Genomic DNA, 108553 nt, shown 5'->3' with positions numbered 1-108553 from the left:
GCCTCATACAAAAATGTGCCCCACGATTGGAATGATCTCGATAGCCGAACGTCTGTCACACGTGTGTAGCCAAGTCACCACCACTTTCAAAATGGTGGTGAAATTTGCACACATATCATTATAGCTAGTTTAAGACCAAAACGTTGATACTCTGGCAGAGGGGGATGGATGATACACGTGCACTTAGAAATTACGTATAAAAATTGCACTCGTTTGATTATCTGATTGGTAGATATTTTTTGGAATGTTAAAAATGAAAAATATCCATTGTTCTTATATTGACAAACCCAGTGTTCATGAATCAGAGGTTAGGATGTCCAACCAATCTGATTTTGGGACCGTTGACTTGAAGACAGAGATTGCCACAATTTATTGGGTTTTATTTGATTTGTATGCCATGTGCACAACTTCTGAGTGCCTGCGTATCAAGCGTCATAAGCTGCCGGAGTATCAAGTAACTCCTCTTTGTTTGATTTTTGGATGAGAATGTGTGGACCCCACGAGCTGTGGTGATCACAATTTATCAGCGGCTCGGTCTTGGCGCCGTGCTGCAGATGAAACTAGTCTGTGGGCCCTCTCGCTGAATGATGAGACGTAGCAGTGTCTGGGCATGAAACCCAGTTGAAGAGTTGTGGGTCCCATCGTTTTAAGCCAATGATAACCGCTGAATGTTGGGTTGTTTCTTATGACAGCATTTTCGGTGTGGGTGATTGGTCGAAGTGGAGAGCTGTATACGAGCCAAACCGAGTCGAGCTTTGGCTCGTCTTGGCTAGCAGCCAACCCAAGCTCGTCTTGGCCAGCAGCCAACCTTAGCTTGAGCTTGGCTTGGCTCGGTCTTTAAGCTTGACTGGCCAGCTCGGCTGGGTTCAATTGGTAGCTTGGGTTGCTTTGAGCCTGTGTGACATTTTCTCAAACATAGATTGCATTTTCAATCTCTCACATTTCCAATGTAAATCTGTAAAAATGTTTAGAATGCTTTGCAAGCTCAAACTTGGCTTGAAGGTTTTTCAGCTAGCTGATGGAGCTAACTTGACTCGTGTGCTCTAACCACCACCATCCCCAGTGATAGGACTATGGGGCCCGCCGTGATATATGTGTTTTATCCATGTTGTCCATCTGTTTTGCCAGTTGATTTTAGGGTATGAGCCTAGAATTGAAGCAAATCCAAAGCTCAAGTGGAGCACACCATAGCACATACTGGGGATTGAACGCCCACCGGTGAAAACTTCTTAAGGGGCACATGAGTTTTAGATCAAGTAGATATTTGTGTTTTCCCTTCATCTAGGTCTGTTTGACATGGTAAACAGGTTGGATGGCAAATAAATATTACGGTGGGCCTTGGGAAGGTTTCAACGTGGAGATCATCATTCCTACTATTTCCTATGGTCTAGTCCACTTGAACTTTACATATACTTCAAATTTGAGCTAATGCTCTAAAGTGAGCTTGCAAAACGTATTGATAGCATGGAAAACATGTACATCATAGTGGGTCCCACAGTTCGGTCACAAGGATGTTGGTGTTGGGTCACCACTTAATCCGCTTTTGTGATTCGTGTGCTGAATTTGGTGGGATGAGGGGGCTTAACAACAGACGTGTCAGTGTGGTATGATGGATGCGGGCCATTGATTAAATGGGATAGACGATGACAGGGCTGTCGTACCCTATTTCTTAGTAAGGGAAAGATATAATATGTTACATATCTTCAAAGATGCTTGGAGTATTTTTTACGAAATTATAACTGACATAATGACAAGACATGAAATATTATAAAGGAATTCAAAAGCAAACAAAGTGGCTAAAAGGCATCCAAGCGGTCGATTGAGATGGCAATCAAAACAAAACTTTGGTCGACAAAGTGAAGTAAGAGGTCGATAGTCGTATGTAAGCAGAAAGAGCAGTCGAGAGGTGTTCAAAAGCATATTAAGTGGCTGAGGGAAGCCATGAAATGAAATGTTGTCGAGAAGCTTGGTCAAGTGGTCGAAACAGAAAGATGCGGAGAGCAATTGAGTAGAGCATGAGTGAGCAATCGTGAAAAGAGATGCAACTGATGTGTGGTCAATGATCAATTAATGACCAAAAGCAAAACTTTGTCAAGAGAATATGAACAATTAGGTAAAAGCAATGTAGCAAAGAGAGAAGAGGAACAATCATGAAGAAGAAACGTAACATAAAGAAAGATCTAGAGAAATATTTATTGATAGTTGTAACTATTACAATAATGGAAGAAAGATATAGAAGAACAAGCTACAACAAAGCTCTATAAATAATAGAGAAATTCAACAGAGAAGATATCCCAATCAAATCTCAAAACCAATAAATCAAGTAATTCTTTCAAGACATGCATTCTAGTAGTTGCTCTTAGTTATTAACCGTGAGTTCCTTTTGTTTGATTTGCACTAGTATTTTGAGAGTCCTTTCTTGTGGAAGGCACAAAATAACCCATCTTTAGAGGAAGTATCTCACCTTTCGATTATCACCTAATCATTATCAAATTCTTCAAGTAGCTGAGTAAGTGACCGAACTTCTCATAATCGGGTCATATATGTTTATATTGGACATATCTGTTTATTTTGATGCTTGGGGTCAAAGTTGATCGGTTTGAATTGAGCTGCTATATCGATTCTAGCACGCCGCATAATTAAAAGCAAATCGAGCAGCCAACAAGGTAATCAGGTCCGTGGGTCATCAGGTAAGCCGTTCATGTAAATGGGGAGCATGGACGATTGATCTATCTCCTCTTTTAACCGTCCATCTTTTTTCTCTTATTTTTTTCGACCAACTGGTTTGTGCAACTGCATTGGTTGTTCGCATGTGTACAACAGGATACATATGCAGTCAATTACAACTGGCACGTGTTGCCAAAATAGTATTTTGGGGGTGGGTATTATTAGCATTTAGGATTATGACCAAAATACAATTTTAACAGATTGTGATTGGCTATCCAAACAATTGGGCGTGCGTTGGCCAAAAGAATGGTCACTTCTCTTCGGGCTGTTTTCATTTTATGCGATAGCCCATTCCTTGCCTTACATATGTGCCAATGTGGTCACATGTGGAGGTGATCTGAACCATTCATCATCGGTACGGAACATCCCTCATGTAACACAGTAACAGGGCCCACAGATGAGCAGTTTGGATCACAGAAATGCTGTCCACCTGTACAATTATCGTTGGAACATTTCGAAAAAAAGAAGAAGAGGTTTTTAAGGGCTCGGATCAAATCCATGTCCTATTTACGTCAATATCGTTTGTGGCACAAACAAACACCCGGTAAAAACAGATCATATACAAAATAAAAGACACGTGGCATTTACAGGAGAGATACTCTGATATATAGAAACTGTACCAAAGGTGGTGGCTTGTTGCATATGTGAGTGGGACACAAGACAATCAAGGCCCCCATTTATTTCACCAATGAGGTTGGCAGGCTCTGAATATCCCACACAAGAGTCTGTTACCTCCCCATTATCTAGTATCGAATATAGATATAAGATCCAGACCGTCCGCTCAATAGGGTAAATGTTGATGGGCCAAACCCAAAAATCGCCCAATCAGATAATGTAAACATCTCAACCGATGATTTGCCAATTCACTGTTAAAAATAGGTGATTGAAAACGGCCTGCCAACGATGCACGTTTAATGAACAACCGGTTGGAAACTTCCTATGAGGTCGACCTCATAGTGTGTCTATATAGTACCATGAGGTCGACCTCATGGGGTCGAGTTGTGTGGGCCCCACTGTGATGTGAGTTGAACATCAACACCGTGCATTTGATGGGTCCCCTTTAAGTTATGGGATATCCCAAAAATCAGCCATATACGGATCTCAAGTGTGCCATACCATCTAAAACCATGTGAAGACATGCCTAAAACATATAAAAGCACTTGGTGGGGCCCACCTGAGTTTTGGATGCGGAGACCCCTCATCCAAGTGGGCCACACACAATTGATGGGCTGGATTTGTGAACCACATCTCAGTGGGTCTAATAAATTATTATGAATGTTTTAATGGCCCCTCTCAACTGTTGTATGTGGTGTGGCCCACCCAAGTTATGGATTGACTTGATTTTTAAGCCCGTGGCCCACCATGGAATGGTGCATCTCACTGATGGGGTAGATGTACGGTGGGCCCACACAACTTGACCTCACAGTACCATTTCCATATATATATATATATATATATATATATATATATATATATAATGCATCCTATATGGATGTTTACTTGACTGCTTGTTTGTTTGTTTTCGATAGGTGAAGCTAAGAAGATGCTTGATTTAGATGGGCTCAAGGAGAAACAGGAATCAGCTGTTCATCTAAGATCATGTTCATGGAGCAATGGTGGCAGTGTTGATAGATGTCTTAAATATGTAATTCAACAGTCTGTTAATGACAGGTTTGATGCCATTGAAATTTGGATTTCCTTCAATTGGTTGCTGGACATATTGTGTGTTTTTCCGATGACATCGAAGTATCTTTGACGTCATCAAAGGTTAAGCTTCAATATCATCAAACGGTTTCATGCAGATTCGCGAATTTGCAGAATTTATTTCCAAATCCGATTGGGATTCTTCCAAAGGCTATATATTTGGGTGTAATCGGGATTAAGAGGTAATCTAAGCTTTTCTTCGTTGCTTGGGTTTCAAGGGCTTATAAGGGAGATTCGAGGCTTGTTCGAATCGGGTATTCTTTCTCTTGTAATTTTTTGCTTTCATAGTGTTTACTATCGCTTTGTGCCGTGGTTTTTACCCGCGAGGGTTTTTCCACATTAAATTCGAAGTGTTTGGGTTGTACTTGCTTGGTGCTATTGGATTACTCCACTTGATTCATATCTGTGTGCTTTCGCGGTCCCCCAACAGGCAGTAGCTACTACCACACTATCATGGACTTCTGAGGATGAAATGTATTATGTCATAGCCAATGCTTTTCGCATGCATGGACTTCTACCATGAAATGCATCATGTCATACCAAATGTTTTCAACATGCTTAGCATTTTCTTCTCTCCTGATCAGCATTTTCACTTTTCTCTTAATCTTCACCTCAAGTCCCTTTTCCTGATAAGAAGTGTAAAGAGATTTTTAACTGAGAAAAGAGAAAACCAAGCAAATCATTTGCAAGAAAATGGTCATCAGATTACGCCAAAAATCTTGAAAATGCCTTGAATAGACACATCCACCCGCGTTCTTGGCCACGATATCATGTTCTATTTAAGTACTCGTGAACATGTGTACAATCATGTTTGGAGGCAACTGAATCGACTATCCCAATGAATTGCCGTGCTTATACTTGAGAGGTGAGCTTTAAGCTAACACGAGCTGCATCTCATGCTAGTTCTCTCACGACGTGTTCAGTCTCAAAAATAGCCATCCAGTTTCAATTAACAACTTGCATCTCATGATAGTTCTCTCATGATGTGTTCAGTCTCAAAAATAGCCACCCAGCTTCAATTACGAATGCAACCAACTTCTTGAACAGCACCCATTTCCAATTGGGGATTGAATCCGTACCTCAATGGACAGCATCTTCATCACAACCTTGAGGTCTTTGATTCGGTCCCAGCTTTGGGCATGTTCGCAACTTACCAACTAAAAATAAGTCCTAGAATTGGCAAACCGAGTTGTCTAATTGGAAATTGAATTATCTAGTGAACGTAGCTGACTACGCTAAGTCCATCAGATCAACAGTGATCTAGTTTCTGCAGGCTTTGTGGCCCTTTGGATTCAGATTTATAAATGAATACTTAACATTTAGATGATCTACCCACTAACAATGATGTTGACTTTCATATTATTCTATCCTGAAAATATGATAATTTCCACGTAGATGAATCGACGTGACAAAGATGCACCTTACTACAATACATATACTTGAATAGGATAAGAATTATACACAGATGCTGCATCACTCATTTCTACATTCCTGGCATGTGAAACAAAAAAAATCCTCTTGAAAAAGGATATGGTCTCCGATAATTTATGAGGGAGTCTCTCACCTGGTTATGTACTCGATGTCAGCATGTTCTCTCAACCATTCAAGCACCTTTGCTCCCTCTAAGATGTCTTGCACCTACGCAATTCCAGAAAACAAAATGTTCATCTCTCCATGCTGATTTGAAACATATTGGCTATGTGGGTTTCCTTTTCATAACAGGAAATATAGAAAAATTCATATTAGTTATCAGATAACTATAACAGAGATGCATGGGATATCATCAGCCTCTTAAATGCTGACAGGAAACCATGCAAGTCATCATGGGATTCTGCAATGCATGTCAAGGTTAAAAAATCCTTTCTTCTATTGAAAAGATAACCAAACTTTATTAACATGAAAAAAAAAGCAGCAAAGTGACAATGGCATCAAGGGATGTGGAGATACCTGTTCTCTTATGTGTTCCTCATCATACTCCTGATTATGGCGTTTGAATTCAGCCACAGAGTTCTCAACTTCTTTGACCAGCTCCTCTGTTGGAAACTGCAAACCGATCGTAATTCAGTATGTTGCCCCTATTCTCCTAGTCATTTCCTAGTTATCAGTTTATGAATGCATGCATGAATGGATGCAATGCTCATATGGGTTCATGGCTGCCGTAAATGGAGGCATGAATTCACCATTCTCGACTGAGTTGCATAATCACTTTCATTTTGCATTGCATGGTGCTCTAGCACTGAGCAATATATGCCGATCACAGGTTGAAAAGAAAAGAGCAAATAACGACAATGCAATCTTGAAGAGGAGGTCAATGATCAGATTCTGCACAGCAAGTAGAAAGGTATGTTTGATTAATAAAATCAATGTGGTAGGGTACCATTATGAGAGCTTCAGACAAGAGAGTGCCTGCTTAGAATTACAAAATTTGTTGACAGGTACCGGAATCCAATGCAAGAAGGCTACATTTCTTTAATAACAAAGAAAACAACATTGATACATAAAGACCCAACAGATTAGCAGAACATTCACCTGCAAATTTTCAAGCTTGAAAATCTCTCCAACAGAAAGCATCTGCTTGATCATGTTCGTTATATTCTCTCTCTGAATTTCCAAGAATTCGTTTACAGCTTTCTCACTTGAAAGAGAAGCAAGCTGCTGTTCATCTAGCTTTGTGCTTGCCTGCCCAGATTAGGATGAAGGAATTAGAAATAGGTTGACAAAAAAAGGGTTTTGCTTTTGTCCCCACTTTAATGGGGATGTTCACAGCATGGTATAAAAAATGGCAATGTAACAACCATTACATTATGGTAATGGCACGGATCATTACAGATACAGGGTCTTAATGTCCCATGCTGAAAATTTCGGACTGCGACCGGCTCATAAGGGTCCGCTATGATGGATGCGTAATTTGTCTCCAAATGGGGGCATTTTTCATTTTCTCCCCATTTCCCCCCTCTTTTTGACATTTTTCTTCTTGAGACTGTTTTAAAGTAATTTTCGATTAGATTCGTGCAATTTTTTAGGATTAAAATACAAGATTTAAGCCATTTTCGAAGAATCTAAGATTCAGGACCTAATGTGGGGAAAATTTATATATTAAAAAAAAAAGTTATTTTTTTCCTTGCTGCAAATATATATTGATTCAACATTATTTATTTATTTATTTATTACCAAATCATGCTAGATTGTGTTTGATTTGGCCATGTTTGTATAAATTTTCAATTTTTTATATCTAATTTTGCCAGTTTTTATATAATTTCTAGCAATTTTCATTTTAATTTTTTTTGTAAAATGTTTGGAGTGTAGATTGTTCAACTACATGTGTGGAGTTTAGATATAGAAATGCATGTGCTAAATCAGTACTTTTCATATCTTTTTCTGTCTTCTTCTTTTTCTTTTTTCTTTTTTTTCTTTTTTTTGTATTTTTGATAATTTTGGGTCATTTTTGGGATGTGAATATTGATAGATTTATTATTATTATTATTATTATTATTATTTAATTTTCCTCAAATTTCTTGAGGGAAATACTTAGGGGCATGCATTAGTGTGATGAACATCATAGATTACATGAATTTCGGGCCATTCTGGGCCCATTCGGGTGTACCCAAATGGGCCCAACACTATTAATCCAAATTTAATTTTAATTTTTTCCTAAGGAAAATTGTGTCAAATAGTAAGGGATATGCGCTGGTATAATAAATCCCAAAGTTTGCATGAATTTCAGGCTGTTTTGGGGCATTTAAATGTACCGAAATCAGCCCAACTCTATTAATCCGAATTTAATTTTAAGTTTTTCCTCAAATTTCTCAAGGGAAATGGTATAAAATGATTAGGGATGTGCAGTGTTTGCAATATTGTAAGATACCACCGATATATTCCACAACATATCGGTTATCACACGTGAGCGATATGAGACTGAACTCTAGTATTCATATTTAAGTGTATTGCATAAAATATCGCACAATATTTCAATATCTTGTGGCATATCATGCAACCTTCTTTATAATTTTTCCAAATATCGATACAAGTGCGATATCGACAGAGAGATCCTAAAACCATCGATGTTCATCCAAAAAATCTCCAAAAACTCAAAAAAAAATCAATTTTCCCCCAAAGAACTTCTTCCTAGTGCATTCTAATGTGATTTCGATCATTCTACTCTGGTTTGTTGGAAGAAAATCTTCAAAATTCCTCTGAAATCGCGATCAGAAGCTTCTTGGGGCCGAATCTAAAAGGTGTGTATTTTTTAGTTTTGATTCGCTTATTTTCATTTTTATTTTTGTAATTAGTGTCAAATGGTAAGAGATTTGGAGCTTCGATTTCTAGATTTAGGAGAGATGGGCCGGTTTGCGGAAATTTGTGAAAGTTCGAAAATTTCCTAATTATTCTCGAATTGGTTGCAATCTTAGTATCCAAACACGAAATCAAACATGTATATAACCTGATCTACACATTCATGGCAATTTGGGAATTTTTTAAAACAAATTATTCTTAATTTAAAATAATTAAAAATAGTTTTTTTTTTTTTGAAACTACACTCCAATCAATGGTCAATTGTGCCCAATTTCATAGTGTATAAGTGAGTTTGATGAAATAATCATCAAATACTCTCTAATTTTTGGATTTGGGGAAGATGGGCCAATTTGCGAAAAATTGGAAAATTTTCAAAATTTCCCCATTTTTTTCCAAATCGGTTGCAATCTTAGTATCTAAACACAAAATAAGACATGTATATAAGTTGATCTACATATTCTTAGCAATTTAGGTAATTAAAATTTTTTAACTTAAAATTATTTTTTTTTTCCATAGATGACAGTTTCATTGGGAGTTAAATTCTCTTATTAATTATGGATATAGTACACGATTATCAGGTCCCGGTGCACATTTTGTAGCCACATAATGCATAGTGGATGGGTGATTTGCTTGATAGAACATTTAGCAGGATGGCATTAAAATGTTATAGATTGCCTAAAATGTCCGATGGATGTTAGAAAGGACGTAAGGGAAGCGATGAAAAAAGGTGTGAAGATTAAAGACGATCACACCAGAGAAGGAGATTAGGTAGGAGTTAATGCAGTCAGTGGGATGGTCCGGAGGATGTAGTGGATTTGGATGAGGAGGACGATCTTGATCTTAGACGCATCTATGAGGAGTCATTATGGGATTAGTGGGAGAGGGATCAGAGAGACGGTTGGAGGCAAGTAGGCCTACTTTCGAGGGGTCTACGTGGAATTATTATTATTATTATTTTTATTTATTTATTTACCTTCAGATCCGAGGATGCACAAAGAAATTGAAGGAAATATTTAGTGGAGAGGATGCGAGGACGGTGGGAAAGTTCGTTGCAAAATTCTATCCCCGCGAATGCAATGGTGATATCGCACTTCAAGATTATGATTACTGAAGTGCAGTGTGGGGGCGAGGGCATGGTGCCACCCACAGCATGTAAGATAATGAGCAAATATTTAGATGAAGAGTATGCTAAGATGAAGCGTTATGTGAAGGGGTTTTAACCATCGCTAGAGATATATGGCTGCACTGTGATGTGTGACAACTGACAAGTAGGCCGGATCGACAAGAATGTCAGTCATTAAGTTTATGGTTTATTGTAGGAGGCCGGCAGTGTTCTTAAAGTCCATAGATGCCAATAATAAGATAAAAACTCAGATTACATCTATGGGCCGATGCATAATGTTATGCAAGACATTGTGACGGTTATGCAATACCCACGGATGAGCATATTGGTTAAGTTCGGAGAGGATAAATACCGGTGTTATGTCAAAAAGTATCTTCACTAGTACCATTCTACTATGCCCTAGGAACAATACTGTCGATTTGTGGAGCATCAATACTATTCCCAGCCTCATCGAGATGGAGATGATGATTTTGAGCCATTGCACAACTCTATGGGTCTGAGCCACAACCACATACATCATTCATAGGTATATTTCTAAACTTCTATTTCTTTTGCTTTTGAATGTATTGGTTGCGTTTCCATACATGTCTTCTTACAATTTTGAATTATATGAATTGACTTTTAATATACTAGTATCAATTCAATCAGACAACCTATATATTAGGACCCTATACAAAAGAAACTTATTATGTGCACTGGTTTTTTGTGACGTAATGATTTTAAAGTGTGTATTAATATTATTATTTTTAACAATCCCTTAAGTTTCATTAAAAAATTGACCAATTTCTCAATGTCTTACCATGTTTATTAAAAACAACGATACATTACACAATGCAATCGATATATCCCATGCGATAGCTGATATGTGTCCGTATCCCAAGAGTTCGATGCATAATGCAATAACAATATGGAAAACAATAAGGATATGCATTAGTGAAATGAATGCCATAGATTGCATGAATTTTAGGCCGGGCATTCGATGTACTACTTAAGTTGGCCTGACATTATTCATCCGAATTTAATTTTTAATTTTTCCTCAAATTTCTTGAGGTAAATGATGCTAAATGGTTAGGGATATACATTAGTGGGATGAATCTCATGGATTACACGAATTTCAGCCCATGTTGAGAGCATTTGAGTGAGGTCCTAATTCAACTCGACACTATTCATTTGATTTAAATTTCAAATTTCTGGTGTGTATTTGTTTAAGATAATGTTGTTTTAACATTACATGTTTATATTTTGGCAGGAGCTTGCGGTTTTAGACTAGTTTAGGGTTGACGACTTGAGTCACTTGATAGCCATGGCCCACAGGTTAGTTTGATACGTGAAGAGTTTAGTGAAGACTTGGTTAGAATTGTGACTTGTGAGGACCAAAAAAAAAAGAGGGGGGGGGGGAAGATATTGAATGACAACATTCTGAGATAGTAGGTGGGAATGGGCATGCCATAAAATGCAATTACTACCTTAAAAAAAATATCGTGGCAGATAAAAAAACTGGGGGAATTACACGTGTGAAACAACACTTGACACATGAAAAGACGCAAATTGTGGAAGCCCAAGCGTCCCAAAAGAGATAAGAGAGGGGACGCGGAAGAATTTGAAAATTATTAAGGGGAAGTAAGCTATTGTATAGAAGAAGCAGGATGGTGTCAATGCAAGTTATGCAACCTAACTAGAAGTTTTTGGGTTGGTTATATGGGTATGGGTGATGATTATAATTTTGAGTCTGGATTCTGATAGGGATATAACAATAGTGAGGAGAGAGAGGTTGCACACCGCTCGTAAAGATGAAGAACGCCAATGGAATTTTGGAGGAAGTGGGTCAGTTCATGACATAGAGGGGACAATGGGAGTGGGAGTGTTGGTAAGGGAAAGGGTGGGAATGGGAGTCATGATATGTTCTATGGTTTATGGTGTGCCTTTAATCGACGATAGCCTTTATATGTTCCTTCAGCTACCAAAGGAGGTAGAGCTCATGTTGGGGACTTTGATGTGCGGATGTAGAGCTAGGGAGACCTTTATGTGATCCCATTTGTTTAGGAAAGATATAATAAAGCATAAGAGACTGAAGCAAATGAGGGGAAATTTGTGATTAAGAAACTTGTTAGGGCAACAACCAAGCTATATTCATACACAGCAACATTGCTCTAAATGTTGCAAACTCCCCCTATTGGCAAGTGGTGATAGATGCAACAATAGAGGGGGTAAAGGGGTTCATGCACTTACAACTCATGAGATTGGGATAAAATGGATAGATGTGGAGTACAGAGATGTTAGGGCGCACATGACCACTTATACACCAATATCACATAGTGAGGATGAACTATTTTGTACAATGGTTGGACTGACCCAGCCAGACAGAGCATGATAAACTTTATAGTGCATGGTTACTTGGAAACGTGTTCCAAACTACCATTGATGCATTTGAGGAAATGAAAGATGCAATTTATATTTCTAGTCTTATGGATAAGATGACAGATAAAATTAGAGAGGAAAACATTGTGCTAATTGTTGTCGACCATGAAACATTGTATAAATTAGCTAAAAAAATGTTCATGGAAAAGCGAAAATGTTTATTTTGGTCAGCATGTGCCGCATATTGTATCGACCTCATATAGAAATATACTGGAAAGAAGAAAAATGTTGCGAAACTGGTTGAAAATGTAAGACAAGTCGCTACATTCATCTATAATCACAATCAAGAAGTATACAAAAGAGGGAGCTACTTGGGCCTATGGTGACTTGATTTTATTATAAAATTTATTGCTCTTGAAAGTTTTTATGAACATAGGGGAAGGTTAAGCAAGATGCTCGCTTCCTGAGAGTGGCTCAATACAAAACATGTGCAGAATACATCGAGGACACCAGTTGGGGTTGTGGAGACCATTAGAAGCAATAGATATTGGAAGAAAGTCCAAAACATCCTAAAGATAACAGTTGATGATAGTCCTTCGTCTTGTAGAGTCCGACAAGATACCTACTATGTGCTTCCTCTATGAAGCCAAGCGAAATTTGTTATTTGTCATGATTATTACAACTACAAAGATTATTGGAAGATGAACGAAAAATATTGGATGAATTAGCTTCACCGCGACCTTTATGTAGCGGGTAATAATATATAAGCGATGCACAATAACAAATACCCTATTAATATCCCATGCACGTTCATTACATACTTATTTCTAAGTTATTTTTATGATATAATTATTAAAGTCCCATATTGTTTTCAACTATTGTAATGTAGGCTACTATTTAAATCCGAGATTCCAATATGTTGCATCATTTGTTGAGGATGAAGAGGCTCATATTGGGATGAAAAACTGTGATAATAGATCAGAGCTTGACTTATATAAGCAAATAAGGGCTAAACGAAGTGAGTTCAACTCTTTAATTATTGGTCACTAGTCATTCATTACATACATATTTTGTTATTTTTGTACTAAAAACAAGATGAATGATTTAGCATATCATCCACAGTTTGAAATATATGGACTTCGCAAGGCAGCTTCTTAGATCCCCCTGTAGAAAGGGCAATTTTCCGGATACCTCTAGGTGAGAAATTGAGAATTGTAAAAGTTTTTTTACTAGTGATGTAGAATGATGCATTGTACAATATTGCTATTATGTACACAAAACATATATATGTGTCTGCACGTGCGTATGTATGTGTTGTTTCCATATAATGGATTTCTGGCTTCATTTTGGAGAAAATGCAAAGGCTTTCAAAATAATAGCGGTAAAAGTTTTGAGCTAGATAATTTCCTCTAGTTGCAGGAGGAACTAGAGCTGTTTTGCACTCATTAAAAGCAAAAGAGTAGGTTACAGGTTAAGACATTGGGTTGGTTTGTGTATATGCACTACAATATGAAGCTAAGATTACGGAATGCGAAGCGTGTGATAAACGGGATACAAAAAAATGAATTTTTCTAACAAACTTGGGCGCCATTTATGAAGATAACCCACTTCTACCTTGGTTGGAGAAAATGAAGAAACATATAGAAAAGGATAGTGAGAAAGATGAGGTGCGTGGCCTAATGTTATTTGCAAGCCAACAAGAGTCGTGAAGCTGTTTTGGATAGGGTTACTGAAGATTCAACCCAAGAAAAGAGTATCAATGAAACCAAGACGGATGATGATGATGCATGTGGTCCTACTTCTAATGTCACTTAGCACATTGGGGTACAACCGTTCACACAGTCCAATGACAAAGAACATTGATGGAGCAAAGGAGGTTGGACTTATGTATACTAACTTACAACTATTAGCTAGGGGAGGAGCATCATGGTGAGGTTGGCATTAGTGGCACCAAGGAGATGGGGCACCAGTAGGACAATAGACGACTTTGGATATGGATATCACCATGGACATTTTAAGGAGGCTCCTGAGGAACTTCCTTATTGGACTAGTCCTGGATATGTTCCACATGGAGCATGATATGGGATACATACATACATATATATATATATATATATATATATATGGGTTTTCATTGACATTGTTTTTCTCTCTGGTTATTATGTATATGCAGCACTTGTTCCACAGCCAAATGGTGATGACGTGGAGGTTGGGCAGCCACAGGTAGTACAACTTTCTTTCTGGTAGTGTCATGGTGAGTAATGTTTTTGTATCTATGTTTGACAACACTTGATTATTTAAGAGCTTGGTTCATACATTAACATTTTATGGACCTATACTATGGTTATCTATGGTAATCTCAAGGCATGCCAAAATGGTTACATAACAACCGTTATGAATAGGTAAGGTGGTAATCATTATGTGTTTATGGAGCCAAAATGGTTGTTATAAGAAAAATGGCCTGTAATGGGGCCGAAACAAATTTTATTAAAAAAATAAAACGCTCTAACAGCCGTTATGACCACCATTGCTATTATGTTATTTGGTTATATAAATATAAATCCATACTTGTCTCATCATTGGATTGATGCTCATATAATCTTATTTTTATCAAATAATTGATATTAGATGTTTAGATTATTAAATATAGGAGTTTTGAAGTGAGTTTCAACCTCATGGGTTAATAATAACATTGGGCAACTCAAGACAACATTCTCAACAAATAATGGCTCGTTACACGATCATAAACATGTTAAAAGCCATAAAAGAATTACATATTTGGAATCCTCTCATTTTTCTGAAATTTTCTATTTTTTTTTTTTCGATTTTTTTCTAAAAAAGAAGAAGATTTCGACTGTTATTGTTTGTATCGTAATGGTCTAATGGCCAACAATTACCGTTACTGAATACCTTGGTTAGCTGTGTTCCCAAAGCTTTTAAATGACACCTAGGATGACCTATCCTTGATTTGAACTATTCATTCATTCATACAACTAGGAGCAAGCCATGGTGCAAAAATCACAATGAACATAAACATCGTCAATGGTATGGAAAATGGGCAGTCAAGATTGAGCTAAGTAACAATATGGGTCCAATTATCATCTCAATACATGTAGTTGATAGATCTTTGTATTGCTCATGATTCCAAAGTAGCATTTAAGCTTGATGATTCTAACCATATGATATATGGCTTGTAACTGTTAAACTGTGATTTAGGGTTAATTGAGAGATTAGGGTTCCATCACACCCCTCTCTAAATTATATTACTAAACTAATAGGAAAAATATATGGTAGTTTGTAGGACCATCTAAAGTACAAAGAGTCATACTTCAACACTCCCTCTTTAGCTGGAGCATAAATATCTATCATGCCAACTTAAAACATAGTAAAGAAACGTGCGCATATGGTAAGACCTCAGTGATGATAGCTGCAACCTATGATTTGGACTGAATATAGGTTGTGGTAATCTCCTTGGAAGTAATCTTCTCTCGGATAAAATAATAGTCAACTTCTATGTGCTTAGTTCTCTTATGGAAGATTAGATTACAATAAAGCATCATAGGACCACCTGAAAACAGCTAGAGCTCTATAATAAGGACTTGAGCTATAATAGCTCACAATTGGCATAACCTATGGCTCTGTACTCAGCCTCTACACTGGAACTGGCCACCACATTTTGCTTCTTACTCTTCCAAGTGACCAAATTTCCCTAAACAAAAGTATAATATCCTGAAGTAAATCACCTATCTGTGATGGAACCTGCCCAGTTAGCATCAACAAATGTCTTTACCTGAAGATGACCGTTAGCCCAATATAAGATCCCCTAGCCAGGTTCTTTCTTCGGATATCTAAGAATCTTGAGAATTGCCTCCCAATGCGGAACTCTTGGCTGGTGCATGTATTTACTCACAATGCTGACGACAAATGTAGTATCTGGTTGAGTAACGATAAGAAATATTAGCTTGCCAACCATCCTTTTATATCTACCCGGGCCATAGGACCACCTGAAAACAACTAGAGCTCTATAATAAGGATTTGAGCTATAAAAACTCACAAACGGCATAACCTATGGCTCTGTACTCAGACTCTACACTGGAACTGGCCACCACATTTTACTTCTTACTATTCCAAGTGACCAAATTTCCCTCAACAAAAGTACAATATCCTGAAGTAAATCACCTATCTGTGATGGAAGCTGCCCGGTTAGTATCAACAAATGTCTTTACCTGGAGATGATTGTTAGCCCAATATAAGATCCCCTGGCTAGGTACTTTCTTCAGATATCTAAGAATCCTGAGAACCGGTCTACACCTAAGCACGACAATCTCCTTCAACAAATCAAGAACATACTTTTCTTTGGGAAAGATTAATCCTTGACTTTGATCTGACGACCTTAAAACCCAAGAAGTAGCGAAGCAACCCCAAATCCTTAGTTTGAAAATGCTTATGGAGATGCTTCTTGAGCTCTAAGATGCCAGATGAACCACTCCCTGTGATGACGATATCATCGACATAATCAACTAATGCTATCATACCCTTATCACTGTGATTCATGAAGGCTAAGTGATCAACCTTACTCCGATAGAAGCCATAAGTCAACAATACCCTAACGAACTCTGATACTCCGATACCATTTTAAATTGATTCAGGGTTAATTGAGAGATTAGGGTTCCATCACACCCCTCTCTCTAATTTATATTAATAAACTAGTAGGAAAAATATACGGTAGCCCATAAGACCACCCAAAGTACAAAGAGTCATACTTCTACATAAACAATGGATGATTGAAACAAATCTACATCATTAAAAGGGTTAGGATCATCCAATTGGCGTGATTCTTGAATCATGGCTTGCTCCGAAGTGTGAACTATTGAATTAACCATCCTGATTGATATTTGGGTGACCCACGTATCATTCGAAAGGATTGGGGGCATTTTCTAATGGTTTCGTCCCCCTAAAAAAAAAAAAAAAAAAGAAGAAGAAGAAGAAGAATAAGAAGAAACCGGTTGTGTTTAAACTTTTTACCTGTAGCTCTAGTAGTCTGGCTCCATATAGTTGCCTACCTTGTTCTTCAAACAAGGACTGAGGAATATCGATGTCGATAAGCTGAAAAGAAAATGGGCAAAAAAAAATCATAATGCAAAGCAAACACTAGATGCAGCAAGAAATACACAACACCTACACAAACAGATGCATTTGTTGGTGTCATTGTGATGTAAAACCTTAAGAGAACATGACATGTTCTTATATCCATAAAGCTACATGATGACATTGAAAGAAGTGTTTCTAATATATGTAAATGCATGTGAGTACAAAATGCATAATGAGATGCATGATGAAACATAAAATTGCATTATATTACGAACAAGTAAAACATAAACAATGCTAAGAATCATAGGAAAATAAAACTAATGTCGTCTCAAAAACCAAGCCGAAGTATCCCACACATTCTCAACAAAGTTTTTATTTTTTCAATTTTTTATTTTTTTATTTTTAAAATACAATGCAATCTTTATAATGCAATCAAGATGTTTTCAAATAGGGCTGTCTATAGGTTGGCTTCGGGTTTGGGTCGTATAGTACTTGTGCTAACTGGGTCCAAGTCTTGTCGGGTTCAGGTCTGCTTCTTGAATGCCTAGAACCAGATCCAATTGTGTTCGGGTACCCATCAGGTCTTTGTGTTGGTATTCTATGCCTAGAAAGCCAACAATGGTTGTTTTGATAAGGTGCATAGATGACCACATGTTTTGTCTTATCATATATGCCATAATTAAATGTGTGGGAAAATAGAAGTATCTATGATTTTATGGGTGAAAGGGAGGGTTTCCTCCGGTTGTCCTAGCCTCCTAGGGGAAAGTGAGTTTGGACACGATGACCACTGGTTAAGGGTAAGTTGTGTTTTATGGATCTTAGTACCCTAAATTTCACAATCATAGTAGCGACATGAAAGGTAAGTTGGTCAACCTATTTATGGGGTCCAGTGATGAGTTGGGATGGAAGGTCTCCACCATCAGGTTAACTGTCTGATGAGGACATCACATCACGTACGCCTTTGGGTACGTATCAAAGGAGGAGGCGGGCCCAAGTTTCTCTGTGGCTAGGTGAGTATCCATGTTGAAGACCCCATAGTGTATGTACGAGAATCTGGAAGACCCCACACTAGGAAGATGCACATGGGTTGTGAGTGATTTGGACCGTTGGATTTGAGGGACGCGACGATCGAACCGTTGGATCGTATGGATTACATGATCAGGCCATTGATCATGGACCATTCTTATCATCATAGGACATATATTTAAGGATCTAGTTTTATGTTTGATTTATGCTTTGGACACTTTATGAGTGGTTTTATATTTTTTTTTCCTTAGACGGGTTATTTTAGTTAAAAGATATAAAACATGGACTAGTTTGTAATTTTCAAAAGTCATTGTGACTATAAAAGGAGGGGCGAGGGGGGGTGCGTGTGACCTCTCTAATGGTGGATTTCTCTCGAAAAAAATAAAATTTCTTTGTTTTTTCTTCTTCATGCGATGTGAAGACTTGTTCCATGTGATTTCAAACGAAGATTCAATCACAAGAGTGTGAGGCTTCCAGTTATCCATCTTTGAATCTTTCTTCTTCGTACAAGGTATTTTGTTGAAATCTCTTTTGAACTTCACCCAAAACCATCCAAACACCTTTCTTTCTTCTTCCTTATCCTTTCCATCAAAACCCCACGGTTATGGACCAAATCCTAGCCGTCCGGACTCCAAACGTGTGACCGTACGCCCACACTTGCAAGCCCACGGGCTGGTCCATATGGCCACATCTCCATTCCCCCTTGCATCTTTGAACCTTCCTTCCAAAACCCCATCTTCCCTTGTCCAAAACCCAAACCCTAACCCTAAAATCTCAAACCTCCCAATTTTCCCCAAATTCCCAAACCCTAGATCTTCCAATCCTTCATTAACCCCAAATCCCTAAATTCCCTACATCCAAAACCGTATTTCCCATTTTCTAATACCTAAATCCTTTAATCCCTTCATCCAATTCCCCACTTTAGCCCTAATTTCACCATTTTCTCCAAGTTTCCCTAACCGTTATTCACCTACACCCAAATCTAGCAAACCCTATGTAGTATTAGACATTTCCCTTTACAATAGACCTAACCCTATGCTATTTGAATGTTTGTACATCCATTGGATCCTAGTTTCTCATGTTTAATGGTCTTTTAGGATGATGCTTGGCAACTTATGCTTAAACTATGCATGTTTTCCTCTTAGAATCTTGATATTTGTGATGATGTTAGCAAGATTTGTAGTTTTCATTAATTAATTTAATTTGTTGATTGATCTCTTACATTATTTGAGTTCATGCATTGGTCCCGCATCACCGTCCTTTGTCCCTACCTCACATAAGAGTGTGAATGTTCACAGACGATGGTTCTTATGTCATAACTCATAAGCCCGGTTGAGCGCTTACATTGGAGGATCGCATCAAGTCTTTGGTTTGGGATACCTATCATGCACGAACTAAATTGACTTGATGACGTACTAGCTTTGACTAATCCTTAGATCCAAGGTTGTGCCGAGACTTCACGGTCCTAGTGTTGTGTGCTTTGGCTCATCCTACAATGTTACATTAGTGACTAACATACGGGTGTAGTAAGGTGCATGCATTAGGATATAATATAAGAAGCCGACATGTTCAGACATAGGATCCATCAATGAACTTATTCATGGTTTAGATCTTAGTGATCAGGTCATTTATCAAGTGGTTTTCTAGTTGGGCCAGCACTAGACCATGTGGATTGGTCTTTTTTAGATTATATGCTAAGTCAGTTGGGTTTTGGCTTGAATTGGAGGAAGTGGATGTCCTCGTGTATTTCATCAGCCAGATTTTCTATTTTAATTAATGGATCTCCTTTTGGCTATTTCAGGTCCATGAATGGGCTTCGCCAGGGTGACCCTCTCTCTCCCTTCCTTTTCGTCATCGTTTCAAAAGCATTGAGTAGAATGCTGAGTGATGGGTAGGAAACTAGTCTATTTCAAGGATTTCAGGTGGAATTTTTTTTTTACTCCTATTTGTCACCTTCAATTCACAGACGATACTTTGTTATTCTGTGAGGCGGAAGATTACATGATTAATTTCCTAAACACTTCAATATGCTGGTTTGAGATTATTTCTATCTTTAAGGTAAACAAATCCAAATGCAAACTTTTGGGATTCATGTTCTGCTAGAGGCTTCTTGTCAGTTGGCGAACCTGTTTGGATGTAAGGTAGGTTCCTTTCCAACCTCCTATCTTGGGCTCCCGCCACATGTTGGTAAACCACCTATATTTCTTTGGGATAAGATCTTCGAGAGAATTCAGAGAAGATTATCAAGGTGGAAAGGTAAATCAATGTCCCTTGTTGATAGATTAACCCTTCTTAAAGCATGTTTATCTAATCTTCCAGTTTATTTTGTCTCTTTTCAAATGTCTTAATTCAGTGTTGCAAAAGACAAATAGAATGCGTAGAGAATTCCTTTGGCAGGGTGGATCTGACTCAAGGAAATTCCATCTTTTAAATTGGAAAGAAGTTTGCACTCTAACATCCCAAGGAGGAGCAGGTATTAAGAGGTTTGATTTGGTTAACACTTCGCTCTTGGGCAAATGGGTTGGGTGATTTTCCTTTGAAGATGGGGGGTTGTGGAAAGCTATTTTTGTGGCTAAATATGGGACATCTGCTATGGGATGGTGGATTAAACAATCCTCGGTGTACAAGATGTCCTATGCTTGTAGAAACATTAATATTATTGCTCCTCTAGTTTTTAACATATCCAAATTCTTGGTTGGTGAGAGAAATAGAATCAGATTTTGGTATGATCCTTGGTTATCCAACCAATCGCTGAATTGTTTGTATTTGGAGCTTGCAGTTCTCTCTCCGGATAAAGATATTCTAGTTGCTTCTCATTTTTCATGGAATGGAGAAGAGAGGATTGAAATTTGAGACAATGAAACATAATCTCTAATTTCCTTTCTTTCGCAATTGTAGGACTACAAGATACCATAGGAGAGTCCAGATTCAATTGTTTGGAAGATGGCAACATACAGATCTTTTTCAGTCCGATCCTTTTACGTGGATCTCGTGACGGCTGGAGAATCTAATTTTCACTGTCCAACTGCGGAAGTTTGGAAGTATGTAGCCCCTCCTAAACTAGCAGCCTTTGCATGGCTAGTGGGAAGGAAAAGAGTCCCCACCCTTGACAATTTGCAAAAGAGGGGATTGATACTCCCGAACGTATGCCTTTCGTGCTATAAGCAAGTTGAGTATGTCAATCACCTATTCCTCCACTACTCATTCTCATCGGGTGTGGAATGGGATTTTATCTCTTGGTTCGATCTTGTGGGTTATGCTGCGATCTATCGACAATCCCCTTCCGGTTTGGCATGCTTCATGGGGGGAATTCAGGGAGGAGAAGGCGACGTGTAGCCTTGTTAGCAGTTTTTTGGTCTATATGGGCTGAAAAGAATAACCAATGCTTCCGCAACAAGAGGAGCGGAGGTAGGGGTTTTCTCGAGGGTTCTCCAATTTATACGGGATTGGGCCTCATAATGTATTATGAGGGTTTCCCCAGCTATGGCGTTGGTTGTTGTTATATCCTTAGCTCTTAGGTTTTCTCTAGTTCTCTCTAGGTTTTTTCTTTATGTTTTTTCTGTTTCTTGCTGTTCTTGGACTCTTTTTCCTTGTTTCTCCTTTCACTTTTTGATTAATAAAATTTCACCTTAAAAACAATGGTTTTTCACCGTTGATTTTCATGCTAATTGTTAAAAGCGTTTTATCATCCTTAAGCGTTTTATCATCCTTAATGGATGTCCAGTGGTTGAGATCTTGTGACTCAACTCTTACGTTGGTGTGGGATTTTGGTGAGGAATAGATGCCACTGATCAATGGAGGGATTTGGTCAATTTTAGTGCATAAAAATGCGGATTTACAGGCTTTTGATGGTGTAAGGCAAAGCCTATAAAGGTGAGGTGCATTATAACGGGTGTTCCCTCTAAAATCATAATTCCTCATAAATAGATCTTATCCCAAGGGAAATAGAGCACAAGAGAGCCTTCAACGTCGTTAGCTCCTAGGTGTCAATTGAGGGACAACACTCTTAAAACGTGGAGCCCATTCAATCATGTACTATACTTACATTGTCTATTTTAGGAATACAATTAGTCTCCTTCATTATCCCTTAAATCAGGGACTGTAATCACCCAAAATTATGGGTCAACATACACCACGAATAACATTCTCTAATCTATTTAAGAGGATGAAATCTCACAATGAGGATCACTCAAATTGAATCAAAACTCAATTTGAAGATTCAACAATTCAAATTTCTGTAGAAATATCATGGTATCAGAGCCACGATGCTTCATTTGAAGTTCGTGTGATTTTCTTTGAGATCAGAGGCTTCTCGTCTTCAATTTATAAACTTGTCTCGTCATTCCCATCATTTTATTTATTTATTTTTTTTTTTTGCTGCAATCCAAGAAAGTAACATCTCTCAGTTCGTACAGAACAAGTCTGCGATCTTCCAAGCAACATTAGAAATTACTCCTAGTTCATGACAACTTGAATATTCAGAACATTCAGAAGATTTTTAGCATTTTCTACTCATTAGAGGTAGGATTTCTTGTCATAGTTATGGTTTCCTAGTTTTCTGCATCAGGTTTCATCTAATCCACACAGCATCAAGGTCCTCTTGCTAGTTATTGGATCGGATCCATCGTCCGATCATCTACTAGGACTCCCCTGTGCAGTCGATAGCCGCAGATAGGGTCTATTTGTTTTATGTACTTCGTTCACAGACCTGATCCATTCTTGGCTATCAATCATAGAAACAGAGAAATCCAAGGTATTTTTGGTTCGATTTACTAGCAAAAATTATACCTCTTGGGCTTTCCAATTCCAAGTATACCTTGAAGGCAAGGAATTGTGAGGGCATGTCTCCGGAACTGATCCGCTGCCTACAGAGGGTGAGAAAAAGATATCCTCCTAGCATACTCAGGATGCGAAAATTAGATCTTGAATTCTTGGATCAATAGATCCTCAATTCATTTTGCATCTCAAACACTACAAAACTGCAAAGGACATGGAATTTTTTTTTAAAAAAAAGTATATCATCAAGGAAATTATGCACATCAATTCCAATTAGAATTTGACATTGCTCAATATCATCAAGGAACTTTGTTCAATCAAGAATATTATTCAAGCTTTCTTAATTTATGGGCCTAATATGATGAGATTAAACATGGTAATGTATTTGACGCCGTTTTGGCTTAAATACAAGGGACTTCAAGCAACTAGTCACTGGGACCAATTTTTTATGAAACTACGTTCTGAATATGAGACTATTCGGTCTAATCTAATGAGTAGGGTTCCATCTTCATCCTTGGATGAATGCCTGAATGAACTTCTTCGTGAGGAACAATGGCGATTGACGAAAGTAAATTTGGAACAAAAAACAATAAAAAAGTGATGTTGCTTACGGTGCTCAAGGAAAACCTTCTCCTCGTGATATGAGTACCGTGCAATGTTATAGTTGTAAAAAATTAGGTCATTATGCCTCCCAGTGTCAACAAAAATTTTGTACTTACTGCAAAGGAACCGGTCATATAATTAATAAATGTTGTAAACAACCTCAGAATCAGACTACTCCAAATCGGTTTCCTCGTCCCTATACTACAACAACTGCTACATCTGTTCCATAGCCTATGATTTCATCCGCTTCAACCACTACCTCCTCCTCATCTAGTACACAGCCTGGCTCGTCTACTTTGACCCCCGAAATGGTCCAACAAATTATTCTAAATGCCTTTTTTGCACTTAATGTCTCAGGTAAAACTAGAAAACCTCCTTCTGTTTGGTATCTTGACTCTGGAGCGTAAAATCGCATGACATTCACATCTGAAAATCTTTCCAGTGTCAAAAAATACACTAGCAATCTCCAAGTTTAAATTGCAAATGGAGATAGTCTTCCAATTACTGCAGTTGGTGATATTCCTGGCTCAGTCTCATTGACAAATGTTTCTCTCCTTGCTTGACCACCAATTTACTTTCTGTTGGCCAACTTGTTGACAATAACTGCAATATCTTATTTTCACCTTCGGGTTGTGTGATACAAGATCGGATGTCGAGGAAAGTGATTGGGAAAGGTCCTAAATGCGGATGCGTCTTTCCTCTTTGCCTTTCTACACTTCCTCACCATAAACCAATAAATGATTTGTTTTGTTTTTCTATTAAGAATGATTGCCAATCGTGGCACGATAGGCTTGGACATCCAAATTCTAAAACTTGATCAATGTTGTTCAATTCTGGATTGACAAATAAATCTGTTGGTGTGAAAATTTATGGTTCTTTTGATTGCAGTACTTGTAAGCATGGGAAAAGTAAAACCCTTTCATTTCCTTCATCCACTACATTAAGTTAAAATGTTTTGATTTAATACATAGTGATGTATGGGGAATTGCTCTTGTTATCTCTCATGCCAATTACAAGTATTTTGTGACCTTTATTAATGATTTTAGTCGTTTTACTTGGGTTTACTTCTTGCATTCGAAGTCCGAAGATTTTCATGCGTTTAAGATGTTTTTAGCCTACATCGAAAATCAGTTTTTTACTTGCATTAAAAATTTAAAATTCTCCATTTGGACTCGGGGGAATATGTTTCAGCAGAATTTCAAACATTTTTGTAACAAAAAGGGATAATCTCTCGACGAACATGTCCATATACACCTCAACAAAACGGTATCGTTGAAAGAAGAAATAAACATCTTGATGTAACTCGGTCTCTTTTGCTTCCATTGTCTTTTAAAAATTCATATTATAATAAACATCTTGATATAACTCGAAAGACAATAGTACAATTATAATATGAATTTTTTAAATTTATGCTTCCATTATCTTTCAAAAATTCACCAACACTTGGGATCTAAATTTCAAGTTGGGTGTGGGAAAAATAAGAGCATTTTACCGACCGATCAATGGATTAGATTGCACACACGTGCTAGTTTGATATGTGTATGCTCTGTGAAATGGGGTTTCTTACATGTCTGTCGCTTGGGAAACCTCACTTTATTGCTAAAATCATCAATATATATTAAATTTATATAATTGCACTATTAAAGCTAATTGGACCTGAACCGACCCAACAAGACCCGATTTTTAATTGTGTCCAAAAGGTGAGACCTAGTGTTTTAAATAGCGTATAGCGTCTAGCATAGCGTTCACCCCTCTAAAGTGTGACGCACAAGTTACATGATGTGTAGCGTAAGCTACATGCTACTTCTAGATTTTTAATCAAGGTTGAGCTTGGTTGCACCAATTTAACGATATTTTGTACCAAATTATACTGATTAATAATGAAATTTAACAAAATTTCATTATATTTGGTGCAACCAAACACAACCTAAAGTAATTGGAAAGGGCAATGATTAAGTATACAAGTAGAGAAAGAGCAACAAAAATGATTTAATATTGTTACTTACATTATTTTACTAAAAGCATTGAAAAGATTAACCAAGTTTTATTGAAAACATTAATTGATTTTAATGTTTTAGTGAAAAATAACTTGTAATATGAGCTACAGCACATGTGGGGTAGTCTATATGGTGTGTAGCGTATGCAAATTATCATGTAGCATAGGCTACACGCGACTCAAGCTATTTTCATGAGCTACGTAACGTTAAGGTTAAAGCTACGCTATGTAGCGTATGGTACATACTACATAACATAGCTATTTAAAACACTGACTGAGACCCAAACCCAACTCGATTTCTTCATGGGTCCAAAAGATGGGACATGGACCCGTTAAAATCGGGTTGGGTCAATATGGTGCCCACATGTCCGGGTACCCACTAACATCCCTATTTTCAAACATGATAGTTGTAGTAAATGAATGAGAGAAGGAATATCCATTTATAGCTTACATGCATAAAAGTAATCATGGTTACTGAAACTAGAACTTCAGAAACAAATTGAATGTCAATGCCATTTAATGAAACCAACGATTCACCTTGCAAAGTTGATCTAGAATTGCATTATCAGTTGCTTGCTCTCTCGCTGTTTGTTCCACTTCTCTACATCTCTGTAATATCAATTCCCTGACCTATGCATTTCATGCAGGAGTTAATATTTCAACCTGATTTCACAAACTCAAAACACAGAGAGGTTTACAATATTCCATTAAACTACAATCATTGCGGTTGGGCAAGAGTTTGAAATCGATATTTTTTGAACTCAGGCAAGAAAAGCCAAACTTGTTAAACAATCATAAAATTCTAGAGGAGAGAGAGGTAGAGAAACCTGACTCAAGGTACTGCATCCAGGAAGAAGCTTATCAGAGAGAGAGTCATTGAGCTCTGGTAAATCTCTATAAAATAGTTCTTTGCATTCAACCTGGAAAAATGAATTGTGACCTTTAATACTGCCAGTATGAGCTTGCATAGCACTTGAATGCATTTGAATAGGTGGCAAACGAGAAAATCCATTACCAACTAACTGGGTATATTTTATACATGGATATTTTTTAAAAAAAAAAAAAAAAACAATTTGCTATTGCTAAAAAAGAAACATGAAAAATTTGAGATAGGAGATGGGAGATAGGATTCTCCAACTATGTGCAAGTAGCAAACCATATAGCAATCAGGAAAAAAACTAGCGACTAGCAACCCCATATCAACAACCCAAACTGTCAAAATCTGATCGATCATAGACAATTTACCAGTCAAGATCCTATCCCATAGGTTGTGACCATAAAAGAACCATGTGCTGTCTCAACAAATGACAAGCCAAATCTGAAAACATATATATGATATCTAGAAACCTATAATGGAGTGAAGTAATTATCCAGATACGATGTAATATTGCTACTTATACAAGATGCACTGGGTATGGATTTCAAATTATCACATAGCTATACTCAAGCATCAATTAGCACCAATGTTGTTTCTTTCAGTTTTCTTTTCTTTTTAAGCTCCCAATAATGTTTCTTTTAGAACCCATGTCCACAACAGAAATCCCAACACAATATCTGACTTCATGATATTGGAAAAAGAAAGTCTCATCTGCCTAACCAGAACTCAAGTTTGTAGTGAGATCTGAGCTGTGTGGATATCACCAACTTTATTCTCACCTCAACATTCACTAGTGAAACCACAAAGCATGCATAATAAAAGAAAAAGAAAAGATCAATGTCCAAATTCTCTATGATGCCTAAAATGACAATAATTATTTAAGAACAAGACCATGTATGCCATAAGTGACTACACAGTCATATCACAAGGACAAGTCAATGAGAACTGGAAAAAAAAAAAAATGCATCGTCTGACAGTAGATAAAGCTACTCTAGATAGGGTAAAATGCAACATAATTGTATACACCAATGAAAACCAGCGGCACAAATGCAATCAGGAATGCTAGCCATCCAAGGTAGTATCTTGATATTCCTAAACATCTAGTCTTGATACTTGACTGCTGGCAATGGTAGGTTTTGCAGGTTACCAAGTCCTTCAATGAACCAGACTCGGCACCCAAATTATTATGGGAAATTTTGTTATGCTTGCACATCTTCACATGCATACAAAGGTCCTCCTTGCTCCCTTCCATGCCATGAAGAACTATTAGGCAACTCAGCATCATTCGATGCTTAAAAAACATTGAGTGACCGTTGTCTTACGTGGATGCATCCAAATGGTTGAGTGTTAGTGCATGGGTGAACCAGTGTTTGCACGCCTATACAAGCATATTCTGGAAAACGAAAAAATAAACTAGTGTCATGGGTTAGGTGCCATACTGCCATGGACATTAGAATTTGATGGCTTCCCATCTACTGGCAACAAAAGTAAAATCTATATCCTACGTTTTTAGAAGCATCACAAAGTTGATTGATAACACTAACAATCAAAAGACATTAAGAAAAGTCGACAATTTAACCATTAATAATAACACAACAACTAGTACATGCCCTTTCATAGACTGATCCGACCTCTAGTGGATCTAAAAGAAAAGAGCTCCTCTGTGTGTTGGGCATTTTAAAATGCAATGGAAAAATAAAAGTATCTCAAAACCCAAATTTAGATTGTCTAACCCTATGGATCCATGTTAAGATACTCTCAAATTTCTAGAAAAGAAAGCTCTGTCCTACAGCTAGGATTAACCTGAATAATGCTGCTTACGAACTCTGTTTATCGATGCCATTCCTTCAACTAGAGGATTTCTCCGTGATCTATCCCGGATGAAGGAGAGGACAAGAACCATGTATCAGCCCTTGGAGTAAGGCCACGAGGAACGCTAGAGCCATCCACATAAGTGGACCCCACACGTGTAGAACGTGTGATGGAAGGAAGAGAGATGAGATAGTATCTATATAGGAATTAGGGTTTTGGGGAGACACAAGAGATAGTACTCCACGCTATAGTCTTTCGTATGCCTACTACATTGAAAGTCTATGATCCTACCTTGTCCAATGTACCCAAATTGATCAAATCCTTTCACTGTCATGACCATCCCCCATTGACCCAATACTAATGTAGATCAAGTGGTGGACCACACAAGATCTAAGCCATCATATCATCATCAAGTGCGATCAAAACCATTTTAACAATTAAAACATTTGTAAAACCTTTTGAATGTTGGGCCCAACAGAAAAACCACTTGATGAATGTCTAGTTCGTAAGATCTAAGCCATAAGTGAATTCCTAGGAAACCAATGGATCCCTTGTTGGCCTATTGGGTCTCAACAAACTTTGATGGATGCACCCAACTACACCCACTTTTGTTAGCCATTGACTTGATAAAGCAAGCCAAAGCACATATAATCAAAATTTTGATTCCTTACATGTCCTCAGGTCTAAGGATTAATCAAAACTACTACATCCTCAAGTTGATCATAGTCCAAGCATGATGAGTCTCTTGGTTTAGAGGCTTAACCTCGATCTGCCAATGCAAGTGCCCAACAGGGACAAACCAGGAGCCTATCCATAACACACCCACACTCCTGTGTAGGGTAATGCAAAGGCACACTGACTCATCATCGTGCCCAATGGTGGAGACTTTCCATCTTTACTCATCATCAATCCCCTTATACAAGATGACCATACACAAAATAACAACCATGGGTTTGTCCTATAACTTGCTACTAAGATCCATGGCCCACTACTCTCCTTTGGTCATTGACTATTGCGTCCACTCTCAAGTTCCTAAGGAAAACTATAGGAATACCTCTCTTTTAACCCATGTTTACGTACATTCGCAATACTCACACATTAATTATGGCATAATTACATGGCCATCTAGGACTCATGGTCATCATCATCTATGGTCAAGATCATCAATATGATTGGATACCATCCATGCCATCAATGGATAAGATTGGCATTGGTTTTCAAGGGCACAACTCCAACATGGCATGCATCTGCAAAAACCTATACTAGCAAGCCAAGGCCTCAAATGCATCAGAAAAAAAACACACACACACACACACACACACACACATCGTAACTATGCAACCATGGAACCAACACCATCAGTTGTATGTCCAAACTAGTTAACACCTAACAAGTACTGTTATCTCCTTACTTGTGGACATGTTCAAAACATTGGCGATATTATTGGTAATATTGGCGATATTATTGATAATATTGGCAATATTATCAGTATTGCTAAGGTAGCGATATAGAAACACCCAGAAACTGGAGAATTTCCTTGTATAGGTGATATTATTGTGCATATCGTCAATATATCAATATATGTTGATAGTATCGATCATATCGCTAGTATATATCTCCTATGTGTTTGCAAATTGCAATACAAGTGATATTATCGCCAATAGAAGAAGTGCTTCTAGAAAAAGTGTGAAATTAGGCTAAAAATACAAATTCCGAAAAAATCAAAATGTCTATTTTTGAGAAACTTTTTTTAGAGAAATTGAAAGGGGTGGATTTCGACCAGACTTTTTTTTCTTTGTTCTAAGCTTGGATTTGGGGGAGAGATTCGACGCAACAAGAGGGAAGTGGGCTAGAACTTTAAAGGTGAGAAAATTTTCAAAAATACCCATTTTTTCTTAAGATTTGAGCATGAATTTCAACTCAAATCCACGTTAATCATGCATAGGCATGGATTTGAGTTAATGTCGACATTTGGGGGTAGAAATAGAGGGAAATTGCACACATTACTGTCGACATATGGAGCACCAATATTATGACCACCCAAGTGGGGAAAAGATGATTCAAGGGATAGCCGGATAGGTATTTTTTTCATTTCCCTTAGTTTTTTTGTCTTATTTTTTTATTACCTGCATTTGTATGACATGAACTCATTTTGGTCATTATTAGACTGTTTTTTTTCTTTTTTTCTTTTTACGACAGCACATGGTTTAGGCCACTATTAAATGGAAACTTATTATGTCAATATGGTTGTCTTTTGCAATATTTTAATTCCTAAATATGTAAACATGCATCTTTTAGCGTATCTTGAAGTTCCACCGAATAATTCCACCTTTTTCTCCACATTTCCTCAATGTTTCCCTCAGTCGGCAATATTTTTCCAGGTATCAGCGATATTCATACATGTTTTCATTTGCCCATTCATCGATACAGTTAACAATACTGGTACATCAAACACTGCTTGGGGACACATGTTCAAAATACTATCGGTTGATCTGCTGCACTCTACCATGAATGGACCACATCCCAAAAATCTCACTGGTTGGATGATACTAGCAATCAGTTGGAAGACTTCGTAAACTAGAAATAGATGGTTAGAAAAAACTCCAACCAATAATTGACAATCAGCTGGAAAACAATCTTCACTTCAGCAACTAGGATCATCCATGGAAGCACCCATTAGATGATGGTCGGATTGCATGTGTATATACCACGTGTATAGAGATAAATTGTTTAGCATGAGATCCAGAAACCAAGTGCTTGTTCTGGCTTAAAAGCAGGAACTCACAGTAAATTGAGCATAAACACCACGGAGATTTTCTTGTTTCCATGATTCTGGAAATAGAAGTGGAAATGACTTTGTTTCACCCCTTTGAATTCCTATTATTGAATTGAGGAATCCAGGAATGAGGTAATCACCATCCTCAGTATCAAAGCTAAAACCTGAAAGAGCAACCGGAACATGATCACTTTGTGAGGAATAAAGAGCACTCAATCAACACTGCTGCAAAATCATAGAAATAATACTAAGAAAAATTTTTTAAAAAAAAAAATCAGAGCTATATTAGAGACCCTGTAAATCTTCTTGCAAGAAGACAACACAAATTCTTTAGTTGTCATGTAAAGCTAGGGTTATAATAAAGGATTCCATGTATTATAGATAAACAGAACCTACAAACAGTCCCTCAGCTCAATCTCAAATTTCTCTACCAAACCCTCTTGACGATTTGCTCACTAAAACAGAGAGAACGTAATTTAAAGACTTTTTGTAAAGAGAACACTAGGGCTAGACACTAGATGCCCTTCTGACCCCTAGAACAATTTGGAGTCCCACCCATCCCCCAAATCAGCAACTATGGTTGAACATTTGAAATTAAGTCAGCAACCACTTCTTTTGCGTACACGTCTATCATGGTTCATGCCCTATTTGCCCCTTGAGAAATTCCACACACAGCATTACGCATATCCGTGAAATGTATCAGCAGTTAATCCTTCCTACAATTCTCCATTAAACTTTGCAAGATAATAAAAATCTAAAAAAATCCATGGAATAAGTTTTGGACAGCAACATGTAGGAATGTGATCAGATGCCAATGCAAATACATGCACATACACATAAACTACACAAAATTAGATCAAAGGGGAAAACGTTGCTCCTTATAAAAATACATTATAGGGTAAAAAGTTCAGGGAAGCAGGGATGTTATAGGCCTATGGTGCAAGCAATCACCACACTTCCCCAGTCTCTTGAGACGGATTTTTCATTTATTTGAATCGGTTGAAAAGATGATAGAAAATTTCTCCTGGATGGTTGCTCACCCAATCTTTAAAAGGAGTAATGCTGTATAAAACCATCGCGCATATTCTAATGCTTAGGACTAAAAATAGAGTGAACGGTAACTTCATTGAGCAAGTAGTAACATGGTCACGCTTAGCTCACATTTAGATTTTTATCATGCAAAAACAAAGAACATTGATGTGCCTTATGATTATTAGGCTCCATGAACTGAATCAAAGGGACACATCATTCTCTCCAATAAACCCTTGGATTACTAAAGTTGTACAGAAAAAACTGTTGGCTAATACAAGAAAAAGAGTATTGCAGCAAATTTAGCAAGAACTACTTCTGAGCATCCTTGGATCAGCTAACCATGTGAGTCCATAAACAAGACATGGGTTTACCTCATGCCTTCACTACATATAGCATGACTCCCGTATGAGAAGTGAGAACCACAAATTTCCAACAAAAATTGAAGTACTGGGGGTGGCAATGGGCCAGGTGGCATGCCCGACATTGCACGCCCGGCCCGGATTTGGGCCGGACTTGGACATGTTAGTTAGGCCCATAGGATGGGCTTGGGCTTGACATGCAAGGCCCGATCCATTTTCAGGTTGGGCCAGGCCGGGTTCGGGCTTAAAATTATTTTAGTGGCCGAGCTTGACTTGTTTCGACTTTGAAACCCTACTCTCTCTCCATTTACAGGGTCGTGGGTCTTCAAATTATGGGAATTTGAGAGCAATGTTGAGCAAAATGGGTCATGCTCCGTAAAGGCATAACAGCCTTGACAAGATCATCTCTCTCTCTCTCATTGCTTTTTCCTTTTGGACATGGTGGTCAACAGGGCACCTTGGGACTTGACGAACAACCTACAAATTTCCATGCTAGCAACTTTCTCTAGGATGAAGTGGCAGTCGACCTCGATATGCTTGTTCCTCTCATGATAGATAAGGTTGTTGGCAATATGAGAGGTTGCTTGATATCACAATACAACTCCTTGGGAACCTCAACTATAAACCCAAGTTCAGTTCACATGTTGCATGGATCATTGCCCAATAGTCTACCTCAGCACTTGAACAGGGCCACAACACTTTGCTTCTTACTCTTTCTAATAAAAAGGTTGCCACCTACAAAAGTACAATAGCCACATGTAAACCGCCTATCAAATGAAGAACCAGCCAGTGTTCGAAGTATCGGTATCGCTACAAGTTTCGCTAGCTAGGGATACAGAAACAATATCGATATCGCCAATAATATCGCTGATAACCGGAAATACGGAGAAACATGAGGAAAATGGTGGAATTTTTAGCGAAACTTTAGGAGATGTTTAAATGTTCATATTTGCATATTTGGAAATCTATATATATATATATATATATATATATATATATATTGCAAAAAGGATGCATACATAAAAAGTTTCCATTTAATGGGGCCTTAAAAGCATGTGTTGTTGTAAGAAATCAATCCAATCATCCCATCCGGCCTATTTAACTATCCAACCTTCCATCTAAACATCCATCGATATTGCAAAATATCAACAACACATGATATTTCACCAAGAAATCATCAATAATTAGAAAGGAAACGAAAGATTGTAGTCTCGATATCGCGCATGTTGCGATATTAATAATATCAAGATATTATTAATGATGAATTGAACATTACATACAACCATGTGCCCATGAAAAAAAAAAAAAATTGAAATAAAAATTTACTATTGAAATATTGTCGATACACTTATCATACAAGCATTACATTACCTAGAATTTACATAGTCAAAAATATTGGCAATACATTGGCAACACAAGCGACACCTAGAATTTACGTAGTTGAAAATATTGGCGATTACATTAGCGATATTGATACGTTGGCGATACCTAGCGATAGATTACTAATACCTAGAATTTCTAATGTTACCAACATTATCAGTATCGCTAACAATGTTATCGATATCGCTGAGCTAGAGATAAAGATAATATCGAAGATATTTCGATAATATCGAAGATAATTCGAACACTGGAACCAGCTCAATCTACATCAGAATATCCTTCCAATTGAAGATGGGCATTCTGCTTGTAGAGGATACTACCAATGTTCGAAATATTGGTATCGCGTTACGTATCGCACCCTTGGGATACGGATACATATCGGTTATTGCATGTGATATATCAGTTGTATCACATAATGCATTGTTGTTGTTGGAAACATGGGGAAACATTGGGAAATTGGTTGAATTTTTCAATGAAACTTCAATAATCGTTGGAAAAAGACATCAATACACACTTTAAAAAAAAAAATCAAAACATTACAAAAAACAAGTGCACATAATATGTTTTCTTTGTTTGGGGTCTTAATCTATGCATTGTCTAAGTGAATTAATGCAAGTATATTCAAAGTTTATTCATATAATTTATAAATGTGAGAAGATGTGTGGAAACACAAGTAATATATTCAAAAGCTAAAGAAGAATCACTAGACCAGGTTACATACATGTTTGATTTTTATGTTTGGACACAGATTGCAACCGATTTGCGAGAAACTGAGAAATTTTGTCTTTTCCAATATTTCCACAACTTGGCCCATCTCCTCCAAATCTCAAAATCTCAGCTCCTAATCCATGATTTTCTTTTTCTTTTTTATGAAGAACATGAAAAATCATAGATTTGTAACAATTTGACACTGATTTCACGTGATTTACCAAAAGAAAAAAAAGAAAAAGGATCGATCAAACATGTGGGATATATCCCACTACTTGTGTGTTTCTTATCACACAGGTGGGATACAAGATATATCGTGGGATATATCAGCCGACATCATCGATACTTAAAACATTGGATACTATGATCGGAAGATCCTTTAAATACCCAAGGATACGAAGCATACTACCATATGAGGGACCAGGGGGTTCGAAATAAATTGATTAACCACGCTGATAGGATATGTAATATCAAATCGGGTAATTATTAGATAAATCATTGACGATCTCTCCCTAGATCATCAATTAACTCACCCTAATCCACATTAAGTTTTTGTTTTGTATACATGGGAGTTTCGATGGGCTTAGCACTTAGAAAACCTATCTCATCCAGTAAATCTATCAAATATTTTCGTTGCGACAAGTTGATGCCCACCTTGAAACTAGTTACCTCAATGTTTAAGAAATATCGAAGACGACCTGAGTCCTTTATATAGAAATGTTGTTGTAAGAATTTCTTCAACTTGTCAATATATATATTGTCACTGCCTGTCACGATAATGTTATAAATATATACAACTAACACAACAGTGCATATCTCAATTCGTCTTACAAAAACAGAGAGGTCAGCATGGCTATGTTTCATTTCAAATTCAAACACCATTTTATTGAACTAGTCAAGCCAAGCTCTTAGAGACCAACATTTGTGGTATCGATCTATCAATATTGACCATCCCCCATATGGAATTGCCTAGAACTTAAGTAACTTCTGGGTATTAGTCGATATCTCGGTAAATATCGCAATGTATTGACAATATATCGATACATTGCAATATTTTGTATTTATCTTTGTTATATTTTTTAATGTATTGATGATAACATTCAATAGTATCGTCGATACTATCTTTGGTATCGACAACCCCTTGTATTGACAACCCCTTTCGTATTATAAAAATAAAAATTAAAAATTTAAATAAAAAAAAAAAAGATTTGGTAAAAAAACCCTAGAAAATTCATTTTCTCCTAATCTTTTTCTTTTAAAAAAAGCGAGAAGAAAGAAAAACACCATACCTCATTCCTCTTCTTCAAAAAAAAAAATACCATACCTCAATCCTCTTCTTCTTCTTTCTCTCAACGTTCTTCCCTCCTCTCTCTCTCTCTCTCTCTCTCTCTCTCTCTCTCTCTCTCTCTCTCTTCAAAATAAATGACCTTGCAAGGTGTCTTTCATCCATAATTTCTATTTGAAAAGGTTTCAAGTCCAACTGGTTGGACTATAAGTTATGTCCACCCAATGGATAAATTCTAGCCTTTCAGGTTTGTGAGACATCAAAACCGTCCAATAGGTTGGCCCTATAATGAGTACCACCTTGTGCAAAAATCTACCATACCAAATCACTACACTTGATTTTACTATTTACCAATGGCTAGAGTTTGTTTTCATAGTTTGCCCACCTAATGATTAGATAGGGCTTATTACCTATTGTTGATACTTCTAAGTTCCCTCGAATGCATTCATTTCTAATTCTATCCTTCCTCATCTTGCCATTCATCCATCTCAACATCCTCATTTCAACTACACTTACCCTATGAACATGTTCCTTAATTGCCCAGTATTTTGTCCTACAAAGCATGGCTGGTCTTATAGTTATCCTATAAAATTTCCCTTTCATTTTGAGTGGTACATGACGATCACATAAAAATCCGGAGGCACATCTCCATTTCTTCCACCCTGTTTGAATTCTAAGGACAACATCCTTCGCAATCTCTCCAACCTCATTAATTATCAACCCAAGATATTGAAAGTGGTCATTTTGGAAAACTAGTTTCATAACATATGCACAATGAAAAAGAAATTGCATATACAAGTTTATTGGTGATGACGGATGAATGAAAAGAAAAGAAATTATGTTACAGAAAGATAGCTTGATGTAATAAAGAATAAATCTTGCCAATTTAATAGAGTCGAAAAGCATATAAGCAAACCTTTCTTCTCTGCAAATGGAATTTTTTCACCACCAGAATTGTCTTTACCAATCGTTGTTGCAAATATATCAAGAACTGCAACATCACCAACCTGTGAAGTTTTCAAATATTGCTTCCAAAGTAAGAAAAGATTCAGTGATGAACATTTTAACATGGGCTATTCAAGCAAATCGTCAATTTATAACTCATCATTCAGCACAATGCCAAACCTAGTTTTTTCCATAGTTGTGAGAGAAATAATAAATCCAATGAGCAAAGCCACATTTCTAGAAAAGAAGAAGAAGATGATGATGATCCCCACCTTAGTAATCCACAAGCTGAAAATGGCCAGGTAAAAAAGAAGGGGGCCCTCTTTACGGTAACTAGTTTGATACATACACCCTCCATTTCTACCTTTTGGTAATACAAGAGCACACTTATGTTATTGTACTACCAAAAGGAGAATGAATGATGTATCCAATATTCGAAATATTAGTATCGCTTTACGCATCGCATCCTTGGGATACGGATATGTATCAGTTATCGCACGAGATATATCATTTGTATCGGGTAATTTATCGCACTTTTTGGGAAACATTAGGAAAATGGTTGAATTTTTCAATGAAACTTCAAGGATTGTTTTTTTTTTTTAATTATAATAAATAAATAAATAAATAAGACCTTAATACACACCTTTAAATCATAACACCTCAAAAAAGAAGTGCACATAATGGGTTTTCTTTGTATAGGGTCCTAAGCTATGTGTTGTCTAACTAAACTAATGCAACTATATTCAAATTGAATGCATAACATTTAGAGTGTACATAATGATCATTTCATCAAATACTCCAAAAAATGACAAGGACTTGACAAATCAGTAGATCAGCCCTCGTACATGCTTGATTTCATGTTTGGAGTGCAACATTGCAATCGATTTGAGAGAAATTGGGGAAAGTTCGATTTTTTCCCAAATTGGACCACCTACACTCAAATTTTGAAATTAGAGTGTATGTGATGATCATTTCATTGAATACTCTAAATACTGCAAAATTAATCTCAATTGATAGTTGGTTGAAGGAATTTTTTGAAAAAAACATGGAGAACATGAAGAACCAATGGATATCAAAATCAAAGCTCCAACTCTGTGATCTTTCATGCAAAACATGAAGAACCAATGGATTTATAACCATTTAACATTGATTTAACATAATTTCAACAAAAAAAGGATCAGAAATTGAAATTTTTCACTGGATCGAACATGTGGGATATATCGCCACTACCTATGCATTTCATATCGCACAAGTGGGATACAAGATATATCGTGGATTATATCAGCCAATATCGTCGATATTTAAAACATTGGGTGTATCTATAAAAAAAGGCAGGTGGAAACATCAATTCCCAAAGAGAAAACCTAGACAGATGGGTATGGAACAAAAACACAAGTTATTCCAGGTTGATAAGGTTGCCGAGAAGAAAGAACCGAGCATGTACTACTCTTAGTTCCACAATCCTTCTAAGTGCCACTCCTGCTTCAAAATTTGCTTTGGACTTGCGCTCCCACTCCCACTTCCTATCTATTTATACTGGAAAATTTTTTGAAAAGGCTTCCCTGCGTTTGACTCTGAATCTATTGATGCTTTGCCTCACGGTTCATGCAACTATAGTACTACTACGGATGTCATAAATCATTCATGTTTGGTCCATGGGATTAAATGGTATGAAATTGCATTAGATGGAATTAAAACCATTATTGCACAATGATTGCATGTCTGGAAATGCCATGGTATTTTGGCTATCAAATCCCCACGTTCGGGATCAAATTCTTCCTTTGGAAAAACATTGCAATAAGTGAAATCCGCATTTGGTGGACCATAGAATTGTAATCAACAGACCAGATTCACAACTGATGTCAGTTACTTGTACATTTATATAACTCGAATGTCACGTGTAAAGGGCGCATATGGATGGTCGGCATGGATAAAACACATGCATCAATGTGGGGCCCACAATAGTGGATTTCAAAGTGGACGCGGATCAGATACTGACAGGTTGAGCAGCGAGACTTGCTACTGAAGTGACGTCACCAACTTCTATGGGTCCCACCATGATGTATGTTTTGTATCCACACCGTCCATCCATTTTTAGAGACCATTTTAAGGCATGACCCAAAGAATTTGTTAGATCCAAAGCTCAAGTGGACCCCATCACAGAAAACAGTGGAGAGAGTGACGCCCACCATTAAAAACTTCCACGGGCCACAAAAGTCTTCAATCAAGCTGATATTTGTGTTTTCCCTTATTTAATGTCCGTGTTAACTTATGAACAGGTTGGATCTCAAATAAACATCACGGTGGACCTTATAAAGGTTTCAATGGTGAGAGTCACTCTCTCCACTGTTTTATGTGGTGGGGTCCACTACAGATTTTGATCTGCCTCATTCTTTGGCTCATGCCCTAAAATGGTCTCTCCAAATTGATGGACGGTGTGGATACAAAACATACATCATGGCAGGACCCACAAAACTTGGTGACGTCACTTCAATAGCAAGTCTCACTACTCAACCTGTCAGTATCTAATCCACGTCCATTTCAAAGTCCACCAAAAATCCCGCATGGGACCAAATGCAATTCCATCCCACACAATCCCAATCCTTCCCATCGCCTCCAAACACCGAATGGAATTTGCATGGGACCAAATGCAAGTACATCCCACCTAATCCCACCTAAGCCCATGTACCAGACAGGCCCTAACACTTATCATGCTGAAACATGTTTTGGGATTCATTAAATCAGTAAGGAGCAGGGTACATACCTGTAGGCCTCTATCTGTTACAATTTTCAGAGCACCTAGTGCTTTGTGGCGTCGTCTTAGCTCTGCTTCAGATGCCCTTTGAGCATCTATCTCATTGTCTATCTCAACAACTACTTTCAAATTCTTGTATGCATTCTCAGACATCCATTTGACTTCAGGTGCCACATCAACTATAACAACATAACTGAACCACAAATCCAATCAGTGAAAATATTGAATATGGATATGCATATGGGTGTGCACGTATGCATGTAGACATTCACGTGCACTTGCACAAGCACACACTAACCCCACTCAAGATGAACTCTTAGGGCTGCAAGTAGCAAAACTTACTCTTAAAGAACAACAGTACACAAAATAAATATGGATAATAAGTGACAGACACTGACGGATTTTCATCTTTTCATTACCTCTATATTGAAAAGAAACCAAATCAGACATAATTGACCTTAAATTCTGGTATTACAGAGGAAGCATCCATAAATTATTTGGATTAATAGCAAAAATGGGTTAAAAACTGCCAGGAGCCTTTTCCCTCAGCCGGAATTTGTTGTCCTAAAATTCAACCATAACCAGAAATAGTTTTCAGATCAACAAACATGTTTTGAATGGTTTCAAATCAATGAACTTGCAGCACAATAACTATAAGTAGTTTACCTTTTCTAGTTAAATGAATCACTCTCTTTATAGACACGATTGCAATCTCTTTTATTGATTCCAGAACAGTTTTAAGTTTTTTGCTTTTCAGCTATAACATGGATAGCTGAAAAAATCATAGCAGTGAGAGAACAAAGCCCCATGTCTAAGCAAGCATGTTGAATGCTAATACTTAATCAGGTCTGAGGGCTCACTATCACCTTGCTTGCTAAACACCACAATGCATGCACTTGGCTGGAGCTAAGTCAAGAAGCATAACTTGACATACAATTTTTCATATATGACATTCATAACAAATGGAACAAGGAGAAAATGGATGGAATAATAACAGTATAGGATACCATGATAGAGCAAGAGAAATAATAACAATATTACCATGAAGTAGGCACCTACTAACCCAGGAACTAGGTGTTCTCACGCACATTGAGGAACTAAAATACTACGCTTTATATGAGGCAATCAGGTACATAGCAACTGACAATAGCAAGTGGAGTAAGATAACTAGGTGTCTTTGTAGAAGCTGGAGCGATGGAGACTCTCCTCTATCTTCGGTGATATTCAGAATGTTTCTTCCCAGTTAAATGGCATCTTTTAGTAATGTTTTAAGAGAGGCGAATGTTAGTTGATGACTTCCTAGTTCTCTCTGGATTTTTTTTATCAAAGTTTCTATGATTCATTAACAACACATGCACAACAATAACAATGGTAATAACATAATAAGATGACATGCATGATAGAACCTGTTGGCTTGCTAGCATAATAATCCACATCCTATCAACCTTTTGATCCTTTGTTAACATGACATTTTTGTCTAAAGTGATAAATGCATGAAAATTTGGCATAATTTCAAATAGATAAGTTTTCTACTGTGTCACTGATATGTTGCTTCTCAAATTTTTAATAAACAGAGGTTGCCATCAAAGTGTGGCTACATCTCTCGTCTTGCCATCAATGAAAATCTCCAAAAAGTTAAAGCATGTAATAAAACATAATGAAATGGTCGAATATCTTAAAGAGTTGAGAGTAACCTGAGAAAATCTTGAGGGGAAAAATCTTCATCCATCTCAGAAAATTTAGTTCCAATTTGAACTGAATCTTTCAAGGCCCTTCCTTCAACCTAAGAAAACAAAGTTTATCAAAAGAGCAGCTTGTTGCATACCAAACGTACTTTACTTCATCTGATATTCACATTTTATGTAAGGCAACAATGAATTTTGTGACAAATACAACACAAGCATCCCTAAATCCCAAAATCGTCATTACGAAAAAGGTGATAGACTATCTTTAACAGGGTGTCTATTTCCAGATTATTATATCAACATCAAGAAATAAGATTCTAGTTTGTCAGAAAATTGCGAGCAAAGAATCAACAGGCCATAACCTTCAATTATCATAGATGACATTTATTTTATGATGTTATGCGTATATATTGCTGAAAAGAAGTTTCAAAAATTCTCCAGCAAAGCTCGTTTGATGCACATCATCAACCTCTAGTACCTCAAAAGTGAACACCTTATGCTATTATCCATCTGACATAATATTCAATGCAGGACTAACACTTAGCTTAGACAAAATCCAAACAACAGCAAGTTGCTACATTTGAATGAGAAATTGTCATGTGAAAAGAATATATACATTTCTTCCAAATTTTCTTTTAATAGGAAAATGGAAACTAGAGCAGCAGAGTTTCCTTTGTACTAAATGCCCGTTGCCAAAAATAAAAACACGTATTTAAAAAAATAAGAATAAATAAATAAATCTCAATCACAGCAAGTAAACAGTGAATTGGGTGAGGATATAAGCAGATTGAGTCAATAGTCTACATACTTAAACTAGAGGTGCAGTAAAAGGAATACAATCCTCAACTGAAGTGGTTCTTCCTCCAGTGCAAAATAACTTAAATCCTCCAAAGACATGAATGGATGCCAATGATACCCGGTGTAGCAAATTCAGATCCACCAATTCATGCAGAATAATCACATCAGAAAAATGCCAGAGATATTTGAATAAAGCTATGAAGCACAAAACCAACAATAGGATAAATAAATTGAATTCACGAATCAAGGTCTGAATCCATAGACAAAACTTGATCCACAAACAAAGAAGATATTACTCAAATTCAATTACATTCAAATTAATTATCATCCTCACATAATTTTTAGAAGACAAAAAAAAAAAAAACACCCAAGAAACCCTGTTAATGTTAGCCCTTGACTTAATCTAATCCTACCCATTTATTCTAAATAAAAATTATATTAATGACTAAAACCCCTTCACATCCCATCACACACATTAACACCTCATTATTATTATTATTATTATTATTATTTGAAAGGTGACGATTTTATTGGTAAGGCATAGAATAGAGATCTACCCCAGAAAAAGCGTGCGCGCAGGAGAAGCGGGGGGGAGGAAAAACAAAGAGGCCAGAATGACCCAAAAAACCCAACACATTCGACTTGAAATTAAATGCAATCTACCCAAAAACAACACCCAAATAATCTCTACAAAAGGCCACCTCGGGCTGCTTGACACTTTTTTGGAACCATCTTTCATTTGTCTCTGCCCATATTGCCCATAGACCAGCTAGAAGAGATAGTCTCCCCACTTCCTTCCCACTTTGATCACAGTTCCATCATGCCATGCTAGAAACAGCTCGCCAATGGATTCCAGCATCACCCAACGCATCTGAAATAACCAAGGAATCTATTCCATGTAACCTTAGCAAAAAAGACCTCATTTTTTTTGGCCATTAATCACATAAACATCATCAAAATCACAAAATATTGGGCCAGTTGGATAGGTAAATTGCATTTCAACATCGTTTGATGTTTGAAGGATAGGTAAATTGCATTTCAACATCATTTGATGCCTTTTTTTTTTGAAAGATAACATCATTTGATGCTTGAAGGATAGGTAAATTGCATCTCAACATCATTTGATGCTTGAAGGATTAGCCCAAAGTCCAGATGACAAAAATCTGACTGCATCACTCCCTAGTTCGAAAGAACTCGTACTTGCGTTTGCATTGTTGTGTTTGTGGAAGACATTTGCACTAAGCTTATGATTCAAACTCTTTCACATCACCTGGATTTATCATCGGCTTCATTGATATTTGATTGTGAAGGCATACTTCATGATCCAAGTTCTCTTTCTTGGGTCTCCATAAAGCACCAATCCACAGGCTTTCATTCTTCCATATAACATGAGCGGTTAGCTTTGTACGAGCTTTAACAGAAAAAGGATCTTCATATTTATCATCTGGTGATATGAATTCAAAGTCCTTACTAGAGCTAGGCATCGAGTCGAGTCGGACCAAGTTAGGGCTGACCCGACTCAATTCGGTTTTAAAATAGGTCTGACCCAAACTCGACTCGACTCGGTACCGAGTCCAGCATGCTTGAACTGATCCGAGTTTGGGTCTGGCCTAGACTAATCCAAACCGAGTCCGATCCAGTCAAAAGTACCGAGTTGGTTCGAGTTGGCACCTATTCGGATCAAGAGATGAGGGAGGGAGGGAGGGGAGAGGAGTGAGTGAGAGAGAGAGAGAGAGAGAGAGAGAGAGAGGAGGAGGAGGAGGGTGGTGATGGTGGTGGGTGGCTGTTGGGTTTGGAAGAGGGAGGGAGGGAGAGAGAGAGAGAGAGAGAGAGAGAGAGAGGAGGGTGGTGATGGTGGTGGGTGGTTGCTAGGCTTGGAAGAGGAGGATGGAGGAGAGAGAGACCTTGGGATCGGGTAGGGGTTAGAGATACTTAAAAATTAGGGTTTTTTATATTATAAATATACCTGAATCCGAGTCGAATCGGTTTCAAATCGAGTCGAGTCTGACCGGATCTAGTTTCGGATCGAGTTACTAGGTAACTCGAACTCGACTCGGTTTGAGTTCGGATTGCGCAAAGCCTAGTTGGTTCGGACTGACTCACCCATTCGGTTCGGGTCTAGTTGTGTCTGAACCAGTCGGACGAGTCGAGTCGCCCTGTGCCCAGTTCTAGTCCTTACCTTCACACAACTACTTCTTATCATTGTAGCTGGGTGGGTCCACAATTTCCATCTTGTAGCCCAAACAATTGTTTGGCGCTTGATGATTGCCAAATCATCAAACTCAAAGTCCAACAGATCTCTCTAAAGGACATGCACCACACCAATCTGCTCCCCTAGGACTTCGTAGTAGTCTTTGATGAGAATGTTTCTTTCCAAAAGGGAGTACAGAAGAAGGAAACAAACCGAACCGTAGACCCGATCCGTTGAACCGTGGCCCAGATCCACACCGTCCATTATCTTCCTCTTGGAATTTGGACCGTGAATGGTGAGCTTTAATCATATGATGATATGGCCCACCTGAATAATCAAGCCTTAAAAGCAGTCAGACGGCCTTCTTTCGATCGTTGTAGAGATCACGAGGATGTATACGGCTAAGAAAGCTCAACATGGTTTTAATGGATTCTACCCCCTCTACCTGATGAACGGTTCAGATCCATCTCTTCCTGCATGATGGTGGCCCACAACAAAAGGACGGAAGCTCTGTTTTCAATAGAGTTGACGTACGTCGACTCTGTGACATTTAGTGGCCCACTTACTGAAGTCTTTTGGAAAATCTACTCCGTTCATGAGATTGAGGACGAAAAACCATCAGGAATAGAGTGCTTTTGGAGCAAAATCAGGATGGCCCATGAGCTTATCTACTCCGCCGTCCATTTCATGTTCAACGGTCATAATTCTACAACAGCCTGCATGGTTTCAGAATGCCACATTGCCAAGGGTTAAATCTCCCTTCTGTACACAATGGACAGTACAGATCGACGATTTGAATGTGGAGTGGGCCACACTGAGAAAATTGCAAAGGGTCTTTTGTTAAATTTTTTAAAAAGCCAGAACCGTGGAACCGATTAGGTTCCAAAAATCTCAGAACCGTTAGGAACGGTTCGGTTCCGGTTTTACCCCAGAACCGGACCAAACCGACCCGTGTGCACCCCTAATTGTAGCTAGGTCCGCAATTTCCATCTTGTAGCCCAAACAATTGTTTGGCGTTTGGCGCTTGATGATTGCCAAATCATCAAACTCAAAGTCCAACAGATCTCTCTAAAGGGCATGCACCACACCAATCTGCTCCCCTAGGACTTCATAGTAGTCTTTGATGAGAATGTTTCTTTCCAAAAGGGAGTACAGAAGAAGGAAACATGACACCAGAACAGCTTCTCCCAGCCAAAGAGCTTCCCCAAACTGAATTCTACCTCCCGTTCCAATTTTGAACCTTGAGCCTTTAGCAAAGATTTCACCAACTCCTCTCAACCCATCTCCGAATATAGATATGGAATTCTAAATAAAATAGCCCCATTCCCTTATCACATCACCCAAAGTCCAATCCCTTACTAATTTCCTGTACCTATTGGCTATAACCTTTTTCCAAAGGTAACCACAGCCAGCAGAAATGGGACATCTCTAGATGTCAAATGTCCACCATACATCTTTAGCATTTATTTTGATCCATAGGCTAGGGAATTTTAGAAATCATACATGGCAACATGTAACAGCTTGTTTGTATTATGCTTAATTTCTAGGTATATATTTTTCATGGGCTAGACACCTATGTCAGTTTACCACCATTTTAAAAGTGGTGCTAACTCTTCCATCATACACATGGCATAGTTGTACAGCAGTTAAGATGTCCAAACTGCTGAACCAACTGTGGATGGAGCATAGCCATAAAATTATACTGCGAAGATAGTATTAACCATAAGGTTTTTCCCTTTGAATTTGGGCCACTCATTACTTTACACCATCCATTTTGTAGCCACTAATTAGATTATTAAGATTGCTTGATCATTGTGATTTAGAGATATGCTCCATCCACAATGGGACTCGCAATTTGAATGGTTTGGATAGCTATACATCCGTGACATGTGTGAGGATGAGTCACTGCCATTTTCAAATGGTGCTAAATTCAAATAGGACTGGCCCATCCTTTGTATGTAGGTTATTTGATATATTGTATCTTTAGAAAATGGCATTTCTGACTGTTGGCCACTTACATTGATGTATTTACTGTCCCGATTGAGATTTTCTTTTAAGAAAGTTGCCACTCTATTATCCGGATTCCAAAATTTTGACTTGGAACAAAAGTGAGCTGCGATATTTGCAACAGTGTAGCATACATTCAAATTTTTACTAGAAAAATGAGGTTCTTGATGTGCCCAGTTCTCAGCCCTATAGATTGATTTTACCATTGCAATCCTATGACTATGAGCAATATTTTTCAGCTAAGCTTGATCATAAATATGGAACGTCAAGAAGATATGCTTTTCGTCTTCAGATGGGTAGGCTGCCTCCCTTCCAAAAACACCGTGAGAGACAGAAACAGGTTTAAGAGTTAGGACTGTGAGATACTTCTATGGTTTTGTCACTTCAACAACAAGACCTCTCTTTTGCAGCAATGATTTTTTCTTTTTACTTTTTTTCCTTTTTTTCCTTTTTTGGCATCACTCTGATACAGAATGAGGCCTACTTAAGGTAGACATTAGCTTGAAGATCCAGCAACTCAAGGCTTTCTTTAGGGCTAACTAAAGGGAATGTAACTCATCACATGAAATAAGAAAAATGAACAAATGAGTATGAGACAAATAAATTAAAAAATGATTGTATGACTCCCAAGCTCATTGTGGATGCCCTAAAATGCCTGATTCTACATGCTGTTAATAATAACTTGTACTATTACAGTCTAGATTCTTACATGTAACTAACAAATTGAAACTGAGATCCAATTGCATTAATAAGACATAGATGTAGCTTGTATAAAAGACATGTGAAATAGAAGTAATTTAATAATTCATTTTACATACCGAAGACATGGCATGGGGAAGGGTCCTCCTCAAAATAGACTCGATGGTAGCCCTTTTCACGTGTTGTTCACCTATATAATTTAAAAGGATATTCTCTGGAACTTTCTTTCCCGGTCGAAATCCAGGGACCTGGATACATGAGACTGCTTGTTACATGATATTAAAGACCAAAACAAACAAGAAGCTATCTCTAAGTAACAGACAAATTGATTTCTAAGTAATTCGACTTTCAGAAACTTCTAGTGACAAACGTCAAGCCAGCTTCCGAAGTGAGGGATGTGAGTGAAAACATAAAATAATCACACTAAAGAAGATAGCTAACAGAATGACCGAGTAGAGTTGTACACAAGTCGAGTTAGCTCGGTCAGCTCACTCGGCTCGACTCAACTCGGAAAAAGCTCGACTCGCCTCGGATCAAAATTGGATTCAGACCGAGTTGAGCTGGTTTTTGGAGCACGAAAAAATTTCAAGCCGAGTTTGAGCTTGCCTGAGCTCGACTCAACTCGGCTCGAGCCTCAACTCAAATCGACTCAGTGACTCGGTTATTTTTATCTTGACACTACTCGCAAAGTGTTTGATGAAATGACTCAACGAAGTGTTGTTTTGGATGCGTACATTCTCCGCAGAATCGGCTGGTGGCGAGTAAGGAATGGATACGAAACAAATCACTATTCAAAAAAGAAAAAAAAAAAAAACTTTACACTATAGAACTGCCCTCATATCTTGTTTTTTATGCTACTTGCTGAGTGTTTGATGAAATACCTGTGAGGTATTGTCACTATTTTGCATTCTGTGAGAGATTGAAGATGCATTATATATGTTTGAGAAAATATCTCACAGGCACGAACTCGGCTCAAACTGGCCCGAGGTGCTGACCGAACCAAGCTGAGCTAGCCAGTCAGGCTCGAAGACCGAGCTGAGCCGAGTTCTAGCTGGGGTTAGCTGCTGGCCAAGCCGAGCTGAGTTCGAGCTGGGGTTAGCTGCTGGCCAAGTCGAGCCGAGCTGTGCCAAGCTCGACTCAGTTCGACTCGTGTACAGCTCTAAAGTTCCTCTATGGTTGACTAATGGTGATCCTTTTAGAGTACATGACAAAGGCCGCTGCAAGTGGCAAAGGGGAGTTAAAATGTTAGGGTGAGTAACAGTCACCAGAATCTCCATCATGCAGGAGGCACACGTATGTCATCAGAACCATTGATCCAGTGAGCCACCCTGCAGATGGACCATAGCCCAAAGACCAAAATGATTGGATGATTATAATCCAACTGATTGGGCGACTGCACATTGCCAGTGAAGACAACATGAGCAATGGAACAGCAATATGTTCAAAGGTAAAATTCACATAGACAGATGGCCAGGAGTATCCATTTGTCAGAATCATCTAGCTGTCTTCCATCCATGTGGTGTCTACCAGTTCGATAGTATCAATAATCAGACAGACACTCACAATAGATTTCCTATAAACAATGATGAAATTGTGTGCCATTTTCCCCTCATTCAAACAACTAGATCATTTTTTTTCTTTTTTCGAAAGATACTGACTTTATTGAGGCCACAAGGGCAAAAGAAAGGAAAGACATCATAGGAAAAGAAATGAAAATGAAAAAATATACTAATACAAGGCAACCCAGCCCTAAGGGAGCCCACACCCTTATACAATTATTGACCCTCTAGATTATTTTTTTGCAAACAACAACAGCCAAACTATGGTGTTGGCCAAATAATAATGGCTCAAAAGAAGAAGCAGAGGTTTTATATCATGCTATGTTAAAGTCTAGTGGATCATACTCATGCACACATAAATTCTTTGTGTAGCATACCTGAATGCTACTCATGGCCATCCAAATCACGAGCCTCACTATGGAGCCCAAAAAAAGAAAAACAAATTGATCAAATAATCCTCATCGTCCAATCAGGAGCAAACCAATGGACCATTAAAACTATAACAATCATGGGTCGAAACCCAATACACAAATTGAGGGTCAAGATCATCCGACTAGTGTATTTTTATGTTGTGACCATCCCAAAGTGGGGCAGCATTTCCAACATATTAAATTGACTAACATGTACTGTGAATGCATGAATAAGTAGGATCCACATTATTCTCCTAGACTATAATATAATTCCTAACAAAAGAAAAGAAAACAGTTCTATTTGATGAAACACAGTGGATATTAGTCCCATAATACCTTCGACTGTTTTGAGAACTCGTCCAAGACCCTCTTGTAACAATCCTGGCATACAATTGGAGGAACTTCCACACTTAGCCTAACCTGCACAGAGAGAAACCCACTCTTAGCCTAACCTGCACACGGAGAGAATACCAGATGCAAGAAAACAGAATCTGGTAAAAAAAGAAGATTTAATAAAACCGCATTGGCTCTCTTCAGTTCCATGGTTTTTATGATGGATGTTATTAGTGTCCCTAACAGTAGTGACGCTACATCATTTCATTATGATGCTTCTATAACAGCAAACCCTGTAAGGTAGAACAGATGCTACCACAGCCATTAGTAAGATACCCTGCTACGAAAGAAATGCTAGCACGACATGACAGTTCCGAAAAGACTTGGATACAGAAATCAGTATTGGAGTCCTTCCAACACATGGCGACAGTATTTCTATTTTACTGAGATCTTGAAATTTTGTTATGAGCTAAAAGATCCAAACTGTGCAAGATACAATATTCATCTCTGTTTTTCATATTGAATTCATAAGTTTGCAAAGCCCACACATGTCAAACCCTGTCATCCACATTCTAGCACACATAATTATATAGCACGCATGCAAGAACCAACCTTTCTATCAGATGGGCCACACTGTTCAGATCTTTTTGGCCTAAAAAGCACACCATTGCACTCCCCAACCAGGCCAGTGTAAAAAAACAAATTAATGGCTGGAAAAACATTTAAACCTCCATTTGTTCTGTACATTATCACCCACCTTAGGAGTTAAACATCCTGATTAGCAGGCTGGCATACCTGATGGAAAGCTCAGATCTTGCACATGCGTGCCATATTGGTGTTTGCATGTGGACTGCATGCATGGAAAACCTCATTTTGTCATATGTGTTTACAAAACATTCAAAATATAACAGTGTTGTAGATATTTTACTGCAGAGTATATAGTAAATAATTATGAAAAGTAATGCATACAGCTGCTGCCCTGTACCGCTGCATCCCGTACCCATAACCATATTCATAATGTATCTTCTAGGGCTAGATTGGATGCAAGATTCTTGAAAACCGGATTTATCTAGAAGTTCAGTTTTGCTTATTCATGTAAAGTTCACATGTTTGGATGTCTTAAATAAAATCGGGCTCTCATACTATAGTTTAAATTTCCTGTTTGGATAGTTACTCAACCAAGATCTCAATTCGATGTGCGAGGCCCATGTTTCAGTAATCCAGACCACTGGTCTGTTGTGTCTTGCCGTGATGGATCATGTGCATAAATTCTCCACAATAGGACAATCGTAACCTTTGGATTTGTGGTGTGAAACTAGACAATTGAAAAAAGAAAATACAACAACCATCCATATTAAATTTAAAAAGTCCAAAGATTGGGGCTGGTCTTGTAATCTGGGAGATTTAGGGGCATGGTTTATCTGTTGCGGGGCACACTATATCAGTGTTTTGGCACTTTGGGTTACAAAACCATGGTCCTACTTGTCAGAATTGAAAACCTGAGGATGTTATGCAAAGCTTCATGCACTATTATCATCACTGATCATCATCATCATCAAAACCTTATCCCAACTAACTGGGACAAGTTACACGAATCCTGTTATGTCACTCCACTCTATCACGCATCCATCCTTAGTAAAACTATAGATTGTCAAGTCTTTTCTTACTACCTCCACAGATGTTGTTGTTTTTTTTTTTTTCTAACTTTCCCCTTGCCCTTCTAAAGCCTTCAACTTGAACCAACTCACTCCTTTTAAAGGTGTAATTCTTGGTCTTGTTGCACATGGAAAAACCATTTAAGTCTACTTTACCGCATCTTATTACCTATTGTTGCTACTCCTAAGTTTCCTCGAACGCATTCATTCCCAATTCTATTCTTCCTAGTCTTGCCACTTATCCGTCTCCACATTCTCATTTCCACTACGCTCATCCTATGAACATGTTGTTTCATGACTGCCCAACATTTTGTCACATAAATCATGGCTGCTCTTATAGCTATCCTATAAAATTTTCCCTTCAGTTTCATTAGCATGTGGTAAGTAACCACATAAAACTCTAGAGGCACATCTCCACTTCATCCACTCAGTTCTAATTCTATGAGCAACACCTTCTCAATCTCTCCATTCTCCTAAACTATTGACCCAAGAAATACTTTTTTTAAGGAGTGTTCAGACTTCATCCATCTCAATGGACTAGAAAGTAACCATCCATTAAAAACATCCAACCCAAGCATCACATGTTACAGCATCCAAGCCACTGAAAAGGTACAACCCACCTTGAAGATCTTTGAGCACAAAAAATCAGCTGATCCACACATCAAGTGGGCAATGTGTATGCACTGAGTCAATCCATCGGCAATTGACTATTTTCTACCGTTCTCATGGTGTGGCCCACCCAAGGAATGGACCGGCCTAATTATTGCCTGTAATGATCTTCAAAGTTGTATACCTTTTCAGCAGCCAAGATGTTGTATACACATGACATGTTGGCTGTATGCACTCAATTGACAACTTTCTAGTTAACTGAGATGGATGCGAACAGTAATCAATAGCTATTTGTTACTGTGGCAGAGTTGATGGTTCATACACATGCACCCTAGAACTATACATGCGGCACATATGTAATTCAACTAAACTACTCAAATCACACGACTCACTGTCAGTAGGTCACAACCAATGTTTTAAATAGCTTACACTACATAGCATCGCTTAACCTCCACACTTCGTAGCTCATGAAAATGGCTTAAGTCACATGTAGCCCATGCTACACTCAAATTTGCATACGCTACACACTACATAGTCTATGTTACATGCTATTTAGCTTACACTACAAGTTATTTTTCACTAAACATTAAAATTAATTAATGTTTAGTGGTAAACTTAATTAATGTTTTCAAGGATTTGTTACATTTTTTTATTTTCACTAGAAATTAGTTAATTTTTTCTAGGATTTTAGTAAAAAGGTATAAGTAACAGTATTAAATCAGTTTTGTTGCTATTTCTTTATCTTCCCTTCATAATAGCTTGTGCCTGATGCTCTAGAGGGGTGAATGCTACACTGCAATGGTCATAACCCAAACTAGTTGAGTAACCCTGACCTCTGATTAATTGAAATTTGTTATTGAATTCAGCCTCAACTATTTTTACCTATACCATCCATTAAATGTCCATGAATAGCCAAAGTTTGGACACCATTTCAGTGTATACTTTTATTTGTAGCCTCTTTAAAGTGGGCTCCACAATTTAGATGGTTTAATTAGAGTTGCAAGTATGCACCAGTACAATTGCTCAGTGCATGTGTATGAAATATCACACTGCTATTTCTGAGAAAAAAATAAAAAACTATGATACTCTACCAGTGTCAGAATGATGCAGTCAAACCAAAATCCACACATGTATCACAGAAGACCTAAGTGGGCACCCATTGGATCACATGAGTGACTGGATCCACTGGAAATCAGATGTGGTTACGGTGGAATAAGGTTTAATGAAATTTGATTTGTTCAAAATCTTATGGTCAGACATGGACATCCAAAACCACCCTACTTACCAAAGCTAAAACCAATATAGGTATTCAGGGCATCACATGTGACAACAGCCATTACGAAGCTTTTGAGTGACATAATGATGTTTTTTTGTTATTCAAGTTATTTTTCGTTTCAATAATTATAAAAGCTAATGAATTCCAGCGTTAACAGCTGAAAAATGTGAGCACTCCAGCACGAGACTTTGCCGGCTCGGTTTGTGAAGGGGCCTAATGAATCATGATGTCTCACGAAAAATAAGGAAAGATTGTGTCCATCTGGGCCACAAAATTCTCTGTCTAACATCCAAAAGCTGTATGAAATGCAGGCATCAGTATGAGAAATCCAGACCATTCATCAAGTGGGCCCTATGGCAGATGGTCCATATTTTGAAGATCATAACTGATCAGTGAGATTTATGAGCTTCAGCTCCTCGTTGGTAGGGACACCTAATGAATGCTTCATATCTCAACCACATGGACCACATGTATGCTTTCTAGATGCAAGGGACAGTCCCATGTCCATGAGAAATGCAGAAATTGGACCCCAAACGGTTTCAGTAATAATAGCTGTTATAACTGTCTTAGTAGTTTAGGGGGGTAGACATTATTAGACTGTAACGCAGTTGAAGAAAACCTTGATTTCAATGGGTAAGAAAAATTAGAGAACCTTACACTGGAATGCTTGTTTCTTGTCATTTTTCGTCTTGCAAAATCACAACCCATAGAAATAATTCATGCTGTGTTTGGATGCACAGTTGAATTAAATTGTAGATTTGAAATAACTAGTTCAACTAAATGGAATTGACCAAATTGCAATTGCAAGCCATATATGTGTTTTCAATCCTAACAAGTGGGTCCGTGGTTCAATAATCAATACAATAGGTCTTTCAAGTTCCACCGTTGATGGAGAGTGCCTATCAGATTGAAGATCCTGAACAACCAATATTGGGACCCTTTTCAATTGAATGCGGATGACTATTTTATTACTCTTCTTACTCATCTATCCATAGGCCCCAAATTAAAAGTTTAATATTTGGTTCCATCAAGGATATTTTTTAGGGTTAGAATGTTGGGCAATTGATGCAACCAAATGGCCACACATGCCGATTGATCAAGATTTGAAGAAAAAGCCCACATCTCACGCGAGCACGCTCCGCATGCGTGCACAAGAAAATGCCCACATTCCTTTTTTAGCTCATCTCTACTTTCCTTTTCTTTTAAATATCTAGATTAGGAAATTTCCCTTTTCTTTCATATCTTTATATTAGGCATGGGAATAATTTTAAAAATTTTCTTACCTAAGTATCTTCTTATTTTAGGCATTTTCTTAATTAGAATACTTTGTTATTTAGGTGTTTTCTTATTTTCGCATATTTTTAGATTCTATAGCCTTTATTACAGATTGTAAGGTTTGATTATAAATAAGGCCTATAGTGATGGGGACATCTCGCGCACACGCACGCCCCCCTTACGCACGTACGCAAGGAGGAGGGCCCCACCTTCAATTTGGATCAATGGCGACATCCATGGAGGGCCTCCTAGTTAGAGGACTGTGTTATGGTTCCTTGGGGAGGCCCTAATCATCATGTGGATCCCATCATTGGATCTTATGATCGTGGCCCACTACCCTAGGTGACCTAGGACTTTGAGTTTTGCTTATTACTGTTATTAAGAACATCATGAACAGTTTAAATTGCATTGATTAGTTGTTATTTTTTATTACTTTGTCTTTAAGCAATAGTATGCGCACATGGCGCGGCTTTTGAGATATATGTTTTTCTTATAAATAAGCAACCCATTGTAGGTTTTTTTTCATTGAAGATTGAATAAAATTTCTACGTTTTCCTGCTCCTCTCCGAGTTGTGAAAATCCAATTGGGTGCGAAACCATCCCTTCTTCGAAGGGCTAACTACCGTGGTGCAAAGCCACACACATCCCGATTCGCTCTCACCTTCTCCCATCCATAGCCCCCTTTTTCCACAGCCATTCAACCTACAAATCCATCATTATTTTGCAACCGTTCCTTCTCTACGGCAGATTTCCGGAATTTAGTCCTGTAGGAGGGCTGAAACTTCGACAGAGCACCACGCACGGACCGTATGTCGGATCGGGCCGAAACTTGGGGGGTTTGTACCCCAACCCTAGCCGACCAGCCCCAAGGAGGGGTTTTTGGGTTCGTGGGCCCCACGCACGTGCGAACAGCCCTCAACTCATGTGCGTCAGGCGTGGCCTGCTGTCCACACGCACGTGCGGGCTTCAGGTTCACACTCTCCTCTCTTTCACTCCTCTCTTACCTGATTTCCTTAACCCTAACCCTAGATTGTCTTAAACTTCCAATTTCTTTGCCCTTTTTCCAACCCTAGGGTTTCCCGAATTAAAACTTGTGAATCCCTTGGATTGGGGAAAATATTCTTGTGCATGTGTGGCTGAATCTATTCTCTTTTGAGCATTGTTTGGTCTATAATTTTAATTGATCCAGCCCTAGCATGCGTAGGCCTGGACCCGCATAGATTCGCTTTGTTGAGTGCTCGACTTTATGTGGGATGTGGAATTTTGTGTGATTATTTCTGAACTAGTATGATATAAAGCCTAGAATCTTGCATAGCATGTTTTAATTTTCATGTTCTGCATCATATAGCCTATGAAATAAGACAAGCTGATTGATATTCTCTTTATGAAATTCTCTTATTTTCTCTACGGTAGTTGTTGAAAGGACAGTGAGTGGTCTCTAGTTCAAGACTAGAGGATTGTTGAGCTTGCTCACAGTCTTGCATTTGTGAGCTCTAGCATTCGGCTAGAGGATTGTTGGGTCTTTTCCCACAATCTCTTAATTTTCTTATTAATCCATTTACTTCACCATTCGGGTTTGCATTAAATTGGTATCAGAGCAAGTTCCGCTCTTGGGAAACTGGAAAAAAAAAAATGTCATGGATAAGAAGATGTTCTCATGTGTCGTGCAATTATCCCTAATCGGACTCCAATGCCTTTCCATATCCATTGTGCTATTCTTATCCGAATTACTTTAATGATTAAGATCGCCATTCATGTCACCTTGAGTCATACCCATTTTCATATGTGCCTTATGATGATTCCTTTCAACACCCCTCCCCACATGTCAATTATCCAAAAGCATCATATCGTACGAAAATGTCAGTGACGCCTATGAATATTCAAAAGATGCAGAAGTAAACTAGCAGGAGGTCAAGAAGGAGCTTAAAGCATCCAAGGAAGATATTGCAAATGAATTCAAGGAACTCAAAGAGTTCGTGAAAGCTTTCTTTGAGCCCTTGATTGAACAGGAAAAGCTTTATGGGCTTTAATATGGTTTATCTAACATTCCAAGGAATGACATGGTTATAGATAATGTGGCAACCCAAAAGCAATCCTCCTTTGGACTGGTTGATGGATCAATGGTCAGATCAGAGGAAATTCAAGTAAAACCAAAAGATCAGTTGATGGATGATCCAATTGAGGAGACTAAAGGCTTAACATATATGGAAGATCCGATGGTCAAAGAGATGGATAGTGCTACAATCATTGTGGCAAACTCCATAGACGTCAACACAATAGTACCATCTCAACATCAATCAAGGTATGCAAATCGAAAGCGGGTTGTGACGAAGGGGCCACAATCGATTTCTACAACGTGGAGGATCAACAAGAAGAAAAAGAAAAGATGGTTCGTGTTTCAACACCATATTATGCACTAGTGACCCATTAGGTGTATAGGTCTTGACCAGCAAAGCCAAAGAAGATGCGCTACAAATGAGGATCGTTGCAGGAGATTATGACTATCAATTTAAACTCGAGGACGAGTTGTTTTTTAAGACAGGTGGAATTGATGCAACCAAATGGCCACACATGCCGATTGATCAAGATTTGAAGAAAAGGACTACATCTCACGCGAGCATGCTCCGCACGTATGCACAAGAAAATGCCTACATTCCTTTTTTAGCTCATCTCTACTTTTCTTTTCTTTTAAATCTCTAGATTAGAAAATTTTCTCTTTCTTTCATATCTTTATATTAGGCATGGGAATAATTTTAGATATTTTCCTATCTAAGGATCTTCTTATTTTAGGCATTTTCTTAATTAGAATGCTTTGTTATTTAGGTGTTTTCTTATTTTCGCAGATTTTTAGATTCTATCGTTATTACAGATTGTAAGGTTTGATTATAAATAGGGCCTATGGCCTATGGAATAAGACAAGTTGATTAATATTCTCTTTATGAAATTCTCTTATTTTCTCTGTGGTAGTTGTTTAGGGGGGGGTGGTTAGTGGTCTCTAGTTCAAGACTAGATGTTGTTGAATGGAGGGGGAGTGGTCTCTAGAGTGATTGCATTTGTGATCTCTATCATTCGGCTAGAGGATTGTTGGATCTTTTCCCGCAATCTCTATCTTTTCTTATTGATTTATTTGCTTTCCCTTTCGGGTTTGCATCATTAGTCAAGGAGCAACATGTTCACAGGATGAGCCTAGCTGAAATGAGGATGTTGAGACGGATGAGTGGCAAAACGAGGAAGGACATAGATACGAATTGATGCCTTTAACAGAACATAGGAGTATCACCAACAGAAACTAAGATGAGAAAAATAGAACTCAAGGGTTTGGCCATGTGCAACAGAGACCAAGAACTGCACTGGTTAGGAGTAAGTTCATTTAAGTTGAAGGCTCCGAAAGGGCAAGGGGAAGGCCTAAAAGGACCTAGGTGGAATAGTCCACTTGTTATCCAAGGGACCAACTTGCCAAAGTTGAAAACCCATGCATTATGCGCAAAGATGTAGGCTCCATATCAAGCAATTAATTCATATTGCAAATCCCTTTATTGGTATTCACATTGAAGGACCAAGCTCCGAATTGCAATTAGGTTAAAAGGATAGTTAAAGTTGAAAGTTAAAGGCTACTTAAAGTTGAAAGTTAAAGGCGACTCGGAAGGCCTTTTGAGTTAGCTGACGAGTTTTTTTCCCCCAGCTTTGTTGGTACAAATTAAAAGAATTGCCTCATTGCTCCCAGAGCACTATAAGTTATAGTGCTCCTAGCTTCATTGGTTTAGTTGCTCAGTCTGGTCAATCAATCAATATGAACAGTCCATTAAGTCCATAACATATGGACTAGCATGTAAAAATCTCACTGATTGGATGATCCAATCGATCCTTGATTTGGCCTTTTTTTTTTATAGCCATCCTTTTTCCAATACAAAAGTGATCAATGAAAGCGATTCTTTAGATTTACAAGCAATCCATGATGGACCCTAACAAATAAATGGATTAAATTGTTGATTGGACCTATTTTTGTGTAAATGGTCTTGACCATCCATATTAAAGGCCATTAATCAAATGGTTAACATTGGTCAGATCAGCATGATATTTGCCTGCTAGCCCATCAAATGTGTGTTGGACCTAATAGCTCAATGCATTGGATTGTTTAAGTGTCCCAAAGCAACTAGGAGCACCCGTGTTACAAGAGGACCAGTGCATTTCTCCGGCTTAAAATTTAAAATAGAGTTCTTGACATTTATAAACCACACACTCTTTTTCCCATACGCCAAATAATCTCCCTCCCTTTTCCACATCGTCTGCATAAATTCCATCAAAGTTTACCATTATAGGGGACCATCGACCGTCAACCACATCAAATGACACTTTTCTCTTGACTTTATAAAGATGAGAAATTCCCATTTTGCCCCTATGTAAACACAAGAAAAGGTTATCCACAACATTTGGACAGCTTTGATCCACTATTTGGACGGTTTAGATCAAATGCCATGGATGGTCCATTGTGGACGGTCTAGAGCATGTGGCCATTTTGGGACTCACATAATAAGCCGTTTGGATCTTGTCCAAAGTGAGAATTTATCGCATCTCTATAAAACCAACTAAAGGAGAAAAGTGTCATTTCATGTGTTCAATAGTCAAATTTCACCGTCAACTCCTTAAAATGTAGTAATATATAAACATTGTCAAGTCTTTAGCGAGCATTTCCAAGAGTTTCGTCGAAAGGATTTAAGTTTCTTTGGAGTCTTGAACGAGCCATGACCCGATCAAGCTTTTCTCAAGTCGTGACAAGATTCTCTTTGAGCCGAGTTGACTCGGTCTAGTTTTTTATACTATGCTCAAAAGGGATATAATTACTTCCTCATTACAAATACAAAACTTAGGGCCTGTTTGGATGCCTGTAACATTTTTAAAATGTAACAAAGTTACAGGTGAAATTGTTATAGTTGGTGTTTGGGGGAGGAAAGTCACAGGTAACTTTCTCTCAACCTGTGACTTTCTTACAAGAGAAAGAGGCGAAAATGATACAGGCACTTGAATTGTTTTTCAGAATTTTTGAAATCAAAATTTTTAGGAAGAATCGCAGCCTGTATCTATATAAACACCTTATCCCCCTCCAATGTCCCCATCTCCCTCTCTCTCAGTCTCCATTTCCCTCTCTCAGTCTCCTTCTCCCTCTCTCTCAGTCTCCATTTCTCTCTCAGTCTCCTTCTCCCTCTCCCGGTCTCCTTCTCCCTCTCCCGTCGAGCTCCAACAAGGTTGGAAAACCCTGTCATTTTTTTGTTGTTTGTTTTCCCCTTTATTTTTTTGCGTCAAGTTTTACAAACGCAGTTTGGCTAGGATGTGAGGGTAATGGCTGGTGGTCTGTGGGGCCCACCATCTTGTATTTTTTTTGTCCATGCCATTCATCCATTCTTTTGGATCGTTTTAGGGCTTGATTCCAAAAATGAGGCATATCTAAATCTCAGGTGGACTTACACCACAGAAAACAGTAATGATTGAAAGTCCACCATTAAAAAACTCCCGAGGCCCAATGTAATGTTTATTTGACATCCGACCTGTTGATTAGGTCATAAAGACCTGGATGAAGGGAAAAAACAAATATCAGTTTGGTGGCCCACCAGAAGTTTTTAATGGTGGGCGTTCAATCAACGGTGTTTTCAGTGATGTGGTCCACTTGAGATTTGGATGTACGTCATTTTTGGGCTGATGACTTAAAACAATCTGAAATAATGGATAGATGGTGTGGATGAAAAAAAAAACATCATAGTGGGGCGCACATAACACGTCAGCAGCCAAACCATAGTAGTCAGCTAAAAGTGGCTACTACTGATGGTGCTATGTGGGCCCTACCATGATTTATTTGTCACCTCAAGTTTTTTTCCCACATTACAAGTATTTCGAAAACATGGGCCCACTTTTATGGCCCACCTGTTGATTAGTTTAGCCTAATAATCAACCAAACTATTCATTTACATGGGCTTAATAAAATGTAATTATTTATCCAAGCTTTTTTATGTGTCAATCTGATTTTTCAACGATTTCCTATTTCAAGCTCCAGTTAGGGTGAATATACAACTTACTACCTGTAAAGTTACAGGTTATCCACAAAAACAAAGTTACTTGTAAGTAAGATACAACTTACATCCAAACATGATTACCTGTAACTTTCTTTCACTTGTAAGTAAGTTACATGTAACTTTCTTACAACTAAAAAAAAGTTACAGGCATCCAAACAGGCCCTGAAGTAACTTCGATTACAGTAAAAGAATTTTTTCAATTTTCGATGGCGCAGCCAAACGGGATCTTAAACGAAATAAATAGAGAGAGAGAGAGAGAGAGAGAGAGAGAGAGAGAGAGAGGGATAAGTGGCTGACTCTGGAATTGGGCTCTTTGGTTTCCGTGACCTTGACATTGGCCGGCAATCGATCTTTCTTGTCTGTTTGAATGGCAGAAGAGGCCGCCGCAGAGGAGACTGAGAGTGGTTTGGGATTGAAGTGAGATTGGCGGGAAATGGAGAGTCTGAGGGCAGATGTGGAATTCTTGGAATAGAAAGGGTTGGAGAGGGAAATTGGAATTGATAGAGAGGAGAAGCGAGGGAGAGAGGGATTGAGATGGACGGTCATGATGCTCTGGAGCTCCATTTCCAGAGTGAGAGAGTGAGAGAGTTTCAGTAGGAAGAGATAGGACTGTCGTGGGCGGTTTTATGGTCGAACGGACGAAACGATACTGCGGATAATTGTAAACGCCTCCCCTCCTTAATTTCCTGACAATTAGAAAAACCTCCCAACATGGGACACGGATTAGATACTGACACGTTGAGTAGCGAGACTCGCTACTGAAGTGACGTCACCAAGTTATGTGGGACCCACCATGATGTATATGTTGTATCCACACCATCCATCCATTTTGAGAGATCATTTTAAGTCATGGTACAAAGAATGAATCAGATCTAAACATGTAGTGGACCCCACCACAGAAAACAGTGGGAAGAGTGACACCCACCGTTGAAAACTTCCTAATGTCCACTATAATTTGTGTTTTCCCCTCTTTCATGTCTTATGAACACATTGGATCAAAGATAAACATCATAGTAGACCTTAGGACGGTTTCAACAGTGGGCGTCACTCTCTCCACTGTTTTCTTTGGTGGGGTCCATTCTAGCTTTGGATCTTACTCATTCTTTGTCTCATGCCCTAAATTGATATCTTCAAATGGATGGACGGTGTGGATACAACACATACGTCATAGTGGATCTCACAAAACTTGGTGACGTCACTTCAGTAGCGAGTCTTTCTACTCAACCTGTCAGTAGCTGATCCGCGTCCCCCAACATGTGAGTTACCGTTACGCACAAATGGTACTTAGCAGAGTCATAAACATTAGACGTCCAAAAAAAGCAAAAAGGCTAATCCAATCAAATTTAGATGGTGAGCCACTTGATATATGTGTGTCTGATTTATTGGTTTCCTATTTTCACGGTGGAGTGGCCATACTTTAAAAGATGTATAACATATGTGCACTATCGTCAGCTCACACACCTAGCTGGGTATTTTGATGGGTTCTTATGGCTTAGTGGTACACTTATAAGAGTTTTAACATTAAGGTCTTAGGTTTGAGTACCCATTGTGGTGTGTGTATAAAAAAAAAAAAAAATTAGACCCCACCTTGATATATGTGTTTTATTTATGAGCCACAACATAAGGAAAAAGTAGTGATTGAATGCCCACCATTAAATTTTCCTTGGGGGCTACAAAACTTTTGGATCAAGTTGATATTTATTTCTTCCCTAGGTCCATGTCCATGTGACTTAATGGATAGGTTGGAGAGCAAATAAACATTACATTGGGCCTTAGGAAGTTTTTAATAGTGAGCATTCAATTACCAATTTTTTCCTATGGTGTGGTCCAGCCGGTGCTTGAATCAGTCTCATTTTTAACTCATGCCTTAAAATGATAATCCAAAATGGATGAAGAGTGTAGATAAAACACATACATCATGGTGGAGCCCACGAAGCATCGTCCAATGGTGAGGTGGCTACTCGTAATGTCGGTATGCAATAGTTGTCCGCCAAAATTAGGTTTAGTAGATGTTTCCAGATCAACCGAGGTGGGACATGTCTTAGATTTGGGCCGATCATTTGGTGAGAGATTTAGACATGCTATGGGATTAAAATCAGAATGGTAAACTCACTACGAAAGTGTAGGAGAAAAATTAACAGTTGTAAAAGGATGTTCGATGGGTCTATGTTCTGTGTATAGTTGTAGCCTACTTGATAAGTAGGATAGCCCAATCATCCGACCAAAGCATGTTTAGGGTGGCCCTTACATGATGAGTAGCTCAAATCTTATCTATGTTTTTCATAGTGTAGACACCCCACCTAAAACGATGATAATACACTCTTTAAGCTTTAGCTTGACTTCAATAAATTATCTTTTACTGACTTAGAAATCATTAAAAATTCAAACAGGTCAAACATAGAGTATACTCGTCACGTCTCGGAGACAACCAACGGACTCAATCGGCTAGCGCCAAATCCAGTAACGATTCAGTCACGATGATACCTTCGAACTCCAGAAACTCGAGAACTCTTTGTACGTAGCAACTGATGTACGAAAAATGGATAAAATGAACTCTCTCTACCCAAAGATCGCTATTCTCTTTACTACTTAGTCTTTCCGAATAATGTTGTGTTGAGACGTGAAAGGTCACATCTTCAATGTACGTTGTTCTTGTACACAAAGTAGCGATGGTGTTATTGAAAGCAAAATTTAACCAATTAAGATGATTTATGGTTCATTGGAAAGGAGATCAAATGATCTTCTTAACGAACTTAAGTTTCCTCCTATTCAAGTTATGATAAGGAAGATCCAGTCAATTTATCAAAACCACGTATTGTCAAGCAGGCAAAGCTGTAAAAACTCTAGCCTCACTTTAGACTAGTCAAACGTGATCCGATTGAAGTGATTTTAGTTATTGACAAGCTTATCAGGTGACATTTTTAATGAGCCTAAGATCATCGAAATTAGACAACCAGTCAAATTGCAAATAATTAATTTCATATATTGAATGATCGTACTTTCGACAGGTCAAACGTGATCCGATCGAAGTGATTCTAGTCTTGTTAGAAGCTTATCGGATTATCTTTCCAACAAAACTAAGATTACCAAAAACGAACAGATAACAACAATATACAAGCATTTAAATAGTTTGTAGAAAGAGACAAAAACTAATCATGAAAATATATATATATATATATATATATATATATATATATATATATATATATATATAAAAGTAATGTTTACACAAACATAAGGAAGACAGAGAACTTGAAAAAAAAAAGAAAAATAAATAAAAGTTGTTGTGGATGCATCCCGATCTTTGAAATAAGATATTCAATACATATTCGATATATATTATTTTATGATTTAAATAACAAGTGCCCACAATGCAATTCAACGAACTACGGCCGTTGGCAACAAATTACGACTGTCAATGCTTATATAAGAAGCTCATTGTCAAGGAAAGAGAGCGACTAATGAAGGAAAGATAGAGAAGGAATGAGCGAAAGAGAAAGAAACAGAGAGTGAAAGAGAACAAAATAGAGAGTAGAAAGAGAGAAGAAAATACCAAGAGGGTTCGAGGGTTGGAGTTCAGCCGAAAGTGTTGCTCAAGGTACCTTAAAGATTTTCAACATACCAACATGATGCCCGACATATGAGGCAAATAAGGCCAATAAAGAAATCATTAAAACTAAGAGTTGGTCTACATCCATTTAAGTCACATTCCACACCACAAATTCCAAGTGCATTAACCACAGTTCTTTTTATCTCATTCTGCATTATTCTCCCTCTTTCATTTTTTTTTACTTTATTTGCATGCCTAGGATCTTAAATCTTGCAAAGCAAGGGTAGTTGGCACTTCATCTTATTTACTGCAATTTTATTTTATTTGCCCATCTGGTTCTATTTCCCTCTACGAAGTAAGGTTAGTTTGCATTTCATTTTACTTACTGTATTTTTACTTTATTTGCCTACCCGGGACCGTTAACTTTCGTAAGCGGAAGACTGTGATAAATATATAAACTGTTGTAAGTCTCCAGAGTGTGAACATGATTCCAGGTTAAATATATACATGTATACTCCAAAAATGAATAAAATGAAGATACATGGGTATTCTAAAGGTGCAAAATAACAAGTGTAATGGCATCTAATTAGCATCCCTGTAACCCCGTCGATCAGAACATGGTCTACATAGACCCGCCTGATAGCTGCATATAGCAGAAACCCTCCTCATCATCATAAAAGTCCGGCTCCACTTCACAAACATCGCCATCATCTGAAACTAAAACAGGGTCTGGTTGGTGTTTAAAACACCGTCCCGTAACTTGGGAGTGAGTGATCAACTCAGTGGAATAATAAAGCAAAGGTTAACATGTTATCAATTCAGTCAAGCAGTAATGATAACGTAATACAACAATCAGGTCCTAAGTACTCTTATTAATGTAAGAATGATATGAAATAATGATGCATGCCCTCACCTGTGCTCCCTCAGTGACTTCATCTCACGATCGCGGCATGCAACCCTTCCTCAGTGCTTGACCTGCTACGCCAAAGGCACACGTAATACAGTGCATGCACGTGATTAGCCAGGTTCTTACTTAGGTTTATTCATACAGTAGGATTTAGAAGCTAAGGTACCACCCTTTATATCATTTATCCAATATTGAGGGTCATCAATCCTAGTTAATTACATACGATAGGCACGTTCAGGTCACTACCACCAATGCCCTATTAACTGATAGTCTATTTTCGAAGGTTATTCACCAATCCGATTGGGGGACCACAGCCAGGCTGCACCGGGGTAGGCCTGTTTCATTCTTGAGGTCACTCTACTAACGTCCTACCAACTGACAGTCTATCTTCGAAGGCTTGTCACCAACCCGACTAGGGACCAGTCGCAAGCCGACAGCTTGAATACAGTGTCCCATACCACCGTATTCGGCTCACGAGTTTAGGTTGCTCATTGGTCACTACGGGGAGGCTCGTCGCCCCAGCGTAGGCCGACAGCTCGAACACGGTGTCCCATACCACCATACCTGGCTCATGAGTCTTAGCGGGTCGAGGTACCAAGGTTAAACGGGATTTTTCACCGGTAAGTTTGGTACCTTAGGTTCAAGAAGTAGTGTCCATACATGGTAAACACATAGTAGGCAAATCGGATTACTTGATAAGTTCGATTTGTACGAGCGTATGCTGAATTAATCGACATGGAGTGCTAACCACTGTCGACAATCATCGTACGACTTGGATTCACCGAACGCCTCAAACGTGGTGAGACTAGCTCGACCACTCAAACAGGAATTATTACTGATTACCTGGACTACGTCGTAGTCCTAATCACAGTCCAATGCAAGAAGTAAGCATACATGATCGTCATACGGCATTTAACAACCAATTCCAACGTGCATATCATTTGAGCATATTATTTAACACATAAAACATGATATTCTACATATACATTTGCTACACAAAACATGCACTTGAAATTAAAGCTACATGAAGAAAAGTATACATATAGCTATGGTAGTTGAGAATGCTGTCTCAATAACCCTCGTAATTACAAAGCATCAACCAATTACTTATATAGGCATTTTGTCAAACGCTTAGACTACATATTTCACATACATGTAATATACTAGTTTCAACAGACATTAGGGCAAATCCTTTCACAAAGGAGCTACCACTCATACAACGATCATATATTCTCAGTTTACAAGTAGGGCAAGCACAAATCATATTTCCATAGTCATTCAGACATTTCAACAAACACATAGAACGTATTATTCTCAACATAGTTTATATGTATATGCAATATATGGAAAACATCGTATCTAAGCACATGTGACAGCAATCAAGTCAGTCATAAACCATTACTGACATTGAAAGCCTTGAAAACCATAACTTAAACGTTTATAGTTTGCACCTTTCACCGGTAAATGCGTAACGAACTCAGTTTAAACACTAAGTCTTTGTTTACGGCACAACGGCAACCTATAGCATGAAACAGGTCAGCTATTTCACCATTTACTCTACCTGAATCCCTAAAACAGATTAGGGTTAGGATTTCTTACCTGAAAATGGAATCAGAATCGCCAGTATAGCGATACAGATAGGTCGATTCAGCACGTGGAGCGATGGGCTCGGATACCAGGAACTCTCTCCCACTTTCTCTCTCTTTCCTTCTCTCTTTGCTCTCTTCTCTCTCCTAGGGTTGCAAAATCGTATGGAATGAGAGAGAGAGGGTTTAAGGCCATTATATAGGCCCAGAACTGATGGGAATGGCCTCAGGGCCATGGTATACTTAGGGTACAACCAAATAGCGGCCATTTCGATCCAACGGAGCACTTCTGGAGACCCCTTTTCTGCATGCAGTCATACTTAAAGCTCCCTGACATTGGATCTAGGTCAAGCTGAGTTTTCGGTTCAATCGAAATTACAGATCGACCGTGGCGGACCAGTTTAGTTCAACGGCCACCAGTACTCGATCAGGGCCACAAGTACACCGACATGTGTTGGAATTTTTCCCGATCCGAGGGTGTAATTGGGTCGAATTCTGGTCAGAATCCTTACTTTGGCCTGCAAGCGAACAACTCAATTCACTTAAGTTTGGGTTCGTTTTAAAGATATTCGCGTTTTCAAACACTTTGCTCAGGGCTCAAGTTGTGTGTTTTTGGACACGTTAGGACTTGATTTCGATATGGTTGACGAGCCCGATAAAGGCGGTCATATTGGTATAGTTTCGCGGTCATCGGACTTTCGGCGTGCGGTCAGGTCCGATACGGAGTTTCGGTGTGCTCACGAGAGCAACCGGGTTTATTGATCCTAGATTTGAGGGTAATATAGCGTTAATGATTCTACAAGTTTTGGGTCTTGTAATTCATATTTAAAGTGGTTCAAGCTAATTTCACCGTGAATCTATCTCATTTCGCATTATTCTCCATCTTTCATTTTCTTTTACTTTATTTGCATGCCTAGGATCTTAAATCTTGCAAAGCAAGGGTAGTTGGCACTTCATCTTATTTACTGCAATTTTATTTTATTTGCCCACCTGGTTCTATTTCCCTCTACAAAGTAAGGTTAATTTGCATTTCATTTTACTTACTGCATTTTTACTTTATTTACCTACCCGGGACCACTTGGCTCTACGATATAAGGCTAGATAGTTTCATTTTCTTATTCTTGCCCGCTTGACCCTTATGGGTTATGCGAGGCACGACCAAATATAAAAATGTCAAAATTTTGTTGAATCCCTAAAACTGCGAAATCTTATAAAGTAAATACCACACATTGTACGAGCGGAAAATGGTGTTTAATCCATTCATTTTCTGTCACTGAGACCCTTATTCAGAATCTATGGTCATAGACCAACCGCTTAGGGAATCGTAAGATTCCCTAACCCTTAAGCGAATCTACGGTTTCTAGTCGGCCGTAGATTTTGAGCTTCATTTGGCTAGTAGCGACTCCGGATTAAATACATTTTTATACCTGATTAAATAATATACTTTGGATATATTAACAAATCAATACCAAAGCCAAAGAAGTGAGGGTACCGCCGTGCTTGCATGGGGGGGGGGGGAGGCATTCACACATCAATCACCTCTTTTCTCTCTTCTCGCGAATCACTTGAGCAATGCATCACTCTGGACCGAAGAGGAGAAATCTAGTTGTTCATCTAGTGGGTCATCCTTTGGCCGAAAATCACATTGTTTAGATCATCAACTACCTACACGGTGCGTTAAAGAAAATGAAGGATAAATTTGACCAAAGGTCCACATTTGACGTGTGTGTGGTCCACCTGATGATATAAGTGGGGCCTGGGTGAGGGACGACCCAAATTTTGTACACAATCTCGAAATTGGCATGTGTGATGAATAGGATTCAGATGGTAACTTCCTCAGGTGCAGATAAATTTGAGGCCCACATATGAAAACCACACTTATGGCACACATGAACAAGATATGAACCGTTCAGCGAGAAGTACACTTATGGATGCTCTATAGCTCAAAAGGTCATGGCTATTGGACAATCTTAACTATCTGATTGGTAGCTTGTAAATGGACGGCAGAGGAATTTAGGATCTTTTTTTAGGTCTTCCAGATTGTTCTCAAATTCAGATTGGGCCGCATGGTTTGATAATCCTGACCGCTTATCTGTTGTGTCCCAAGGTGAATGGTCCATTCCCTAAAAATCTTCCGAGTGAGATCTTGACAAAGTCTATACCAAACTTGACCCATTGGTAGGTCTATTCATTGCTAAAAAATAGGACACTATATTTCTCAAGAGAAGTCCTCATGCATTATACAATTACCAAACCTCATTTATAGGCCAACGCCGCATGTTCAACAAGGTCCATATATTGTAGACACCTCACCTGAGGTTAATATACTGATTGAAGTTAGAGTCTCAATGGATGATAAAATCCTAATTCTAAACTCTAAAGCCTTATAAATCTAAACTCTATGAGTCCCGAAACCATACTTGGCCGAGTCAACTCAACGAGCTCTAGAAATCTAAACTTTATTTGTTCTGAAACCATACTTGACCAAGTCAACTCAATGAGTGATTCTTAGTCAACTCATTGGATTAAAACCCAATCGACCCACCTAGTCAACCCAAATCATAAGTCAACACAAAACCAAGTCCAAAGCCCAACCATAGACCCAATGGAGGTATGCAGGGACTCCAACAAGCAAATCATAAAGGGGTTGGAGCTCTCACATGCTTGTGGGAGACCACCTGCCAAAGCAAGGAGTGAGCGGTGGCTTGGGCGGCGGCCTAACTACCACTTGCTATGTGTCACACCTCCTGCCTTGGCAGAGGTCTCCAAAGCATCTGGAATCTCCCTCCTCTAACTAGTAAGTGTGTGGAGTTTGAGGAAAGTCCTTCGTACCCCGCATTGAGCCCAAAATTGTCGTAGCCATCGAGATTGTGTCCCATGAACTTCCCTAGAATTATATAAAAATCGGGCTTGGGGCTATAAATAGCCCCCTCTCCTTCACATTTCGATCATCCTTCACCATCCAGTAATCACTCAAGCATCCAAAACTCTCAAGCATCTTAAGCCTTTGGCCATCTCGGTCATCTCATCCCTCCACCAAGTAGAGTGAGAGCAAAGGATAGCGTCCAATCCAGGTTCAGCCTAATCTAGTTGGATACTCAGTAAGATACCTAAGCTCCAACCAGCTACTCAACATAATCCTTACGACAGTACTGTTCATCCAACCATCCAATCTCTAATCGGCTATGTCAAATCTCGACACTAGCATTGTGCAATACTCCATTCTCAACTCCTACTTATCTCATCCATATATATTGCATTACATAGCATTTGGCACCCAGATGGTACAAACGTATGCTGTGTGGCTTGCCAACATAGTCTGATCCTCCCCATTAGAAACTTGTGTTGGTTAGTCTATCACTTTGGCAAGTCGGAAAGTCATGGCAGATTTATTCAACCTGAACCAAAGCTTTTTATAGGTGTTACACCAAACACCACAATGTACTATCTGCATCATCAATGAGCAAGAACTGAAACTAATTCTCAGAATTTTATTTGATCCTGTGAAGTAGAGATTGTACATCTGTACAGACAAAGTGGATGGATAACACCTTCCTTCTCTATAACTGCAATCCCTTATCCGAATCTTTAGTTGCAGATTAAGGAATCATTTTAGCAGTGAGATCTTTAGATCCTTATTTCTAAGGTTTCTATAAGGTTTGCCTAACTGTAAAGATGGAATAATTAGCTAGTGGCAATTCTAGTCACGCATAACATCATCTAACCCCGAATCCATGTTACCACTGTCCACACATGCTAACCATGTTAAAAGTCATACTACAACGTGCTTCTTCAAGGCCATCGGAACAAAATTACCTTAGAATTTATATTTTTTTTCACATTCCACTAATGTCTACTAAGGCCTTCCTTTTGCCATTGTAGAGCTTCAACTCACTTATAATCAATGAAGTTTAGTCTCATTACACATGACTAAACCATTTAAGCCTCTACTTCCACTCATCTCATCACTTAAGTGAATCTCATAGGTTCTCTCAAATGCATTCATTTCTGATTGTGTCAATTCCTTGTTTGGATGCCACCAAATAAGTTACTTTTTAACTTATATTGAGTAATTAAGTTACTTTTTTCACTTAAGTTAGTTTGGTAAGGATTAAGGTAAAAGTAACTTATGTGCAAAAAACTACTTACTTAAAAAGTAAATATATTTTTTTTAGCTTTTTAACTTATTAAGACTTTTCTACCCCTCTCTCTCTCTCTCATGCATGTCAAAGGAGGCTCTGTCTCATTGTCCATGACAAATGAGGCCCCACGTGCTTGACTGTCAGCATCGAAGGTGGGACTTACACAGTGGACGATCCACATATAAGGTGGGCCCCACATGATGGATGGCGTCATATTAACGTGGGGCCACATATGGATGTTCTACATCAAAGGTGGACTCATAGTGATAAAAAGCTCACATCCAAAGCGGGTTGGTATAACAACCCACTTCAAAGGTGAGGTCTATAGTCCACATCAAAGGTGGGCTCCACATGATAGGAAGCGGACATAAAAGCTGGGACGCCCTGAAAATCGGGGGTCGAGTAGAAGTCCAACTCCTGAGTTCCAACGCATCACTTATGCAACATATTTAATGATGATTAAATGTTGTCTGTATTAGTGTATAAAACATGAATAAGATTAAGTCAAATCAGTAAAACATTATCCAGGGACAGTTGTAATACGCAAGCGGAAGACTGACTCAAATATATATAACTTTATAGTTCAGTATAGGTCCCCAAAGTATGTATGCATTGCCAGGTCAATAATTACATGTATTGTTTCAAAATACAAAATGTCAAAAATATAATAGTCCACTACAAGTATAACCCTGAAGCCCCGCCGATCAGAACGGTTTATATAAACCCGCCTGAATACTGCCTATATGAGAAAGCATCCTCATCGTCTGCGAAGCCCGTCTCTGCCTCATCAGTCGGGTCTCCATATGCAACTAAGACAGAGTCTGGTTGGTGTTTAAAACACCGTCCCGTAACGTGAGAGTGAGTGATCAACTCAGTGGAATAATAAAGCAAAGGTTAACATATTCTCAATTTAGTCAAGCAAGAATGATAAAGTAATACAATCAAACATCCCTAAGTACTGTGATTAATGCAAGAATGGTATGTATAAATGATGCATGCCCTCACCGCAATCCTCTGCGATCTTCATCTAATAGTCGCGCATGTCAATCACTTCCTCATGCTCTCTACTCAATGCCAAACAACACATGCAGTGCGGTGCATGAGCATGATTACCAAGTTCTTATTAGTCCTTTTCATACAGCAGGATTGGGAAGCTAAGGTACCTCCCTTATATCAATTCTCAAACGATGATCCATTCTAGGGTCGTCAATCCTAGTAAATCTCATACGATGTTACGATTCTAGGTCGTTACAAAGGGCTCGTCACCTTATCAGTGTAGGCCTAGTTTGTACTATTGTTGCTACGGAAAGGCTCGTCGCCTCTACGCAGTCTTAACGTACGCTCGAGGTCACTACAAAGGGCTCGTCACCTTATCAGTGTAGGCTGACAACTCGAATACAGTGTCTCATACCACCGTATTCAGCTCACGAGGCTGTGTCGCTTACTGGACACTACGAGGAGGCTCGTCACCCCAGCGTAGGCCGACAACTCGACCACAGTGTCCCATACCACCATGTCCGCCTCATGAGTCTTAGCGGATCGAGGTACTAAGGTTAAAGGGGTTTTCACTGGTGAGTTTGGTACCTTAGATTCAAGCAGTAGCGTCCATACATGGTGAACATACATCGGGTCAATCGGGTTACTTGACGAGCTCGACTAGTACGAGCGCACCTCGAGTTGATCGACATGAAGGGCGTAAGCACTCCGTGTGGCCTAACCACTGCCGACAACCAAAGTACGACTCGGGTTCATCGAACGCGTCTTGTGTGGCGAAAACAACCTCAGCCACCTAATCGAGATCTGTTACCGATTGCCTGGACTAAGTCATAGTCCCAATCACACTCAGTTGCAGTTTATATATCACATATGATATGCATAGCAGCATTACACAACAGTTCAACCATTTCAAGCATTTAGCATTTCATGAAACACATAGTACACATGTTATCTTACCTAGGCATTACTTCCATAAATCACATAGTAGGAAGATAGGTTACATAAAGGAAACTATAGTTATAGAGAAGGGGATTGAGAATCCTATCTCAACACTCTCATTTCAAACATTTAAACAAGCATTTCCTCATACAGGCATTTTATCAAACACTTACACTACACATATCACATACATAGATTAATTTACTTAAAACGTATATTATAGCAAATCCTTTCACATAGGAGTTGCAACACATACAACGATCATGTATTACCAAACATCCATCATAACAAGTACTAATCATAATTCCATATTCATTCAGACATTTCAACAAACACTTAGTCTACACACTTCAACATACATGACGTATGCCGGTTATAACAGGTGTTAGGGCAAACCCTTTCACCACGGAGTTGTCACATATACAACAACCATATATCCACGATGGATAATCATGGCAAGCGTGAATCTAAATTCCATACTCATTTAATCATATCAACAAACACAAGAATACACTATATTCAACATAGTTCATATATATGTGTAAAGTGCGGAAAACATCGTGTCTAAGCATGTGACAGCAATTTAAGTCAGTCATAAATCATTAGTTGACATTGAAAGCCTTGAAAACCATAACCCAAACATTTATAGTTCGCACCTTACGCCGGTAAATGCGTAACGGATTCGTTTTAGACACTTAGCCTTTGTCAACAATGGATTGACGACCTACGGTATAAATAGGTTAGCTATTCCACTACTTATAATGTTTGAAACCCTATAACAGGTTAGGGTTAGATTTTCTTACCTAAGAATGGAATTGGAATCGCCCGTATAGCGATACAGATAGGGTGGCTAAGTGCATGGAGCAACGGGATCGAATCCCAGGATGAAATCTCCAACTCTCACTCTCACTTTCTCTCTTTTTCCTTTTCTTTTCCTTTTTTCTCTTCCTTAGGGTTTATAAATTCGTATTGTATATTAGAGAGGGGTTTAAGGCCCTTATATAGGCCCAGGTTTGATGGAAATGGCCCCACGACGGCGTCTGTTTCAGCCCAACGGAGCACCTCCGGTGGTCCCCTTTTTCGCATGCGGTCGGACTTAAGCTTCCCGACATTGGATCTAGGTGAGGCTGAGTTTTCGCTCCGATCGGGTTTACAGATCGACCATGGTGGACCGATTTCAATTCAACGGTCACCGTCACTCGATCGGGCCACAAGTACATTGCCATGTATGGGACATTTTCCCCGATCCGAGGGTGTATTTGGGTCGGATTCGGCCAGTCGAATCCTTGTATTTGACATGGCGACACGACTCGATTTACTTAAATTTGGAATCTACTTCTAAATATATTCACGTTTCTCACACACTTTGCTCCGGCTTAAGTTGTGTATTTCTAGACACAACTAAGACTTGATTTTCGAGGGTGTTGGTCCAGGAATGCGGTCATAATCGTATAGTTTTGCGGTTATCGGACTTTCAACGTGCGGTGTAGGTCCGATACGGAGTTCGGTGTGCTTTCGAGAGCAACCGGGTTTAAGGATGGATTCTAGATTTCAGGGTAATGTAGCGTTAATGATTCTACACAGTTTGGGTCTTGGAGATCATATTTAAAGTGATTAGTGCTAATTTCATAAGTACTCTAGTTTAGGACTTGCTAATATTAACCTAATTTCTAAAGTTCTCGGTCCTAGGTGATTTCTGTCTGAGGTGGTACTCGAGTCCTTGTACGAATTTTTTCGAGACGTTACAATCTACCCCTATATATATATATATATATATATAGAGAGAGAGAGAGAGTCATGCTCCTCTGCAGCACCTACGCACATGCGCACCTTTGCACATGTGTCATGGGTGTCTAATCTGACAGCCCATGTGATGCGGAATCCCATGAAATCCCCTGGGGCAAATTTTCACCCTGATCTAAAATTCTGGTGGGCCATAGCAAAGAAAAATGCAAATCAAGGGAGGAAACTATTTTCATTTTTCATGGCACATCAAAGTTCTAGATCAAAGTAAAACTTGGTCCCAGGAGGTTTCACGAGGTGTTGCTTCACATTAACGGTTCAGATTTTGGATCCACATCACGTATGATGGGTTCTCAAAAAAGTTCGTATTTAGTATGTACGAACTGGTTCGCAGGTGTGTGTGTCTTGGCATCTATTTCTCTAGGGCTATTTTTTACAAATATATATATATATATATATATATATATATATATATATATATATAAATAAATAAATATATATATATACATATTATTATAAAATAAATATAAAAAATCATAATTACCTTTAATTTTTATATATAATATATTAAAATCTTTACTTATAAAACGTACGATATATATATTATTTTATGATTTAAATAGCAAGTGCCCACAACGTAATCCAACGAACTACAGCTGTCAATGCTTATATAAGAAGCTCGTTGCCGAGGAAAGAGAGTGACTAATGAAGGAAAGATAGAGAAGGAATGAGCAAAAGAGAAAGAAACAGAGAGTGAAAAAGAAAAAAAATAGAGAGTAAAAAGAGAGATAAGAAAATACCGAGAGGGTTCAAGAGTTGGAGTTCAGTCGAAAGTGTTGCTCGAAGTACCTTAAAGATTTTCAACATACCAACATGATGGCCGACATATGAGATAAAGAAGGCCATTAAAGAAATCATTGAAACTAAGAGTTTGTCTACATCCATTTAAGTCGCATTCCACTCCACAAATTCCAAGTGCATCAACCACAGTTCTTTTTATCTCATTCTGCATTATTCTCCCTCTTTCATTTTCTTTTACTTTATTTGCATGTCTAGGATCTTAAATCCTGCGAAGTAAGGGTAGTTGGCACTTCATCTTATTTATTGCAATTTTATTTTATTTGTCATCTGGTTCTATTGCCCTCTACGAAGTAAGGTTAGTTTGCATTTCATTTTACTTATTGCATTTTTATTTTATTTGTCTACTCGAGACCACTTGGCTTTACGATATAAGGTTAGATAGTTTCATTTTTTTATTCTTGCCCGCCTGACCCTCATGGGTTATGCGAAGCAAGACCAAATATAAAAATGTCGAAATTTTGTTGAATCCTTAAAACTATAAAATCTTATAAAGTAGATACCACACATTGTACGAGCAGAAAATGGTGTTTAATCCATTCATTTTCTGTCACCAAGGCCCTTATTCAGATTCTACGGTCACAGACCAACCGCTTAGGGAATTGTAAGATTCCCTAACCCTTAAGTGAATCTACGGTTTCTAGTCAGTCGTAGATTTTGAGCTTCATTTGGCTAGTAGCGACTCCGAATTAAATGCATTTTTATACCTAAGTAAATAACATGCTTTGGATATATTAACAAATCAATACCAAAGCCAAAGAAGTGAGGATACCGCCGCGCTTGCGTTGGGGGGGGGGGGGGGGGCATTCACACATCGATCACCTCTTTTCTCTCTTCTCGCGAATCAGTTGAGCAATGCATCACTCTAGACCGAAGAGGAGAAATCTAGTTGTTCATCAAGTGGGTCATCCTTTGGCTGAAAATCACATTGTTTAGATCATCAACTACCTACACGGTGCGTTAAAGAAAATGAAGGATGAATTTGACCAAAGGTCCACATTTGACGTGTGTGTGGTCCACCCGATGGTATAAGTGGGGCCTGGGTGAGGGACGACCCAAATTTTGTACACAATCTCGAAATTGGCACGTGTGATGAATAGGATTTAGACGGTAACTTCCTCAGTTGCAGATAAATTTGAGGCCCACATATGAAAACCACACTTATGGCACACATGAACAAGATATGAACCGTTCAATGAGAAGTACACTTATGGATGCTCTATAGCTCAAAAGGTCATGGCTATTGGACAATCTTAGCCGTCTAATTGGTAGCTTGTAAATGGACGGCAGAGGAATTTAGGATCTTTTTTTAGGTCTTCCACATTGTACTCAGATTCAGATTGGGCCACATGGTTTGATAATCCTGACCGCTTATCTGTTGTGTCCCAAGATGAATGGTCCATTCCCTAAAAATCTTCCGAGTGAGATCTTGACCAAGTCTATCCCAAACTTGACCCATTGGTAGGTCCATTCATTGCTAAAAAATAGGACACTATTTTTCAAGAGAAGTCCTCGTGCATTATACAATTACCAAACCTCATTTATAGGCCAACGCTGCATGTTCAACAAGGTCCATATATTGTAGACACCACACCTGAGGTTAATATACTGATTGAAGTTAGAGTCTCGATGGATGATAAAATCCTAATTCTAAACTCTAAAGACTTATAAATTCAAACTCTATAAGCCCCGAAACCATACTTGACCAAGTCAACTCAACGAGCCCTAGAAATCTAAACTGTCCTGAAACCATACTTGACCAAGTCAACTTAATGAGTCAACTCAATGAGTGATTCTTAGTCGACTCGTTGGATCAAAACCCAATTGACCCACCTAGTCAACCCAAATCATAAGCCAACACAAAACCAAGTCCAAAGCCCAACCCGTAGACCCAATGGAGGTATGCAGGGACTCCAACAAGCAAATCATAAAGGGGTTGGAGCTCCCTCATGCTTGTGGGAGACCACCTGCCAAAGCAAGGAGTGAACGGTGGCTTGGGCGGTGGCCTGACTACCACCCGCCACGTGTCACACCTCTTGCCTTGGCAAAAGTCTCCAAAGCATCTGGAATCTCCCTCCTCCAACTAGTAAGTGTGTGGAGTTTGAGGAAAGTCCTTTGTACCCCTCATTGAGCCCAAAATTATCATAGCCATCCAGATTGTGCCCGGTAAACTTCCCTAGAATTATATAAAAATCAGGCTTGGGGCTATAAATAGCCCCCTCTCCTTCACATTTCGATCATCCTTTACCATCCGGTAATCACTCAAGCATCCAAAACTCTCAAGCATCTTAAGCCTTTGGCCATCTTGGTTATCTCATCCCTCCACCAAGTAGAGTGAGAGAGTAAAGGATAGAGTCCAACCCAGGTTCAACCTAATCTAGTTGGATCCTCAGTAAGATACCCAAGCTCCAATCCAAGCTACTCAACATAATCCTTACGACGGTACCATTCATCCAACCATCCAATCTCTAATCGGCTATGTCAAATCTTGACACTAGCATTGTGCAATACTCACTCCATTCTCAACTCCTACTTATCTCATCCATCTATATTGTATTACATAGCATTTGGCACCCAAATAGTACAAATGTATGCTATGTGGCTTGCCAACATAGTCGGATCCTACCCATTAGAAACTTGTGTTGGTTAGTCTATCACTTTGGCAAGTGGGAAAGTCATGGCAGATTTATCGAGCTTGAACCAAAGCTTGTCATAAGTGTTACACTAAACACGACAATGCACTATCTGCATCATCAATGTGCAAGAACCGAAACTAATTCTCAAAATTTTGTTTGATTCTGTGAAGTAGAGACTGTACATCTGTACAAACAAAGTGGATGCATAACACCTTCCCTCTCTATAACTGCAGTCCATTATCCGAATCTTTAGTTGCAGATCAAGGAATCATTTTAGCAGTGAGATCTTTGGATCCTTATTTCTAAGGTTTCTATAAGGTCTGACCAACTGTAAAGATGGAATAATTAGCTAGTGGCAACTCCAGTCAGGCATAACATCATCTAATCCCGAATCCATGTTGCCACTGTCCACACATGCTAACCATGTTAAAAGTCATACTACAACGTGCTTCTTCAAGGCCATCGGAACAAAATTACCTTATAATTTATATTTTTTTTCATATTCCACTGATGTCTACTAAGGCCTTCCTTTTGCCTTTGTAGAGCTTCAACTCACTTATAATCAATGAAGTATGGTCTCATTACACATGACTTAACCATTTAAGCCCCTACTTCCACTCATCTCATTACTTAAGTGATTCTCATAGGTTCTCTCAAATGCATTCATTTCTAATTGTGTCAGTTCCCTATTTGGATGCCACCAGATAAGTTACTTTTTAACCTATATTAAATAATTAAGTTACTTTTTTTCACTTAAGTTATTTTGGTAAGGATTAATGTAAAAATAAATTACGTGGAAAAAACTACTTACTTAAAAAGTAAATATATTTTTTTAGCTTTTTGACTTATTAGGACTTTTCTACTTCTCTCTCTCTCTCTCACATGCGTGTCAAAGGAGGCTCTGTCTCATTGTCCATAACAAATAAGGCCCCACGTGCTTGACTGTCAACATTGAAGGTGGGACTTACATAGTGGACGATCCACATATAAGGTGGGCCCCACATGATGGATGACGTCATATTAATGTGGGGCCACACATAGATGTTCCACATCAAAGGTGGACTCATAGTGATAAAAAGCCAACATCCAAAGCGGGTTGGTATGACAACCCACTTCAAAGGTGAGGTCTATAGTCCACATCAAAGGTGGGCTCCACATGATGGGAAGTAGACATAAAAGCTGGGCCTCATATAATGGATGACCCATATTGAGGTGGCCCCACATGCTGGATGGTCCTCGTTAAAGGTCGTTCCCTAACGATGAATGACCCACATCCAAGGCGAGACCTGCATGAAGGGCAACACACATTAAAGGTGGGGCCCACATGATATATAGTCCACATCAAAGGTAGGCCACATATGATGGGCAAATAATAATGGCGGGCCACACATGATGGATAGTCCACATCAAGGTGAGCTCCACATGATGGACAAATCTCATCAAAAGTTAGCCTTAATGATGAGTAACCCATATCTAAGGCGGGCCCATGATGGACGGCTCATATCAGAGGTGGGGACCACATGATGGACAATCCAAATTAAGGCAGGCTCCACATGATGGCAATGGATATTGAAGGTGGGCCCCACATTATGGACAATAACATTAATGGTGGGCCCCACTCAATGGATGACCAACATCAAAGGTGACCTTACATAATGAATGGTGCACGTTAAAGGTCGGGTCATAATAATGATTGGCTCACATCCACGGTGGGCCATGTACAACCTACACCAAAGGTGGGGCCTATACAATGGATGGTGGATGTGAGGGTGACCAAACAAAACTTAAGGGATAATTATTATGTTGGAAACCAAACATACTCGTATACTTTTTTATTGATAAGTATGTTTGTTACCAAACATACTTGTGAACTAAATAAGTAGAAACCATGTTAGGCTATTTATGGCATAAGTAGCTTGTCCAAGGTAACTTATGATCCAAACACTTCCTTCATGTCTTATCACTCATCTATCCCAACATCCTCCCTTCAACTACCCATCCCTACATGGATTGATAGAGGTGTATTAACATGGTATAGTTTCATGAGCCCCACCATAATCTATATGTTATATCCACACCATCCATCCATCTGCATGATCATTTTATATGATGATACAAAAAATGAGGTAGGTCCAAAGCTCAAATGGACCACACCACGAACCCATTGAAAACTTCTTAAGGCCCACGAAAGTGTTGGATCTTTCTTATTTTTTGGAACATGCCCTAAAATGATATTGCAAAATGGATGGACAATATAAATATAACACATTGATGAAATTACATCCAAATATATTTAACCAACCAACGTATTTTACTTGCTAGAAGTGGAGATGCAAGAGTATTACATATGGTCAATACTCCGCTTTACTTTTGACTAAGTAATAATGATAATTATTACTAAACACATTATTACTATAATTGCTAATCCAAATAAGCCCTTAAAATTTTTCCTTCAATTTGATTGAAACACAATGGCATAAAACTCTAAAGATACATCTCTAAGTACTTCCAGCCAACTTATGGGCAATATCCTACTCAGTTTCAAGTCTGAAGCCATAAAAACAAGTAATTTTAGAATGCTTCTTGGTATTAAAAAATAAAAAATAAAAAATCTAAACTAATTTCTTGTTTCTACTTCCATTGATATTAAAATTGAGCATGTTTCTCACCAAGGCATCTTTCCATAAATATAACTTTGCATTTGGATTCTCTAATGAAAACTAGACCACCCATACAAGTATCTCTTTCTTAAATGCCTCATTAACTACCCATACATGCCAAACACAGAAATGGGAATTTACTCATCTCTTCACTAGTGTTCCTCACAGCAGTTACCAATCCCCATTAGTTTAATACAATTTCTTCTTTTAACCAAAATGAGTGAAAAGCAAGGTCTAATGTCCTATCACCAAGGCATGCAAGTATAGCTTCACTTTACCAATACAACTACATGTTTGATCTTACCAGCAAAAGAGGGCCTAATACATGGGCCATGATGAGGGCCATCAATGGGTTAGGCTTAGCTGAGCAATATCAAAATTTTGAATAAGCCCCACCTATTATGACCCGCCCATCAATTCAAAATCCAATCCCAAGCCAACACCTGGTCTAGCCCGATATGGGCGATAAGGACCATATTGGTAGTGAATGATACACCAAAAGAGTGTATTTAAAATCCAAACTGTACCTTTCTGTGTTTATAGTGAAATGGCAGATAAGGATTTGGAATTCACTGCATTCCGAATCTTCCAAAATTCATGATTTGAAATCCTAGCAAATTGCTAGAGTTAAGTGAATTTAAGGTTTTCCCTATTATGGCCCACCTCAATCATGAAAAGGCTTGATTTTTGACACCCAAGCCTAAAATTTTGCATTGATTTCACATAATCCCCACAGCAGGCCTTATAAAAATAAAGGGTGAACATTTCTCTCTCAATTGTTTCTTATGTATGGCCCACCTGAATCACATGTTAGCCTGAATTTTTAGCCTTAAGCGTAACATTAGATGACACACCTAACAAGTAGGGTGGATTCTCGGTACAACATTGCACTGTGGCCGAAATTCAATGTTGAACTAATATTTTTTAACATTTTTTTCTTATATAGTTAGTTTGTTGCATGATGCAATGCACAATGTCACATAAGAGGAGAGTGGATTAGGTGCAACCCCACTTCACCTAAGATGGCCTGACCCTTATGGTGGGGCTTACGTTGATGGACAAGTATATAACCCATCCAAGAGGGCCTCTAAAAATCAAAGGTGGACATTTCTCTGCCAAGATGTTGGGTGGGGGCCACCTCCATGCTTGTGAGAAATCTACTCATTCATCCATTCTGCAATATCATTTCAGGATATTCGACCAAAAATCCAATATCATTTTAGGATATTCAACAAAATATGAGTTGAGTTTATAACTCATCATGGAGAGCCTCGGAAAAATCAAAGGTGAACATGTCTCCATCGAGATGCTGGGTGGGGCCCACCTCCATGTTTGTGAGAAATCTACCCAATTCATCCATGCTCCAATATCATTTTAGGATGTTCGACCCAAACCACTTCCATGTTTGTGAGAAATCTACCCCTTTCGTCCGTTCTGCAATATCATATCCCATTTTGGGATATCATTTTAGGGCTTGTTTGGATTCATAGTTTCGAGCGTATAGTATCGTATTAGTAGGGTTGATGGGATATATCTCTCGTTTGGAAACGAACGGTGGGCGACGAATTCAACGCGCGCGAATATGCCCGAGAACCACTTTGCATCATCGATGGGATTGTACCACACAACCAGCCGGATGTTCAACCAGATGTAAACAAGAGAAAGCATTTTTTTCTTTCACTATGTTTTTGGTAATGCCCAGTATGACCATCTTTTGACAAATCCACACCGTCCATCATCTTCCTCTCAAGATTTAAACCATAAATGGTGAGCTTTGATCATCCGACAACGATATGGCCCACTGAGACAATCAAGCTGAAACAACAACTGAACGGTCTTCTTTTGATCATTGTAGCGATCATGATGAAATACATGGCCATGAAAGGTCAACATGTTTTTGATGGGTTTTTCTCCCTCTACCTGATGAATGGTTCAAATCCACCTTTTACTGCATGATGGTGGCCCACAACGAAAAGATAAAACCTCTGTTTCGCAACAAAGTTTGATGACCTACTTATTGAAGCTTCTTGGAAAATCCACTCCGTCCATTGAATTTAGGACGAAAAACCATCAAGAAGGGAGTGCTTTTGGAGTGAAATCAACGTGGCCCATGAGGGTGTTTACTCCGCAGTCCATTTCATGTTTAACGGTTAAGATTCTACAATAGTTTGCATAGAAACGAAAGGACACCTAGGCAAGGGTAATGCCCACCCTCTGAAGTGAATCAACGGCTCAGATCATTCAATGGAACAGTGAGTGGACCCCACTATACACATGTATATACACCGTGTGGCCCTTATCCAATTATTTCCAAACATAGATCTGACATGAAATTGTATACATGCTAGAGTAATCCGTTCCATCCAAACATGCTCCAATATCATTTTAGGATGTTGGACCCAAACCACTTCCATATTTGTGAGAAATCTACCCCTTTCGTCCGTTCTGCAATATCATATCCCATTCTGGGATATCATTTTAGGGAATTCAACCAAAAATGAATTGGATCAGGGTCATACAAGAGGAACCAGTGGGGACTGGGGATTCAGTGAGAACCATTGAAACATTCTTATGGCCGTAGGAGCTTTGTTTCAGGCTAATGTCTTTGTATTTTCACTTCATCCCCAGTTGTAACGACCTTATAAAGGGTTAAGCTTTAAATGGTAGGTATTTCCTTGGCGTGGCCTACTTGAGTTTTGGATCCATCTCATTTTCCCTCTGGTGTGGCCTACTTGAGTTTTGGATCCATCTCCTCTTGTTTTTTTTCGGCTTGTACTAAAATGAGCTCGCCAAACAGATGAACAGGGTAGATTTCCCACAAACATGGCAGTAGGGCCCACCCAGCATCCTTAGGCAGGAACTCCATGCTTTGGCAGGAAATCAGTGTCCCCTCTTCCAATTGTTTCTTTAGTTGGGCTTACCTGAATCAAATGTCAACTTAAATGTTTCACCCCAAGTAACATTGGATGACCCATTTAATGGTGGGAGTAAATTTCAGATACACATCACTTTCGCCTAAAACTCATTAGACCAGTTGAAAATTTAATATTTGCACATTTGTAGCCCACCTGAGGTTTAAAATTAATCTAAGTTTTAGCTAAAATGTATGTCTTAATAGACTTATTATAATGACTATCTACAACGTTATACATGTCAACTATTTTTAAATATTGTAAATGATTCATTTTATAAAATTCAACTTCTAAATATAATATAAGAATTCAATCATTTCAAAATACATGCTATCAAATAAAAACTTTAAATTTTGTAATATTTCACTTGTAAAATGCTAAACATAATTAAAGATTTCAAATGAATTGAATTTCCATGTATTTAAGATTTGGAATCCAATGTATTACAAATACAAGCAACCAAGGGAGGCAGAGACGGTTTGCCCCGAGCTTCACAAGATCAAGGGTCTTGCTGGGATGACCTGCGTGATGTATGGGTTAATCTACACCGTTCATCCATTACGTACAGGCCCAAAAGAGAGGCAAATCTAAATCTCAAGTGGACCCCACCACAGGATGTGCGGTGGTAATGACACGGATCTCCATTGTGTGGTCCACTTGAGCTTTGGAGCAGCCTCGTCTTGGGCTTATACCTTAAAAATAATAAGGAAATAGACAGACGGTGTACATGAAATCACACATCAAGGTGGGCCCCACAAGCACGACAAATTCCTATTTTTACTACTATTCGAGTTAAAATCGACACATTATGCAGATAAAAAGGCGATATTTTGATATCTGCCGAGATATTGTATCTCTCCATAATATGGCGAGATTTTCAATATGGGTGATTTTATCACATTGCTTAAACATTTTTCAAAAGATGAGGAAAAAAAAAAAAAGAATGTGGTCACCAATAGACGCAATCTGCAAAACAGTAAGCAGCTTGCCTGGAAAATGACCGGAAAAAATAAAGAGGATTTGGAAATACCCAAAATGCCCTTTTCTCTTTTCCTTTAATGTCAGAGAAGGCCTTCTCAGAAGGGCTTAACAACAGCCTCTTCCTCTTTCTCCCCTTCTCAACTTTTTTGGGGGTGAAATGTCAAAAAAATGAGGGTTTAAATGTCAGAAGTTTGGTAAGCGGTTTGTCTACTGAAAATAAAAACAACCGACCAGTTTATCTTCTGCTGATTATATAGCTACAGCCACGTTGGCAATGCAAGAAATGGGAATTGAAAAATAGACCCCATTTCTTGGTACATGTAGCCCACCTAAGAAAACAAGATTCACCAAAAGTACCCTAGAGAAAAAGAAAGAAGGAAAGAAAAACAAAAGAAGCCAGACGATAGAAATTACAAACCCTCATGAGAGAACCTTGCAAAACCCTAAAATCCTAAGGTATTTATAGGTGAGAAGAGCTCAAGTCCAACGGTTGGATTATAAGTTACAGTTCACCCAGTGGATAACTTCTAATTTTTCATGTTTTCGTGAAATCCAAACCGTCAAATAGGTTGTCCCAATCATAAGAATGAGTTTATTAAAATAAAATAAAATAAATACCCACTCACGTAGTGGGTCACACTTGCTTTTTCTTTTTATCAATGGTTTATATTGTTTTCTTTGTTATGGTCCACATAATATATAGATAGGGATAATTTTTTCAATGTGTGATATTCCTAGTGGGGCCAACCTGTTGAAAGGCTTGGATTTTACACACATCCAATAGATTAGAAGTTATACGCTGGATGGACCGTACCTTGTGGTCCTACTAGTTGGACTTTTGACAAGCTAATTGGGGAGTTATTTGATAGTCTGGATGCGTATGACACTTGATACGCAGGCACTTAAGAAGTGGTACACCTTCTAAATTATGGAACTCGCTGTCGTAAAGTTACAGCATAAAAATAAGGTTGGTTGAGCCCTAGCCTCTGATTCTTGGATACCAGCTCTTTGAAATAAGTTATTTTCAGCTGTGATCGTTGGGTGATCCAATCCACTATTACGATGGGTGATCCAATCAACGATTATGATGGGCCTCGTGGTGTATGCACAATTCTCCATAATCTCCCAAGTTGGAAGATCAAAGTCATGGTATCATCGGCCTTTCATCCTTGGATCTGGACCATTATTGTGCTTTAAAAAAAATAAATAAATATTCAACCGTTTATTTGCAGGCCCACTACATGGTCTGGGTCACCAAACCTCATGATCCCACAAATACGGGCTTAAAGGCCTAAGAAAAAGAAAATTACTACACTGGTTCACTCAATGCATGGGACAGATGAAGCGAGGCCAATGATACCAATGGGCCAGGATAGGACCAGACCAGAGTAGTCACTTGAGCTGGCTGAAAATGCCCGAGCACTGGCCCTACATGGGCGGGCCCGTCTGCTAGAAAGGTTCAATTATCAATGATTTGCAATGACTGGATTCAAGTGTTTCTTTGGGGTGTCCTCCATCGAGGACAATTCTCATCTTATGAACGGTTTGGATCATTGAAACATGATCCCCATCTACCAAATCTTTTAATCAACATGCACATTGAATGGGCATGCTTTCAAACCATTCTTTTTACTAGGAAGGTGACCCGCCTAATGAATGACTGGCCCAGGAAATTCAACTTTGGTAGCTCCCCCATTTCTATTTTAGGGGCCCAGGCCCTGGCTCCAACAGATCAGGCCACCTGGCCATTGAATTAATCCAGGAACGTCAATTAGTGGGCCGAACGGATCAGCGATCCAGACCGTTGGTCCAAAAGGCCCCACCGTAGTCACATGATTCCCAAAAAAAAAAAAATTCTCATGAAAAAGCTTGATAATCTCGACCGCTGACAGGCAGTTTTCTTAACCATCTTTGTTTTTTCCAGGCCATTCATAGAATTCCAAATCAATCGATTGGGGAATATTTTGGAAAATCGCCCATAGTTAGAGGGCCCATCAAGCCAAGAAAGCCCAGTTGATTGGCCCCGCTCATCCAACACAATGTATCCCATCTTCAGCCCTAGCTTACCCAACGAAGGGTTCAGTGCATGATTTGTTCTGTATAAATTGATGAAATAATGTTATTGTAGTAGCTGCTACAGCAAAATTTTCAGTACCTCTAAACCTCACCGTATCTCAAAAACAGCTCTCTATTATTGTGCCTCTCATTAGCATCATACACTCCCACCAAAAGACAAACTTGTGTCAGATCTGGGCCGTTCCCTTCATGCGCTGGAACTTTGGTCCACCTCCTGGCTCGAAGCGTCTGTAACCCCAACTTCAGCTGGCCGGATGATGCGGTCATAGAGCATGTATCCCGACTACAGTCACAAACATAGATGAAGAAATCATCTACTGATTTTGCAAGTCTTAATTGAACATTTTTAGTTATGAAACTTCATGCTAACACAGACAAATAATGATGCTGTTGGTGATGATGCTTGGTTCAATTTGGATGCGGCCCGCGCATGCCAGCCATAAGTAATTAGGAAAACCAAACCTTGAGTGAGGAACATGGATTTCTTCATACGGTACCCTGAATTCAAGTGGGACATGTCACACTACTGCCCATGATCTCAATCTACACCCTTTGGCAGGTAGGTCCATCATGGAGGACCCACCATGGTGAAAAATCTCATTGATGGGAATTTCTTATCATCCAACTGGTGACAAAAGAGTGGGCAGGAAAACTGGATGACAAAAGGTCCACCAATTGGATGGGTAGGATTGCATGATTAGCAGACTGGTCCATATATTGTAGGACTGACCCAGTGAACAGTCTGGATCATGGACCACTGTTCCATGTGTCCAAATGGGCACAGCAACAGTACACAAGACAAGGACATTGGTACTGTCATCGGGTCAGATTTTCCCCTCAATAACTTTCAAGTTATCTCAATTGGTCACTCCTCAAAGACTGATAAAAGAATAGAAATAACAATTACAAAGCAATTATTCAAACCTGAGCTCGGGTCTGGTTGGGTTGTCAGAATCCTCACGTCAGGTTAGGGTTGGAAAACTACAACTTGGTTTGAAATTGGGTTGGGTTCAGGTTGAGCAAATTCAAGTCGGGTTAGGTGAGGTTTGGGAATAATCACAGGTATTTGGGTCGGGACAATCCAGGTCAGGTCAGGTTCCTTTCGGGTTGAGTATAGAGGAACTGAGGTTAGGTTCGGGATGAGCACCTTGAGTTGGAAGTCAGATCAAGTTTGCAAAAGGTTGACCCTCGACCCAACCCAAGCCGCCCGAGTTGCACGCCTAATTCCAATTATCACGATTTATGACGGCTGAGCTACAAGACGGTGTCCCCTAAAAGATAAAACTCAGACAGAATATGAGCCTTCGAGATAGATGTGCAATCAGACAGAAGCAATGTACTTTTTTTCTTTTTTTTCTTCTAAACCAATAATTCATATTCAATTGCTGAATCATTCATAGGGCTTCAAATTGGGTTTGGGTCAACTCAAACACAATTGACCCAAACCAAGTGCGGGTCAGGTTGGGACAGCATGTCAGGTCCATGAGTCAGTTTCAGGTTGGAAAATGCCAACCCAATTTGGGATTGGGTTGGAAATAATCACACATATTTGGGTTGGGTTGGAGTATAAAGGAATTCAGGTCAGCTTGGGTTGTGAGTTGGGTCGTCTTGATTCAGGTTGGGTTTGGATTGAGGACCGCCCTTGCACCCCTGATCATTCATCTCCCAAAAAAGCAACGCTGGGAGAATTCAGATATTAAAAAGAAGAAATGCTAAATACTTCATACTCATACCTTCAGAACTGCAGCAACAGTACCAGGTGGCTTTGAAGAATCGGGTACTTGGAAAACTGCGAGATGTCTATTTGGATCAAACTGCTCATTCATGGGATCGAATTTCTCCACTCCAAACTTTCTTAACACCTGAATACAAAAATAATTTTTTGAGTTACAGAATGCAATCCCTAGATTAGTTACAGCACCACCACAGAATCCCTCATATTCTGAGCAAAAGATAATGAAAGATAGCTGTGTGTCCGCTACAGAAATTCTGTTTGAAAGCCATGGTGGCTACCACTGTGACAAATATCGCCGAGATTTTAAAAAACTTGTAATAATATCACACACACTATCTTTCAAAAAAAAATATCACACACACACACACACACACACTATAAAAAAGGAGTGATACAATATTAGCACGATATTATCATGAGACTTTAAAATATCGGCAGATTTTAAAATATCACAACAATGATGGGAAAAATAGTAAAACCCTTGAGAAATTTGTTCTGCTATATAGGCAAAATTTAAAATATCACAACATTAATGGGAAAATAGTAAAACCCTTAAGAAATTTGTTATATAAGAGTGTGTGTGTGTGTGTGTGTGTGTGTGTGTGTGTGTTTGAATTCTAAATTTATTTATTAATTTACAATTAATATTTTAAAATATTTTCTCTGTGGCAAAATTTCAAATATCACAACATTAATGGGAAAAAATAGTAAAAACCTTAAGAAATTTGTTTTACAAGTATGTGTGTGTATTTGAATTATAAATTTATTTATTAATTTACAATTAATATTTTTAAATATTTTCTCTTTGTGAGATTTTCCCCATAATATCAAGACAAAAAAAAAAAAACACTCAAATTTTAAAAATCTCCTGAAAAATTTCCAGGCTGAGAAATTGCCGAGCACAATATGGGCTACCAATACCATTCAAAATATAAAAGAATACATTACCTCTGCAAGCTGCTTATCAGTCATTTCAACACCCTCCAAAAGGGTTTTTAGGAGGGGAACAGCTCCGGCAGAATCTTTAGATTGGTCAATCTTTGAAAAACTATCTTTAACAACAGAAGAAGCTCTTCCCAGATTGTCTGCAACATCTAATAAGCTCTTGGCAAAGTTCTGCAGCGTAATTTCAAAATCAAGCATGCATAAGAGCTTCAAATGCACCCTATTGCAAATGCAGGAAAAAAACACTAGCAGCTAGACAAACCTGTATGGCAAATTTCTTCGAGTTCTCTGCATTCCGTTTTGTCCTGTCGATAACATTCTCCGTTTCAGCATAGCTACGAAGAACCTTATCTTGCATTTTCTCAACCTCCTTGTGTTTTGCCTTCAGTAACTCTTCCTTCTCTGCAACTAGCTTCACCAGATCATCAACAGATAGATCGCCCTCTGCATCTGAATCAGAAAATGCAGTTCGTTTGGTACTCCGACGCTTCTTGACAAATTGAGACTTGGAATGTTTGGGATCTGAAATAGAACCTGAGTCTTCCATTTTATCTGAAGCTTTACTATCATCATCTTGAGAAATATTCTGAGAGGTGTAATCGTTGTCCGCAACAGCTCCTTGCTCATTTGCAAACTGGTTGGTCTCTTTTTCATTTGGTTGAGGAGATGCAGATGATGAGACCCCAAATCGCTGAAGGGTGCCATTCCCAAGGATGGGATGATGCAATAACTGAGTTGTCTGGCATGGGACCCACTGGTATGCAATAAATGGCTGGATAAGTTACATTAACTGTGGAGCTCAACGGAAGTATGTTTTTTATTTATTTATTTTTATTTCGTAACAGGACTTTCTTTTTTGAAAGATAAGCAATTTATTAGCAAAGCAAGGAAACAAAACAAACAAGAAAACACAACTGCAACAAGGAAGCAACACAGAAGAGAGGGAAAAAAAAAAACCGAAAAGAAAGCCACAAGCAAACTAAAAACTAAGAAACTCCCAACTATACAAGAACTGTCCCAACGACAGCGAACCCCAGCAAAACAAAAAGGAAAAGACTTGGCGAGCCCAGTCCCTAAACAAAACAAGGACCCAGTAACAGGACCTGTTCCGATGGTAGCTTGGCAAAAGATTGACAGCTGGCTGCCCACATGACATCAACCATCCTTAATCCAAGCAGGGGACCATATAATCAGTGATTATTTGGCATCCACAGCAATGGTGCTGCCTCAGGGATAATCCATTGCCCAAAAATGGGTTATTTAAAAGTAAATAGCTATCTAATCCTATCCCATATTGGATGGTCAAGAATGCATGTAGATATAATGGCTAAGGGCACCAAGCTTCAGTAGATTTCTCAAAAAATAAATAAATAAATATATATATATATATATATATATATATATATATATATGAAGAAGAAGAAGAAGTACAATTTGAGTAGTGGCCCATCCATGCAGTGGCCGACCATTGGTCAGACTGGATTGATGGACATATTTTCCAATCTTATGAATGATGCAGTAAAGCCCAACCCATACATGTGAGAAGATCCATAGTAGGCACCACCAAGTCACACTTGTGTCCAACCTGATCCAGAACAGATTTGTATGCCAAAGTACACGTGTGGGTATTTTTTTTTTTTTTTATGACATGTGTGGATATTTTAACAAAGAATTTCACTAACAAACATGGTTCTAAATGGCGGTATCGGCCGCTGTATTGAAATTGGGCCCCCGATCAGCCCGTATCGGTCAGAATTTTTTTAAAGCAAAAAAATATGAAAAATATCAGAAAAATAAGATAAAATGAGATATTCACGAATCTATCACTTTTTATTTTGTATTTTGACCATGTATTCAATGGTGTATTGGACCATTATTTGGTAAGAATGTTGTCCTGACAGGTTGACCTACTGTTAGTTCTGGTGTTGATTTTTTCTTTATATAAACTGTTAATATATGTCATAAATTGATATCATATATTGCTAATAGTCTAACATGTCCAAGAACCAAGAAGTGTCACTACTCAGTACTCACTAGTTTATTCACTAGTACTTACATGTTTGCTTGGAGAATGTGTGTGACCGGTGAGGTGTATGTAACAACTAACAATGTAAGTGTAGAAATATTTGGTACTTACCAAATTACTCAGATCTAATTTTATTTTTATTTAAAAAATATATATTAAAAAAAAAAAAAAAAAAGTCAAAAAACCCAAAACAATAAAACTTAGCAACCCCCCAAAAGCAATACACTTGAAAATATATATATATATATATATATATATATATATATATATAGAGAGAGAGAGAGAGAGAGAGAGAGAGAGAGAGAGAGAGAGAGAGAGAATTTTAATAAATCTCAAAATTCCAAAAAAAAAAAAACTACATTTTTTATCAGATCTGATTTTTAAAAAAATATGCATGGCCTGTCCAGATATGAGGTAAAAAAAACATCAGATTAAAAAGCAAAATTCTGAAAGTTATATATTTTTCAACAGATTTAATAAGAAAAAATTATAAACTTTTTTTAATCAGGTCTACATAGATCTGATCGAAAATGGCTGGAGAGTACATATCTGAGATCAGATTTATTTTTATTTTAATGATTTTTGAAAAATATATAATTTAAAAAAAAAATCAAGCGTAAATGCCCAAAAAATAAAAAATAAAAAAACCCAAAAAAGCTCAAATCGAACTTCAAAACTGATTTTTTTTTTTTTTTTTTGGCTTGTAGATGTAGGGGTCTGATAAACATAACAATGGATTAGAAAAGAATAGACAACAAAAAATGGAATTTTTAACCTATTTTCTGATTTTTTTCAAAACTGGCCCCAAAATGTTTCGATCCTTCAAATCGACTGAAATCAGATGTTTTGATCCTCCAAGTTGTTAATAGTGCTGAAAATCACTTAGGAATGATTTAATCAAGGTATTGCAGAGATTGGAGCAGAAATGAGGGAGATAGAGATCGAAAAGGGAAAAGAAAGGGCCGGTTTGGGCCTTCTATACGCATATCGGGTTTGACCGATAGCCTTGCAGGATATCAAGCCCGATATGACCCGTATCAGCCGATACACCCCCAATACGGTCCACAAGTTACCGATACGGCCGATACAGGGCTGTATCGCATATCGGATTGAGCCGATACGGATACGATACACCCATGTCGGCCAATACATTACCGATATTTCGTTCTATGCTAACAAACAACTTTTGACCCCATAAGATGGTCACGTATGTGATAAGACTACATGATGTGCCTAGTATTTTGTGAGAGATTATATTTATTTCATAGTTTATAGTATTAATAGCTATATCATACTACCCAAAAAGGGTTTATAGGATTGATACATGTGTCCAGCAAGTACACAATCACCTAAAGCGATTGCTAGCCTTCGTTACAAACATGCAAGGGTTTTATCACAAGAAAAGTAACTTTCTCCCTTCATATCCAAATTATCCATCAAACACTTGCTAATGTATGGCCTTAGAGGTCTTTATACAGGCTAGAATAAAAAAGCCAGAGGTCTAAGTAGATCTTGCATAAATCTAGACTTTACTATTTTTAGACTACCTATGACTTGATAAAATCTCTAAAATTTGGCACGTGAACTTCTTCTAAGACAAAAAACTAGGCTACTATTCAAAAGATTCTAAATCTTACAGGGGATAAGATAACCAAATCAGGACTTGAAACTGTGAAATTTCCAAAACATATCATCGCGTCCAAGCTATATGTATGCTCCATTAATGCCATCCAATCGGATTGGTAGACCACAAAACAAATCGGATCATTGAATTGGATCATGCCATCCAATCGGATTGGTAGACCACAAAAACAAATCGGATCATTGAATTGGATCCATATATACCATCCAATTTGTGATCTGGTCCATGTCCTCGACGTGATCAATCTGGACACTTGAAACAGTCCAGAAAAATCTGGATGGTTAGATTGGACCACAATTTTAATCTGGACAGTCAATCATGAGTATTGGATGGGCTTGATATAAGCTTAACATGTATTCTAACAGCCTGATCTTAATTGAACAGCTTGTGTGGCCCAAAGCATCCTCTAATTACTCATCTGCAGTTTCCCAAATCCCAGATGCATTACTTTCCACACAGCTTTATACATGGATGTATAGCCCCATAGCTCATTGTTTGTTATCTCTCCGAATTTTAAAAATGAATAAAAGGTTGATGGTAAAATTTCAATGCATGAAAACCAGTTCCTTGCGATCCTAGCTTGCATTAATTAACGATACAGCACCTGTACTAAATGCTAACCAGCACACAGCATCAAACCTCATACCATGACTAATCCTCGATTATGGGAGTCAGAGCAGTTCAGATTTTCACATCTTTTTGTACCAAATAAAAATAAAATTATTAAAAGACATTTATCATTTAAAATTTGATTTTTTTTTTTCAAATTACAGCCTCATTGTGATAGAAAAGATGAGACGACAGTCGGCGTTCAAATATGGAATGAGCCTGAACTGAACTATCATGAGAATATGTTTATAATTTATATATTAAATAAAAAAATCTTAAACCCTAAACCCTAAAATTCTTAAAGGCTCAAATATCAATCTCTATTCCATAAACTATTCCAAATACAGAGCAAAAACTAAAAACCGTGGAATTATATGATCCTCGACCCAAGGCTTTTCACATAATACTCAGGAATCCAGTTCTGATTAGTGGGTCCATCTTTCATCAATCCAAACCATCTGTCATTTGTATACCGAAATAGATACTGGCCAACCAAATTTCTTCTTGGTGGGTGGAAACCTAATAAACCCTTCCATTTGCGGCCTACAAGTAAGATGGTTGCGAACAGACGCATACAAACGAAAAGGGGAAAAAAGTCCAAAATGTGTGGCTAGGATCTTCCAATTTGGGAGATTTTCAGCGCACGGTTCATCCGCTGCAGTACGAAACAGGCCAACGGCTCTGATTACAGAACCGTGAGAATCAATTGTCAGAACGAAAACCCGAGCTGACCATGCCTTAATGCGTCAAAACCCTAAACCCTTCTTTAAAAAAAATCAAAACACAAAACCGAGCACCGAAAGCCTATCGCAGAAATCTAGAAAATCCGACCCATTTCAGCCTCAAAATAAAAAATAAAAAAATAAGCGCGGGAGAGAGAGATAAAGGAACTTACCGGATTGGAGAGATTCCGAATCGATACTTGTCGAGAAAGAGAAGAAGAAGAAGAAGAGAAGGAACGGATCCGGTTGCAGGCGTGCCTTGAAATCCGAGAAAAAACCCTAGAAACGAGCATTTTCCACCCTTTTTTCTTCTTTCTGAGGAAGAAAATGGAATTTTTGTGGGGGAAGAGAAAAGAAGCTTTTGGTTCTTAGCCGCGCGGTAGGGTAACTCGCGCTAAGTACCTGCCAGGTCACTTTCACGAACAAAGAGCCACGTGGATGAAATTTCCATGAGATCCAGTCCGTCCATCAAGTCTGATGTCCCATTTCAACCATTCAACCTAAAAATATGATTATCCAAAACTCAGGTAGAGATTACCACAGTGAATAGTTGTGATGAAAGGCACACCGTTAGTTTTGTGTAGGAACCACCGTTGTGTTTAGATATCATCCAATCCATTCGTCTAATGTGCCTCAACCGGATGAAAGAGTTCACCAAAAAATCACAGTATCGCAAAACTCAGGTGGGCCATGCTACGTGAACTCAGAGATTATCAATATAGTTTTTTTCTTTTTCTTTGAATTATCCTGAATTTTGGGATCAAGGGCTAAAATGGAGTGATGTACGTGATGGACGGTGTGGATCTCATCCGTGTTAAGTCATTTATCTCACTTTCGTAAAGCATGGCGAGATACCCAAGCGAATTCCTTCGGTTTTTTAGGCTACTTCCTCTGCAAGTCTCTTGAGGAACGGAACGGATTAGGTGTTACCCGGAGAGTTCTGTGCGCGGGCCCACCGTGATGTATCTGTACATCCAATCCGTCAATCCCTTTTTTCAGATTATTTTAAGGCACAAACACAAAAATGAGGCAGATCCAACGCTCAAGTGGACCACACCAAATAATAAGCTTGGTTGCATTAAAATGCACAAAGCATTAAATGTCAGTTGCATTAAATGCAAGAGTCATCTGTGGTGTGGTCCATTTGGCCGTTGGATCTGCTTCATTTTTTGTTTCAATGCCTTAAAATAATCTGAGAAAAGGGATAGACGGCTTGGATGTACAGATACATCACGGTGGGCTCGCCCACAGAACTGGCCGTTCGGAGCTAGGGACGGGCGGGGGTAGTACGCAATCCGCGTCCGTTAGTTGTTACCCGCTGAATACGCTGCAGAAGCAAGCACTGCACACTTTTCTTTCTGGGAACTGGTTTAAACAGTTGTAATTGAATGCCTACCGTTAAAAACTTCCTAGTCCCACCGATAATGTTTATTTTCCATCCAAGCCATTGATATGATCAAACAGATCTGGATGGAGGGAAAATACAAAGTTTTAAATTGCAATTCACCACTGTTTCCAGTGGTGTGGTCCACCTGAGATTTCGACCTGCTTAAGTTTTGTAATTGCGATCTACAGTGAGTTGGAAAAACGGATGGACGGAGTGGATATACAACACATTATCAAGGTGGCACCACACTGTAATGGCACCAACCATGTGGGGACTACCTTGATCTATATTTTGTATATCCACACCGACCATCTGTTTTCTCATCTAATTTTTTGATGATATCCTAACCCTTAAGAATATCCAAATCTTAGGTGGACCATATCGCTAGAAACAGTGATGGATGGCCATTAAAAAAAATTTATGGGCACAAAAGTTTTAAATATTTTTCCTTTCATTCAGGTCTTATTGACACCATCAAAAGGTTGGATGGGAAATAAACGTTACAAGAACCTTAGGATGGGGCCTTTGGAATTTTTATGGTGAGGCACTCAATCACCACTGTTTCCTTTGGTGTGGTCCTGACATATGGATCTTTTTATTTTTTAGTACCACGTCCTAAAATGGGCTAAAGAAAAGTATGGACGGCGTGGATATACAACACAACGTCAAGGTGGCCCCAAGGTAAGGGTAACACCTAATTCACTCCATGTAGAATAGCTTATTCTGCAAGTCTCTGTGGGAGGCATGGGGCTCACCATGGCATGCATGTGGCATCGTTACGAGAAACTTAGGATGGGGCGTTTGGAATTTTTATGGTGAGGCACTCAATCACCACTGTTTCCTGTGGTGTGGTCCACCTGACATATGAATCTGCGTATTTTTTGGAACCACGTACTAAAATGGGCTAAAGAAAGGTATGGATGGTGTGGATATACAACACATCGTCAAGGTGGGCCCCAAGGTAAGGGTAACACCTAATCCGCTCCCTGTATTATTGCTTATTCTGCAAGTCTCTGTAGGTGGGGCTCACCGTGGCATGTGTGTGGAATCCAGAATATCCATCAGAGTCGCCCCACCTTGATAGTTGGATGCCCAAAAATTATCTGATCCAACCATCATGTGGCCCACCAATTGAATTTTGTGTGGTTATGATTTGTTTTCTAAGGTGTGGCACACCTAAGGATTTATATTTCTGTATTTTTGTGGCCTCCAACCATCATGGCGAGGCTTACGTAACTCGCAAGTTGGATGGCATACCTACGACACGGTGGGGCGCACTAAGGAAGAATGGTGTGTGAGCTGGTGGATAACGATTACACGTGGTTGAGTAACGTTCTACACGCACGCTTAGGTGATTGTCAGAGGTGAGCATCAAGTCGAGTGGGACCGAGTTAGGTCCAACCCGACTTGCTCGGGTTTCGAAAAATGCTTGACCTGAAGTTGGTCCAACTCAGTATCAAGTCTAACATGCTTGACTCGATCGAGTCCGGGTCTGGGTTGGGCTGATCCATACTGAGTCCGACCCAGTCAAAAATATCGATTCAAATTGAGTCGGCACCGATTCAGATCGGGTCATCAACGAAGGGATAAAATACATAAATCATAGTGGACCTCTTAAGAGTTTACTTAGTCCGCAACCCACTTCCTTCTATCTCCATCCTCTTAACATTAAAAAACAAAAAACAAAAACCAGACACACTTGATGAGCCACTGGTTGCCGCTTGCCAGATGAGAGAGAGAGAGAGAGAGAGGAGGAGGAGGAGGAGAAAGGCCGGAGGGTTGCGCCGATGGGTGCCAGATGGAAATGAGTTTTGTTTTTTGGATCGGAGCATGCAGCGGGGTAGGATAGAGTGGATTAGAAATTAGGATTTTTTTTCGTATTTTTATATATATCATACCCGAGTCGAGTCGGGTTGAGTTACTAGGTAACTCGAACTCAACTTGATTTGAATTCAGATTGGGCGAAGCCTACTCAGTTCGGACTGACTCACCCATTCGATTCAGGTTGAGTCGGGTGTAAATGAGTCAGAAGAGTCGAGCTAGTCGGATCGAGTCAGTTCGCACCCAACTCTAATGATAGTTAACCATCATTTTCAGAGTGGTAGTAAATTCCCACCAGAGTCACCTCAATTTTACATTACAACTTTTCACAATGTCATGTGGTTTTAAATCTGGTAAGTGTGATATCTGATCTGGTAATCTAGACCATTGGATTATTATGTCCCACCATGGATGGAGCATTACCAAAATTGTCTCAATCGTAACCATCTTGTCCTCTCAAATTCTAGCATTCAAATCACAATCAAAATGAGGATTTCAATGAAGATTGAGTTAATTGGATATAGGATTTCACCACTTTGGATTATTTTTGGGCATGGTTCAATCATGATGAACGGTACTAAATGATGATTTAGATATTGAAACATGGCCCCACAATCCCCTTTTTAAATTGTGCATGAAAAATTGGCATAGTGAATGATAGGTTGTTATGAAGAGTAGGCAAATATATGTATATCATTTTAACACACATGGGTAATATAGCTAGTACTTGAAGATAGGATTTATCTGATACTTAAGACTAAGGGATATTGACTTGAAAAGGCAAGGATTTAGTAAACACGACAAAGCAAAGAAAGAGAGGACATTCAGGAGATTGAAGGCTGTTTGATTTTTCATGTCACCAATAAATACCTTATAAATGAGTAAAAATTATTCTTATAAATGAGTAAAAATTATTTACTCAAGTAATTACCGTATCATTTTTGGACACTCCACCCAAATCAAAAACATTATTTTTAACTTAACTTTTTGATAAAACCATACTCCAAGCCCAATTCCACCATCTAACTCTCCGGCAAATTTAGGGTTAAGATATCTTACTATCTCTAAACTTGATCATCTTGAAATCACCATCCCTTGGTCATGTAATAGGGCCTTCAAATTGACTATCTTCGGAATTCATTCCCGTTACACCTGAGGATAAAATTGCGTTTATCTATTCATGGTACCATTGAAAATCCTTCAAACAAAGTCCCTTATGCCAGAAAAAAAAAAAAAAAAAAAAAAACTCATCCCGAAAGAAGACCAATTTGCAGGATCTCTCAATCCTTAACCATTCAAACCGAATAATCACCCAAGAATTGAAAGAACAAAAGAAAAAACATGAGTGTTCCCTCAAAATAGGGAAAATTAAACCATCGGCGGAGCGCTAGTTGACAACCACATGGGTGCCACAACCTTTTTTTACCATGAGAACTCGATTCCTTTTGATAAATCCTGCATGACAAATGGATGCAGGATTTTTCAAGAAAAGCCAGTCAAGTCACAAGTAGGGTCAAATTTAGGGACACTGCGCTATCATTTTTTTAAAGGAAAATGGTGTTTGAATTTTCTTTTTTCTCTCTCACGTCTTAATCAAGCTCAACTCAAGGCTCATTCTGCACACCCCTTTTAGCACTACTGACTTATTTCCCTTAACCGCATTTTATTTCTTGCATTTACTTTATTTTGTTGTTGTCTGCCCTAAGCTATTTGGCCCTTATGAGCCAAGGCTATGATCTTTATTATCTTTCAGACTTTACTTATAATATGAAACATGACTCTTTACCAGCTTTCAAATTACAATTGGTTTCATTTTACAGTTAAAAGTTGTAATATGTTTACAGCCCGCAAAGCCTTTACAAGCAAACACATGCATCCAAACAACCCCTATAATCATATTAGTTGTAATCCCTCTACAACTTAAGGACTTTATGGTCATCCAAACGACCCATTAAGTAATTACCATATCATTTTTGTAGACATCCCACTCAAATCAAAGATAGTACTTTCAACTTATTGGCTAACTTCTCCATAAAACCATATCCTAAGCACAATTCCACCATTTAAACGTCTAGCAAATTTAGGGAGGGTTAGAATATCTATCTTTGAACTCGACTATCAGACCCAATCTTGAGATCACCAACCCTTGGTCATGCAATAGTGCTTTCAAATTGACTATCCTCAGAATCCATTCCCTTGACGCTTGAGGATAAAACTGCACTTATCTATTTAGGGTATCATTGAAAATCTGTCAAACATCCCTAGGCAATTTTATTTTTTTTTAAAAAAAATCTCATCCCAGAAGAAGACCAATGTCCCAAATCTCTCTATCCCCAAATAATCACCCAAGAATTGATTCCTTTGGACAGATCCTGCATGATAGATGAATGCTAATTGTCCATCAATTGATGGATGGTTGACGGTATCTAACCCTATAAATTCACCAACCCACTCCCCAAAGCATGCATCGTCCAGGAAGAGGACAAACCGAAGGGAATGAGAGAATAGAAAGAGTGCACCAAGAAGAGAAGATTAATGAGAATATTTTGAATGCTGCAAAAATCCCCCTCTAAGCTAGCCCCTGCATAGAAACAGAAGAAAGCTCAACCTCTCCTTGGCAAAACCCTAAAGTCATCTTACCTGTGCCTAGGTTACCTTTTAAAACCAACAAAAGCCAATTCATCAAGAAAAGCCAGCCAAGTCACAAGTAGGGTCAGATATGGAGACGTCAAGCTATCCCTTTTTTAAAGGAAAATGTGCATATTCCACTTGAGTGTTAGATGTGTATCATTTTCCGGCTTAATTATGCCCCAAAATGTTTTGATTAAACAAATAGATGGCACGGATATGTCATATACATCACGATGGGGCCCACAAGTAAAAGTCAATCCTTTTGGATCCTTTTTTAAGTAGAAATACTCATGCATTTTAAAACAAAGTGAAAGAGTAATAATTATTTATTTATAAAGATTTACATATTACATGAAAAATCAAACAAGCCTTGAATGAAAATGGACCAAAACTCAAAACTAAAATAAATAAATTAATGAATATAAACTTCTAATCATGGATGCTTTTATTAAAAGATGGAGAAAATGGAGTGATATTGATGAGAAAATGAAACTAAAACGTGGAGGAAAAGATAGTTATCATGTAGTGCGAGATTGTTAAATGCATTAGGAAAGAAGCAGAAAATATTTGGGTATTTAGAGAAAAGCCATTCATATAAGGAAACTAATAAAGAAATAACAACATTAAAAATAAATAAATAAAATTAGAATAATTCTTCCTGTTCGAAAGTTTAGAACCCAACACCTATGCGGTGCAAGGACTCTGTGGGGGCACACCCAAGCATAGCATGACAAATTGCACCTACATGGTGTAAGGACTTTGTGGGGCACACCACGATTTATGTGTTTTATCCACGCCGTCAATCTTCTTTGCAAGCTCATTTTAGGGCATGAGCCCAAAATTAAAGCATATCCAAAGCTCAAGTGGACCACACCAACAAGAAGCACATCCACCGTTGAAACCTTCTTAGGGACTACGGAGCCCACAGTGATGGAGAAAAGAGAGCGAAATTAATAAGTGTAGAAAAAGGAAAAAAGAAAGAGTAGCTGGTAGAATTTAAAATAAAAGAAAATAATGTTATTTGAAAATAAATTAATGAAAAAATAGAAAAAAGAAGCAAAATGCCGAGGAAGAGGTAGGTTTTAAAAAAAAAAAAAATGTTTAGAAAGCAAAATGCCGAGGAAGAGGTAGCCTTATGCAAGAATGTGTTGATCGGTCCACCTAATTTTATCGGTGCATTGGGTGGCCCACAGATTGTGATTTTAAAAAAAAAAAAATAGACGGCAAGGGTTATTTGATCAATACCATCCATTTCCCATGCCCTTAGATGTCATCCTGGATGACTTTTGGCCACAATAGGTGGGCCCACCTAAGCTCCACTGATAAATTCACACAGAATCATTGCCTGCTACGGTACAAACACCACATACATTCATCGACACTCCTCCAATAAGGGAAATCTACAGCCCAGCTGTATACTAACTTAGTACAGAGCACATCTGAACCGTGTAGACAGTGGGGCCCACAATGAAGATCATCCGGCGAGAAAATCAGGCCGATCCACTCACGAAATCAACGGAAATCCAACGGTCTGACTCAGCAAACAGGTGCGGCCTGCCTAATGGGTGGATCGACCAGATTTTCAAGATAGCCCATCTTTGAGATGGGGCCCACAGTCTACATGACTCGGATGCCTACACGACTACCACACACTCCATACAAGTAATCAACTCTCACTCAAACACATCCACAACAATACCTTTCAGCATATGCATAGATGAATACAAGCCAATGCATGTCATATTCAGACTCCTGCACAGGGTCCCATGCATGTGGGGCCCATATAGGGTCATCTGATCGGACCATCCATCAGATGGGTCCCACCCTGTAGCTTTATTTCATATACTCACAAGCCCAATCTACTATCTTTCACAATTCACACACAATTCCTACATACAACCCATAGCTTTGAACATGTATATATAACAACATGGTGTATGGTCCCAGCATCTAAACAGTGCAGGCTGCTTCCATTGAAGAGAGAGAAAGCCACGGGAAGCCATTCCTTCCCGGGTCGGCATAAATCTCCGCCATCCCAATTCCATCCCATTCGATGTCTTTATCAATGCCCACTAAAGATGGGACTTCCACTGCAGCTGAATTGAAGATGCATCAGATCAGTAATGAAAATCATACAAACCGGGTTCGCTCTACTCAAAACCGTGTAAGCAAAAGATAAATAAAAAAAGCAGCCCGTCGAAGACCACCTCAAATTCCAGTTCTGGCAGTGAATGCAAAGTGTGTCACGTCGAGCAACTGTATATATATACATATATATGGGAAATGGTACTATCAGGTTGAGCTCTGTGGGCCCCACCATGCTGTGTGATGGACATCCATCCCATTAATCAGATGCACCCTTGGGCCTAAAAATTAGGCCAATCTATGACTTGAGTTGGCCGCACCACAGACAACAGTTGAGAGTGGATGACCGCCCATCGAAGCCTTCCTGATTGTATAGAGGGACCAATGAGATGTCGTTTAAACATCCAGCCCATCCACTCTGTGTGTCCCACTTAGATGAGTGGTCACACCAAATTTCAGGTGGGCCCCACCAAGTGCTTTTAGATGTTTTAGTCATGATTTCTCATGGTTTCAGATGGTGTGGCCTACCTGAGTTCTAGGTCAACCTCATGGGAGCTGTGTGTGCACAGGCCTAGTGGAGGTCTATGAAACCTTTGCTGAATCTCTATCATGCTCACTTCTCTTATCCCAAGATATGAGCTCAATGCCTATTGAATCCAATGGGAATTTAGGCAGTGTTTGGGATAACATTGAAAACAAAACAATTTATATGGAACTCTATTTCTCCTTTCCCTAGGTTTATTAGGAAATTTGCGGAAATCGATATCACTTGGAAGAGGCATTAGATCGATTTCTGAGGCCACAAAAGGAAATGGGACAACGGCATCATCTCACTCCAGTTTACTTTTCCATGGAAAACTGCACTCCAAACAACAGAATTGGCTATGTTTGCATACATTTACTAGATCTTCTCTTCCCCTATGGGTGCTGAAGGGTGGACTGTGGTGGGCTACAATTTCCTGCCCATAGGGAATATCTAAAGACTATCATCAGGGAGAACTCCCAATATACCGTTGATGAATTATGTATGACGAGCCAGCACCCATAACATTCTAACCATGAGATGACACAAAGTTTCCTGTTCCAAAGGAAAATGTATAACCATTATCATCTAAAAGCAACAATGGAACCAGATTGCGACTCATAGAAAATGCATAAAATGTGTTTGAAAGGTCCAAATAATACCTTTTTTTTTCTTTCTTTCTTTACACAAACACACACCCCTCATGGGCACTCAAACCCAGGACATCAATGTTGAAATGCAAAGCATCTACCACTCAGCCATGCATCGAGACTCAGGTCCAAATAATATCCTAACTCTAATATTAAACTATAGATCCCAATAGCCTAGACCTTTGCCTTTGCATTGTTGGGTTGCCCATTACAGTATAATGCTCCACATCACTGGGCTCCTGACTCCGAAACCCCCTACATGCATGGTACACTGCTTTTTGAAATGACCATTGTTGCGAAAAAATAGCGGGGTCCATCCTCTTCTCCTTTTTTTGTACTGTGAACCATCATCTGCCACCTTTTGTGTTCATTTATCTCCAAAACCTCTGTTCTTTTTATGTGAGTTATTTCCATATGGGCATTATTAGTTATATGCTGCTTAAGCCTTTCCTCTTCTTGCACGTACTGTGCAATCAACTCAGTCAACGTCCACTTTACTTTTTGAGTGTTGTAGCCAACATTAAACGCGTTGAATTGTGGTTGAAGCGTAATTAATATGGATGGGCGAGCAGATCCTCTAAGATATCCAACGTGAGCGAATTTAGAAGCACGGTTGGAGATCTCCATAATGTGCTCCCTTATTTTCCCATCATTGGTGCTTTAAAGAGATGAGTTTTCTATGGAGACCTTTCTCCAAGTTCGGCCAAGTACTCTTTCGCAATCTCTTTTGCGGGAATTGTCGAATGGATAAATGAAGAGAAAATATTTCATAATCAATGGACCTGTCCAGTTGGATCGCTCCCACTTCTCGAACTTATCCACCTCCATGGCTGAGCTTGAATTGGTGGGGGTTTAGAGGTTGAATCCTCCCATAAGGCTAAGGATACATCCATACACCTTAAGGTGATCTCAATGGTTTCCTTCCACTCTTGGAAGTTGGAACCAGTTAGTGGTGGAATGGAGTTAATTTGGGAGAGAATTGAAGCAATAGTCGTAACTGCGACAAGAAGGTTTAAAAGCCCAAATTAAGAAAATATACCATATAAGCATGAATTAAAGGATTGTATCATGTAGAAATTATAATCTCTAACTAATCAACAAGGCTATTAATTAAATTGCCAAGGATGATGGAGCCTACATGTCAAACCTGGTGAGAAACCCAATTCAACATCATGATCCCTCCTTTTGGTCAAGATCACAACAAGCGATCGGTTCTCTCAAATGAAGCTAGTTGAATGCCAAGGGAATGGGCCAAGAAGATCCAACACCTTTGTGGCAAGATGGATCCTCTAAACTCATGTCATCAGTCGTCATCACCACCCACCCCATCCTGTCCAACTCCTACCAAACGATGAACCCCTTTGGGCTGAACACCACTTGCGTATGAACAGACGCCACCTTAACGGTCCTTAATGCATGCCGGTAATACCAGATGTCATGCCCTTAGAATCTGAGAACTGACTAGTTTCCTTGATTACAGCCACTTTGGTGGAATAGAACCAATTCAACTCTCCAATTCTTAGAAACAAAATCCTACCCTAATTCCCTACCTCTAATGAACTTCCTTAATGCCTAAAAAAGGAGAGACGGGTAACTGAGTCAGCTAGGTAACTATATTTTAACTTCTCCAACTGTTGACCTTTTAACATCTTGACAAGCACCACACCCTTGATTTGACCAATGGCCAAGACTAGGATGGGTTATTACCATGGTTTAATCCATACTTTTGAAATTGTCCAATTTATTAACCTATCCCCTGAGTTTGGTTTAGGAAGATGAATTCAACCATGATCACCAACATGTCAAGAAAAGGTCTAGATAATAATTTCCTTCGTGGACCACATTGAAGTGAACAATGATCAATTCATATCAATAAACCAAACTACCTTAGTGCAATCATAGACAAAACTAAATTCATTGACTCCACGTATATGAAAGCAAATCAGATACCGATCAATATATTCGGTACATGATCATTCTCTAATTGGATGAATTTCGATCAAAAGTCAAAAATCATGATCATGGGATACCTTAAGATGATTAAAAAAAAGCGGATTTCGATGGACTGTGACAGTCCCAATCGATGATCAAAACACATTGAAACTCCATGGTTGATGCACCGCCCTGGGATTTCCACCATTAATGGAACTTGAAGAAGAAGATAATGTTGATCACCCAGTTCTTCCTCTCCTTCCACACCCGCATGCACATTGTAATGGGATAGTTGTTGCGTGCTCCTTGTCTGCAGAGTCGGGGAATGGGATCTCTTTAAATAGAAGCTAGACGGAGTTCTTACCATTGTGGAACACCTCCTTTAGAAACATCTCCACCCTTCACAAAAAGGGGAAGTCCAAGCTGACTTCCAATTCCCACATGAGAAAGAATTGGGTACTCGTGGGGTCCATGGTAAATGTGTATCACCACAGCCCTGTGCGCCTACTGGATGCTCAAGCAATCCACCCAAACCATCCCATCCATGATCCGTACATGTGTATGCATCTGGCCCACCTTAAAGGCAGATGTTAACGTGGAATTCTTCTCCTCTTCCCAAGGTTTTCTCATGAATTATGTAAATCAATGTCACTTGAAGGCATTAAATAGATTTCTTAGGCAAGAAAAGGAAAAAGGACGACCAAATCTTCTTGTTTTGGTTTCCTTTTCCAAGGTTTTCCATGGAAAACTGCAATTAAAACAAACAACTAAATTGTTGGTGCTCACATACCCTATAGGTCTGAAGCTTGTGGACAGCAGCATGGGCCACAACTTGCCACCCGTAGAACCTAAGATGATCATCAAGGGGATTCCCAATCTACCATTGATGAAATCTGAAGGAACCACAAATACTTGTTTGAAAAATATCTAAGACTATATCTAATTGCATGGTCCTCCTAGTATCCCTTTTAGATTGGAATGCATGGTCGATTGAGAGAGAATCAGACACTGCTGTTGATAGAATGGGCCATGAAGCATTGCGCAAAATTTGGAGTGGCTTTCCTCAATATGGGTGCTGATAGTTTTTAAGGGAGGTACAAAATTTGGAGTGGCTTTCCTAATATGGAGGGAGGGAGGGAGGGAGGGAGCGCTCCGTGGCTTTCCATTTCCACAGGAATCCATGCAAGTTTTCCACATCCATGTTTTAGTTTCCACCTACTGAAGCACAACCTCAAGAAATTTCCAAATGTACGCTAACGGTAGAAACACTTTGAAAGCCGTAATAATGAATTGCAATGGACAAAAAAGAAACATACCTTTACATTTTGCTGCATTCATAGGATTAGCCTGCATTTTAACAACCATTAGGAAGCCGGGTAAGTACATGAAAGATATCCATCCTCTAAAGCTTGGGAGCTGAGTTTGAACCTTAGGGCATGTTTAGATTGGAGGAATCCTTGGTGTAGAATTGGAAATCTCAGCCATTATGTAATGATTATTTCCCATGCCAATATGCAAACATGGATTCCATTTTGAGGGGTCTTGTTTGGATATTAAGTGGAAATCTCACATTCCTCTCACAATAGTCACCTCATATCTCCTACCTGAGAATCCAAACTAGGAAAAAGGGTAATGATTTCTAGGCGGAATCCATTATTTTCTCTGCTATCCAAAAAAAAAAAGGTCACATCAATGGAAAACCTTTTCCATTTCCCTAGATTCCCATGTTTTCCTTGTATCCAAACATGCCCTAATTTTTCTAACTACATGCAGCCATACATGCCTGCAAAAGGCGGGCCCCAGTATTTAGATGACTACACCCATCTGGCATGCAACTCATGCGATTGAATGTGGACCATGAGCAATTTTATTTGAAATCATCCATTGTTTGCTTGCATGCATGGCCCGCCTGACGAGTTGACGGCCCGATTTTTTTGGGACAGGTCATATACACAGCAGAGCCCATCTTATGCACAGGTCAGATGTGCAGCATTTGAGCCCGCACGAAGAGCTGCATGTGGGCTTCACAAACCTCTCTAATATGAAACGAAAGAATATAAACCAACTTAAATGGAAAAAAAACAAGCAACCATCAAATCCTAAACAAAGATAAGACAATGGGGCCCACCACCTAACCAAGTAAGAACCTGATCGGTGGAACCCACCATCTGACCACTGCATGACTGTAATCTGACCATTGTGCATTGAGCCTGCACCATCTAATTGATGGGTTGCAATACACTGGATCATTCCACTAAAAACACCTGCTCATAAAAGAGCTTACCTCACACAGCCTCCTGAATTCCATCTCACCCGGATAACTTGTCATGCCCCTACCAGAACATATGCATTATTTCAATTACACTGGGACACCCAAGAAATGAAAGCACGAAGCAATTGACGGAAAGGAAAATTCGAGTTGGATATACTTACCCAACAATCTTGACAAGTGTCTGAAGGACTGACGTAGCTTCTACAGGTGTCACTTGATAATCATCAACTGCCGCTGGGTAACAACTCACGGAATCAACTGTGGAGGACGCATTGTCTGTTTTATCATCCGGATCAGGTTCACCAGTCGTCTGCATGCTCAAACATTCTACAATGGGTAAATTTTCAAAAGAACCAGCAAAAGTGGAAATGCCCACATCATCATCGGGATCAGGCTCGGCACACACAACATCATTTTCTAGAGAATCATCAGGATCAGGTTCCATAATGTTCTCATACTCCAAAATGGGTGCTTTTGGATTGCAATCATTGGGATCCAGTCCCTCAGGGGTCGCATCCTTCACATTTTCAGCTGCCGGTGCATCGTCAGGGTCAGGTTCAGCTACAATTCCATAATTTATAACAGCCCTGTTTGATCCGAAATCATCAGGGTCGGGTTCCCCATAAATTATGGAGCCCAGAAACATACCATGAGTCCCCAAGTAAAGCATGGACTTCATTGATTCACTGACTTGAGAATCATCAGGGTCAGGCTCAAACATATTTTTATAGTCTAAGCAGTCGTCAGGATCCGGCTCCTTCATATGCATTCTCGACACCTCCAAAGCTGGGCAGTTAAGGTGCAGAAAAGGAAATAAAGTAACAATATTAGTAAAAAGCCCACGTAACACAGACACACCATTCTCTAAGAAAATTGCCATGAGAAAACAAAAAGTTGGAGATTCGCAACGAAGTTACAGGCAACACATTGTGTGTATCATCCAAAACACAGGGGCCGCATGGATTTGGGAAAAATTGTGTCGCGACAAGTAGCCAAAGCAATTGTACATGTCCATAGATTGTCAACCCCCTCATGCACAGGAACCAATGCACTTTTGGACAAGTAGTCATGGATATATAACCGTTAGAGCATGCATTAAGCGTTGTAGGTAGAGAGGTGGAACTACTTATCAATGACACTTTACCATTTCAGTACACGTGAGAATTACGCTTATCCTTGCACATGTGTGATATGTTCCAATGCGCCACATGTGCAAACATCCAAGTTCAACCATCCCACATGTGTGTATGTGCCACCATCAACCTTCAAGCAATATAAATGCAGCCAATGTGTCAATGTGCACATGTGCATGTGCCACCAACCAATCTTTCAGTTCCACAAGTGTCACAGTCTATCATGTCCATGTGTGAGGGGTGTTTGACAAACAAGGGAAGAATCA

The 108553-nt window shown here is 38.8% G+C and overlaps 3 protein-coding genes and 1 non-coding gene across 9 annotated transcripts in view; all 4 read right to left on the bottom strand.

Annotated features, from left to right (window-relative positions):
• Positions 1–5808: 5808 nt before the first annotated feature.
• Positions 5809–60856, bottom strand: LOC131228533 (trigger factor-like protein TIG, Chloroplastic). Of its 4 annotated transcripts, none has more exons than XM_058224244.1 (13): positions 60486–60852; positions 49312–49395; positions 47126–47254; positions 41321–41409; positions 39636–39819; positions 36843–36954; positions 31172–31326; positions 26525–26617; positions 26235–26327; positions 17231–17311; positions 6961–7110; positions 6379–6474; positions 5809–6069 (listed from the first exon to the last, which is right to left on the bottom strand). In XM_058224244.1, the coding sequence occupies exons 1-13, from the start codon at positions 60750–60752 to the stop codon at positions 5992–5994; spliced, it is 1611 nt and encodes a 536-aa protein (XP_058080227.1). In that variant the 5' UTR covers positions 60753–60852; the 3' UTR covers positions 5809–5991. The 4 variants fall into 4 exon arrangements, with proteins under 4 accessions (XP_058080227.1, XP_058080228.1, XP_058080231.1 ...); XM_058224245.1 differs by having other exon boundaries at positions 36843–36933; positions 60486–60851; XM_058224248.1 differs by lacking the exon at positions 6961–7110 and having other exon boundaries at positions 60486–60856.
• A 23420-nt stretch (positions 60857–84276) lies between these two features.
• LOC131230142 (small nucleolar RNA snoR109) lies at positions 84277–84364 on the bottom strand. The gene has a single exon (XR_009163865.1). It is a non-coding gene; the product is annotated as a small nucleolar RNA snoR109 (small nucleolar RNA).
• A 1812-nt stretch (positions 84365–86176) lies between these two features.
• LOC131229186 (grpE protein homolog 2, mitochondrial) lies at positions 86177–94226 on the bottom strand. Its single transcript, XM_058225074.1, has 6 exons — positions 94027–94226; positions 89389–89608; positions 89117–89304; positions 88858–89025; positions 87908–88036; positions 86177–86457 (listed from the first exon to the last, which is right to left on the bottom strand). The coding sequence occupies exons 1-6, from the start codon at positions 94144–94146 to the stop codon at positions 86362–86364; spliced, it is 921 nt and encodes a 306-aa protein (XP_058081057.1). The 5' UTR covers positions 94147–94226; the 3' UTR covers positions 86177–86361.
• Positions 94227–101378: 7152 nt separating this feature from the next.
• The window catches only part of LOC131228618 (uncharacterized), a 10464-nt gene continuing 3289 nt past the window's right edge, over positions 101379–108553 (bottom strand). For 2 of the 3 annotated variants that reach the window (XM_058224397.1, XM_058224398.1), the window contains exons 2-5: positions 107316–107940; positions 107167–107215; positions 106199–106229; positions 101379–101788 (exon numbers count right to left, since the gene is read on the bottom strand). In XM_058224397.1, the coding sequence (XP_058080380.1) occupies positions 101643–101788; positions 106199–106229; positions 107167–107215; positions 107316–107923 (834 nt within the window). In that variant the 5' untranslated portion in view covers positions 107924–107940 and the 3' untranslated portion in view covers positions 101379–101642. The remainder of the gene's footprint in view (positions 101789–106198; positions 106230–107166; positions 107216–107315; positions 107941–108553) is intronic. The other variant, XM_058224399.1, reaches the window with a different exon arrangement.

Source organism: Magnolia sinica, chromosome 16 (assembly GCF_029962835.1).
Source record: "Magnolia sinica isolate HGM2019 chromosome 16, MsV1, whole genome shotgun sequence".
NCBI lineage: Eukaryota > Viridiplantae > Streptophyta > Magnoliopsida > Magnoliales > Magnoliaceae > Magnolia > Magnolia sinica.
This window is presented reverse-complemented; position numbering and strand designations above follow the sequence as displayed.

Coding starts and splice junctions, on each gene's coding strand:
- LOC131228533 (XM_058224244.1), bottom strand. CDS start 60,752: ATGGAGCTCCAGAGCATCATGACCGTCCATCTCAATCCCTCTCTCCCT. Junction 26,618..31,171: donor GTGTTTATGCTCAATTTACT/GTGAGTTCCTGC, acceptor TCATTTTTCCAG/GTTGAATGCAAAGAACTATT. Junction 6,475..6,960: donor TCAAGCTTGAAAATTTGCAG/GTGAATGTTCTG, acceptor ATCGGTTTGCAG/TTTCCAACAGAGGAGCTGGT.
- LOC131229186 (XM_058225074.1), bottom strand. CDS start 94,146: ATGCTCGTTTCTAGGGTTTTTTCTCGGATTTCAAGGCACGCCTGCAAC. Junction 89,609..94,026: donor TTCGGAATCTCTCCAATCCG/GTAAGTTCCTTT, acceptor ATTGCATACCAG/TGGGTCCCATGCCAGACAAC. Junction 89,026..89,116: donor CGAAGAAATTTGCCATACAG/GTTTGTCTAGCT, acceptor ATTACGCTGCAG/AACTTTGCCAAGAGCTTATT.